The following is a 125,933-nucleotide window of genomic DNA, read 5'->3' on the forward strand; positions in this document are numbered from 1 at the left end:
CTCAGGGTCATGCATTCGAGCCCCATGTCGGGCTCCACGCTGGATATGGAGCTACTTAAAAAAGGGGGGGAGGGAAGAATGCCTGAAAAATGAGTGCCCTGCTTTGTGGCAAAGGATTAGGAAATATGGGCTTGTCTAGGTGGTGCCATTTCCAAGGTCACCTACCACACAAAACATAGGGGTCTTGTTTCCTTATGCTATGGGTGCTTGGAGTGAGCCTTCAACTCTGTCAGAGCATGGGAGTGGGTTAAAGAGAACCAAACAGGTGGTCTCTGATTCCTCTGGCCTACTTAGGAGCCATCCAGAATAGTCTCTGTTTCATTATGTATCCAGTGAGTCATTTGGACTCTGAGGCCTTTCATTTTCACTAGCCTGGGTACCCCATGCTTAGCAACACACTTGGAACCCACATTTTGAAAAACATTTTAAATGTCTGAGCCTTTCGATATTTTGAAATGGAGAAATTTTACTTTTTTATGACCATTTTTAAATGTCAGAATGAGTCGGTCTATTCTACAAATGCCTGTTCTACTAAGAAACTGCCTTGGGAAAAAATTGCATTTCAAAAAAATTACCAGAGTTCGCAAATTGACAAAATTTACTTTGGGAAGCAAGTTGAAAGTCTTTTGTTCTTGGCAATATTAATGACAGAACCAGATAAGCTGCATATACAGCCTGATGAATTTTTTTAAGAGGTCCATCATTCATATAGTTAAACAAGAAGGAATTTCGTAGGAAATTGTAGATTCAAAATCATGAACTGTATGGATGCAAACCCGCTCTATTTTAGATTAACTATTGAGCCATAAAACTCCAGTTCTGATTTATAAAATGTCAGCACACATCATGAATACACATGGTATCAGAATCACCAGAAGAAAAAGGATGAAAATATCCAACATTTTTCATCATAGAAGTGTTTACTGCAACACGAACACAGGGAGAAGACTTTTATTTTATTAACAGGAAAAATGTGTTTTTCTTTAATCGCAGTAATTCCTGTTAGCATTATCTGGTAGGTCTGACGGTATTTAAATTCTTTTTAAAGATTTTTTTATTCTTTTATTGACAGAGAGAGACACACAGTGAGAGAGGGAACACAAGCAGGTAGAGTGGGAGAGGGAGAAGCAGGTTCCCGCTGAACAGAGACCTGGATGTGGGGCTCGATCCCAGGACCCTGGGATCATGACCCGAGCCAAAGGCACACGCTTAATGACTGAGCCACCCAGGCACCCCAGTCTGACAGTATTTAAATACTATTTTTCAATACATAAACTATATAAGGTAGGTCATTTATTTAATATAGTAATTCATGATCTTTTTAAAATCACAGATCCCTTGAGGGAAATGATGAAAGCTCTGGATCCAATTTTCAGGAAAATGCATATTCACACAAAATTGTGCCCAAAATTGCTGGTGATTCACAGACTTCAGATTAACAACTCTATATCTATGAATGTCTAGGAGCTATTTATATCTTTAAATACATGTATATTTCTTAAATATTATATATCATATAATATCATATATAGCCTCTGCGACAGCTTGGGTTTGAGACTAGTTTATAGAGGAAATCACACTCTAATGTTATCATTTATTATAAATTAAGCTTACAGGAAATAAAAGCTAATTAAACTTTATTGTCTAACTGGTAAGATTTCACTGATCTCTGATGGATAATGTAATCATATAATAAAAAAACACTAAACAAAGAAAATAACACCTTCGTAATGAGCAAATTTGGAATATATTAGAATTTGAGAAAACTGACTTTCATTTAGCATAATACACCAAAAATGTATGAAGCCAAGAGAATATGAAAACAAAAGAAAGGGGCACCTTGACAGCACTCAGTGGAGTACTCAACTCTATTTCAGCTCAGGTCATGATCTCAGGGTCATGAGATTGAGCCCCCACATTGGGCTCTGCACTCCACTCAGGGTGTGCTTAAATTCTCTCTTCCTCTTCCTCTGCCCCTCCTACTCATGCTTTCTCCCCTCCTTCCTCCCTGTCCTTTTCTTTTATAAATAAATAAATTCTTGAAAAAGAGGAAAGAAAAGTCTAGTTTGCTCAGTTTTAGCACCAGTGATTTTAGGATGCTAACTAGTCCTTAACGCTCTGCTTGGCTGTGACGTTTGAACCTGTCTCATCACAGGGGCAAGGGATTATTTTTTCATTCCACCCTTTCACTCTGTCGAAGACATCCCCTTACCTTCCATGAAAACATGGATTGTCTCCGCTCAAAAGCTCTCCTCAAAAGTCTCCCTTGACATAGTGCCACGCACCACTGCAGGGTAGCCAGAGTGCCTTCCAGAACAGAAAAGCTTGGAGAAAGGAGGACCACCATAACTGGCATGTCTGTGGGTGGAAATACTGGTTCTTAAAGGAGCTGGTTCATCTGATTCATCTTTCCATCTTTCCCCCATGACAACTCCATGGTGAGTCATACAGCAAGGAGGCTGATTGTAGAAACACACACACACACACACACACCTCAAATTATAAGGTTCCAGAACTTCAGCCTTACACATAATGCACACTGTGTATAATGGTCTACGGAAGCCAATACTCTTCCTGCAAAGAGCAGCTGCTCCATGTTTTCGCAGGGAAATTAAATTCTTTTCTTGTTGCTTTTTTTTCCCCTGTAAGTTAGAAGCAAGCACTTGCCACCTGGACTCTTTCTGGTCTTCAGCTTCTGTTTGAATGCTAAAACAAGCCTCGGAGGCCAGTGGATTAAAAGTATGCTCCAAAGCCCAGATTAGAAATAAAAGTGAGGTTTGTTCTTGTTTTACTCATATTACTGAAATAAAGCCTTCACCGGGTGTAGCTTTATGATTCCAGGACCACACTGTGGATTCAGTCAACACCTGAGAAGACAGCCAACTGGATTACCTAATCCTGTATGCTTATTTCCTTCCTTTGCATCCCTCCCAAAATTACACATGCGGCATATGAATGTGCTTTGTATTTGTGTGTTGTTACTTGTGACCAACCAGATTATATAACACCTTTGTGGTCATAAATTATACAGATCCTTCTTTCATAAATCATTTTACTAGGTCCTCAGGAACACATTGTTGCTTTCATTGAAATGGAAGGCCAATAGGCGATTTGCTTTTAAATGAGTTTACAAAGAGCATGTAGACCATGGGCTGTTTTCGTTTCTCAAGTAGACCATGCAGAATTAAAACTATGCAAGTCTTTTATGAAAAGTGAACAAAAGTTCAGAGAAACAGTGTGGCTCATGCAGGTCCCTAGCAAGCTCTCACGCTCAGCTCTTTCTAAGTCTTAGGAATTCAACAAATATTTGACAAGAAAGATGGGGAAATGGCTGAAGAGAGAGTTATCTCAGCCTTGCAAATGGATTTTTTCAAAATAATTGCCTGCCGTAAGTTAATTAATGGCAGTAAAGTTTACTTGAGCATTTTCTATACACATTAATATCACATCAGGAAAAGAGTTTCTGAATTCTGCACACCACCCGAGCTAGACTGAGAGGGTCACATTATTCCCAAGAGCTACATCCTAAAATGCAAAGACCTACTCTTTATCACTCTCGATTGAGACTGATAGAAGCCTCAATGGGAAATGTAATCAGTGAACACTTCACATATTTCGGGGGTTCTCAAGACACTCATCCACTAATGGTACAGTGAGTTCTAGATCCTAGCTCACCATCCCCTCCGACTGACCAGAACCTGACTCCTAACACAAAAATATATCCTATGCCTGTGTCTATATTCATTTTAGCATAGGAATAAGGAAATGTACAACATATTAAGTATATATTTAAGAAAATGTAGGAATAAGGAAATGCGTGCAGCCTGGGTTGCTGTAGGCCATGACCAGTTAATTGGGAGGACATTAAAAAGCTAATTGCCATTACAAATAAATATTGTTAGTTTTATACTTCACTTGAGAAGGGCAAACCTTTTGTCAACTAAGGTGTTAAAACAATGTTTTGTGGGCCTTGCTGTCTAGAGTAAAGTATATTAGTATTTCCCTGCCATGCAAAATTGTAGCTTATTTTCCTTTATTTTGTGTTGTATTTATTCAACCAATATTTACTGAGCACCTCGTAGCTGTTGTGAGGGAAGATCATAACCAGCCCCTGTGTGTGAGGATCTTGTCCGTGTGCTGGGATTAATGAATCAGCAAGATCTTGTTCTGTGGTGGGAACTGTAATGTGGGGAGAGGGAGGACCGGCATATAAAAGGCAGAATTTCACAAGAAACAGGAAGTCATTCAGTTTGTCACTAACGTGAGAAAGGGGTCTTTCTGAGCTTAGAAATCAGAACTGAAGAGGAGGTTTTAGTTGGACAGAATTCTATAGACAATACTGTGCCCAGAGCCCTGGAAGGTCCATGGACTGAATACGCTATGTATAGTTACAAAGGGAGAATCTTTGGTGGTCCTGGTTCTACAGAAGAATGATTCTAAGTAGGACACCTGTGTAGCTCAGTCAGTTAAGCATCTGGAATCAAGTCCTGCTTCCAGGCTTCCCGCTCAGTGGGGAGCCTGCTTGTCTCTCTCCCACTGCCTCCCCACCCTGCTCTTGTGCGCACTCTCTCTTTCTCTCTCTCTCAAATAAATAAATAAATAAATATTTTTTAAAAGGAATGATTCCAAGTAAACAAGTCAGTGTCCAGTATCGTTTCTACATCTGTCTCCTCCAAGACCCCCAACTTCTCATTAGCAATCATAATCAATCAGTAGGCTGTGAGAGGAGACAGTGTGTATCATACAATTCTGTCAGTTATATTTAGAATGCTACAGGAACTCAAAGGAAAGAGTGAGATCAGGAAGTCTTTCCCAAGCTGGGATTTGTAGACTGAGTAGGAGAAAGGAAGGATATTCTAGAGAACAGAGACAGCAGAAGCAAAGATACGGAGGGATTGAAAATATGTTTTATTTGGGGATTGGATGTGAGCCATCTGAGGTGGCTAGAAAAAAGGAGGAAGGGTGATAGATTAGTAAAACAATTGTCAATGCCTTGGATGACAAAAAGAAAAGTCTTACTTAGAACAGAAATGTGTAACTCAGTGTTGATATAAATGCCCCGGGTTCTGCCCCGCGTGTAGTCTATGAAGTGACAAAGAAAGCTTACAGGAGGTAAAATGTTTGCAGTCTAGTTCTGTCTCCGTCATTAATTAGATGTAGGACCTTGAACGAGCAACCAACCTTTTGTACCTCAGCGTCCTCAACTATAACAAAAACAAGGGAAGGCAACTAATCTTTTCGGTGTTAAAGACGCAGTGATTTTCAGGGACATGAGTGTGAAAAATGCACCTTCATACACGGCAACTATTTTTTCTGCAAATGTGTGTTACATCACACTCCACACAGCACGGTGGGGACTTAGGAGTGAAACCAGCACAGAGGATTTTTTAGGCAGTGAAAATGCTCTGTATGATACTGTAGTGATGGCTGCGTGGCATTACACATTTGTCCAAATCCAGAGAAAGTCCAACACCAACGCTGAACTCTAACGTACACCATGGCCTTGAGGGGATAATGATGTGTCATTGCAGGTTCATCAGTGTTCTTGGGGGAGGCGGAAGGTGGTAAGAAACTCGGTCATCTTGCTGACGTTCCGTGCAGAGCCCTGCGGGGGGCCCTCCTCGGAGTCCCTCTGTAGCAGTTAGAATTTGCGCACACTCACCTCTGGAGTGGAGCCCCAGAAACTGCATTTTAAGCAAATATCCCAGCTTAGTCTGAGACAAAAAGTCCCTGAGCCATACTGTAAAAAGCCTTTCAACTACAAAGCCTTCGGTTCAGACCTATCCCTCCACGTTCATGTTTCTGCTTTTTTGATAGTACAGTGTTTCCTGAATTAAAGACAACACTGAATAACAAAACTATTATTTATCTAAGATACATTAGGGAGGCACCTGGGTGGCTCAGACAGTTGAGCACCTGACTCTTGATTTCTGCTCAAGGTCCTGGATTGAGCCCAGGGCTCAGTCTCCCAGTTCAGCGAGGAATCTGCTTCTCTCCTTCTCCCTCTGCCCTTCTGCACTTGCTCCCTCCCTCTCTCTTTCTCAGGTAAATAAATAAATCTTTTTTAAAAAGGGGGGGGGTGCCTGGGTGGCTCATTGAGCATCTGCCTTCAGCTCAGGTCATGGTCCCAGGGTCCTGGGATCGAGACCCGCATGGGGCTCCCTGCTTAGCAGGAAGCCTGCCTCTCCCTCTCCCTCCGCTGGTGTTCCCTCTTTTGCTGTCTCCCTCTGTCAAATAAATAAATAAAAGCTTATAAATAAATGAATAAATAAAATACAATACATTAGGACATCCTGTCTTTGCTTAAGCCAAGTGTGCATCTTCTGCCATTAAATATGATTGCTAAAGTGCCTTCCATTAACCAACTACGAGCCACGATCAACACTAAATTGCTAAAATTGTTAACATCATTGAAAATTGGAAAGAGAAATAAACGGACCTTTTCAGGCAAGGGCTTAATAAGAGAGACAGCGTCACTTGCCAAGAAAATAAAAGCCATGCCTTATGTCAGAAGAAGTTTGGCCAAAAAAAAAAAAAAAAAAAAAAAAAAAGCACTGAAGCCAAACTTCCCGGGACTCTTACCTGTTAGCTCTAACTACTGTCTCCTGTCGTCCAGTGAGTGCTGGGGTATGGAGCAATTCTTTAAAATGTGGTCCCAAGGGGCGCCCGGGTGGCTCAATGGGTTAAGCCTCTCCCTTCAGCTCAGGTCCTGATCGAAGGGTCCTGGGATGGAGCCCTGCATCCGGCTCTTTGCTCAGCAGGGAGCCTGCTTCCCTCTCTCTCTTTCTCTGTCTCTCCGCCTCCTTGTGATCTCTCTCTGTGTGTCAAATAATTAAATAAAATCTTTTTTTTAAAATGTGGCCCTAAGACCAACAGCAGCCTCACCTGGGACACTGATGAAATGTAATTTCTTAGCTCCACCCACCCGCCAACCTCGACCCCCTGAGCTTTGGGGATTGAACCCATCAAACCGTGTTTGGATGAGATTTGACAAGACTCTCGTGGCAGAGACGGTGTCTGTTGGTGGGGGTAGAGAGAAGCCGAACCCTTGGGCCCTGGTGGTGGGAACATAGAACAGTGCAGCCGCTACGGAACACAGCGCAGAGGTCACTCAACTGAAAGGCACGCTTGCTACACGATCCGGCAACCCCACAACTGGGTCTTTGTCTTAAAAATACTGAAATCAGGATCTCAAAAGGATGTCTGCAAAGTCCCCTGTTCACTGCGGTATTCGTAACAGCCGCGATGCTGAAACACCCTGAAAGCCCATGGTCGGATGAATGGGTACAGCCAGCCGGGTTCACACACACAGCGGAACCGCGCATCTTTGGGAAGAAGGAAATGTGGTCATATATGGCCGCACAGATGGACGTGGAGGACAAATGCTGAGCGAAACAAGCCAGTCCCAGGAGGATGAATACAGCTGATTCCACTCACATGAGGTTTCCAAAGAGGTCAAGACCACAGAGGCAGAGCACCGAATGCAGATTGCCAGGGCCTGGGAAATCGAGATTATTAATCAATGAGCTTAACGTTGCAGTTAAGCAACATGAAAAGGCTCTAAAAAGATCTGGGTACGTTGTACCGATAACAGACAATGTATTGCTAGAAACACGTGAAAATCTATGAAGAGGGTTAAGTGTTCTCTGGAATAGAATAGAACGGAATAGAATAGAACCGAATAGAATAGAAATCTGGTGGCTGATGCGGGCTAAAGTCTGAGAACCTCTAATGCACACAGATTTCTACATCTGTTATTTCTATATCTATTTCTATGCTATTTCTATATCTTGCAGCGACTGGAAGTAAGAGCAGCTAAATTGAAGCAGTTACAGGAAAGCATGTAAGAAGCGCTGAGGAGAGAGTCTGCGGCACATCTCAGACGTACGTGGCGTTGGGTTGTTTTCAGGCAGCTGGACCAGATGCTCGCACCTGCACACCTTCCTCCCCCCACCTCCTGGCTAGGCCTCCCCCCCCCGCCCCCGGAAAAATCCCTGAGTTCAATTGGACGAGCATTACAGTTTAGGAGGTGTGTTCATACACATTATCTCGTTTGATCCCCGTAGTAATCCATTCAATAGGCAGGGATTATTCCCATTTTCTAAATGAGACAACTGAATTGGAGAGATTAAGAGATTTACATGAAATCACACAACTATTAATTAACAGAGCCAGAGCCTAAATTCTACACCTTTGCTCCTTCGCTAATCCATCCTGCCTTTCTGTTGACTAAATTTAACTACTTCCTTTATGGGTTTCTTTGAGGATTTAGTCCAGAGTTTCTCAGGCTCGACACTACTGACATTTTGAGCGGCTGGGCTCTTCCTTGGGCGCCGCCCCCCCATCTCTCTCCCCCGCCCCCACTGTTAAGATGTTTAGCAGCACCTCTGCCCTCTACCCACTAGATGGCAGTAGCACCCTTCCCGCGGTCGTTAGGACCAACACTGTCTCCAGACACTGTCAAAGGCCTCCAGGAGGGGTGGGGGCCAAATCCATCCCAGTTGGGAACAGCTGATGTAGTATAACTAAACGTCCATCAGAATCATCCGGAGACCTTCGTAAACTTCAGATGGCTGGGCCCCACCCTGGGTTTCTGATTCAATAGATCTGGCGCCATCTGAGAATTTGCATCCATAGTGAGTTCCTAAGGGATGCTAATGCTGCTGGTTTGGGGACCCCACTTTGAGAACCACCTGTGTAAGCCATTTGTGAAGTCGGAAAGTATATCCCCAAAATGCATATTTACTATTGAAAATATTTTATCACACACAAAAACATGATTAATTAAAACAAGCAAATCCATGGCATAGGAGTTCCGTATGAGAACTGAGACCCTCTGGTGTACACACACCCAAGTTGTGTTTCCATTATAATTTTTTTTTTACTTTGTTTATTTGACAGAGTGAGATCACAAGTAGGCAGAGAGGCAGGCAGAGAGAGAAGGGGAAGCAGGCTCCCCGCTGAGCAGAGAGCCGATGCAGGGCTTGATGTGGGGACCCTGAGATCAAGACCTGAGCCAAGGGCAGATGCTTAACCCACTGAGCCACCCAGGTGCCCCAAGGTTTCCATTATTAACACATGGCCCTTGAATGTTATTTAAACTAAAATCATTCTTATGCTGCTGAGTGGAAAATCCCTCATACTTCTTACTTCCCACATCTCTTTATGAAATTTTAAAATTTATGAGACCTTAAAATCTCTCGTGATACAGGAGAGATGGCATTTCTCATTCTTTTTTGCTTACCACGGTTATGAGAGTTAACAGGTCAGATCAAGAGTTAAAATGAATAATACTCTCCCTCTTACAACTGTGGAAAAGATCTTACTCTATAATGACTTTGAAACACTCTCTCTGTGAGAGAGACAGAAATCCTGTCATCCTGGGTATAGAACTTCTTGATAGATGTTGATCCTGAGAAGGTAAAACAAAAGTGTTTCTGTGGAGAAAAGATTCTACTTTGTTACATCCTGGATTTTAAGGAACCATTAACGTGTTTCGTTCAAGATGTCCAGAAATGACCTTCTTAGTTTCTTTTATTTTTTAAAAGATTTTATTTAGGGGCACCTGGGTGGCTCAGTGGGTTAAGCCTCTGCCTTCGGCTCAGGTCATGATCTCAGGGTCCTGGGATCGAGCCCCGCATCTGGCTCTCTGCTCAGCAGGGAGCCTGCTTCCCCCTCTCTCTCTGCCTGCCTCTCTACCTACTTGTGATCTCTCTCTGTCAAATGAATAAATAAAATCTTAAAAAAAAAAGATTTTATTTGTTATGTGACAGAGAGAGACACAGTAAGACAGGGAACGCAGCAGGGGGAGTGGGAGAGGGGGAAGCAGGCTTCCCACCCAGCAGGGAGCCCGATGTGGGGCTCCATCCCAGAACCCTGGGACCCTGACCTGAGCTGAAGGCAGACACTTAATGACTGAGCCACCCAGGTGCCCCCTTAGTTTCTTTTAAAATAGATTTTTAAAATTATATTAAAGTATTTTAAAGTATTTGTTTTAAAACTCTGAGATTCATTTTTAGAATTTTGTATTTTAAAATAAGATTTTTTTTTTTGTAAGGAAGATTATTTTTCATGAAAAGAATGACTTGGCTTGGGGCGCCTGGGTGGCTCAGTGGTTTAGGTCTCTGCCTTCGGCTCAGGTCATGATCTCAGGGTCCTGGGATCGAGCCCCGCATCGGGCTCTCTGCTCAGTGGGGAGCCTGTTTCTCTCTCTCTCTCTGCCTGCCTCTCTGCCTACTTGTGACCTCTCTCTCTGTCAAATAAATAAATAAAATATTAAAAAACAAAAAGAATGACTTGGCTTTTACTCAAAGATTTTAAAGTTTATAATGCTAAGAGAAGTGTCCATAGGGGGTGCCTGGGTGAGAGAGTCGGTTGAGCCACTGACTCCTGGTTTCCTCAGGTGGTGGTCTTGGTGTCCTCAGATGGAGCCCCATGTCGGGGTCACACTCAGTAGAGTCTGCTTGAGAGTCTCACTCCCTCTCCCTCTTCCCCTTCCACTTATGCTCTCTCTCAAATAATTTTTTTAAGTGTCTAGAGCAAGCACTTTTAAAGCAGTAGGAAGATCAGCCAAGGGGAATTATCCCCTTTAATGTGCACATCACAGCCAGTCCCTATAGACGGCCTCCATTCTGCCTTGCGAGCAGGTTTTCAAGGAGCACTGAGACAACGGAGGGTTGGAAAATAGAACATTTCTCTAAGTCCCTGCAGCTGAAAGTGTGGTCCTACCTCAACAGCAACACCTGGGAGCCTATTAGAAATGGCAGAGTCCCGGGCCCAAACCAGAACTATTGAATCAGAATCCACCATTTATCAAGATTCCCAGGAGAGTCACATTCATCAGAATAGAATAAAATAGAAGAATTCATCGCCTGGATGAAGCTGGCAATTTTTCAAAACACAGTTATTATATAGAAACAAATTTAGAGAGCAAAAGAGGCCAGAATCAGTTTCTTTCATAAACTGAAGGAAACCAGCCCTATTCAAGAAACTCACAGATGTTCAGCTTCAATTTAAACCATGTCATTGAAGATACATAATGTATATAAAACTTGTCTGAATTTTTAGAAACAAAATGATTAATATCGAGGGGTGGCCTGTAAAGCAATTCTACTTCTTCTTTTCCCAAGTACTCCTTTTAATAAAAAATATATAAAGGCTATATCTGAGCTTAAAAGTAGAGAATATCATAGTTAAGAGAATTCTTTTTTTTTTTTTTAAAGATTTTTTATTTATTTATTTGACAGAGAGAGATCACAAGTAGGCAGAGAGGCAGGCAGAGAGAGTGAGAGGGAAACAGGCTCCCTGCTGAGCAGAGAGCCCGATGCGGGACTCGATCCCAGGACCCTGAGATCATGACCTGAGCTGAAGGCAGCGGCTTAAACCACTGAGCCACCCAGGCGCCCCAGTTAAGAGAATTCTTAAGATCTGATCTTATTTAGGACAAAATTTGCTTTAGAATTTGAGTCTAGATGATTTTTGGATTCAGTTTTGTCTAAACTGAACAGCTAATTAACTAGATTCATTCACATAGGCAAGCCGCAATTCAATTTTTATTTTCTTGTTAAAATATTATTTCACTGGGGTTTCTTTCCCTTCCTCTATATTTTGAAAGTGATAGTCAGTAGGTCAGTCACATGGATTTTGAAACATTTTGAAGTTGTTTGGAGAATAATTGTTGAAAGAGTTGCTTTATTTCTTCCACTCTCAAAGAGGAAAAAAAAGTATAGTTTGTGTGATATGATAAGAAATTATTTTACTTAAAAAGTAAGACAAGAAATTATTTTATTGTGATGGTGCTAATTGAAATACAACACATATATTTCTGTTGTGTATCTAACTTTTTCGATCAAATTTAACATTTTAAAAACTAAGCATTCACATTTTAACATCCAGTAATTACATAATTACACCTCGTGTATTGTACACACCTGATTGAAAGGGTAATGGCGCAGGAGAAATATCTTACAATTAACTGAATGTTTTATGTGAAAAAAAAATAGCAAAATGACTCAAAGCTCAAACAAGGAAAACTTGCAAAATCTTTTTCTTTTTCTTTCTTCTTAAAGATTTTATTTAATTGAAAGAGAGAGAACAGGTGCAAGAGAGTACACGGGGTTGGAGGAGAGGGAGAGAGAGACAGAGATGCTCCCTGAGCAGGGAGCCCGAGGCAGTGAGGGGGCATCCCAGGACCCTGAGATCATGACCTGAGCCCAAGGCAAACGCTTAACTGACTGAGCCACACAGGCCCTCCAAGTAGAAATGGCAAAATTCTTTTTTCTTTTCAATAAATTCACTGCGTATTCCATTGAACTCTATAAATGGAGGAAGGATAGAAATGTGAAATGGGTAATTCAAGCAAATACTGTATGGCTTATTCATCCAAGAGAAGAGCTACCTTTGCCACGGTGCATAGAACCAGGCTGACCTGAAGATATAAAACCAGGGTTTTTTCCACGCAGATTTTATTTTCAGCACGTGTTTCAGTTTCTCTCCTCCTTTGGGCGTTCATTCCCAGATGGCTCGGGAGGCTACGTGACGGCACCAGCCCTCCTGTCCGCTCGCTGATCCACCGGAGCTATCTGCGGTCCGACTGGTCGCTGAAGCTCGCTCTCCAGAATAAGGACATGTTCCAGGTTAGTCTTCAACCGTCTGTACTAAAGGAGGTACCTCCAGCCCCGGTTCTCCTTGGCTTTTTCCTTGGCCCATTATCTACACAGAACTGAGCCTCACTCAGCCTCACACCACTTGGGACAGCCAAAGAGACCCGTCGACGCCTGTGACCACGAGGCTCTCCAATAACAGCATGGAGTCCAATCTCACGGCCAGTATTTCTGCACAAATCGTTCAACTGCTTCTTTTTCCCCAGAAATGTCTGTTGTAGAATTCTCTCCTTATCCCCTTACCAAATGACCGGTTGGCTTATTACCCATTAGTCATGGAAAGCGAATTTAATCAGGAAAGAGAACCTGATGACAGTTACCTGTTGGACTCAGACAAATGCTTCTGTTGTATCACCTAATAGAAAAGAGACTGGACTTGGTGATTTTGTGCAAAAAAAAAAAAAAAAAAAAAAAAGTAAGTAATTCGGGCATTACAATACCCCAAGTGGATTTTATCTTGAATTAGCCATTTTCCCTGTCTATTTAATCTAAATTAAACCAATAATGCTTAATCTACATCTCCCCACGGCATCTTGCATGCACTCAGACTCCATTGTCTGAATAGTCGAAGGAGATCGTTTCTGTCTTAAACCTTCTACACAATTCCCCTTCCTTGTCTACTTCCGGCTGGGACCGTGGATCCCCTGGGAGAGGCATCCCATTCCACCTGTCTCCTTGCAACACAGGAATTCAACAAGAAAGAGCCAGGCACGTTGTCAGCACTGACTAAAGTGACATGGAAATTCTGGCACTATTTAACATGCAAATATCTCAAAGATAACCACGGAAGCTGTTAAAGGAAAACACGATGCCTCCCTTTATTTTGTGGTGTTAATACATGTATAGAACACGACATGTCACAAACTGTGCCCATGATGATGGACACAAAAGTGAGGTATAGCCTTTGCCTTCCAATAGCTCGTGCCCTGGTAGGAAAGGTGGACATGGAAAACATCAATCACTGGAGATGTTGACTACAACTACACACAAAAATGCCCAGAGAGCTTTAGGAGTAGAGTTGGAGGTCCCTAAAATTCTCTGCATAGGGGGGACGTTGAGGAAAATGAGGTTTGAGTAGAGAAGGGGGGAAACGGCTTAAGGATGTCAGGATATAGGTACTATACAATTAGCTTAGAGGCTTTCAGGGTAGTGATTGTAAAGGGCTATCATATACGTATTGACATGGTTAATTCCTTTTAAGAAGAGAAAGTACACTTAAAGTGATTTAAAGACATCCTTGAACCTGAGGGGTGTTTAAACATGTTAATTTTACCCTCTTAATATTTAAAGCCCGAGTGAGCCTTATTAGATGTCGAGTTTCTGTGTTTATGAATCTCCCAAGGCTGTTTATATTAAACACTTTATTTTTGGAATGGTTGATATTCTCCCCTGTTTTAGTCTCTCTGCCTCTGAAGAGCTCTCTCCCTTCACACGTTGTTTCTCTTTATGTCTCTGCTCCCTGAGGTTAATAATCATAAGTCAATGTGAAACCTTCACAAAAGACTTTCAATTGCCCTGGAAATGAAAATCTCAATTATGGTGATTAAATAATCCCTCTACAAAGGGATACAGATTCTACAGAAAAATGAAGAATAATTTGGCGCTGCTAGCAAATTTAAGCAAAAAAATCCCCAAACATGGTTTTTGTTTTGTTTTGTTTTACATCTCTTCAATTCCCATTACTGTTTCCTGATATTTCAACATTATTTTTCTGAGTGAAATATAGCCACTTTGTCTCTTATAAAATAAATGGAGCAACAAGGATCATAACAGACTTGGGATGTAGTCCAAAGGGAGCAAGCACTGGGATGGGCCAGATAGGACCAGAAGCAATAAGAGGAGCAATTCCAGAAAAAAATCATCAAGTAGAAAATTAAAACTTGCCAGTTTTATGGGAGCTTTGTGAGAGGATAATATGATTTTGTCCACATGAGGACATAGAGTACTATTAGTATTCTAATGGAACTATAGTGATACAAACATACATATAGAAATACATACTTACCTTCTACATAGATATACATACATGGATAGATAACTATATATACATTACTCATGTGTACATAGACACACATTTATTTACACTTATTACAACCTGTGCATAATACACAGACATATACATTATTTACATTATAAACATACATTGTATATACTGTGTGTGTATATCTATATACACATACCTCACTATCAGTCACTTACCAGTTGCACAGAGAAAATTTTACAGATCTTTTAATTAAACAGTGGGATTCTTTTAATACAATGGCTATCAAAGATTTGTGACTCCAGTAATAAGAGGTTGCTCAACAAGCTCTCCAATATTTTTAAATCACATGCTCGCATGAAATTTTCTACAGCATATCTCAACCCAAAGTATTTTAAATTTTGGAAAACATGGTTGTCTTTTTCCACGAAAAGAAAGCCTAAAGATTAAAACTTTGACATCAGGGGTGCCTGGGTGGCTCAGTGGGTTAAGCAACTGCCTTCAGCTTGGGTCATGATCCCAAGGTCCTGGGATTGAGCCCCACATCGGGCTCCCTGCTCAGTGGAGAGCCTGCTTCTCCTTCTCCCTCTGCTTCTCTGCTTGTTTGTGCTCTCTCACTCTCTCTGTCAAATAAATAAATAAAAATCTTTAAAACTTTGACTTCAGAAGCTGTATGTTTTGCTGTTTGTAAATATCCAAGTAGAAATATTTCATTTTTGACATATAGATGGTATTCTAAGAAAATCTTGAAGCAGTTTCTGGAGACATTTAATTTGAGGGGGAAAAATCAACTCTATAATGATCATTGTTGCTTAGCCAGCAGCCACTGCCTATTCGCCCTCCCTAATAGATCTCCACAGTATTCCCTATGCATGCCATTCCCCCCCACTGCCTACCCCCGGCCGGAGCCACCAGGGGGGCTGACCACAACCCTCTTTCAGTACCATCTCATTCTCTTTACCAGCAATTGGCCCAGGATTCTGACCTTTGGGGGACTAAGGTGAGGTTTGGACCAGCCACCATGCTACCTGGCTGGTGATGCAGCCAACACCAAGCATTGCAGAATCCCTGAACCAAATCTTGAAAGCCACCTTGCCTCGGGACATTCTGCTGGGATCAGATCATAGATTTCCATACATACTGTTTGAATTAAATTTCCGTTACTTGTTGTTGAAAGAGTCCAAAAAGATAGAGATATTATTATGGTTTCATTTAAATTATGTTCAAGCTAGTCTGTTCCATTAAATGTTTTTGTTTCTATGTAAAGGATCTTGTAAATGAAACAACTTAAGCTATTAATGAAGACATACCAAAGCTATAGACTTAGTGTTTGTGTCCCCCCAGATTTCAGATGTTGAGACGTAAGCCCAAGGTAATGGTACTAATAGCAGGGAGTTGGGGAGATGATTAGGTCATGACTGTGGAGCCTTTAGAGAAGAGACTTTGTCCTTTCTGCCACATGAGGACACAGTGAGAGGACATCCATCTCTGAACCAGGAAGCAGGTCCTCACCAGGCCCTGAACTTGCCAGCACCTTGATCCTGGATTATCCAGACTCCAGAACTGTGAGATATCAATGGTTGCTGTTTACAAGCCCCTCATCTTGGACAGAGACAGAGTATAGCTCCCCAAAATAATCTGCAACTTGAGATGTTCCATTTTCATAATTAGCAGAAGGAGAGAAGAAATGATGAGGGGCCCAGGTGACAACGTATCACAGCTGCAAGTTACTTGGGTTCCCGCGAACATAGAACCAAATGGACTTTTAATACATGGAACCTTATTCTGAATGCATGGGAGGAGGATACAAGCTGCTGAAGGTACTTGGTGGTTAGGTCTCCAGTGCTTATATTCAAACCTTTATGAAAAAGCTACTCTACATGAGGCCCTGTGTTACGTGTTTTTACACGTGTCCTGGCAAAACCGTCACACGGTATCTGAAGGGCAGGAATAAATATGCCCATTTCGTAGGTGAGGAAAATGAAGCTTGGTGGAATTTAACCACTCGGATAGTGTATGCAGAGAGTAAATAATAGAGCCAGAAGCCCGATCCTCAATCCCAGGCTCTTGATCACCAGACTGTAGCTCCTGAGATTGATAATAATGAAAGATGTCTTAATAGTTACTAGTCTCTCATTGCTAGTCTAACAAATTACCACAAAGGTGGCTTAAAACAACACATGACATTCTAGAGGCCAGGAATCTGAAGTCAGTTTCACTCGACTAGTGGCACTGGGCTAAAGCAGGACTGATTTATTCTGGAGACTTTGATGTGGGATGGATCCCTTTCCTTACCTTTTCCAGCTTCTGGAGGCTGCCTGTGTTCCTTGGCTCATGGCCCCTTCCTCACCAGAAGGTATCACTCCCATCTCTGGGGCTGTGGTCACATCATCTTCTCTCTGACTCTGACTCATCCTTCATCCAACTCCTAAGGACCCTGGGATTATACGGGGTGCATGAAAATAACCCAGGACAATCCAATCTCAATAACCTTAATTACATCTGCAAAGTCTCTTTGCCATGTACAGTCACATTCACAAGTTCCGGGCATTAGGTGGACATCTTTGGTAGGCCATTATTCAGCCTACCACAAAAGGACAAGGAAGATAAAAGAGATCATAAACCATCAAGAATGAAAGAAGATACATATGAAAGGAACCTGGGCAAGAAGCTTACTACAAATAAACATATGTATATTGGCGACTTAGAAGCAATCAAGGGCTGAAGATAATGTATTATGTTAGCTACAATAACATGCCAAGAAACTCAACAATTACAGAAGCAGAATTAATTTGCTTGCTTCTGGTTGCTACATTCATCAATGCCACCTACATTAAAGGCTAGGGAGGAACTATAGACACACATCAAATTCCCACGCACCATCCCTCTTGACAAGTCATGTGGGCCTCTGCCTTGACTGGCCCAGAAACCAGCCCCACCCCCCAGCCCCTGGTACTTGCTGAGCCTGTGGAATGAAAGACAGAGGGGAGAGGAGAGAAGCTGCAGGGGGTGGGGGTGGCGGGGGCTCAGGGATTGGGGAGGAGATGAGAAGTTGAGCCTGTGTGCCTCCCTAATTCCCGAAAAGCCTCAGTTTCCCCCAGAGTCACAGCCTAGCAGATTACATAGGGCCTTGGGGGGCCATTCTAAGCAATTAGATGTTTGCTCAGAATGCACTGGGGGCCACCGGAGGGTATAAGCAGAGGTGAGGTTATCTGACTTATGGTTAACCTCAGATGAAGCAGGATCAAGGACAGAGTGTGGAGAGCTAGGGGAACCTCCCCAGTGTGGTCTCTGCCCTAGTCTGTTCCCTGTACCACTCCATTCCCCACCATCTCTCTCTGAATGACGGCCATGGTAGATTTTTGAGGTCCAGGCACAAATCCCTTCCAGCTCTGGTGAGTCGCCCGTGTGCCCCCAGCTTTGTCTTAACACAGACCGAGCTCTGTTCCATCCCCACTCTCCTGCTAACCAGCAGCAGTGAGGTCCATGTTTCGGTTGATAAAATCCTATCTCCTTCTTTGTCATAGTAGACCATTCCCAGTCTATGCTCTCTCAGTGAGCCCCACACCTCTGCCACACTGAAGCTCTGAGTACACCAGGTTTGTCATGATTCTCCATGTTTCTTTCTGTTGTAGACTATTACATAGAAAGATTGTCACCATGTCATACATTGTCATTGGGTCTCCAAAATGGCATGGCCCTAGGGGGAGAAATTTTGCAATCTTTCCAAATTTACAAGGGTACTTCTACTTTACCCAGCAATCTCATGGCTAGTAATTTATATCCTAAACACATACAAAATAACATATGTATAAGATTACTCATTCTTGCATGGTTTGTGAAATAAAAAATTGGAGGGAACCCAAGTGTTCCTCATTAGAAGATTGTTTAAACCAGCAGTTCTCAACTAGGATGATTTATCCCTGCTGTCACACCAGGGGAAGTGTGGTCCTGGCTTCTAGTAGGCAAAGGACAACCTCCATAACAAAAGTATCCCAGCCCAAATTTCAGTAGTGTCAAGGCTGAAAATCCTGGGTTAAATGATCATACACATAATGAATATTATGCAGCCATTTTTAAAAATTTAATTCCAGTGTAGTTAACATAGAGTGTTATGTTAGTTTTTACGTGTCCAGTGTTGTGATTCAACTCTTCCATACATCACCCAATGCTCATCACAACGAGTGTACTCAATCCCCTCCACATATTTCACCCATCCCCCGCCCCCCATTTTCCTCTGGAAACCATCAGTTTGTTCTCTAGTTAAGCCTGGTTTCTTTGTCTTTTTTTTTTAAATGGTTTTATTTCTTAAATCCACATGTGTGTGAAATCATATAGTATTTGTCCTTCTCTGACCGACTTATTTCACTTAGCACTCTAACTCCATCCATGTTGCTGCAAATGGCAAGATTTCATTCTTTTTTATGGTTAAATAATATTCCATTGTGTATGTGTATATACATCTCCTTTATCAGTGGATGTTTGAGTTGCTTCCATATCTTGGCTATTGTAAGAAATGCTGGCATAAACATAAGGGTGCACACATTTTTTTCAAATTTGTGTTTTCATATTCTTTGGGTAAATAGTAGTGGGATTATTGGATCATACTGTAATTCTATTTTCAATTTTTTAAAGAACTTCCATACTGTTTTCCACAGTGGCTGCACCAGTTTGCCTTCTCAGCAACAGTGCATGAGAGTTCCTTTATCTCCATATCCTCTCCAACATTTGCTTCTTGTGTTTTTTATTTTAGCCATTCTGACAGGTGTGAGGTGATATCTCATTGTGGTTTTAATTGACATTTCCCTGATGATCAGTGAGGTCAAGGATCTTTTCATATGTCTGTTGGCCACCTGGATGTCTTCTTCAGGAAAATGACTGTTCATGTCTTCTGTCCATTTTTAATTAGATTATTTGGGGTTTTTTGGTGTTGAGTTGTGTAAATTTTTTAATATATTTTGGAGAGTAACATTTTATGGGATATAAGCAGTCATTTTTTTTTTAAGATTTTATTTACTACAGCGAGAGAGGGAACACAAGCAGGGGGAGTGGGAGAGGGAGAGGGAGCAGGCAGGGAACCCGATGCAGGGCTCGATCCTAGGACCCTGGGATCATGACCTGAGCCAAAGGCCGATGCTTAAGATTGAGGCACCCAGGTGTCCCTAGTAGTCATTTAAAAAAAAAATTAGGGTAAGAACACCGTATACAGAAATAAAAAGGTCTTCAGAAAACATTAAGTGTAAAAGCAAGGTAAGAATGGCTTATGTGCTAACTTGTTATAAGAAAAATATATGTATTTGTGTATTTGTTTGTACCTATGTAAAGAAACATCAAAAGGACACATGGAAGATGGGATTGGGAGGGAGACAAACTATAAGTGACTCTTAATCTCACAAAACAAACTGAGGGTTGCTGGGGGAGGGGGGTTGGGAGAGGGGGAGGGGGGTTATGGACATTGGGAAGGGTATGTGCTATGGAGAGTGCTGTGAAGTGTGTAAACCTGGCGATTCACAGACCTGTACCCCTGGGGATAAAAATACATTATATGTTTATAAAAAAAAAAGAAATAAATAAAAAATTTAAAAAAAAAGGACACATGGAATTAATGAAAATGATTACCAGCTGAGGATTGATTGGACTTGGAGGGAGGAAGGGCAGAGACATAATTAGGAACTACACTTCTCAACGTCAATTGCTTTAACTTGGAATAACATGTCTCTACTATCTATTCAAAATGATACATAAAGACTTGAACATAAAGATTTAAAAAAAGATATGTGAGGTCCTCGAGAATAAAAGGATTATGTCTTATTTACCTTTGTGTCTTCATTATCTGGAATGTTGCCTTCTCTAAAACAGACCCTTAAATATTCATTAAAATAATTTAATTCAGGGTACCTGGGTGGCTCAGTCAGTGAAGTGTCCACCTTCTGCTGGGGTGGTCCTGGGATGGAGCCCCACATCAGGCTCCCTGCCTGCTTCTCTCTTTTACTCTGCCTCTCCCCTGCTTGTGCTCTCTCACTCACTCACTCTCTCTCTCTCAAATAAATAAATAAATATTACAAAAAAATGTAAAATAATTTAATTCAATTCAAGCCAATAGCTTTCACATTATTAAATACCTACAAAAAATACATTCATAAGTACTGGGATAATTAAAAACAAATGAGGAATGTAACTTGTAGCCTTTGACCTACAAATGGAGGTTACAATCATGTATGAAAACAAAACACATAAAAGAATTAAAGGGCAATCCAATTTTTATTTACCCAAAGAATACAAAAATACTAATTCAAAGGGATACATGCACCCTAATGTTTATAGCAGCATTACCTACAATGGCCAAATTATGGAAACAACCCAAGAGTCCACTGAGAGATGAATGGACAGAGAAGATGTGGTGTATGCATGCTATGGCATATTACTCGGCCATAAAAAAGACTGAAATCTTGCCATTTGCAATGACGTCGATGGAGCTAGAGTATATTATGCTAAATGAAATCATTCAGTCAGGAGAAGACAAATACCCTATGATTTCATTCACATGCGTCATTTAAGAAACAAAACGAATGGGGGTGGGGGAGAAATAGTTACTTAATTACAGAGAACACACTGATGGTTACCAGAGGGGAGGAGGGAGGGATGGGTTAAACAGGTCATGGAAGGGGGGGTGCCTGGGTGGCTCAGTGGGTTAAGCCTCTGCCTTCGGCTCCAGTCATGATCAGGGTCCTGGGATCGAGCCCCACTTTGGGCTCGCTGCTCAGCAGGGAGCCTGCTTCCTCCCCTCTCTCTGCCTGCCTCTCTGCCTGCTTGTGATCTCTCTCTCTCTCTCTCTCTCTCTCTCTGTCAAATAAAGAAATTAAATACTTATTAAATAAATAAATAAATAGGTAATGGGGATTAAGGAGTACACTTGTCATGGTGAGCACTGGGTGATGTATGAAAGGGTTAAATCTCCATATTGTGTACCCGAAACTAATATCACTCTGTATGTTAACTAACTGGAATTTAAATAAAAACTTTAAAAAAAGAACAATCCAATTTTGGGTGAGTTAGTAGGAAAAAATGAATTTTTCACTATGATTTTCAGAAAAATGAAAGTGAGCTAAATTAAGCTGTGAGCCAATTTATCAACTGCTTCTTTCATTGAACATGCAAATTTGTCCCCTTTTAATTTGCAAAGACATATGACTTTGATTCATATGTTTACTATTTTAGTTAATGGAAGGAAGCATAGAATTGAAACAGTGACATCATAACACACTTCAGCAGAGAAGACAGAACAAATAAGCCATCACGATTCACTGGAAATTTACATCATCCCATCTGGCAAAATGACATTAAGTACTAAGCAGTTGCTGCCCCCAAGAGGTTAATCAGAAAACTCCAAAATTTAAAAAAAAAAAAAAAAAAGATGATTTTTCATTTCAAGAGCCAAGTAACTGAGAGGGAAAGACGTAGGATGGAGCCTTGTTTTTTTTTTTAAGAAGTGGGACCCAAGCCCATTAATTCTGGAAGAAAAAAAAAAAGAAGAAGAAGAAAGAGAAGTTTGTCTGGTGCTCCTAAAAGTAGAGAAAGGTTTATAGCAAAGGAAAAACAAGAAAAAGTTCACGCTCATTGCATCCAATGAACACCAGGGGCAACTTTTTTTTTGGGGGGGGGGGTAGATTTATTAACTTGAAAGTTTTTACTTTTTTATTGCTTCTGCTTCATAATTCTCCACGGATGCTAATGGTCAGCAACCATAAAACATACCTAAGGGCTCTGTGGTTATCAACCACTTAGTAAAAGCCGTGGGATTCTGTTCTAGTCAGCAGGAGGCCCAAGGAGGGAAACCCCTGACAAAATCCACTGTTGAATGCAGTGGAAATAAAAGCCTGCAGACAAAACCTCTCCACCACAAAACTTTTCTTTTTTTTTTTTAAAGCAATTTCCATGCACTTTTTATAGAGTTCTGTTAGCTACTCTATGGGTAACTGTAGACATTGAACCATTTTATAGATGAAGATTCTGAATTAAAGAGAAGTTGACTAAAAAAAAAAAAGAGAGAGAGAGAGAAGTTGACTACACTAATCCATATCACACCATTTACATAGCAGGGATAAGGTTTAAATCCAAGGTATCGGCCTCAGAATTCAAAAATCTCTTATCAGAAAATCTTGGAGGCAGATAAGTTTTAGAATTCAGATTTTTTTTTTTTGGACTTCAGAAGTATCAGACAATGTATATAATTTTATTTCATAATATCCCCAATTAGTCTGAGGAAGTGCTCATGATAATTTTGTTGTTGTTGTTAATCCACTCTTTTATTGATGAACACTTGGGTTGTACCCACATTTTGGGTAATATATATAATGGCAGTATAAACATGGCATGCAAATACTTGTTAACTTCACTGATTTATTTTCTGTATATAGTTTGAAATGGAATGCTGAATAATGTTGTAACTTTATTTTTTAAAAAACAGCATATAATTATGCATAGCAGCTACACTATTTTATATATAATTTTTCATAATTTAATTTTTTTTATTTTATTTTTTCAGTGTTCCAAGAGTCATTGTTTATACACCACATGCATTGCTCCATGCAGTACGTGCTCTCCTTAATACCCATCACCAGGCTCACCCATACCCCCACCCCCTTCCCTCCAAAACTCTGTTTGTTTCTCAGAGTCCACAGTCTCTCATTCTTCATCTGAAACTCTTCTTAAAGTGAGAAGCAGAAGGAAAAACATCTGGGCCCCTAGAGGTCCAATTTAGCAAAAGAACATAAAGTGCCCCACAACACATTTTGCTCCCCAAACCTTGGATCTCTTTCATCTCATTTTAAGCCCCTACCTCATCGGAAATCCTACTAAGCCAGTCCTACCAAGTTCTCAGATGCGCTCCAGTAATCCAGGGTCCAAGTTCCCAAATTCTGCTGTTCCAGCTGGAAAGGATGTAGTCAAACTATATCCAATTGGAATTCATCTGTGAACATCCACTTAAGGCTGCACAGATTGTTGTACAGATACACTGTAAGTTAATAAATATATGGGAGATATTGTTTCTCTGAAAAAATTTTTAATTTCAACTTGCTGACTTATAGAAATTTCTGAAAAAGCAGAATAACCCAGTAGAAAGGCTTTAGACCCTGGAGTCGAAGAGACAGCAAATTCCAGCTGTGATTCTGCCCTGAACTCTCCAAACTTCAGCTTCCTCCTTTACAAAATATGGTTAATATTTTAACCATATTAAATGGTTATTATTTTTATTTATTTTATTTATTTATTTTATTTATTATTATTTTTATTTTAACCATATTAAATGGTTCAGCAGCATGCTGAAGGGTTTAGAAATGATACATACTATGCACACACAACTATATGCTCAAAAATGCTGCCTATTGTTACACAATCAGGATTAACCTGTACCAGCTTATATAACGTAGAGTCAAATTTAATTGATATGCCAAAATATTTAATATTTAACAACCCCAGACACTGCAGGGGTACAGGCCATTGGGAAGAAGAGATCCATGGTGGCTGGAAATTTGAGCAGACTTTATGAACACATGAGATGAAACCTGATCAAAGCTATATAGTTCATGTGGGAAAAAATGTCATTACCACCTTAAAATCTTTGCAAAGATCAAAGATTTAAAATATCTAATGTGTATCTAAATTTGGTTAAATATTAGACCATTATTGAAAACTTGAGAAAATGACTTTAGTCATGAGATTATACCTTCTGAATATGGCCAGGATGATGACAAATCCATATAGTTCTGAAAATACTACTCTATTTTAGAGAGACATGATTATGGATAAGACTCTAGCCCTACTCAATTAAAAGCTATATATTACTCTCCTGTTGCTGCTATAACAATTTATCATAGACTTGGTGGCTGAAAATAACAGAAATGTATTCTCTCCCAGTTCTGAAGAACAGAAGTAAAATCAAGATGTCCATAGGCCACATTCCTTCTGAAGACTGAAGGAAAGTCACTCCTTGCACCTGCCTGGTTCTAGTGGTCATGGCATTTCTTGGCGTTCCTTGGCTTGTAGCTATGTAACTCCTGTCTCTTTCTTTGCTTTCACATGGTGTTCCCCCTATATCTCTGTGTCAGAGCTCCTTCTCTTCTCTCTTATAAAAAAAACCTGTCATTGTTATTACCCCCCCGCCCCCATATCTAGGATGGCCTCATCTCCAGATCCTTAACTAAGCTACACCTTCAAAAACCGTTTTCTAAATAAGGTCAAATTCACAAGTTCCCAAGGGTTACTACTTAGACATATCTTTTAGAAGAACAGCACTGAACCCACTACAAGTCATTTCTAGTGAATTTTGGCATATTGCTTTTATTCATATTATGCCTTCTTTAAAACATTTGAGTGTTTATTTTCCTGAAGTTTCAGATAATAGCAAACTGTTACCTGTGTAGGACTCAGAAACTCCTACTATTAACTAGAACTTCTATTCTGTTACAAAAGCAGTGTAAACACAGGTGGGTGGAAGGGGACACAACATAAGCAATGGGTTCTGAAGATAACTTATCAACATAATCAAATGTATTTGGGATTTATGCTTAATGATCCATATCCCTGCCAACTTGAGTATTTTGTTAAAAATGATCTTACTGTAATTATACTTACTTATGGCTCTTTTTGCCTACCCTGAAACTCCACTCCACAATCCCACATTGTAGGCTCTGGTCATATTAAATCCTTTGCCTTTCCCCAGGTATACCAATGGTCTTTCAGCTCCTGCTCCTCCAGCCAAACTATGTGCCATCCAAGCTCAGGGCTGTATCTTATTTGCACAAAAGCGACAACCACTAGTCAAGCCCAGTGCCAAGGGAACTGCATCTTCCCCTGAAAGGTGCCTTCTTTCCCCCCAAACTTGAAGGAGGGGTAGTCAAACTGACATCAAACAGTCAAAACGATGTAAGACCTGAAAATCCAGAACTGCAAAAACAGAGCAAGACTCCACCAAAAAATTGCTAGACCTGATATAGCAATTCAGCAAAGTTGCAGGATATAAAATGAACGCACAGAAGTCAGTTGCATTTCTATGCACTGACAATGAAGCAGAAAAAAGAGAAATCGAGGAATCAATCCCATTTATAATTACACCAAAAATCAGAAGATACCTTGGAATAAACCTACCCAAAGTGGTAAAGGATCTGTACTCTGAAAACTATAGAACACTCATGAAAGAAACTGAGGAAAACACAAAGAAATGGAAAAACACCCCATGCTCATGGATTGGAAGAATCAATATTGTTAAAATGTCTATGCTACCCAAAGCAATCTACACATTCAGTGCAATCTTTATCAAAATACCACAAATACTTTTCACAGAGCTGAAATGAACATTCCTAAAATTGGTATGGAACCAGAAAAGACCCTAAATAGCCAAAGGAATGTTGAAAAAGGAAACCAAAGTTGGAGGTATACAATTCCGGACTTCAAGCTCTATTACAAAGCTATAATCATCAAGTGGTACTGACACCAAAACAGACACATGGATCAATGGAACAGAACAGAGAACCCAGAAATGGATCCTCAACTCTATGGTCCACTAATCTTTGACAAAGTAGGAAAGAATACCCAATGAAAAAAAGACAGTCTCTTCAACAAATGGTGTTGGGAGAATTGGACAGCCACATGCAGAAGAATGAAATTGGACCATTTTCTTACACAATATACAAAGATAAACTCAAAATGGATGAAAGACCTAAATGTGACACAAGAATCCATCAAAATCCTAGAGGAGAACACAGGCAGCAACCTCTTCGACCTTGGCCACAGCAACTTTTTGCTAGACATGTCTCCAAAGGCAACAGAAACAAAGGCAAAAATGAACTATTGAGATGCCATCAAGATAAAAAGCTTTCACACAGCAAAGGAAACAGTCAACAAAACCAAAAGGCAACATATAGAATGAGAGAAGATATTTGCAAATCACATTTCAGATAAAGGGCTAGTATCCAAAACCTATAAAGAACTTATCAAACTCAATACCCAAAAAACAAAAAACCCAGTCAAGAAATGGGCAGAAGACATGAACAGACATTTCTGCAAAGAAGACATCCAAATGGCCAACAGACACATGAAAAAGTGCTCCACGTCACTTGGCATCAGGGAAATACAAATCAAAACCACAATGAGATACTACCTCACACCAGTCAGAATGGCTAAAATTAACAAGTCGGGAGACAACAGATATTTGTGAGAATGAAGAGAAAGAGGAACCCTCTTACACTGTTGCTGGGAATGCAAACTGGAACAGCTACACTGGAGGTTCCTCAAAAAGTTAAAAATAGAACTACCTTATGACCCAGCAACTGTACTACTAGGTATTTATCCAAAGGATACATAATGATTCAAAGGGGCACCTGCACCCCAATGTTTATAGTAATAATGTTCACAATAGCAAACTATGGAAAGAGCCCAGATGTCCATCAACAGATGAATGCATAAATATGTGGTATATATATATAAATTTATACCACATATGTATATATATATATAATATTAGAATGTTATATATATTATATATGTATATATATTAGAATATTACTCAGCCATCCAAAAAAGTGAAATCTTGCCATTTGCAACAACATGGATGGAACGAGAGGGTATTATGCTAAGTAAAATAAGTCAATCCGAGAAAGACAATAATCATATGATTTCACTCATATGTGGAATTTAAGAAACAAAAAGGATGAATGTAGGGGAAGGGAAGAAAAAATAAAATAATATAAAAACAGAGAGGGAGGCAAACCATAAGAGACTTTTAACTCGAGGAACAAACTGAGGGCTGCTGGAGGAGGGTGGAAGGAATGGGGTTAACTGGGTGATGAGCATTAAGGAGGGCACTTGATGGAATGAGCACCGGGTATTGTATGCAACTGATGAATCACTAAACTCTACCCCTGAAACTAATGATTCAGTATATGTTAACTAAATTGAATTTAAATATTTTTTTAAAGCAGAGCAGAGCCAAGGAAGGGAGTGGGGTTGGAATCAACTGCAAACAGATGGGGGCTTATGATGAAAAAAGAAGGAAAGGATCCAGAAGCCATGATGAATTGATTTTAAGACAGATGAGTAGATGGTCAGAACAGAGCCAAGATAGGCAGAAGCAACAGCTTGAAGACTCTCTAGGGACAAAACTCAGAACGAGTTTAAGAAAAAAATTAGCATGTTTAAACGGGTAGCTTACAACTGACTGATTCTAACACGGTTGTTTGGTCCTAACTTCATCTTCATTTTAGGTACAGAAGTGACAAAGAATAGAGTGGGATATGTTCTTGCTTCTACTTGAATTAGGAAATGAGTTTGCCTTGTTTCATGAAGGATTTAGGAAGTGTGGCGTAGTGGTTATGATGTAGATATCCATGCCAAACAGACATGATGTCTTGAGCTTGGTCTTTCTGAGCGTCAAAATGAGATGCATAATACATCTTACATGGCTACTGTGAAAAATATAAAAGACAACGATTTATGAAAATGTCTGATATAGTGTTGGATTCATAGCTGGACTTCAATAAATGTTGTTTGTTCCAGTTTACAGTAGAAGTTCAGTTTATTAAATAAGAATAAAGAGTTAAAATCAGAACCAATGAAATTTCAATTTGGAAAAGACTTGGAAGACCAGGGACGGTGGAGTTGAATATAGATGAGGAAGCAATAAGGTTGCGATGGACAGGGTATGTGTCACCAAGGTCTTATTTCAGTGAAGAAACTTTGGTCCAGCTGAGGGCAGGGCTGCTGTCACATTTTAGGAGTAGTTATCACCACTGTCAAGGGGCAAGGTCAGGGAGCAGGTACTGGAAACCAGACAGGAGCTATAATAGAAGAGTGACAACCAAAAAGAGATGTAGCCTTACTGAAGAGGGACAAGCCCAACTCACAGAAAGACTGAAGTTTTGGGAAGTAGACACCCTGGCCTTCCCCACCTTCCCCATTCCATCCCACCAAGGCCTCCCACTGGCTGAAAGAGAGAGGAAAGGGGCATGTAGATGATAAGGTCATTGCCTGGAGCACAGAGAAGGGCAAAGAAGAATGGAAAGTGGTCTTGTAGGAGTAAATGGAAAATATCCAGTGCATATTGGCCCCCTAGTTTAAAAACAATATTTCTTCCCTGTACCCCTATACTCCTTACCCCAAAAAATGGCTCCAGGGTAATGGGCCAGCTTCCACAAGTAGCAAGAGTGCCCCCCTTCTTCCAGCAGGAAGAGCTGTTTCTAAGCATATCTTCCTATAGTTCTGGTGGCTCTATCCCTCCATGTCTTCCAAAGTTATCAGGTTCTGAGTAACTGGTATCCTTGGGAAACTCTTTTAATCCGCTGGCACCCAAATCCAGACTGTTGGGTTTCCACACAGATGCTGTGTTCCTCATTGACCTGGTTGCTTTTAATCTGGCCCCATAAAACCCATAGTGGGATGGTCTCTCCACTGAACTTCAAACCCACAGTGTGTGTCTAATGGACTCTGGTACATCTTTCTTGGGATAACTAGAGAAATAAGAATGGGAGACTCATGCCTTCTCTTTGCAATGATTCTGCCTTGTTTTATGTAATAAAGCCTTTTCTGTAGGAAGTGCATCATGTAATTCATTATGAGCCCTGTAGTATGACAGTGACGCCCAATATGTGGCACCACCTTAGTCCTTCTGCACTTTTGTACAGCCACTTTACTGTGAATTTAAAAAAGAAAGTAGGTAGATATTCCCCTTAATCTCTGGACTCCACTGGTGTATGGGAAGCAAGAACCAAGGGTTGTGACTATAGCTCCTTACAAAACGGAACATTTGTGACAGGTGTGGAAAGGAAATATGGAATACTCATTTCTGGAACTTTCAACTCCATATTTGAAAATTGTAAAATGTATTTGCATGCCATCATTGACATGAAAACAAACCCCATTCAATTTAGCAAAAATCTTTTTGAGCATCTTTTAGGCATCATGATGCTTGATAAAACAAGAGAAAGAAGAAATTAAGCTTGGAATTCAGTGAAATAAAACTGGGGACATTCACAGAGCAATAATGAAAGAAATTGACTTCTTGACTCACAACTAGATGGAACAATCCTATTCCTGTGCTCAAAATCCATGATGTGTCCTTCAAGCGCATGTCCCTCTCTTGGAGAGCTGGCCTGCTCCGTGCGCCTGGTTGGAATGATGGTTCCATATTCTCAGTGACCCCACCCATCCAACCCCAGCAGATGCAGACCCCCAGAGGATGGGTCTGTGAGTGGAGCTATTCCAGTGGGACTTCCTTGGATTTTTGACTGACTCAGAAAAATGAAATAACTGTGACCTTCCCATCTCCCCAGCATTATTATAAAGATATTTGACCTGATGCTGAAGAGAGCTAATGGGTAATCTTCCCTTAGTGGAACCATAAGACATTAAACTCAGGGGCCGTACGTCCATCAAATGCAGGAAGTGCATGGAATAAGAGAATGAGGCCAACATCCTGAGTAAAACAGAGTCAAGAGCTGGAAGAAAGGGCCCTTGTGGCATTTGTGTCCCTGGTTCCAGTCAGGCCTCAGGCTGCACTGCCTCTCTTCTTTTTCCCAGTTTAATATGGTCAACACTTCCTTCGACTCCTCTAGGACCTGCAGCCCTCAACTAACCATAGAAATCCATTGTATCTTTAATCTAATGATGTCCTATGTAACTCAGAGTCCCCTTGTGTGCACCTCAGGAAACAGAGGCATGTCCAGAGGTGTCTGACCATGGTTGTGACACCCAGGGTGGCTGGGGAAATCAAGAATGGTTGAAGGCACCACGGATTACAGAAGTCATTTGTGCCCCATACAGCAATGACAGACAAGTTGGCCTCCCCCCGAAGATGTCTTCCCACAGACTCTAGTCACTTCTTGCCCTCATTTCAACACACTCCTCCACCGTGACCATAACATTCTGCTTCCAGCCCTGGACCTTTCTTTTATTGCTGCCAATGGTCCCTAAACCTCAACTCTAGTAAATAGAACACTCACCCTGGTATTGAAGGAACAAATCTGGTAGAGACACCAGAAGGGTGTGAAATCACCCGCCCAATTATGAAATGTAAGTCACAGTTTTATGTCAATGAATATTTTCTCATGAAGCAAACAAAAAGAGAAGACCAGGGTTAACTTGGAGAGCGACCTTCTGGTATGAAGATACCTGTTACTCCAACACTATTATTTTAGCCATCATTGACACTTATGATGTTACCAGTTATGAGCTCACGAATATCTATCTCCCTGTCACAGCGTCACTCTCATGGGGCACTAAGCCCCAGCGTTACTATTGCAGACACCCATTTGGAGTAAATTCTCACATGTCACTAAAGCATTGGAAAGTGACCTGTTAGTGTTCCCCTGTCAAAGAGTATTACATATTCTAAGTAAGTGAATTTGTTACTTTTTGAAGACACAAAGAGCTTGAATCGTTCTCTATTGTCTAGAACATAAAATTTTAGTTTATTACCAAACAAACTATGAAAATTCCTCCTTTTGGAGTAAATTTTGTTAGATGTCATATTTTTGGCTTAGGGTGGGCGTTGATTTGTCTGCTAAACTAAATACATCCATGTGTCTTCAAGATCTCAGGAATACATTTTTAAAAAATATTTAGTTACACTCTCATCTCTGGTAATTAACACAATTACTACTTTTCACGACCAAGACTATGTCCTCACCTTCACATTTAAAAAATGCAATGTGTGAAGTCCCTAGATCCTCTGGGGATAGATCATAAATATGAAATATCTTACTAAAAAAGAAAAGTATACTTTGGAGTATACCCTGTTCCAATAAGCTGATTTCATGCCAAAGTGAAGACATTTTTAGCAAGCTCTCCCAACTGAGACCAAACAGATGCCTTCCCATTTGAGGAGGCGTCATGGGGGATCGTCGTCTGAGCAGTCGTCACATATGTATGCTCAACAGAATTCAGCATAAACAATTGGGAAATAGCAGTCTGGTAGGGAATTTATGATATTAGATTGTGTCCTTAGGTTTTTTCATACTTAGAAATACAGGGTTGGCTTGTTTCCTCAGAATATCCATTGATCCAACCAGAATGGTGGGCTTGTATGGATAATGTAAGTCCTAAAAACCATTACTCATAAATATTTATGAAATATCTATTGTGCTCAAATCACTTTGCTCAGAAAATCTAAATCTCTCTCTCTCTCTTTCCCTCTGACAAATAAATAAAATCTTCAAAAAAAAAAAAAGGGTGGAGGAGTCAAGATGGCAGAGAAATAGCAGGCTGAGACTACATCAGGTAGCAGGAGATCAGCTCGATAGCTTATCTAAACATTGCAAACACCTACAAATCCAACGGGAGATCGAAGAGAAGAAGAACAGCAATTCTAGAAACAGAAAATCAACCACTTTCTGAAAGGTAAGACTGGCGGAGCAGTGAATCCAAAATGATGGGAGATAGAACACGGGGGGAGGGGCCGGCTCCCGGCAAGCGGCGGAGCAATGGAGCACAAAATCAGGACTTTTAAAAGCCTGTTCCACTGAGGGACATTGCTCCGGAGGCTAAACCAGGGTGAAGCCCATGCAGGGTCAGCGTGGCCCCAGGTCCCGCAGGGTCACAGAAGGATCGGGGGTTGGAGTGTCACAGAGCTCACAGGTATTAGAACGGGGGAAGCCGGCGACAGAGACAGAACCGAGGACTGAGCGCTCAGCTCGGGGTTATCTTGAACCGGTTACGGGCTTCGTGAGCTCGGAGCGCGGCTGGAGGCCGGGGATACGGGAGTGATTGGGCGCTGTTCTCTGGCGGCGCACTGAGGAGTGGGGCCCCGGGCTCTCGGCTCCTCCAGGCCGGAGACTGGGAGGCCGCCATTTTCATTCCTGTCCTCCGGAACTCTACGGAAAGCATTCAGGGAACAAAAGTTCCCGAAAGTGAACCCAAGCAGATTACTTAGTCCGGCCCTGGTAAGGGCGGTGCAATTCCACCTCGGGCAAACACACTTGAGAGTCACTACAACAGGCCCCTCCCCCAGAAGATCAACAAAAAATCCAGCCAGGACGAAGTTCATCTACCAAGGAAAGCAGGTTCAATACCTAGGAGAGCAGCAGAATTCCAGAGGAGGAGAAAGCAAAGCACAGAACTCATGACTTTCTCCCCATGATTCTTTAGTCTTGCGGTTAATTTAATTTTTTTTTAATTTTTTTTCTTTCTTTTTTCTTCTTCTGCTAATTTTTTAAAACATAAATAAAATCATGAATGACCACTTCCTTACACCACACATGAAAATAGACTCAAAATGGATGAAGGACCTCAATGTGAGAAAGGAATCCATCAAATCCTTGAGGAGAACACAGGCAGCAACCTCTTCAACCTCAGCTGCAGGAACTTCTTCCTAGGAACATCGCCAAAGGCAAGGGAAGCAAGGGCAAAAATGAACTATTGGGATTTCATCAAGATCAAAAGATTTTGCACGGCAAAGGAAACAGTTAACAAAACCAAAAGACAACTGACAGAATGGGAGAAGATATTTGCAAATGACATATCAGATAAAGGGCTAGTGTCCAAAATCTATAAGGAACTTAGCAAACTCAACACCCAAAGAACAAACAATCCAATCAAGAAATGGGCAGAGGACATGAAAGATATTTCTGCAAAGAAGACATCCAGATGATCAACAGACACATGAAAAAGTGCTCCACGTCACTCGGCATCAGGGAAATACAAATCAAAACCACAATGAGATATCACCTCACACCAGTCAGAATGGCTAAAATTAAGTCAGGAAATGACAGATGCTGGCGAGGATGCGGAGAAAGGGGAACCCTCTTACACTGTTGGTGGAAATGCAAGCTGGTGCAACCACTCTGGAAAACAGCATGGAGGTTCCTCAAAATGTTGAAAACAGAACTACCCTATGACCCAGCAATTGCACTACTGGGTTTTTACCCTAAAGATACAAACGCAGTGATCTGAAGGGGCACGTGTACCCGAATGTTTATAGAAGTAATGTCTACAATAGCCAAACTATGGAAAGAACCTAGATGTCCATCAACAGATGAATGGATAAAGAAGAGGTAGTATATATACACAATGGAATACTATGCAGCCATCAAAAGAAATGAAATCTTGCCATTTGTGAGGACATGGATGGAACTAGAGGGTATTGTGCTTAGTGAAATAAGTCAATCGGAGAAAGACAACTATCATATGATCTCCCTGATGTGAGGACGTGGAGATGCAACATGGGGGGTTAGGGGGATAGGAGAAGAATAAATAAACAAGATGGGATTGGAAGGGAGACAACCCATAAGTGACTCTTAATCTCACAGAACAAACTGAAGGTTCCTGGGGGGAGGGGGGTTGGAAGAGGGGGAGGGGGGTTATGGACATTGGGGAGGGTATGTGCTATGGAGAGTGCTGTAAGTGTGTAAACCTGGCGATTCACAGACCTGTACCCCTGGGGATAAAAATACATTATATGTTCATAAAAAAAATAAGAAATTTTAAAAAAGGGACACTTGGGTGGTTCAGTCAGTTAAGCATCTGCTTTTGGCTCAGGTCATGATACCAGGGTTCTGAGATTGAGCCCCATATTGGGCTCCCTGCTCAGCTGAGAGCCTGCTTCTCCCTCTGCTGCTTTCCCTGCTTGTGCTCTCTCTCTCTCTCTGTCTCTGACAAATAAATAAATAAAATCTAGAAAGAAAGGAAATCTAAGTATCTATTATATCAAAGACTTCTTCCAATACCCAGTCACTCTTACTACAGTGTGTGGTTTTTGCCTAACAGCAAAGAAGACTCTTTCCTGTGCATGCCATCTGCCTTGGAAGGCATGTCCCCCAGTATGGGCACATTCCTCTGTTCTCAACTAAGGAGCCTGTACGTCCCGGAAATTCAGTGAAATGGTCAAACCTGGGGGAGAGGGAGGGCAATCCCTCAGCAGGGAAGGGCTGTAAGTGACAGAAAAGACATTGGAACTATGGCTGACGGTCTACAGAGGAGCACATGCAGAAGCTACATGCACAAATCTCACACAGGGCCGTCCCTCTCCGGTTCCAAGGACTGTTGGTCCCAGCTGCTCTTGACACTGAGCACCTCCCACTGATGCTGGCCTCACCCAGTGCGGTCACCCTGAGGCACCCCTGCTTGTTAAATACTAAAATGAAAATAGAGTGCCTCGGCCTCCTGCTTTCATTACTTCCCCCCAGCTCTCAGCCCTTAATTCATACCTACCCATGGACCTGCTTTATGAGTGTCTGAGTACCTTATTTTTAAAAGGAAAGAAAAGTCCCCCCAAATCATGCTTTTCCAGCTGATTTGCTGCATTGGAAGAAAATATCTCCTCTCATTTTCATTCATTGAGGGTTAGAGCTAATTTCTCCAGAAATATTAGCCGTTCCTTTTTCCTTGAGAATCGTGGAAAAGAATCATTCTACACATACAGTATTTTTTTCAGTCTGAGGTTGTCGAAGAGCCTTGCTAGTAGGGAGCTGTTACTACGGACTGCACGGATGTCTGCTCCATTAGAGCAGACTACTGATCTCTCGAGACGGTGTGTTGAAGGCTCTTCCTAAACTGAACCCTTATTCAAGTTGCATTTGCAGGAGGTTTTAAATCAGATCTGCAGGATCCTTGTTGATTGACAGAATGAATGCAAATGCAAGTAGTAACTTTTGGAAAATCTTTAATCAGGTTAATGTAGAGATTAAATTAAGGCAAACACCAGGGGCACGTGGGTGGCTCAGTGGGTTAAAGCCTCTGCGGTCAGCTCGGGTCGTGATCCCACGGTCAGGGATCGAGCCCTGAATCGAGCTCTCAACTCAGCAGGGAGCCTGCTCCCCCCCCCCGCCCCCACCTTCCTCTCTGCCTACTTGTGATCTCTGTCAAATAAATAAATAAAATCTTTTAAAAATTAATTAATTAATTAAGGCAAACACCAGGGATGGCTGCAAAACGATATTAGGTTCAGGCATAGATATAAAAATTGAGATTCCTGGGGCGCCTGGGTGGCTCAGTGGGTTAAGCCGCTGCCTTCAGCTCAGGTCATGATCTCGGGGTCCTGGGATCGAGTCCCACATCGGGCTCTCTGCTCAGCGGAGAGCCTGCTTCCCTTCCTCTCTCTCTGCCTGCCTCTCTTGTGATTTCTCTCTGTCAAATAAATAAATCTTAAAAAAAAAAATTGAGATTCCTCTGCTGCTGTCTGGCTGATAACTGAGAAAGGGTCCTGAAAGGGACCTGCTGGAGACAAGATGGAGGACAATGGAAGGGAAGCGGGGAAGGGAGGGGCCGGGGGTAGACACCATAGCATTGCTACCGCCAGAGCCAGAGACCAGAACCCAACAGCCAAAGGTGGAGAAGGAAACCAACCAACAGAAGCAACCAACAGAAGCCACGATGCCCTGGGAGTCCCTGGAGGACGAGGCGAAGAACCACAGGTGGGATGGTTCCCTGCCAGAGAAACTGAATCAGATACAGTTGCAGCGTTAGTGGGCAGGGAATGTTGAAGAACGTGTTGACAGAGGTACTGCTTGAGGATAACAATGCAAGGTGGGGAAACCAGATGTGCAGTTACAGAAAAGCAATGCAGTCCGGTGGTGTGGAGCATTTGGGGGACAACAAGCCAGAGTTGCATGGAAGCCAGCGACAGGTTTAATGATTCATTTTTAGGATAACAATTATAGAGAGGTTTTGTTATAAGCAGAAACACAATTATATTAAATCTAGCTCTTTGTTTTACAGTCAATTAGGTCTTAAGCACCAAATCTCTCCTCCTCTATGAATGATTTATTTAGCTGAACAAATTAAATTGTAGTTCCCCTCAGTTTAAACATGGAGGGTTCATGGGTTTTCAAAAGGTTCAGGGCAGCCATCTTGGGTTCAAAAGCCTACACCTATCAACACTTGTTTGTTTGTTTTTTTCTTGGTTTTTTTTAAAGATTTTATTTATTTGAAACAGAGAGAGAGATCATTAAAATGTCTATACTGGGGGCGCCTGGGTGGCTCAGTGGTTAAAGCCTCTGCCTTCGGCTCAGGTCATGATCCCGGGGTCCTGGGATCAAGCCCCACATCGGGCTCTCTGCTCAATGGGGAGCCTGCCTCCTCCTCTCTCTCTCTGCCTGCCTCTCTGCCTACCTGTGATCTGTCAAATAAACAAATAAAAAAATCTTTAAAAAAAAAAAGAATGCTTTCTAAAAAAAAAAAAATGTCTATACTGCCTAGAGCAATCTATACTTTTAATGTCATTCCGATCAAAATTCCACTGGTATTTTTCAAACAGCTGGAGCAAATAATCCTAAAATTTGTATGGAATCAGAAGAGACCTTGAATTGCCAAGGAAATGTTGAAAAACAAAAACAAAACTGGCGGCATCATGTTACCTGATTTCAAGCTTTACTACAAAGCTGTGATCACCAAGACATCATGGTACTGGCATAAAAACAGACACATAGACCAGTGGAACAGACTATAGAACCCAGCTATGGACCCTCAACTCTATGGTCAAATAATCTTCGACAAAACAGGAAAAAATATACAGTGGAAAAAAGATAGTCTCTTCAATAAATGGTGCTGGGAAAACTGGACAGCTATATGTAGAAGAATGAAACTCAACCATTCTCTTACACTGTACACAAAGATAAACTCGAAATGGATAAAAGACTTCAACGTGAGACAGGAATCCATCAGAATCCTAGAGGAGAACATAGGCAGTAACCTCTTCGATATCAGCCACAGCAACTTCTTTCAAGATATGCCTCCAAAGGCAAAGGAAACAAAAGCGAAAATGAACTTTTGGGACTTCATCAAGATCAAAAGCTTCTGCACAGCAAAGGAAACAGCCAACAAAACAAAGAGGCAACCCACGGAATGGGAGAAGATATTTGCAAATGACAGTACAGACAAAAGGTTGATATCCAGGATCTATAAAGAACTTCTCAAACTCAACACACACAAAACAGATAATCATATCAAAAAATGGGCAGAAGATATGAACAGACAACTTCCCCAATGAGGACATACAAATGGCTATCAGACACATGAAAAAATGCTCATCGTCACTAGCCATCAGGGAGATTCAAACTAAAACCACATTGAGTTACCACCTTACACCAGTTAGCATGGCCAAAATTAGCAAGACAGGAAACAACGTGTGTTGGAGAGGATATGGAGAAAGGGGAACCCTCTTACACTGTTGGTGGGAATGCAAGTTGGTGCAGCCACTTTGGAAAACAGTGTGGAGATTCCTCAAGAAATTAAAAATAGAGCTTCCCTATGACCCTGCAATTGCATTACTGGGTATTTACCTCAAAGATACAGATGTAGTGAAAAGAAGGGCCATCTGTACCCCAATGTTTATTGCAGCAATGGCCATGGTCACCAAACTGTGGAAAGAACCCAGATGCCCTTCAACGGACGAATGGATAAGGAAGATGTGGTCCATATACACGATGGAGTATCATGCCTCCATCAGAAAGGAGGAATACCCAACTTTTGTAGCAACATGGACGGGACTGATTTGCTGAGTGAAATAAGTCAAGCAGAGAGAGTCAAGTATCATATGGTTTCACTTATTTGTGGAGCATAACAAATAACATGGAGGACATGGGGAGATGGAGAGGAAAAGGGAGTTGAGGGAAATTGGAAGGGGAAATGAACCATGAGAGACTATGGACTCTGAAAGGGGGAAGAAGGCTCCCCGCCAAGCAGAGAGCCCGATGCAGGGCTCAATCCCAGGACCCTGAGACCATGACCCAAGCTGAAGGCAGAGGCCTTAACCCACTGAGCCACCCCGGCGCCCCATTTTTTTCCTTTTTTTTTTTTAAATTGAAGTGTCATTAACAAACAATGGTACATTGGTTTCAGGTGTACAACATAGTGATTCAACAAGTCTATACATGATTACACTCACCACGGGGGTAGCTGCCATCCATCACCATACAACCCTATTACAGTACCATTGACTATACTCCCTGTGCTGTAGCTTTTAGCCTCCTGACATACTCTTTCCAAACCTGGAAGCCTGTACCTCCCACTCCCCTTCCCCATATTGCCCATCCCCAACCCCCTCTCCTCAGCCATCTCTTATTTGATCATGCTATACTGTACATGTTCTCAGAGACAAAGAACATCTCTTTAAGTCTCTTTGTTATTAATTCTGATAGCCACATGAAGTCATTGAAAACAGCTAACGAGGGCAGATAAAGAACTTGTTTTCCTTTTCTTTTTTTAATTGGCATATGACACTGTGTAACTTTAAGGTGTTGATTTGATACACTTACATATTGCACAATGATCACCACTCTAGATTAGCAACACCTGCATCACATCACATAATTACTATTTCCTTTTTGTGGTGGGAACATTGAAGATCTACTCTCAGCAACTTTCAAGTATAGAATACAGTGTTATTAACTAATCAAGGAACTTGATTTCTAAAATTAAAAAAAGAAGTCTTTGCCAACTTGAGTATCTGGGAAGCTATAAATTGAAAGTAATAAAGATTGATCAACCCTGACTGAAGAACACTCCTACAGACCTTGAAATACTTTTGTGTAGGAGATAAGTAAGCCTCTGACTAATGGTCTCACAAATCCTAATATAGCAGGTGAACCGGAGATGTTTATAGGTTCATCCTTATTTGGAACAGCACTCAGGTCTTGGTTCTTTGAGGGAAACCTATATTTTCAAGCCACCAGATCTAGTCTGTCAAATCTACTTTTAGCTGGGATAGCAGGAAATTTGGATTACAGCAGCAATTTTCACAAGAGTGTATGGGCTGGGGGGCGGTGCGCGGGGAGACAGATTTAAGAGACTTAGAGAAGGAATGAAGAGAAATAATCATTATCAATTTCATAATTTTCATGTATCAATTCAGGACTAAAGTTTGGTTTGTGTGCCTCAAATGAGAATAGGCCCTTTGAGTCAGCTTCAGTTTCTGGTGAGAAGTCTGTTTAACAAGTTTAGAATCAAACAAACAACAAAAAACAAGTCAGTTACTCTTTTAGGTGTCATTTTTCTCTCTCAGGAAAGACCTCTGACTTATTTTATATAACTGAGAATTAGTATGTGTTTTTTGCTTAAAAGTATCATAATACAACAAAGGACTTCATACACCCAGATGTTAGTTCAGTAAGCTGTTTGTGGCCTTGCCATGGGAAAATTTTGCTCGATCCATCCATCATGAAAGGTTGGATAAACAAAAATAGAGAGTGTACCTGCGTGTAGCCATTGAATTTGGGACATTGAGATGGGAGATTCTCAGCCTGAGAGGCTCAGTCTGAGCTGTCTTGATCATTGTGACATTTGCCACAAGTAAATTGTTGCTACTAACAAATTGTCAATTTTATGTTAACCAGGAGCTGCTTGATAGGAGGGGATTTTCTTATCTTTACCCTGAGACTGGATCCAAGAACAAACGTAGTGAAAAAGTCCTTGAGCTTTGCACCTTAGAGGGAATTCAGGGGTTTTCCTATAACAAAAAGACTCCCCTTCCTTCCACAAGCTTCTCTGAGTGAGAAAGTGAACGAGTGAGAAAGGTGACGAACTGTACACATCTTGGACCCGAACTGAGCCATAAATGGTCTTTACTATTGGATCTGAATACAAATTGTGTTCTGTTGAATACAAATTGCCGTAAGGCATTATTTTTACCAAAATAAAAGTGGGAGGAGCTTTTGTGAAGACCCGAGTGTGCGGACAGCAGTTGTTTCAAATTTTAACTTCCTACTTTACAGGGGACAGGGTGAGGCGTAGGTTCGACAACCATCGCTGTAGATGGACTTCTATGGTTACATCCAAATGCTTAGATGAAAGCGAAGTAGACACTCTAGTGTCCAAAGACCCATCTTAGGTGGTTCCTGACCTATGCACACAGCAGGTTTGGAGACAGAGAGAGAGAGACTTTTGGACACAATCATTTCATCTGGCCTTCTCAGCAACGTATTCAGTTTCCACTGTAACTTTCTATTTTTTTTAATTTAATTTTATTTTTTCAGTATTCCAAGATTCATTGTTTATGCACCACACCCAGTGCTCCATGCAATCGGTGCCCTCCTTAATACCCACCACCAGGCTCACCCATCCACCCCTCCTCTCCAAAACCCTCAGTTTGTTTCTCAGAATCCACAGTCCAGAAAAGACCCCGAATCACTAAGGAAATGTCAAAAAAGAAAAACAAAGCTGGGGGCATCACATCACCTGATTTCAAGCTTTACTACAAAGCTGCGATCTCTAAGACAGCACGGTACTGGCACAAAAACAGACACACAGACCAGTGGAACCGAGTAGAGAGCCTGGATATGGACCCTCAACTCGATGGCCAAATATCTCCAACAAAGTAGGAAAAAACATCCAGTGGAAAAAAGACAGCCTCTTCAATAAATGGTGCTGGGAAAATTAGACAGCTATATGTAGAAGAATGAAACTTGACCATTCTCTTAAACCATACACAAAGATAAACTCGAAATGGATGAAAGACCTCAACGTGGGGCAGGAATCTATCAGAATCCTAGAGGAGAACATGGGCAGTAATTTCCACTTTAACTTTCTAAAGGAGAATCATTCCATCAGATGCCAGGAAGCATTCCAAGTTGAGACACAGTAGTGGTTTACTTATATGCTTAGCATCGCTTCTTAGTTTCCTGTATTCTGAATGCTTTTCCATCCTATAGCACCCAACAGGACAGCCTCTTGAGTAGGTCATCTGCTGAGAGTGATTTACCACCGCTCGTTCAAATGATCCCCTCGCACAAAATCACAATGCACCAGACAGGTTGGGAAGGAAGTCTGCACACGATGTCTGCTTGTAAAAGCAAACTCTAACCAGAAGGTGGCACTATTGCAAAACGAATCCCAAGTAGAAAAACCCTGAACAGATTACTTTTGATACCCCGTATTTTTCTAGCAGCTACTCACACACTAACACAAACAGATCCTGAACCAAAGTTTATATGGATAAGAAAGCTGAGAAATGTTTACTACTGATAAGGATAATACGATGGATTATAATTGTGAAACTGAACATAAAGTGTAAGTTTATGACTGTAACAGTGCACTTTCCTACAATATGTAGATTTGCCGTTTACGTTCCACTGTAGCCAGTTTTCAGTTGTAAATATGACAATCACTTAAGCAAAGCAGCAAATCCTTCTCTATCTCTCCCCATGTGCCAGGAATAGTTCTAATCCTCTTTTACAAAATCAATGCATCTTCAGGATGGACCACGGCTGAGGACCTTCTTTCGTGAGGACATTCTCTCGTTCTTCTACCAAGGTCTCCATTCTACCTGCTGAGCTGTATTCCAGTATTGGAGAATGACTTTGGTTCATTTGGCTTGAAATTCTTGCCACCAAGGTTATTTGGCTAGAGTCACCTAATTAGAATCTGTTTGAGTACATATTCATGTCTACTTGATTCATGAACACATTTTCCCCCACATGATCAGGTTTTCAGAATTCAAATCTGAAAACATTTCATGCATTTTGACTAAGAATTGAAGATGTTTATGCTCTCTGAGAAATTCCAAAATTCTGGGACTTTTTAAGAGAAAATAATCAGGGAAGCGATCAAATTCTGGTTGTAAGGATGTTTGTTATAACATTACTTATAAAAGCAAAATCTTAGGTGCAATTTATGTATTCAAAAATTGGGAAATGGTTAAGTTTTTTGGTGTATTCATTGAACTATGTACAAATCTTGTGTATAAGTAAGTTTTTAAACTCTGAAATGTGAATAATATAATGTTAAGTGAAAAGTTTGTATATGAGATTCTGGAAACAGAAGAAGTCTAACTTTGGCCATTGGGTTCTATTTCAGAGAAATGGAATTAGGATCCTTTTCATTATAGTCAAAATCACAATGAAGTATCATCTCATCCCTGTTGGGATATTAAAAAAAAAAAAAACAAAGATAAGTGCTGGCAAGATGGTGAGAAGTTGGAACCAGTGTATACTCTTTCATTTGCTAGAATTTTATTTTATTCTTCTAAATTCAGCATAATTAATGTATAGTGTTATATTAGTTTCAGGTGTACAATATAGTGATTGAACAAATCTATGTTACTCAGCGTTCATCATGGCAAGTGCACACTTAATTCCCTGCACCGGTTTCACCAATTCCACAACCCCCCCCAACCTCCTACACTGCCCCCCCCACCCCCGCTCCGGAAACCATCAGTTTGTTCTCTCTAGTTAAGTCTGGTCTTTTTGTTTGTTTTTTTGTCTCTTCTTTGTTTGTTTTGTTTCTTAAATTCCACATACGAGTGAAATCATATGGTGTTTGTCTTTCTCTAACCGACTTATTTTGCTTAGCACTATACCTTCTAGACGCATCCATGTTGTTGCAAATGACATTATTTCATCCTTTTTATGGCCGAGTAATATTCCATTGCATATGCATACTACTTCTTCTTTATCCAATCATCTATTGCTGGACACTTGGATTGCTTCCATATTTTGCTATTGTAAATAATGCTGCAAATTATAGGTGTGCTTATCTCTTTTCAAATTAGTGTTTTTGTATTCTTGGAAAGTACCCAGTAGTAGAATTACTGGGTGTATGGAAATTCCATTTTTAATTTTTTGAGGGACCTCCATGCTGTTTTCCACAGTGGCTGCACCAGTTTGCATTCCCACCAGTGGTGCATGAGGATGGGACCCGTGTACACTCTTGATGGAGATGTCGAATGCTGCAGCCACTATGGAAAACAGTGCAGAGGTTCCTCAAAATAATTAAAAATAGAGCCACCATCTGAACCAGGAATCCCACTTCTGGGATTCCAAAAGAACTAAGATCAGTTTCTTAAAGACATGTCTCCACTCCCATGTTCACTGCAGCATTATTAACAACAGCTGAGATATGGAAATGACCAAAATGTCCACTGCCAGATGAGTGGGCAAAGAAAATATAATATGTACATACAATGGAATATAGTTCAACCTTTAGAAAGAAGGAAATTCTGTCATTTGCATTTTGTCATTTCCAGGATGGACCTGGAAGATACCATGCCAAAGGAACTAAGTCAACCACAGGAAGACAAATATTGCAGGAGTGCGTGTGTCCTTTCATATGAGGCAGCTAAAAGAGTCAAAGGGTAGAGAAGCAAGCAGTAGAAGGGCAGTTACCAGATGGTGTAGGAGGATGTGAGGAGCTATTGTTCAGTAGATACAAAGTTACAGCTGTTCAAGAGGCCTATGTTCCAGGGATGCGCTGTACGATATGGTTCTTGAATTTGGTAAGACAGTTGAGCCACTCTCTGGAGCTCGTCTAGAGCACCTTCAGTTTGGTCCCAGAGCCGTCTCACAGAGAACCTTCTGATGGCTGAGATAGAAGGAAGGAGAAGTACTCTGTCTTGCTGAACAGTGTATTTGGTTCACAGCCCCAGATCCCTCACATTGTACGGCAGGAAACATGAAACTGAAGTTTCTTGAGGACAGGAACTGTTGTGTTCCCTGCTGTGTCTAATGGAACATTTGCATATGGTCGATGCGCTGTAATATTTGTCGAAAGGCCTGATCCTCTCAGCAGCTCTAAATGAGATGTTTAGGATGGCTCACATGGAGTGATGGTAGAAAGCAGGGTGTAGGTTCCAGTTCTAACTTCCTCATTAGTAATAACTACCATCGGCTGAGCACCTATTACCTATCAGGTAATGTGGTCTTGCATCTAAGTCAGAGTAAAGCATTTTCTGTGGATGGTTAGACTGCCAGGCTAGAGGAGAGTCACATTGCCAATAGTGACACTTTCTCCTCTTGATGAGCTCTAAGCATCCACTAAGTGTGACGCCGCTACCCCAGCATTGCAACCATTGCCAGAACCAGAGACAGCCCTTCGCCATCCAGTCAGTGGTATTCTGTTACTTTGTCATAGCGTCCTGAACAGATGAGGACAGGATGACAATAGCGTAATCTAGCTTATCACGATAGAGGAACCTATTGTACAACCTGGACAAAACATCCCTTTGGCTTGGATGAAGGAGTTAGCAATGGAAGTGATGGGAGTGCTCAGATTCTGGGTGTATTTGGAAGAGAGAGCCAACAGGGTTTGCCACTGCACTGGGTGTGTGATGAAGAGTGAGGAGACAAGGAAGATCCCAAGATTTCTGATCTGGGCAACTAGAAGCATGATGCTTCCAGAAATGAGAAGAGGATCATGGGGAGAAGAATCGGTCTGGTAAGATCAGCAATTAAGTTCAGGGGCATGTAAAGTTTTGATGTTTGTATTCCATAACCAAGTAGGTAACAGATGTTAGGTATCAAACAGCCAGATGGAATTTAGGAGAAAGAGCCAAGCTGGCAACTCAAATTTGGGACTCTTCAATGAAAAGATGATATTGAAAACCATGCCACAAGATCTCATCATCAAGGGAGTTCAGTGTAGCTAGAAAAGAGGAAGTCCATGGGCTGAGTTGTCGGGCCTCTCTAAGCCAGAGGTCGGGAGCAAAGAAGGATCCAGCAAAGGAGACACAAGGTGAAGCCAGAAAACAAGAAGGGCAAAACCAAAGTCTGTCCAGGGGAAAGCAGTAGTCAGCTGCATTGAATATTGCTGATAATGGTCAAGTGAAAAGATAAGAATCTACCTTCGGTTAGCATCATGGAGGTCCTTGAATGTAGTTTCAAAGGTGGGGGGAGGGATTCCTAATCCTAGTGGGTTCTTAAGAATATGGGAGGACTTAACTTGGAGATGACAAACTAGAAATCTGGCAAGGCTTAAAACTATGGCAACCGGCAAGGGACACATACTTCTGGGCTCCAGCTCCTGTATCACAAAGCAAGGCAGAGGGGGGTGGCCGTGAACCTGAGAGCCAATACACTGATAGCTAGCACCTTACCCAGTGGAACAGACATCTTAAAGAAACTTTCCAGTTTCAATTCTCTGCACTACAGAGCTATCTTAGAACAGAGTAGGCAAGTCTGCACTGAAGAGTAGTTTCCCAAACATCCTGATGAGAACAATCACCTGGGTCTTCACTAAAAACACAAATTCTCATGGGTACCCACAGCTAAACATGATGTTTAGTGATGTTGAACATTTTTTTATGTGTCTGCTATCCATTTGTAAGTCTTCTTCGGGGAAGTGTCTGTTCATATCTTTTGCCCATTTATTGACTGGATTATTTGTTTTCGGGGTATTGAGTTTGAGAAGTTCTTCATCGATCTTGGATACCAATCTTTCATTTGTTATGTCCTTTGCAAATATCTTCTCCCATTCCATGGGTTGAAAGACTTTAATTTTTTTAAAAAAGTCTCTTCTTCCTTCTCACTTCTCAATGCCTTTTATATTCCCTAAAGCCAGCCCAGAAGAGCAAACATGCTTTATGATTTATTGAAAAGCTTTTTCTTCCCCCAGAAGATTTTAGTCAGTTCCAGAAGACTTCAGAGAATTATCAGTTTGGCACCTCAAAACACTACCACCCCAGTATATGTGGGTGCATGTGCGTGCACCCCCCCACACACATACACATACACATAGAGATTATTATAAACCGTTCTCCATTTGTATTCTACTATTAAAGGAAAAGGAATAGTTCAACAAGATCGGAGATATGTTTTGTTTAAAATATGAAGTCCTAGAAATAGTAAAAGCTTATCTGTCCATAAAATGTTTCACAAATTCACAAACTGTTTGATCTCTTTATCTCAGGGAAACAGCCTTTACTATATGCTAAACTGATTTTTTGCAAGCTAAATAATCCTTCGAAAAATATCATTTTGTCTACTTTATCTAAGTCTGAACTTTAGGGAGTAGGACACCAAATGAGATGACGAGTCCTTATGCACTGAATCTCTACTGCGTACCAGCTACACGATACTAACAGCAATCCTTGATTGCCGCTGTGAGAGATACTTTTTCCCATCTAGTTCTGATAAAACCCCCAGATTTGTAGTTGAGTACCCTGAGGTTTTGTTAAAGGTCATGAAGCTAATTAGTGGCAGAACTAGTCCTAGAGGACAAACAGCCTTAACTTCTAAGTGCTTTTACTAGCATACTCTCTGCCTCTCTTGCTCAAGTCGGGATACTCAGGATCATTATTAGGTTTAGCCTTTTATTGGAACCCTAAGTCTAACATGTTTTTCTGGCATTCCAAGTTTGGGTCCCTGGGAGGAGCAGATTTCAAAATTCCTACCTAGTTTTGGAAACCCAATTAAAAAATATTCTCTAAATGATGTGGTGCCACAATAGTTGCAAAGAAGGTGACTCGTGGGAAGCTATTGCCTCTCCTGGCCCCTTTGCACCGGCTTGCATCCTCAAATGGGCAGGTGATGGAATGGGAGGTGGACATCAAGGACACCTGGCTCAGCACTTCGAGCTTTCAACAATGCTATGTGGGAAGGTTTCATGTCTCCAGACTATTATTTTGCCGCAGATACGATAGGTGACGCCTTTGTGTGACCTGTTGTATCCTTCCCTCCCCTTCCCCCTCACCTCCTCCTCCCATTCCTAAGCCCTTGTTTTATTTATCTGTATCTTCATTGTTCCCTCCAAGTATCCTCTACTTGTTTCCTTCCCGTATCCAAAGAACTGTCAAGCTGTTTATCAAGTTTTGCAAACTGACTCAGCATTGAAAGATTCCTCTTAGCGGAGAATGTCATTAAATCGAAGGAGGAAGAATGTAAACACAGAGTGTGAATACTATGGTTTGAAGACAAAGAATAAAGGACTTCATTATGAGTTAAAAGTGATTTCAGGGGTTATAAGAAATAGCGGTTAAAACTGTGGTACAAAGTCACAGATAATGAATATCCAGACATTCAATGTCCTATCTACTCTTTTCCAAATTAATCCTCTTAAAGACATGTGTGTGGTGGAAGGATATACCTACTCTCATTTGCACCTGTCACATCTGGGTTTCCCCCTTTTTGGCAAAAAGGGCATCTTACTATTGTTTACTGTAAAGGGCATCTTACTATTGCTTACTGTCTGCAGGTGAAATAGCTCCTGGGGCATCAAATAAAGGGACAATTTGGAATATTGTCAGTAAAACTATCTTTAATAAAAGCCCTATGTGAATCTCATGCATCTTTTTAAAAGCCACATTTTAAGTAAGTTTTTTCTTTCTGTTCTGTAATTTGTAATTAAAGTTTAAGATTTACCCACAGTGTTTTGATCAGCTTTCTAATAATTAAGAGGTAAGTTAATCCAAAAGAAAAATGTTAACACTTTGATCCCAGGAAAATTTTTAAAGTTAAATATTAACACACATTTTTGTTATAGATCATAAATTAAAAGAATGCCAATATTTTAACATGCCAGATATTATATTGTTCAGAATTTCTTAAACTTATGACAAATTTTCAACATCTTAAAATTGTACAAGAGGATATATAGTCTGTCTAAAACATTTTTATGGGATTCATAAGAAAAAAAATTTAAAGAACAGTTACAGGAGCCTAATCCATTTGATGGGTGCTACAGTAGAGCCCAGTGTGATAGGGTAGAAAATACTGGGGACTGTGAGAACAGAAAGCCAGCTTTTTTACACACTTGGTTTTGTTTTTTTTTTTTAGACTTTTAAATTTATTTCAGACAGAGTATGTGTGAGTGAGCAGGGGGAGGAGGGACAGAGGGAGAGAGAGAATCTCAAGCAGACTCGACACTGAGCATGGAGGCCCATGTGGGGCTCAATCCCAGGACCCCGAGATCCCCTAAGCCAAGATCAAGAGCGGGATGCTCGACGGACTAAGCCTCCCTGGCATCCCATCATGAACTCTTTTTGTAACGCACTGCAGTCAGTTAACTTGTCCGGCTTTGTTTGCTCATTTGTAAAAGGACATGACTAGACAACGGTTCATTTTAAATGGGGCTATTTCATTCTGTCACTATATGCTCTACACGGGTTATCTTCTTAGGGCTTGTCTCTTTTCTTTCCTATTAATTTGAAGTTCTTCTCTAGAGGCAACATAAACACAGTTGGGAATAGGAAAGAAAGCACTGACTATTCTCCTTTTCCTCTCCACTAAAGACAACACGGTTCTCTGAGATTTATGAAATGAGTGAATGGTCAAGTAATCATTAAAACAATCCCACAGCCATTACAGTCATTTCTGGGAGTGCCTTGAGGATTTCCTAAATCCTGCGGATTGGAAACTGGCCAAAACAGGGCTTCCCTTTCCATCAGGCTATTTTAAACCTGGGGTCCATGGTAGAATCCAAGGGGTTCAAAAACTTGGGTTGGAAAAAGGAAAAAAAAAATTATCTTTATTTTACTAACCTCTTAAATTTGTTTTCTTCAATTATAGATGTAGGCAATAAACAGTAGTATTAGCAGTTACTGTTTGTTACTTTCTCACCAATACAAGTCAGTTTCTTATCATAGTAGTTATTTGAGATATCTCAAAATACCATTTATGCTCTTCACCATTTTGAACTTATGGGAGCTTATTCGCTTACTGTGCTAGTTCCTGTTATTTCATGGAAGGAAACACGTATGTTATTACTATATACACACATATATAAAAGGACTGCTATTGGTTTTAATATTTCTGATAACTACATGTCAACATAATGTTCTTTGTACTCCTATGTATTTCATTTTATCTGTTTAAAAACACTGCTGGGAAGGGGTCCCGAAGCTTCACCAGATTGCCAAAAGAGTCTTTGTTTGGCACAGGCGAAAAGGCTAAAGATACTCAGGCGTGAATATAGACATACAGATCATTAAGGAACCCCACTAGTGCGGCCTGGAGCAATTGACAGTCACTGTCCACCTGAAAAACTGCAAATTATGGCTCGATAATTGAGTGAACCTTAAAGGAACAACGAGGAACTCCCATTTAAAGGGTAAAATTGTTTTTAGAAATCTCACAAGTCAAAGGTAAGTAATCGGTGAGGATAGGAGGGGCCCACTTCAGCCTCCCACTTCGTCAACTGCCTACGAGGCCAACTGAACGCCCAAGAACCCACTTCCTGTTGCCCGAAGCTCGGGTCTATCCCCACCCCACAGGCTGCGATCAAAGGGGTAAACAGGAAGACATGCAGGGAAACCCAAACCCTACACCACTGACTCAAAGAAACTTTCAAAAAATCTACGTCTGGGCAAATCGCCGATATCCCAGGGCTCCAGGGACTCCAGGGTTGGAGAGCCCGCTTCCTCTCCTCGAGTCAGCTGGGGCTCCTGCAGCAGGTGACCCAAAACTTTCGTCCACGACTTCAAGTTCGGAAACCATCACTTGCCCCAAGCGAGTTCCAGGTACTCCAAGCTGGCGGCTCATGTCCTTCCCCGTCCCTCGGAGACTGCCTCGCTCGGGACACACGGAACCCTCACTCGCAGCCCGTTCCGCTCCTAAACACCCCTGGGTTCCAGAACCCAAATCTCCAGCAGGATACTTTGACTCCGCCTCCTTCACTGCGGCCAGGGCAACACTCGGGCCCAGCCCCTAAGAGCGGCGCCTTTGGCTTACGTAGCGGTAACGTGATTGGTCGCCTCCCCCTGGCGGGCCGGGATTGGTCGGCGTCTGGCCCCGCCCCTCGCCCCCGCCCAGGCCCGCGGCTGCCCGGGTGTCCTCGCGCTGCTCGTCCGCGCGCAGCTTGGCAGTTTGCCTCTTCCTCGTCCTCCAGCCTGCGTCCATGGCCACCGCCGCGGCCGAGGAGCCCTTCCCCTTCCACGGCCTCCTGCCCAAGAAAGAGACCGGGGCCGCCTCCTTCCTCTGTCGCTACCCGGAGTATGACGGGCGGGGGGTGCTCATCGCGGTCCTGGACACTGGGGTCGACCCGGGGGCTCCGGGCATGCAGGTGCGGCAGCCGCCGAGGGCCCGGGCGCGGGGGCGCGGGCGGCGGGTTGGCCGGGGACGCGGAGGGGACGCAGCCTCGGAGCCCCGCAGGCCAGGCCAAATCCCGCTCTGCGGCTGAGCGGGAGCCGGCACCGGGAGGAGGCGGAGGGCAGGGCGGGCGGGGGGCTCGCGTTGGGCCGTCATCCCGGCGCAGACAAAAGCGGCGTGCCTGGCGCGGCTGGCCGGGGCGCCTGGGTCCGCCTTTTGCCCAGGAATCCCCTTACTGCCCAGGTGCTGCCAGGCCGGGGCCCTCGGGCCCCTTCCACCACGCCGCCTTCCCCCGCAGGTCCCTCGTGTCTCGGGCACCGGTCCCTGCCTGCTATTTTCAAGCGGGGATTTTTACAGTTTTTAGGATTGGTGGGGGTGGGGAGGAAACAGAGAAGGGGCAGGTGACCTCTCAGAACCTCATTTTTTATTGGTGTCGTTCGGGAGATCTGGTTTTGGGGAGAACTGTTTGTGTTCCACATGGAAGCCGGGTTTCAAGAAGATAACTCGGTCAACTTCCGGAATTGTTTCCTCTGGTAGTTTTCTGTGTTCTATTTTTAAACTGTCTTCTGCAATGTACTTGTTTAGGGTCATTGAAACGCATGGCTTCGTCTTTGTTTTACATAAGAACCTAATTTAGTTAGTTTTTGGCGAACTCTCCAGGCATTATTAAATTAGGCTTTTGTATTTTTTTTAGCCTCAAAGTGTAAGACAGCACACTTTACAGTTTTAAAAAATTACTTGGTTTTGCCTTAGGCACCTTTTGGAATCTTTGTAAAGTACCATATCAGAAGGTAACTTGAAAAAAAAAAATGTGTCTCTTGATTAAAAGTATTCTAAGTCTTCAGAGTTTGACTTTTGTAAATTTAGCCTTCGCCTCTTAGTGAGATACAGTCATAAAATGTCACCGTCGTTGAAGATCCCTCTCTTAAAAAACCTAACCTGGCTAATCCTATGGTACGCTGCTCTCCTTTTTGTCAGTCCTTCGTCTGTGTATCTTATTCTCCTTTCTACACTAAATGCTTCAGTTTAATGACTCTCTTCCTCCCCCAATACCCTCTGGCCTCTGGATCCTTTAGTGTGCTTTCTAGTAATTGAGGTAGCATTTTTGGGGGTTAGGATGTCGTGCTGGGAGGGAAAAAGGGAACCACTCCGGCTGATGGTATAGAATCCGTCTAGGAATCTTGCTTCCTCCTGTTAATTCTTTAGGGGCACTCTGGAGTGCCACACACCTCAGGCTGGCAGGGCCAGGAAGCTTTGGTGAATCAGAATAGCAAGTGATGTGTTCCTTGCCGGTAGCTCTAGTGGTACAGTTGTTGTATTAATAACACTGAAGACTTAAACACAGTGACAGCTATCACCTCATTGAGCAGTTATTACAGAGTAGTAATGGTTTCCATTCTGTCGAAGTGTGTGTTTACTTTTTATAGGGATAAGTGGGAGGAGAACAGCTGGGGTGAGTGTTTACAGGTTCTTTTGTCAGGATAAGAAGAGGATCAGGAGAGTTTGAAGGAGTAGTGCCTCCATAAAAGTGCTTTTGTAGAAGTTCCCAATCTGCTTATCATATTGTTCCATTATTCTCTGTAAAGTGGTAGCGGGTCTCATCCACAGTATTGCTCTGAAAATTGATTGAAAAGATTATTTACATGTGATTTTTTGAAGTGCTCAAGAGGGGCGCCTGGGTGGCTCAGTGGATGCACGTCTGCCTTCCGCTTGCCTTCAGCTCCGGTCACAGTCCTGGGGTCCTGGGATCAAGCCCCATGTCGGGCTCTTTGCTCAGTGGGGATCCCGCTTCTCCCTCTCTTTCTGCCTGGGCTCCCCATGCTTGTGCTCTCTCTCTCAAATGAATGGATAAAATCTTAAAAAAGAAAATTGTTTAAGGAAAGTGTTAGGTAAACACTAATTTTTTTTAAGCGGGTTAATTTAGGAACAGTTGATGCTGGAATTTAAAATCAGCTGTCTAAAGGATAAATATACATTAGGTATTTGCATGTAATAACAAATGTTCAAGCAATAAAATATTGAAGTAAAATGAAAATATATAACTCTTCTAACAACTGTAATGGAGACATTGGCATAAATATGACCAGTTAAAAGAAATTTAGTAAGGTGGCTTGCACAGGTGAGGGAATTTTTAGGTTTTTTTCCTGCTTTAACAAATATATTTTGTAGCTCTCTGTATACATTATTAAGATAAGAAGGTGGATAGAAATCAAAGGGAAGGAAAGAGTGAAAAAAGAAGAGGAGGCCAAAGCGGACTTTTGGAAAGCCAGATGGGTCTGCGGAGAGGACTCAAGGCACAATTAAACTCTTGAGAGAAGGCAGTGGGGTGTCATTCTTCGGTCACTGCTTTGGGCCCAGTGCTCTTTTGTGACAGCCGCCTGGGCTTGTTAAAAGTAGAGGGGGGACAGCATGAAAGGAGTAATAAGTAGATAAATGATTACATCTTTCCTCAGCAAATATCCAGGCACCTGCCAGGTGTCTAAGGTTGAGTTAAAGGATGTCGTCAGCAAGTGTCACCAAGACTGGGGGAGGGGGAGGGAGTAGTGAGAGCTGGCATCGAGGCCAGGGTGGGACTTACATCGCCCCTGGAAAGAGTATGCAGTAGCCAGTTGGTTCCCTGCCACCAGTTTCCTCTTTGCTCCGTCCTTCACATTACCAAATTATTTTCTTAAAAAAAAAAAAAAAGAAACATCTTCTGTAACACCCTTGTTTAATACAAAACTTTTTAAATTTTGCCTTTGCTTAAGCATTCCGAAATCTGAATTTTGTGTAGCCCTTAACCCTCCAGCTTGACCTCCTCATGGTGCCTTGGTTCTCCCTCTCCCCTCCCCACTTCTGTCTACCCACTGTTAACCATTTGCTTCCACCCTGAACAGGCCACCCTTTCTGCAACCTATAAGTTAATCTGCCTGCAAGACTTCCACCCTCACCAGCAAACTCCTGCTTAATCCCTTAAGACCCACCTGGGTTTAGTTTTTGGGATATCTGCTGATTTTTTTTTTTTAAGATTTTATTTATTTATTTGGCAGACAGAGATCACAAGTAGGCAGAGAGGCAGACAGAGAGGGGGAAGCAGACTCCCCGCCGAGCAGAGAGCCCAACGTGGGGCTTGAACCCAGGACCCTGGGATCATGACCTGAGCTGAAGGCAGAGGCTTTAACCCACTAAGCCACCCAGGCGCCCCGGGATATCTGCTGATTTAATTCAGACCCCCCAGCATATATTTACATGTGTGTGTCCACCACTGTGTTAGGCCCTGAGGTTTCAAGATGAATAGGGTCAATTCGTGCCCACCGTTATTTGCGTGTTTTTCTTTTTTTGCTCTCGTAGCAACGTGTTCAGATTCCCCCACACATCACCCAAAATATTCCATTTTAGTATTTCTCTTTACATAACCTCTTTTCATGCATGAGTTAAAATTCTTTGACAGCATATATCCAGATTCATTTCGTATGAAATGTACTTACAACATTAAATATTTTTGCTGAATGGAAAAAAGTCTATATGTGTGCACAGTATATGTAATTTCCTCATGGAGAAGAAATGTTTTGGGGAAGAAGGTTACAAGTGGTTCTATAAAAATTTTTCTGTTTTTACATTTAGTAAAATACTTGAGTACAGTAAGTTGTCACATATATATAATTGGTTGCTAATATTAGGTGCTATGCAGTTGATTTTGATTTTTATTACCTTTCTCTTGGTTAGTCTTCCTGAATTCCCCCACGCTGCATTTTGTGTCCTACATGTTTTCATAGATACGATCCTTACCTTTTTTATTTATTGTCCTATGTTGTAGTTATCGCTTTACTAATTTGTTTTCCAACTGGATTGTAAGCTTTCTGAAAGTAGAGCCTGTCCGTTCATTCATCAGACGTGCTCTGATGATAGACTGTTATTGAGAATAATAGTCATACAGTAGTATTTGCTTAAGAAATATCCTCCCTTGCTTAAAATAATATTTTCAGGTAAATACTTACACATTCACTTTGTTTTGTTTGGGATAATTTGCAGTTCCCCTCCCCGCTTTCTTTTGACCCTCTAATGTTTAATGACTGTTTCTCACCCACTTCACCAGCACCTGGACCGTAATCAATTCAGTGGAGACACAAAGTAATTCAGATTTTTGACATTTGGGGAAAACCTTTGGGCAGTTTCTGTTTTGTCCAGCCAGCATAGCCCTGTAAGCACTTCTCAGCCCCCCACCCCGGTACATGGACTGTATTACTACCTTAGCTCTACTCACAACTCTGGCAGTGGTTCAGTCCCTCTTTGCCTTGTCATACAACCCCCCTCCCCCTGCTACCCCCCTCCCCCGAAAGACGAGGGATTTCGTTCTGGATGGTAGTAGTTGAGTTTCCTTCTCCCAAAGTTCCATTGCAAAATCCTCAGCTGGTTTGGCTTTTTAAAAACTTCTTCTTCCTAACCCCAAACTCCCTCTTCTGTCTTACTGTCTCCAGTGGAGTGGTTGCCTTTACCTAAAGGTGAAGAAAGAGGCATAGAGATAGAAAATTGCATATATAAGGATTTTTAATGAAAGAGATGCTAACAAGTAAAGCTTGTGGCAATAAAGGATAGTAAATAAGTCACTAAATCCCGTTAGGCTTTCTTCCTTTGCTCACACACTGATAATGAGGTTTCTAATGAGAGAGATCTATGTCTGGCTTGTTAGTGATCTCTTATGATTCTTGATCTCAAGTCGCTGAAGTTGTTTGCCCATTGAATGGGGAGATAGAGATAGGTGATTGTGTTCATAGTGCTATGGCCTAGCTTTCAAATTACATAGTACCTTGGAGTACTTTTTAAACTCAGTTGTTTTCTTAACTTCTTAGTACATGATTTAGCCAGTTTTGATTTTATGGGGGAATATTAGCTTCCTCTTGTTTCCATTTTTTATTTTGGTAGATTTTCTTACATTTCTTACATTTCCTTCATTATTTTATTTCTAAATAAATATTTCTAAATAAAATTTAAATAATCTAAATAAAATTTATTTCTAAAGATATTTAGCCAATCCCTTCAAAATCAGTAACTGATTTAAGTTTTATCATAATCTTACCAGAGTTTGGTATGACTTCCACAATAATTTTTTTGGTGATGATTTTGAGCCTCCTGAATATAGTACTTATTTTGTTACTAGTGTAGACATTAGCACAAAAATTACTATATATTAGAAACAAAAAACAGCTGTGCCTCTATGACCCCTGGTGGTTCTATGACAGTGTTATTGGAATAAGATTTGGGACCCATCAAGAACCCCTTTGCTTTTGCCTCATAAAGAAAAACATGTTTGCCTTTGTTTCCTCCACATGGTGACTTTCCCTCTTCCCGTCTTGGGTAACCCTTAAACTGCAGAGCTTTAAGGACACTGCATTTGAGGGGTGTGGGTAGGAGGAAGCGATGGCTGGGAAGACACAGAAAGGGACACTAAGCTTGATCTTGGGAGTGTGAGTTCTCCAGGTGGAAAAGGAGTTAGAAGACCCTGTGCTTTTATGATACTCTCGGCATTTTCTCCATTGCCTAAGGGTCTTCTTGGTCTTCTTTTCTCAGTCTTTGTGTCTCCATGCCTGATTTCCTGCTAATAATTCAGTATATATATCTTGAATGTTAGATACTCCCTTTGCAAGGCTAGCCCAGAAGTGATTTTTCCAACAAAAGCAGTGTGAAAATACAGTACTGCTGTTACCTACAGCAGTCAGCGTGGCCCAAATGAAAATTCGAGGACTGACCAAGAAACCGTGCCATAAGAAAATCACTCTTAATACTATAAATTAGTGTCCGATCACTCAGTCATTGAATATGTATTGAGTACCAACTAGGCAGTGCTAGGTTTGGGGGAATTTGGTGGGTAATACAGACATAGTCCTTCCCCTTAAAAGAGCTTATCTTCTAATAGTGGGACTACATCGCAAGTCAGCTAGCTGTATAATTACAAATTCTGTGAAGGAAACATAGGATTCGGGTTTAGGACGGCAGCTACGGAAGAGGTCATCAGGGAGGCCTTTCGGAAGAGTGGCAGTTTTAGTAGAAAACTGGAAGATGAGATTGGGATGTCTGTGGAACAGCTGAAGGGCCATAGGATTCCAAGCGAAAGGACCGTGTGTACAAAGTTGGGAGGCAGGGAAAAGTTCCGCACGTGGCAGGAGTTGAAAGGAGGTGTGGTTCGAGTGGTTTCAGACCGGACGTGGCAGGCTGGGTCTCTCAGAGGCTTTTACAGTGAATGTGTTGGGATCCGTTGCAGGGTACCATGTGGAACACGGGCATCGTACCGCTTGTTTGACTCGCTTTGGTTGGGGGCCAGGAATGGACCCTGGGAGGCCTGCAAGGAGCATCACCATTATGAAGGCAGGGGGCGGTGGTGGGGAGAGAGTCAGGATACTGGTGGTGAAAATCAAGGGGAGAAGATGGACTTGAACTGTGTTTTAGAGGTAGAACGAAGATGACTTCCTGACAGATTTGATGTAAGGAGTAAACTAGAATAAAGAATCAGAGAAGAAGGGCTTGTAACTCTCTGGTTTGAGCAAGTGGGAATGTATCAGTTCCTGAGATGACAAAGCCATGAGAGAAGTAAGTTTGAAGGTTCAGTTTGACCTTTGGACTCAGTTTGAATGCTGGTGTAACATCCTCTAATTGCATGTTGTTAAATATTTTCTCCCTACAGTTTTGTGCTTGTCTGGCCCAAAGCTCACCTTCTTCAGGTCTTTTCTCAAATGTTACTTTCAGTGAGCTCTTTCTTGACCAACCTAGTGAGAGCTGAAATCCCCACACTACCTCCTTTTTCTGCCCGATTTTTCTCCATAGTAATGATCACCATCTGGCATGTTGTGTATTTGACATGTTTATTGACTGAGTAGAATAGAAAATCTGTGAGATCAGGAACTTCTGTGTATTGGTCACTTCTATGTGTGTCCCTACAGCGGCCTTAGTAAATGGTTAGTAAATATTTATTAACTGAATATATAAAATCACTTGAAGGATTCTGTGATGCTTTCCATGACGAAATTTTTTGTAAGTATCTATCCCACTTTTGACTTAAAACAAATCAGTTTTCTTTTTTAATTGATGCAGATTTCATAGGATATTTTATGTACGTGTATGCACATTGTACATATATGGGGGTTAGCATTGCTTTTTTAAGGATTAAAAAATTAAATCTATAATGTCTGTTTTAATTATCTTAATTTTCAGGTTACAACTGATGGAAAACCAAAAATCATTGATATCATTGATACAACAGGAAGTGGTGATGTGAATACTGCTACAGTAGTAGAACCCAAAGATGGTGAGATTGTTGGTCTTTCAGGAAGAGTGCTCAAGGTTAGAACTTTAATCTTTTTATCGAATTTTTTTTACCTTCTTTTATACTATTGCCTCAAAGTGTCTTATGGTTTTAGCTTATGTTTGGTGTCTTATGTTTAGCTTATGTTAGCTTGTTCTTTAATAAATTACCCCTAAAACTGCATGGTTTAAAATAACAAATATTTATTATCTCACGGTTTCTGTGAGTCCGTAATTTGGGTGTGACTTAGCTGGGCGCCTCTTGTTTAAGATCTCTCCTGAGGTTACTGTAGGCCAGGGCTGTGGTTTCATCGGAAGGCTCAGCCCAAGTTGGGAAGGGAAGTCTATTCCAAGCTTGCTCAGGTGTTGCTAGGCTTCCATTCCTTTCCATGGGGCTGTGTCATACCATGCAGCTGTCTTCCCCCTGGGTGAGTAATCCAAGAAAAAGAGTGCCCAAGATGGAGGCCATGGTCTTTTCACAAATTAAGCTTGGAATTGACATCCCATCACATCTGCCATTTTGTTTTCAGTAGAAATGAGCCATGAGATCCAGCACATGCTTAAGAGGAAGGGGGTTTAACTGAGAGCATGAATACCAGGAAGTGGAGGTCATTGGGGCCATCTTAGAAAAATTTGTTTTGTTTGTTTGTTTGCTTGATAGTGAGCTTAAAATTGGGATATATTTTTCAGTGCAATTGCCAAATTCTAAAAACTTCAAGTTTCGGATAGAAGGGTAAGGAAAAGTGACCAGTTGTAGTTTTGCCTTCATCTTTTCCTGGTCCTTCTGAGAAGTAGAACATGAAATATTTAGGCTTTAATAATCGTGGACTTAAGTGGACTTAAGTGACTGGCTTTGTGTTGCTCTTTGTACATGGTAGAAAGACCTGGGTAGAAAGTTAAGCTAACTGTGAGAAATGATAAGGATACTAAAAGCAGTTGATGAGATGTTAGCTAATGAGCTTGTTAGATGTCAAAAATTTGATTGTGATTCAGACTCTTTATCTCTTAAACCAATAAGCAGAATTAGTTTGGAAGATGAATTTGTGTTTTTCTATGTCTAAAGAGCTGTATGAAACTCTACCCATCTTTTACCATCTATCTGAATCATGTTTAGGCATTGTCTTCTGACTAAGATTGTTGTGGCAGCATATTAGTTTTCTGTACTACGTCATGAGTTAACACAAATTTAGTGCCTTAAAGCCACATACAGTCCTGCATTTATTATCTTGCTGTTTCCTTGGGTCAGGCATCTGGCTTTTCATGGCTCTCTGCTGTGTCTCAGAAGACTGTAATGAGGTGTTGTTTGGAACTGTGGTCTCTCTCTACTGAGGCTCAGGATCCTCTTCCAAGTTCATTTGATTGTTGGAAGAAATCATTTTTCTTGCACCCGTAGAACTCAAAACAGCTTGCTTTAAGGCCAGCTAGAGAATCTCTTTGACCTTTGGAATGGCCCCAGTCTCTCTTTTAAGGACCTCACCTGACTAGGTCAGGTCCACCAGGGTAATGTCCTCTTTGGTTAAATTGTTCACCTGATTAGAGACCTTAATTGTATCGTCAAAATCCCTTCACCTTTCCTATATTACTTATCATAACACAGTCACAGTTCCAGTAGTCATAGACCCTGCCTTCACTGAGGGGAGAGGACTATACAAGGGCATGGGTTGTCTTTAGAATCTGCCTACCACGGGCAGGAAGCAGGCATTAATATCCAGGTTTTGCTTCCTTTTCCATGCGTTATGGACTGAATTGTTTGTATGACCCCAAAAATCATATGTTGAAACTCTGACACCCGATTTGATGGTATTTGGAGATGGTGTTAGGGTTGGATGAGGTCATGAGGGTGACGCTCTCATGAGGCAGTTAGTTTCTGCTTTCTTTTCTCTGCCGTGTGAGGACACAGTGAGAAAACTGCGCCTACAAGTCAGGAAGAATCTTGCCTCTTCCTGAGTCTGGTGTTTTCTCGGGTTAGTTTCTACCACTGCTTTTGCCATTCTTTTATCTAGAACTCCTGTTAATTGGGCAGTGGACCTCTTGAGTTGGTCTTCCAATTTTCTTATGTTTTCCACCTTTTCTTCATTGCGTTCATTTGCTTTTTTCCTTCCTGAAAGATTTCTGAGATTTCTCAGTATTCTTTTCTAGCCCTCATATTGAATTTTGTTAAATTTTGCCTATTATTTTTAACTGCAATTCCGCTCATATTCACTTAGCGTATTTTTGTGTCATGTATGAGACATTTTATCTGTGAGAATATTGTCTAAACTTTTTTTCTAGTTTCCTTTTTTACGCATCTTTCTCTTCCTCCCATTCTCTTTTTCCCTTTGCTTTTCTCCTTTTTTCTTTACCTCTTCCCTCTTCCCTTTCTCCTCCTCCTTTTTGCCTCCTCCTTCCTCTGCCTCTCCTCCTTCCTTGCACTCTGCTTTCTACCTGAGAGCTTTTCCCACGGCATGTAGCTATCCTGTCTGGCCCTTGGTCAGCAGGGCACAAAACGGTGGTGGAAGTGCTCTCTGTTTGTGCAGGGGCTTGGGGTGAGGGCAGTCGTGCTGTCATGGCAGACCCTTAGTGGCAGTTTACAGCTTACCTATTCCCGGTGGGATGTGCAGTTATCTCCCAAGAGGACCTTAGCGTGTCTGGCCTGGGCTGTGAGGAGAGAGTGAGAAAGAAGCCTGGCTATATTCAGGGGCTCACACTTAGTGCCCAGGAGATCTCTTGCAAAATCTTCTGTATGTCTCCCCTCGCCCCTCTGCTATGTGAACCTCTCTAGAAAGCTGACATTGTCTCTCTGGTTCCATGTCCAGTTGCTTGGCTGGTCAGCTTAGGGCAGGATGTGGGACTGGCAGCAGGAGTCTGATTGTTCCTCATATGGACTTTCTTTCCCCCAGTCTTTTTGGTGTTAGCTCCCATCTCCTTCTATACACAGCGCACCCACGTATGTGTTCAGCTCGTTTTTTTCAAGGATGTGCGGATGTTCAGGTATTTTACAGCGGTCATTAAAAAGAAGACTGTTCTTAGTTTTGCAGACTATTAGTCTCGAAGACTGAAAAGAAGGCTGTTATGCAGCCATGACACTGCATGTACTAGTGATTTGTTTCATTTCATTGCTGTGCAGGATGCGTGGTTTGTATGTACTGCCTTCCGTCCACTCTGCTGCTGATGAACAGTTAGCTGTTTCCAGTTCGGGAGGCACTAACAGCTCTTTAGAGGATACTCCTGTGTACATGTTTTGTGCATGTGTGTATAGGTGATTCCAGGATGTGTACCTAGGAGTGGAATTGCTGATTCATAGAGATACAACTTGACCAGGTGATGCCGAACAGATTTTCCAAGTATTTGCACTTAAAATGCATTTCCACTAGCAGTGAAAAAGAACTTTAATAGTTGCACAGCTAACACTTTGTATTCTTAGGCTCTTTAATCTTTGCGAATATGCTGGGAATCTGGGTATGTGATGTTGTGGTTTTAATATTTATTTTTTTAATTACTAATAAGATTGTGCTGCTTTCCCTATGTTGGTTAGACATTTCGATTTCCTCTTTTGTAAAGTGCCTGTTCAAGTCCATTTGCCCTCTTTGTCCCCCTCCTGAGTTGTTTTCTTTCTCACTAAATTGTAGGATTCCATTACACATTCTAGGTACCAGTCCTCTGATGGGATGTCTCTGGTATCTTTTCCCATTCTGTACATCTATTTTCACTTCCCTTGTGGTGTCCTTGGATAAGTAGATGTTCTTAAATTTAATATATTTGGATATTAGTCTTTGCCTTTTGGTGAGGACTTTTCATGTCTTAAGGCATCCTTCTGGCCCCAAGAGCATGAAGATATGCTGCTCTATCATTTTCTGAATACTTTTACCATATTTCATTTCATGTTCCAGAATTCACTGGAATTGGTTTTAGGCTTAGTTCAAAACAGGAATCCTGGATCCTCCTTTCCATTTGAAGACCAGTTGCCCCAACACCCACCACCAGAATTTCCCATAAATTTTCAGTGGTGCCTTTTACTTTGCAACCTTTAAAATGGGGGTGATACAGATTCTGAGTATCATTTCCAGTTCTCTGTGCCCTTTGGGTGTCTTTTTTTTCTCCTTTTCCTTACTCTGATTTTAGTAGACATTTGGAAGGGAGCATGGTGCTTTTTAAAATTCTACCACATTCAACTTAAAGTTGGTTTTTAAATCATCAATATTTAGTCTTACATATGAAAATCAAGTCCAGGCATAGAGAATGACATGGCTGAATTTGATCCCATATTTAGATGCAGGGGTAGCTAAAGGAGTGTGCTGGCTTTACCATGAAACTGAGGCTGAAACATAGTTTGAAGTCAAGAAAAACAAAACAAATTACTGCCTGGGACATTAACACTCATGATGGCATTTGGCTTGTTAAGAAAATGCTCAATTCATTAGGCATCCCCTCTTTAAAATTAGAGTCCGGGAAAAGAGATATAATTAGTAATAAAAAAAATTCTATTTCTCATATGAAAACCCGCTGATTCCATTGTAGTATTAACCTTAAAGCTGCCAGTTAGTTTACCAGCAAACATGAGTTTGTTGAGGAGTAGCAGAGAATTGCAGTCTGAAACAAGTAGCCTGTGGCAAAGTCTTAGGCAAGTCCCCACCCGGAACAAAAGAGAGGACCACTGCTTTATACAGAGGACTGAGGAAAGCGGGGGAGATGGAAGGGCTCTTACAAACAGAAAGTCCATTAGAGTTAACTGCCTCCTGTTCAGCTGGTAATGCGGTATCCACTCGCAAGGTCCCTCTCTTTCTCTTGGGTCTGCAACTGATGAGGCGGCTAGGGCATGAGAGCGCCCCCTGCTGGCCTCTGCTGACTGTATTCGAACCAAGATTTCATCAATTTTCACAGTAGTTACCATGTAATAAAATCATTTTAAAGATATCCACTTAAGATGGTCAAAATATAAAGCTTTGATACTTAAAAGAGACTGAAAATAAGTTCGTGTGTATGAAATACTCAAATAGGCAAAATGACATATTCCATAATTGCCTCTTAGAGTAAAATTACCTTTACTCAAATTGGTTAATGCTAGATAGCAGAACCATGATTATAACATTTATTTTTTGATTTTCCTTAGTTTAATTTTTTGTAGCCAACCAGTCTGCCTTTACTGTGAGGAAAATACATAGTAGTGATTTCAGAAGTATCTGGGTATGTGGACCCTAGAGATTTTGATCTCATTTATAATTAAATATACATTAAGTCTCATAGATTATTTTCACTGTATTATATATATTGTAAGTAATTGTGGTTAAATATGTATTAGCACCTGCTTATCTTACACTTATTTTAATGAGTTATTCCATTTACTCCTTCAGCATTTCACAGCCTTTTATAATCTCCTTGTGCAAGGAAGTTGCCACTAGCCTAGGGTTACCTGACCTGTGGAGTGGGACAGCCGTGGTGAAGTAGTCTTTGAATGTGCTGGCTAGTGACTACTTACCTTTTTGTTGTTGCAACACTGTATCGTTGTTATGTTACAGGCTGTAGCAGGGACATTAGAGTTAGAGAACAGGGATTGTTCTCTAAAAGAGGTTGGTAAATTTTGAGTGAAAAGCGGTAGTTTATATGCCAACATAGGTAAAATTTCACATACTCCAGACATCCATTTGATTCCAGAAATGATGATTGATACAGGCAGGCTTTTTAAAAATCAGTAGATCTTTGAAGTTCTGTGAATGGCATTTTTATCTCTACTTAGTTGTGAGAAAATTTCATCCGTAAGTTTCTTACCTGGGGAATAATTTGATGAGGGACATGGAGGTGAGCCAGTTAAAAATATTGCACAAGTGAGAATTGATGAGTCATCAAAGTCTGAGTGGTTGATAGTTCAACCTCATGTTTTATGCACAGTTGAAAGCTGTTTTTAATCGTGGGTCCGGTGATTACAAAAAGTGTGAATATTCCACATTTTCTTGGTGGACATTTGAAGTTGATTGATCCTCAGTGTATATGTGCAAATCATAAGGTAGGGATTATTTTCTTCCTTTTACATGAAGTAGGAACCTGTGGGCCCCTTTGGTTAATGGGAGAGTTTGGATTCACAGCCAGGTTTACCTACGGTACATGACCTTTACACTGAATTTTTTGGTATCTGGGATAGAGGTAGAGTCTAGCTTTCTTTTCACCCTTCCTGCAGTTTGGACAAGCAGTTTGATTTCTTTTTGGTTTTTTGCTTTTTCCATTTGTACACTGGCATGCTCTTTACATCATTCTGTTAATTAGAAGCTTTAGAATACTTCTCAATATTTGGAAAGACTATTATAAGATGTTATATATAATTAACGTGATTTTATAGAACTTTTTTCTTAAAGAGCTATTTTAAGTACCTAGGCATTATCCCTGTTGATTGTAGGGAATGCATTTCTTAACAGGAAATCTAAGTGTCATCCAGAGGGTCTGTAAACCTCTTCCCCTCACCCCTAGTTTGGCAGTAGGTCTGAGAAGGGAGAGGTGATGTGTCCTTGGATGCTTGAGAACTAAAGATTGTAGTAGTTTAGTGAGGTCGCGAATGTTGAAAGCACTTTATAAACTATGAAGCCTTGTGTAAATGAAGGGTATCCTAGGTGAACCACCTTATTTATGGATGAAAAGAAAAGCCAGACAGATACTAAGTGGCACCTTAGAATATTAGAAATATTGCTCTGATACAGAACCTTGCTCATCCAAGTTGAGCCATCAGAATAGAATTGAAATAGCCTTTTTCCCTAGTAGTAAATCATTGGAATTGGAAAGTATTTAGTGAATTGACAATTTACTTTTTTTGTATAGGTTCCTGTGAGCTGGACAAATCCCTCAGGCAAATATCATATTGGCATTAAAAATGGCTATGACTTCTATCCAAAGGCACTCAAGGAAAGGATACAGGTAATGTACAATCTAGAATCAATGACTTCTTCCACAAATGTGTTCCTGACCAAAGAGAAAAATTTTTCATAAGATCCCATGAACTCTTAATTATTGTGGAGGCTGGGAGACTTTCAGACAATGACTGCTTCAGGGCTCTGTTCAGTGGAATGTTAGCCATTTAAAGTGACAGTTCTTAATCTTGTGTACATGGATAAGTTTAGAGAATCTGTGGATCCATTGAAATGATCAAGTTTTTGTATAAGTGTGTTTTTCTGGGAGTTGGAATATAGCTTTCATTGGATTTTTAAGGGACCTTTTTTTTTTTTAACTTCCAAAAGGCTAAAGACTATTTAAAGCTGATGTAAAGTCCTGGCTAACTTAATTGTTCCCAGTTTTATAGCTTCTGTGATGATTTGTCCCATTTTTCATACTGTTTAACTAGATTTCTTGATCCTGGCTAGTCGTCATTTAGTACTAAGGAAGGGATTACTCAGACCTGAAGCAGCTGAAGTATAGCAGACACACGGCTGTTATTAGAGAAATAAGTCGCAAATCGAGGAAGAAGGAGCCTGCTTTAAAGCAGCGTTGCTGAATGGACCTCTCGGGGATGATGGACATGTTCTCTGTCTGCCCGTTATGGTAGTCACCGGTGACCAGTACTGTTGAGAACTTGCAAGGTGACTCGTGTGGAATTTTAATTTTATGTAATATTTTAAAATTGAAATCTAGACAGCAACACGTGGTGGCTCCCACATTTGCCGGTACCAATTTGGAGGATTGCTCTCCCGCTAGTAGCTGACACAGGTTCAGAGTTTCAACTGTAAAAGATAATGTGATCCTTGAAAATGAGCCCAAAGGGTAAGACCTGTGGGTGCTTCCCTCTAATCATAACACTGTTACTTGCTTCTCCAGGGGTCTGCACCGTAAGAGGTCCTCAGCACCCCACATATAGAACCTTTATTTTTTCATCAGATTCTAATCATTCTGCAAAAAAAATGAAGTGACAGAAAATACATTTAACTTATTGGATGCTATTTTACTTTTAAAATTTCAGGCTGATGTACACATAGCATAGTATTTTTATGCACCATCTTAAATTTCATCCACTGTATGATAAAGTGCAAATGAACATGCAAATAGAGTATGTTAATGTCTGCCCCCTCCTTAGTTCGGTGGAGTTGTTTTATTGGAAAGGATTTTTTTTTTGTATCTAGCAGATCTCCACTTGGTGGCACTATGGGTTAAAGATAGAGATGAAGGTAAAACCAATTTCAGTAACAGAACTCTGTCAAATGAAAGAGGACAGGGAAGAAATAAGCCCAAAAGGGAGGAAGTTAAGGAAGACTGCATGTCCCTCCTCACAGCTAGTCTTAACCCCGCCGTCTGCTTGCATGTGGCTTAAGGCTGTTCTCAGTTGCATAAGGGCCCACAGCACAGTATTTGCTTTTATTGTAAGTGACTGGGAATTCAATTTGTTATGCAACACACTATTATTTTTATTCTTGGATAGGCTAAAATTGGGGCATATATATCAAAATACATTTGGATGTGCCTTGATACATGTGTTCTCTTAAAACTCAGGTGCACCGAGTTAACTAGTTGTTAATTATTGATCCATTGCTTTATCTACTTGATTATAAGTGATTCTTTAGCTCCTGTGTGAAAATTATGTGGCGTCACAACTGGTAACAGCTAGGTCTGTATATACAAGACTGTCCGGGTTTACCAGGATGTTTGTCGTCCTCATTGTAAGGTAATTTTTCTGTCTTTGCAGAAAGAACGGAAGGAAAAAATCTGGGATCCTGTTCACAGGGTGGCCCTTGCAGAAGCCTGTAGAAAACAAGAAGAATTTGATGTTGCCAACAATTGCCCTTCTCAAGTTGGTGCTAGTCGCTTTTATTGAAACATTGCCACAGAACTGTATTATCATAGAGTTCTTAGAGAGTTAACAGACTATGTTTTTTTTCCCAAGTTTTAAATTGTTTAATTTTACTAATTTTTCTTTTATTCTGAAATCAACTTACATAGTTTTCAGAACTTCTCAGTGAACATACATGTATGTGAAAGTGCATAAATGCTGAGTGTGTGTAGTCATGAGTTAGCACAAAGTGAACACTCCCTCCCATACCCCTTCCCAATCATTGCTCTCTGCCTCCCAAAGCGACCAGCATCATGACTTAACACTGTTGAAAGATTTTGCCTATTTGGAATTTGTAGAATGGAATCTCAGTCCTGTGTTGGCGAGATTCATCCGTGTGTGCGTGTTGTAGTTTGTCCACTCTTGTTGCTGTATGATTGCACCACGGTCGATATGTCCATTCTGCAGATCAGCATTTGCCTTGTTTTCAGTTCTTGGCCCTTATGGAAGATGCCATTTTGAACATTCTCATGCATGTTTTTGGTGGGGCACAAAGTGGTAGTACCCATTCCTATTTCTGCGAGAAGTACTATGTGAGCTCCCATTGTTCTACATCCTTAAGTAGCTGCTGCATTTGTTTTTTTACGATTTATATATTTGAGCGACAGAGAGAATGAAGGAATACAAGCAGGGGGAGGGGCAGAGGAAGAGGGACAAGATCTCAGGCAGACTCCCCACTGAGTGCTGAGCCTGACATGGGGCGCGATCCCACAATCCTGAGTCATGACCTGAGCCAAAATCAAGAGTCGGACACTTAACTGAATGAGCCACCCGAGTGCCCTAGCTGTTACATTTTTTTAAATCAGTAAATAAAATGAAGATAATGTCTATTATGAAAATAATTCATGCTTGTTGCAGAAATTTTTGGATCACATGGGCTTACAAAGTAGCAATTGAGAGCCTCCAAAATGCTACCCCCCTCACTGCAGGGATGGTACCAACAACTTGATGTTTATCCTTCTAAATCTTTCTTTTAATGCATGCATATACCTTTTTAAAATCAAAAGTGAAATGGTATTGGTGGTTTTCAACCCTGGCTGCATATTAGAATCACATGAAGAACTTTAAACCGCCATTGCTTATGCCCTAGAGAGAAATTAAATCAAAGCCTTGCAGGAAGGCTGGCATTTTTAAAAGCTCCCAGGAGCTTTAATTAAATGCACAGTTAGGGTTGAGAACTCCTGGCCTGAATAGATCTACATACACATTTAACTTGCATTTATTTATTTATTTTTATTTTTATTTTTTTTAAGATTTTATTTATTAATTTTGACAGAGAGAGAGCACAATTAGGCAGAGAGGCAGGCAGAGAGAGTGAGAGGGAAGCAGGCTCCCTTGAGTGCAGAGAGCCCGACGCGGGACTCGATCCCAGGACCCCGAGATCATGACCTGAGCCGAAGGCAGCGACTTAACCCACTGAGCCACCCAGGCGCCCCTTAACTTGCATTTATTTAATCTGTGTACAGCATCTCTTTAACTGTAATTCATCCTCTTGAGCTGTATTATTTTCTGTTAGATCACTGTTTTCTCCTTCAGCCTCTTACTAGACACGTTGTGTCGTATTTCAGGTGCTATATATACAGCCAGTTTTATAGCAGGAGGGGTCTGGACTTAATTATCCCTTTTATTTCATTTTGTTTACCAAAAATCTCTATTGTCTTTTTTCCTTTAAGGAGGAATGAATGTTGAATAACAAAAATGAAGTGTAATAAGACTTTTGGAACGTGGAAATTAAGTTTTAATTCAATAGGACTGTTCAGGTGAATGTAGAGCAGTCTGATGTAGCATGTAGTTGGGGAAAAACAGGTTGGAGTGTATACAGTCCTCATTGTTTTGAGTCAGAATAGTCAAATAGCAGCTTATCTGTACAAGGTCATGAAGATAGTATGTATTTAACTTATTAGCATATTCTAAAGGGCAGAAGATAATTCACGGTTTCTCTTACTTAGATTCTTAAACAGATTTAAATGGAAACAGTTCTCATAAAAAATCTTAAAGTCAATAAGTAATCTACTTTGTAGTAATTTTAGAGTTATTTTTGGAAATTAGTTATAGATTATAGATACGTGAGTAACACGTCTTGGCCAAATATAAAATCAACGCATAGTACAGTGTCTTTCCCAAAGTGGGTAGAATAAATAAATCAAAGAGAGATTGACTAAAAGTAGTAGTATTCTTAAAATGTTTGATATATTAATTGATATCTGCATCATTAAATTGAACTACAAGTTGCATAGATATAAAAAGAAAACTTTTTACATTTGTCTAGGGTAAAATGGCTTTACTTTTGGTGACACTGTATCTTTCTTTGGTTATATGTTAATAGAACTTTTCAAGAGCACAAAATGTACTAATATTAATATATTTTCTAATTGACTAGGCAAATAAACTAATCAAGGAGGAACTTCAAAGTCAAGTGGAATTGCTAAATTCTTTTGAGAAAAAATATAGTGATCCTGGCCCTGTGTATGACTGCTTGGTGTGGCATGATGGTGAAACCTGGAGGTAAGCTTCATGTATTATATTGATCTTCACTTAAAAAAAATGCTTTTATCTACACTGAAGAACATTAAGCTCTCAGAACTGTTCAGAGAGTAGCTTAAGTGACATTAATATCACCAATCAGAAATATTTGAGAGCCAAATTGGCTTCTGGGTAGTTTTGGATAAACCCTTTGAACTTCTTGGTATCTTAGATAGTAAATCTGACCCTTAAGTGTTTTAAAGAAGCTTGTTGCATTAACAGACAGTAACTTTAACCAAACATTAGCAGGTTGATTATTTGTAGACATAGGAATGTTCCTGATTGGGGCGGGGCAGTTTGGAAAGCAACTGAGAGAAAGTTCTGCAGAGCATCTGCTATTAATGTTTTAAGGACAAAGGAGTACAGTTGAGTGAAGATTCCTCAAATAGAGACCAGGTAGCTAAGCTGAAGTGGGGCAGTAGAACACATTTGTGAAGAGCTTAGTCTCTGGGATGGAATCCTAGCTGTGTGACCCTGAACACTGCCTACCCCTCCAAGCCTGTTCCTCGTTTATTAATTAGAGTAATAGTAGTGCCTCCTTGAGGGTCTTGGGAAAATTAAATCTGATGTGTCTAGACACATAATGCACCTGATAAATGTCAGCTCTTCCCCCCGCTGCTGCCACTGTTACTACTAATAGCGATGGTGTGGACCAGCTTACCTGTCATGTACACCTGTCATGCTCGTTCTCAGTGCATTGTACACAGCAGGCATGTTTCTTGTATTTGGCTAGTAAATGTCTTCTTGCGTTACTGTCTGCGTGAAAGTGGGAGTATGGCCTTAATACAGGTCTTTAGGCATACATATTTTAAAAGGGTTTCCACGATAAATCAGAGACTCCTCCCTGAAACTCGAAATCAACAAGCAGTTTTTTTTGTAGTTGGAGCCTCTGCTCATACACAGAGGATCATTTCCCAAGATGTGGCAAACACAGAACAAGATGTAATGACTTGATTACTTTTCTCAGATCATTTACATTGAAGTGCACCATCCTTTTTTTTTTTTTTTTTTTTTTATTTATTTGATAGAGATCACAAGTAGACAGAGAGGCAGGCAGAGAGAGAGAGAGGGAAGCAGGCTCCCTGCCGAGCAGAGAGCCCGATGCGGGACTCAATCCCAGGACCCCAAGATCATGACCTGAGCCGAAGGCAGCGGCTTAACCCACTGAGCCACCCAGGCACCCTGCAGTGCACCATTCTTAAAGGAGAGCTTTCCTCCCGTGGGTGTGGGTGCTGACCCATCTCTGATAATGGGTATATAACATTTTCAGCTGAATGAGAAATCCCTGTTCCATTCAGAACTGAAAATGTTAATAAGATAATTTGCATATAGCAACATTCTGATCTGTATGATACTAAATATGAATGCATTTTTTTTGCATGTATTCGGGTATTTTTTTTGTATAGATGCAGGTCTGCACATGTCCGTGAACTATTTTTTCTTTAAAAAACTTCGCAGAAAGCTTGGATTATACTCTTATAATATTAAAAAGTGTTCAATCGCTTCTCGGCCTTTTGGCTAAGATCAAGTGTGAAAAGTGTTCAGATGCATGGTTTAGCAAATTTGGTACATCCACCACATGGTGTAAGATGATAGAGTCATTCCCAGTGATAAGCCTTAGGTGAGTTTTAGCGTCGGAGAGGGCGCAGGGTTAAGGTTAAATGTGAGGAGAACACTAGATACTAGATACAAAAATGAGTATAACTGGGCAAATACACCACAAGGGCTTAAAGAGGGACTCTATTATTAGCAGGGATAGGGAAGTGAGGCAATAGGTGGTTTCACTTAGAACGTTTCCTACCTGAGTTGAAAACACTGCCAACTTTGCCCTCAGGGAAAGGAATTTGGGTCAGGATGTCCAGGGTGGCAGTATGTGTTTTCAAGATCTTTAAGACTGTTGACCAAGCAAGGGATACCCTGCAGCAGATTGTCAGCAGTCTTCTAAGACAACTTTTGTAATTTTTGCATTGGAAATGAAACTCGAAATAAAAGCTGAAGTTACTGGGGTAACGATTTAGAAAATGTTATAATCCCTGAAAAATGCAGCAGAATTACACTGTCAGGTGTTACTAGAAATAATTTAACTTTTGTTTGCATGATACTGTATATTGTGTGGGGCTTTGATTCCCCCACCCCATCTCAGAGCCAGAATATTTTTTTTCTTCTTCTTTTTTTTTTAATTTTTATTTTTTTTAATTTCTTTTCAGTGTTCCAGAATTCATTGTTTATGCATCACACCCAGTGCTCTATGCAATATGTGCCCTTCTTAATACCCACCACCAGACTCACCTCCCCTCCAAAACCCTCAACTTGTTTCTCAGAGTCCACAGTCTCTCATGGTTCGTCTCCCCCTCCCATTTCCCCCAACTCCCTTCTCCTCTCCCCATGTCCTCTGTGTTATTCCTTATGCTCCACAAGTAAGTGAAACCATATGATACTTGACTCTCTCTGCTTGACTTATTTCACTCAGCATAATCTCCTCCAGTCCTGTCCATGTTGATACAAAAGTTGGGTATTCATCCTTTCTGATGGAGACATAATACTCCATTGTATATATGGACCACATCTTCCTTATCCATTCGGCCGTCAAAGGGCATCTTGGTTCTTTCCACAGTTTGGCGACTGTGGCCAGTGCTGCTATGAACATTGGGGTACAGATGGCCCTTCTTTTTACTACAACTCGACCATTCTCTTACACCATACACAAAGATAAACTCAGAGCCAGAATATTTTGAGGAGAATCTTGGAGATCCCAAATTACTTAGGGCAAATCTAGGCACTGTCATTGCAGAAATGCCAGCCATTTCTGAGGGGAGGTAAAGTGACGTTAAGTGCCTTGACTTTTGTTTTTACAAAGACTATCTGTCCACCATTAAACCCATATCAGTGCACTTAGCCCGTAACCTGGCATAACCTACTCTTAAGTATTTGTCAGGACATGTAAGGGTCAAACTCACTGTCACTCAATATGGAGCAAACGCTGGTTGCGAAGATAATATTTATAGAGGATTACATGAAGAAGAGGCCATTAACTGGTTTCTTTTCATTGGTTTCGGCTTTGTTATCTCAGATTGCCTTTGAGTTTGATGAAAGCTGTGGATTTTTTCCAATTTTCTGTAATTGGACGAAAAAAATGTATTACAGAGTCTGGGAATTTATAACCCAACCTCCCTGTTTTGTCCCCCCTCACATAGGTACTCAAATCCTACCCGTGAACCTCATTTCCATGTTCCCTTTCTGGTATTGACACTTGTCCTTAAAGTAAGCCAGCCACCTTCCGAAGGTCACGCTCTTGTACCATACGCATACTTGCCCTCTGTGGAGTTACTGAGGGCGTCACTCAATTCTGTGTTGGTGTTTTGATACAGCGCTTGAATGTTGAGTCATTTTACATTGATGGTGGTTACAGGAAACTGATCTTGGAATATGTCCGTGTATTTGCTGTGAGAATGATGTTGATTCCTTCATTGTTTCATCCTTTGGCAAATATTTGTACCTTCTTTGTACCAGGTAGACTGTAGAGAAGCTATTCCATGGACTCTAGACTGTGGAAGCAAGTGTGAGAACATCTGAGCCCATCTCAGAAGCATCAGGAAAGATTTCGTTGAAGGATCAGCTCAAGCAGCAGAGAGGGTGGGGACAGGGTTTAGGGTCGAGGAGAACGTCAAGAGGATGTTGGAGAGACTGCCAGGAATTTCAAGTATCTGATGGGCTGGATGAGAGAAATCAAGGACCTCAGAGATGACTGCCAGGATGGATACTGGCCCATTTATTGCTTTCAGGAACAGAAGCGCTGCTCTGTCTAGCAGATGTGGAGATCTGGTGGAATACATCTTAACCTTTAATCTCAGTCCTAGTTCCATCTGATACGCTACGCGTTTTCTGTTTGTCTCATTTTCCCCATTAGTGGTCGGTCTCCTATATTTTCCTATATTGTATGTCTTTTTTTGAAATGCCGTGAATCATTTTAGCCCCAAATTGATTAGGGTATAATCAAATGAACAGTCTCAGAGATCCTTCTGTCCCAACTGTCATAGTTTGTCAATGAGATGGCATTTATAAGACCTGTTCTCTCCATTCTAGTGGGCTTCCGTTAACTCACTGGAGCGATTGGGATGGACTTCTACTGGTTCAAGAAGTTTTTCTTATCTAGCAAATCTGCACAAAGACCCAACAGCTAAAAACATAATGTCGACCTTTAAGTGATGTGCATTCCATTTATGATTTTTATTTTAGATTTATTTAGCTTTAATCAGATACTTCGTAGTATTTGGAATATATATTTTAAAAATTATAGCAGTAATAACAAGGCGAAAGAATAAACAGGAGGATAACCATAAAACTATGTAGAAAGTACTTTTGTAAACAATGTTTGCCTGAGGCTTTTACAACAGTGGGAGTGAGACACTGTCTAGTTCATCTAGTTTCAAGGAGGCTGCACACACTGTTGGGTTCATGAAACCAGTTTTAAAAGAAGCAGAAAGGAGTAGGGCCTAGGCTGTGTGTCATAATCATCCTGAATTAGTCTAAAGCTGGAAGCTAAGCTTTGGTCTAATTTCTTAAGCGGCTAGATGGTCTTCTGCCTGGAGTTTTGTGGTGGACCGTGTTCCTAAAGTCCTTTATACATGCCTTCATTTAAAGGTTGGTCCTTTAAGCTTCTTTCCTAATCTTTACTGGTGACTCTGAAACAGAGGACTCTAAACCCGGCAGTTACTGTGTTTGTGGTGACAAGATAAACAAGGCGGTAAGAAAGTACCTGATAAACCATACAATGTTATTTTTAGAAAGCCAAAGAAAATAGATAAATTTCACTATCTGTTCTCAATTTACAGAGCCTGCATTGATTCAAATGAAGATGGGGATTTGAGTAAATCTACGGTATTAAGGAACTACAAAGAGGCCCAAGAATATGGTTCCTTTGGCACAGCTGAGATGTTAAATTACTCTGTTAATATATATGATGATGGAAACCTGCTCTCCATTGTGACCAGTGGAGGTATTCTGTTTCAGATTTACTAGTTACTGACATGGTAAGGTGTTGCTACTATAGCCATAAAGTACCCTTGTAAAGAATTTAACTCAGCAATTCTATCTAAAGAACTAGGTGTGAGATAATAAATGGGATTTGATCCCCTTCGTAAGGTATTGTTTTCTTTAAAGTCAAAACCATGTAGGATCCATTCCAAGAGTACAAGCATGGTCCAGCCACCAAAAAGAAAAATCAATATAGGTGGCTTAGTGGGTTAAGCCTCTGCCTTCGGCTCAGGTCATGATCTCGGAGTCCTGGGATTGAGCCCCTAATTGGGCTCTCTGCTCAACGGGGAGCCTGCTTCCCCCCACCCCCAGCTCTCTCTATTTGTGATCTCTGTCAAGGAAATAAAAAAATTTTTTTTAAAATCAGTATAATTCATTTTATGAAAATTCCTTTGGAAGGAATTTTACTTCCACATACTACCTCTTAAGCAGTTCACCTCCAAATACAAAGTCAGGTAAAAAGCTCCTCATGTGGCATTCAGTGTCATTTCAAAGAAGTTGGGAACCATCCAAATATCCATTAACCAAAAAACAGGCTAAATTAAAACTGTGTAGTATTCATTGTGGAATATTATATAGCAAACAAAATGAATAAATCTACATATACCTATATTTATAAATCTCAAATACAAAATTTTAGTGAAACGTACATTGATAAAACATTTGTGTAAAATTGTAAAACATGCTAAATTATACTGTACGGTACTCATGGATGCGTGTGTTTGCGTGCTAAAGAATATAGATGGAAGGAATACACACACCAGCTTCCCGAGAGTGGTTACTTCTGGGGGGGGAAGCAAGGATGGCTTTAACTCTTATCACTCCCTGTCCCAGTATTACTGAGTTATGATTGCGTACAATAAACTGCATGTATATACACACGATTTGATAAGTTCTGATAGATGTGTACGCCCAGGAAACCATTATCGCAGTCAAGATAACGAACATACCCTTCACCCCTAGAAGTCTGCTTGTCTTCCTTTCTCATCCAGCCCTGTCCGCACCTGCAGCCACAGGTAGCTCCTGAACTGCTTTCTGTCAGTCTAGGTTCTGCATTTTCTGGAATTTTGTATAAGTAGAATAGTTATGGTATGAAATTCATCCCTATTACGGTTATATATTTCTTGTCCCTTATTGCTGGGTCGTATTTCACTGTGTGGCTGCACCAGGGTTTATTTACCCACTCGCCTGTCAGTGGACATTTGCACTGTTCCAACATTTGGGTCCAAGTCTCTGAGCGCAAGTATGTTTTTGTTTAATTTGGACTGGTATCTAGGAGAACTGGCTGGACGTGGTAGGTACGTATTTAACCTTTTAAGAAGCAGAGTGGCTGCACCCTTTTACACGCCACCAGCCGACTGTGAGCACTCCAGAGCCCCGCATTTCGCCCCTCGGACTGGTAGCTGGTGGTGGCAAGTAGTTTGGGGGATGGCGATGACATTAAAATCCAGCTTCCCTATTTTTCGTTGGAAAAAATAAGAAAGGAAGAATCGGCAGCACTGGGTCCATATTCTTACGTGACAGCAGTTGTCTAGAGCATGGGACTCTGAGCGTGGCAGCAGACAGGGTCCTGCGCTCCCCTTTCTTCTGGAGCTACGACGACTCTCCTGTCACCCAGACATTAGGGCCCCGTGCCGGTAGGTGTTGACCGTTTATCTGACAGTAGTGGGAGATTTCTGTCCACCCTGACTTTTAAAAAACTTCTTCACTTAAAAAAAGAAACCCTGGCTGTTTTGTTTTGCTTTTGCTTTATTGACGATATGACATACTATAGAAAAGTATGCAAATCACAAATTGTATACGCATTGAATTCTCACAACATGGATACTTTTGTATAACCAAGAGATAAAACATTGTCAAAGCCCCATCTTGCCTCTCCCTGAACACATCTACCCTCAGTCCTCCCAGAGTTAATTATGGCCCTGATTTCTGTGACTGCATTAGTTTGAACCACCCAATAATAATGCTGTTTTTATAGGTCAGAAATGATTAAATAGGGGCACTTCCACATAGTTCAACCCAAGGTGACGTGTTTCCATTTATGTACATGGGGTTATAGATAATCCTTCTGTTTGTGAATTCTTTAGATCAACCTTATTTTTATGTGCATCCATAATGTTTAGAAGTAGTTCCTGTTTATTGTTGTATCATATTAATCCACAGATGCACCATATGCCCATTTACTATTGATGGAACTTGGGGTTGTTCCAAGTTTTGAACTCTGCAAGCGATGGCTGCTGTGAATGTTTTTGCACGTATCTTTTAGCGGACATGTGCGCTCTTCTCTGCTGGGTGTAAGGCCAGGAGTGGAATTGCTGGGTCGTAGGGTACACCTGTGTTCAGCTTTCCACAGTGCCGGTCTCTACGGCCCCAGTGTAGGAGTGTGTGCACGCCCTCCTGCGCAGCTGCCGTTGTCGGCCAGAAAGGCGCAGCCGTTCTGAAAGTACGCTGAGCTGTCTCACCGTGGCTTTGATTTGCCGTCCCCAGATGACTAATGAAGTTGAACATCTTTTCATAAGTTTATTTGCTATTTGGTTATCCCCTTCTGTGAAATGCTTTTTAGTGTTTTACCCACTTTTCTTCTGGGTTCTCGCTCTTGGAGTGGGAAGCGCATATTCTGGAGATAAGCTCTTTGTCAGTTGTGTGTGTTGCAGATACTCTTGCCTCTGTAACTTGCATTGTGCTTTCAATGAACACAGCAGAGTCCGAGGTAGCAGGATAGTGTATGTAGCTCAGAAAGTTTCATTTTTTGTGTGAATCATTGATGAGACTTACTAATACACAGGGTTAAAGTAAGGGAGTATTTTTATTAGATTATTTTTGTCATGCTTAATAATATCTAAATTAAATGATTAAAACTTTGTCTGAAAATATGTTGTCGTGTTTCCCTCTTTTTGCCTCTAGGAGCTCATGGAACCCATGTAGCTAGTATAGCTGCTGGGCATTTTCCAGAAGAACCTGAACGGAATGGTGTGGCTCCTGGTGCTCAAATTCTTTCCATCAAGATTGGTGATACCCGACTGAGCACAATGGAAACAGGCACGGGCCTTATACGCGCTGTGAGTGTTCGGGACGTGTTGATTTAGAAGATAAATGATGGGTAACTGTGGATAGTTCTAGGTTTACAAAGTGTTCTTGACTTTACTAAGAAAATATTGGACGGTATTTCGTATCCTGAGCTTTGTTTTAGGAAGCAAAACTCTTACTGCAGTTTTAAATTATTTTTATTAAAAATTATTAAGATGTAATTTTTAAGAAAATATGGAAATATTATGTTATACTTCTCATTTCTGTTAAGCCCCCTGGCACACTATTTTGAGATACTTTTAAAAACCCCAAACCGACCTTTTAGCCAGCTTATTTCATCAGTCTAAGAAGAATTTAACTTATAGTCTGCATTTCATTTTAATGTAGGAATTAGATTTTACTTTAATTTCAGTGATTTTAGAATTTAGTAAGAACCATTCCATTCTGCACGTGCTATTTGTGTTTTTTAATTGACTACTTATTATACTCTGTGTCTCTTTTTTTTAAGTTTTCCAATTTAAAAGTTGAAAGTAACATTACATTTGGATTTGAAATAGAAGATGATTGGTTAAGAAACTGGGTTTCCATGCCTTTATTTTACTGGCCAGTCTTTCTGTAAACTGCTGCCTAAACTAGACTCTTCATCTTTTTGATAGATGATAGAAGTCATAAATCATAAGTGTGATCTTGTCAACTACAGCTATGGAGAAGCAACTCACTGGCCAAATTCTGGGTGAGTGTTCCCGGGTACTTAGCTGATGGCGAGCACTGAGTGTGTTTATAACTGGATTGTACACCACAACTGAAAACGAGCGGTGCCACGCTTAGATGACAGTGTGTATCTCGTGGACTTCCAGCCCCCGTTCCCACCACCTGTCTGTGATGTCGTGATTCCCTCATAGCCAGGAAGACTCGCTGGCCCTTCCCTCATTACAGGTCCTTGTTTACAAGCGGCCTGAACTCCGGCCGGTGCACCGACCTTACAGAGCGCTAGACTTGCGGCAGCTGACCTCTGCGGTGATCCCACCCGGCCTCCTGAACTTACTGTTAGCTGCAGACGCACACTCAAGCTGCACTCTAAGTTCGTGAGCGGGAATCTCAGATACGCACTCAGCATTGCTTTCCGTTATCTACATTTGCTCTTCCACTCCTGTATGGCCATTTACGCCACCGTTTCTCCTCGAAGACCTTCCGCGACTTCTCCTTTTCTTCCCTCAGCTGGTGTTCTCACCTCTTCCTTTCCAGAGAAGATAAAAGCCCTCATAGGGGGCTCCTGACCTTCCTACAATCTACTCTGACCCCTTCTCTGCCTTCCCTTCTTGTGTAATAAAGGAAGTATTGGAGGGTGGGGTGTCTGGGTGGCCCTGCTAGTTAAGTGTCCGACACTTGGTTTCATCTCAGGTCACGATCTCAGGGTCATGGGATGGAGCCCCGCGTTGGGCTCTGCACTCAGCACAGAGTCTGCTTGAGATTCTCTGCCTCTTTCTCTCCCTCCCCTTCTACCAACCTGCCCATCCCTAACCCCCCATCCCGCACTCAAACACGCACATGCACACACACTCTCTCTCTCTCTCTCAAATAAATGGATAAAATCTTCAAAAATTAAAAAAAAAAAATAAGTGAAGTGCTCAAGGTTAAAATCCTTCATGCACTGGTTATCTAGTTTGCCATTTCCTGTCCTTAAAAACTGCTCCCAGACAGACAGAGCGCTTCCTTTCACAGCGCTTTCCCTTGTTTTCCCAGCGAGCGTGGTTGGTTGGCGTCGTCACCGTTTCCGGGGCTCCTTGGTGCATTTTGATGTGTGTCACACGACTCCCTGCCTGTCTGTGTCATGGTGTCCTCCTGCTGCTAAATTCCGGGGCTCAGCCTTGAAATCATGTTACTTCACCTTTTTTTTCTTCATAATAATAACTGAAATTACTTCATTTAGTGTGTTTACTTAGTAGTGACTCCCACCTCTCCCGCATTCGCACCCGGCCACCCATATCTACTTGGCACCCAGTTTCTGAAGCTCTTTAATAAAGCCCTGCCGAAACGGAAATTTTACCAAGCCAGGCCCTATAGTTTGCTGTTTTCAAATAACTAAGTTTTCTCAGATGACTGGTACTAGGTTTCTTGTGACACATCGCTCCCTTGCCCTTTTGGCTATAACCCTGTCGTCGTCACTCATTTCTTTCGTGAATGTAATCTTGCCCTCTTCTCTTGCTTCAGTACCTTTTTTACCTAGGTGTGTTTCTTTCTCTCTTCCTTTGACGTTCATCCTTTTAAGGTCATCTTTCCCTAATATTTTTCCCTTCACACTCAGGATTGGGGTGTTCCTGACCATGTGCCTTTTTTCTATTGACTGCATTTTCTCGATGGTCTAACTTCATCTCCTTTATTTAATACCAGTACCTTTCTTGTTTGCTGTCAACTTCTAACCAGAGTCTGTATTTTAAATCCTACTCTGGAGTTCTTCCTGTTGCCTTAGTTCCCCTTCCCCTTTGCCACTGATCATAAATATATGTAGGAATTCCTCTGCAGAGTCATTTCTAAATACATGGTATTAAGGGGAGGGTGCAAGTCAAACTGTCTGTTCCCCTTTAATCTCATCAGCCCCTGCTGTTATTTCAGTATTCGCTTTGGGTCCTTTGTGGTTTCTTTTGCCTTCATACATTCCATATGGAATCTAGCATTCTTCCCACATTGACCTCGGTCTCATGACTCCTTCCTGACACGAAAACCCAGCTGAGGTGTGTCTCTTGGCTTGGCTGTGTCGTGTTCCACCAATGGTGGACGTGCCGAAGTGTACTCAGCCGCACGTTCGAACAGTAATTTATTATACACACTGGGCTGGGAATAAGGTGGAGCATTTACAGCCTGTGAATGTCCCCTGCTTCTGATGCACACCTCTTACTGGTAGCCACTGTTTCCGTTCTTCTGCGTAGAACCCACAGTTTCATTTGGTCTTTATGAAAGCCATATTTGAAAATCTCTTCACAGTGTAATCGTATTTTGAAAACATGGCACTGTGTTCTGTGTTCAAAGAACTTCTCTCTGCCTTTCAGGAGAATTTGTGAAGTAATCAGTGAAGCCGTGTGGAAGCATAACATCGTTTACGTCTCAAGTGCGGGGAACAACGGTCCCTGCCTTTCCACAGTCGGCTGCCCGGGTGGGACGACGCCCAGTGTCATAGGTTCGTGTCCTGCTCTAGAAGTGACTGAAAACAAGCCGACAAGAGCTCCATGCATCTGATGTTAATTGTATCTCTACTGTATGCAAGCCCCTGTGAACCCGAGTGTGTGTGCCCTCAGGCGAAGCCTGGTGGAGAGCTGCCGGCCTGAAGTGGACTGGGGGAAGGGGTGTAAGGCAGGGCCAGGGCCAGTCTGCGTTTGCAGAAGCGCAGTTACTTCTGATTCAAGGATCCAGGCAAGGCTTTCTGAAAGAAGCGTGCCAGTGAGGATTGAGGTAGCTAGAAATGAACAAGGAAGAAGGAGTTTTCCAGACCAAGTGAACAACGTAAACACAGATCCTTGCCTCACTTTTTATTTATAGTATATGACTATTTATTTATAATATAGTTTCCTCCTTTAATTTCTCTTGGGACATACAGAGAGAGTCAGATGTCAAGGAAGGGAGCTTTACTAATGAGAAGAAAAGCAGTTGAAACACATTTACTCTGTGAACGTGGCTTCTCTTCCACTGTTTGGTCTGGAGGTTGAGATACTGTATTGTCTGTTTCACGGTACTCAGTGGGGAAGGAGCCCGGCAACAAGAGTGAAGGGAAATCAGAACGAGCTGCGTACGTAATATGAAAATGGTAAAATTAGCTGTAGCTGCCAGCTTGTGCTAAAACACCCACAAACATAACACCCAGCCCTGTTTTTTTAATATGAGGCATGAATGAGGAGGGTAATGAACTGAGAGAACAAATAGTAATGGATGATGCATAGCGTTTTTGCCTTTATTTTTAAGTTTGAGAGCAAGGTAAGGCTAAAACCTCTTACCATTTGTAACTGGATGCATGACAGGAAATGCTGTTTGGTCCCAAATAATTTTTCTGGTGTGTTCATCAATAACTGCTTGAATGTGTACATATTATCGTAATTATTAAAGGCATATAGATATTGTAGCTGTTACAGATACGTAGTAACATTTGGGTATCCAAGTTTAGAAAACTGGTCCTTTAAGAAATTTAAGTAACAGTGAGCTTAGCTTATAGGGCATACTTTTATTTATAGCTTCTGAATCTCAAGCAAGGTGTAGCTTGCTTTGTGTGATTTAAAACCTCCTGCTGAAGTGATCCTGTTAAATCGTGTGTTGAGACAACAGTGCCTACCAGTAATCTGTCCTTTGTATTTCAGTTCTCTAGATACTTTAAATACACAAATTAAAATGAAACAAAGTAGGACAGAAAGGTACCTGAAGATCAAAATCTACCCCTCTGCCACAGTCCTCAGTATTTTGGCATTTTCTTATCTCCAGACTCACTGAAAAAATGGAAACTACCTTGTACAAAATGATTACAGTTTAATATGGCAGCACTGTTCACCCGAATTCTCGGAGTTCATGTATTTTCTCCGGTCTTCTATTGTGCGTGTGTGTGTGTTGTCAAGAATTAGGAGCCGGCGGACCTGGATTCTAAGTCTTCTCTCTGCCAGTCACTGTGTACTTAGTACCTTTTTTCAGCCCTTTCTGGGCCCTGTTTCCAGATTTCTAGAATGAAGAAACTGAGTTTGATCCCTGTAAGTCTGTGAATTTAGAGCCTTTTTGGCTGGTCTGCCTTTACATATTTATTGGAAAGACTGCGGTATGTTAAACGTCTTTGCTCTTTGCTTGTTTTTACAGCTATTTCAGGCAAGAGGGATACTGCCTACTGTATGGGTAGAATTTTGGATACAGTGGTATTTAAGAATGAAGGCAAACCAATTCCCTTATTTTCCTAAAGTTATACTTTATAGTTTAAAACACATTTCCTTTTCTTTTACACACACAGTTTTAGGTATGTTTTTATATTTAATCTATATGATAATCCTGGTAGATATTTTTATATTCAAAACCAAAGTACCTAGTTTAATGTCTGGTACATGGTAAACTTTCCTTGCTTATTAAATTTTCTTTCTTTCCATTTATGAACAAGGACTGTAGTACCGGGTGATTGAGTGATTTGGCTACGGTCACATAGCTGAGTGAACAGTGAATTTAGAAATAGAATCTAATTTTATTTCTTTTGTTCATGATGAAATTCATCCCACAGGTGTTGGTGCGTATGTTTCTCCCGATATGATGGTTGCTGAGTATTCTCTGAGAGAGAAATTACCGGCAAATCAGTACACATGGTCTTCAAGGGGCCCCAGGTAGGTTGAGAGTAGTACGTGGGTCTTTTGCAGCTCGTGGTGGGGAGGGACAAAGTTTTGGTAACTTTACCAGGTACTTTTTGTTTTTGTTTTTAAAGATTTTATTTATTTATTTGACAGACAGATCATAAGTAGGCAGAGAGGCAGGCAGAGAGAGAGGAGGAAGCAGGCTCCCTGCAGAGCAGAAGACCCTGGGATCATGACCTGAGCTGAAGGCAGAGGCTTTAACCCACTGAGCAACCCAGGCGCCCCTACTTTTTGGTTTTTACTTTTCAACATTTTCATTTTGAACAATCTAGTTTCAGGGAAATGTAATTAAAGAAATAAATTAGATATTTTATTGTTAGGGGTATGACATAACTGTTCTGAGTATAAGGTTAGAAAAATCGGGACACCTGGGTGGTCCAGTTGGTTGAGTGTGTGTCTTTGGTTTAGGTCACAATCTCCAGACCCTGGGATCCATCCCCATATCGGGCTCCCTGCTCAGCAGGGAGTCTGCTTCTCCCTCTCTCCCTCTGCCTGCCACTATCCCTGCCTGTGTTTGCTCTCTCTCTCTGTCACATAAACAAATAAAATCTTTAAAAAGGGTGGGGGGGGTAGAGAAATTGGTTGGAAGCAGGTCAAATATGATAATGCCAAACTTAATCCTCTGAGTTATAGTAGTCCCTACTCTTTCCTAGATAATTTCCTAAAAAATAAATTTACTTCAGTAGTTTACTGTACCTGTTACTGAAAGCATTCAGGCTATAGATCTCCTTGTGGATCATCAAGCCTTGCCTATATCAGCGCCATATACTGCCCACATCAGCCCAACTAATTTCCTAAAACTCCACTTCTGAATAAGAGTGGCCAGGATTCAGAGTCAAAGCTGGCAATGTTTTATAAGTTTTAGATTCAGTTAATAAAAGTATTAATTATTAAATTTGTTGATTCTCTTCTAAAATTGATTTTGAAATATTTTATCTACAGTCAATATGAGCACAAAGTGTCAGAGAATGTTTAAACCAGCATTTGTTATTCTTACTTGCCCATAGAACATTTAAAGAATTTATTTCAAGAAAAATGAGTTCATGAATTACGGGGGAAGCTTGGATTAAGGAGATACTGGTTCACAAACCAGTTATTCTAGGAATTGAGATAATTTGTTCATGTTTACTATGCCATAAACATGCAGTATTATTGCAAATACATGGTGTAATTATTAGGTTTAATTATTAGGGTATAAAACATTGACTAGTGATCACTGAACAGAGTATTTTCTGTGTACTATTTGAAAAATCCTCTTTGTCAGGAAAGACTGTCAGACATACAGAATTTACTTGACTTCCTGGTGTTTACAAGTATGGTATAGTTCTTAAAGACAGATTGCCAAATACTGTCTACATAAGCATGTTTTGAATTGTTATTACATGCTGTTAGAAGAAGAACATCATTAGCCTTTTTAAGGAAACTTACATAATTATGTAAAGTTTTTTAATAAGGAATATGAAAGGTATATGTAAAGATATTTTTAAATTATATATTATGACTTTTTTAAAGTAGGCTTCATGCCCAGCATGGGACTTGAACTTACAGACTGAGATTGAGTCACAGCTCTATCAACTGAGCCCGCCAAGCGCCCCCAAATTTTATTTTTAAGTAAAAATTATATATCATGGAACCCTTTTTAGAACACTTTACTAAATGCTTGTGATTAATCACTAATAGAGTAGTGTAAAATGAATAAAGAGCAGTGGGATGTAGTCATGTAGAATTTACGACTCTTCCAGTTATAAGATACCACGTGCTTATGGTGAATGTTGGTAGACAATATAGATGGTGCAAAAGAAGAAAGTAAAAATTACCCTAGGGGCACCTGGGTGGCTCAGTGGGTTAAGCCTCTGCCTTCAGTTCAGGTCATGATCTTAGGGTCCTGGGATCGAGCCCCTCATCAGGATCTCTGCTCAGCGGGGAGCCTGCTTCCTTCTCTTTGTCTCTCTGCCTCTCTGCCTACTTGTGATCTTTCTGTCTCTCTCAAAGAAATAAAATCTTTTTAAAAAATTACCCTAAATCTCATTGTCCATGATGTGTTTGAGTGACATTTTGGTGCACATTCTTTTAGGCATTCTCCTGTGCATAAATAGGAGATCACACTGTTCAGGCACCTTTGTAACCTTTTTTTTTTCTTTTTTTTTAAAGATTTTTATTTATTTATTTGACAGACAGAAATCACAAGTAGCCAGAGACAGGCAGAGAGAGAGGAGGAAGCAGGCTCCCTGCTGAGCAGAGAGCCTGATGCGGGGCTCTATCCCAGGACCCTGAGATCATGACCTGAGCCAAAGGCAGAGGCTTTAACCCACTGAGCCACCCAGGCGCCCCGCCTTTGTAACCTTTTGTCACTCAGTAATACTGTATGAAAATCTTTACAGGTCAACATATTTTTAACAGCGTTTATTTTAAGATAGCACTAAACAGTGTGCCACCAACCCATTGCAGGAGTATTTGATTTACATTGCTTTCAGCTCTCTGTGAAAATCGGAAACCAAATTGCTCTAGTATTCTTAGCCAGTAATAAGAAGAGTCCAGTCAGTTGGAGAAGAGTGGTAGAAGGGAGAGGCCAACAGCTTTTGTGGGGAACTTTTGGCCACTCTCAGGGAGGACGAAGTTAGTGTGTCGTCATCTTATTCCTTTACTTGGGGCGGAGGGCAGAGCTTGTGTTCGGTGACTAAAATGGTGATGTGCTTTGTGGACGTTATCTCATTAGCCCTATGGAGTCAAGAGCCCTCAACGAGGGGCCTTGTGGACTTGAGCCATCCAGTATGACAGTCGTGAGTCACGTGAGGTTAGTCTGAATTGAGATGTGCTCTAAGTATGAAATGTACATCACGTATTTAAGACTAGTACAAAAAAGAATATAAATTAACTCATTTTTTTCTACTAATTACATATTGAAATTATAGTTTGGCTATTTTGTGTTAAATAAAATACATTATTAAAGTAAGTTTTACCAGTTACTCATTCGCTTTTTTTAAATGTGGCTATTGGAAACTTTTAAATGCCCTCTTGGGGCGTCTTTGATTAAGCCTTGGGCTCAGGTCATGATCTCACGGTCCTGGGATGGAACCCCGAGTTGGGCTCCGCATTCAGCAGGGTGTCTGCTTGTTCCCCTGCCACTCCCCCTGTTGAACAACGCACACACGCAAGCGCATGCTTTTTCTCCCAAATAAATTAAATCTTTAAAAAATTAAATGCCCTCTGTGTCCCACATATTTCTATTAGACGATGCTGTGTTAAACTTTAGACAAAGGCAAGGCTTCTACTTATTGCAGACAAGACAAAGTGGATTCATCAAGGAATCTAAGCAATGACATTTATTTTCCCTCCAAAAATACACCTGATACCTTTTGCATGTGTATAAACACACTTAAGAGAATCTGTTCTCTTTTAAGGAAGGTAATTGCTACATAATGGGGAAATAGCTCTGCTGGGTATTTTTCTAACTGATTGCAATACTGCAAATTATCCACGGTATTGGACTCTAATCTATGTGACCAGTGGCCTTTTTTTGAATGCCCGTGTTTATCCGGTTCTCACCTTCGTAAGCAAACTTTAATGGCATTTCATTCAGTGCTGATGGGGCCCTTGGAGTAAGTATCAGTGCACCAGGCGGAGCCATCGCTTCTGTTCCCAACTGGACATTGAGAGGAACTCAGCTGATGAACGGGACATCCATGTCTTCTCCCAATGCATGTGGAGGCATCGCCCTGATACTTTCAGGTAAGGACACTGCTTAGCGCTCTGTTTGGTCTGACTTACTACTGTTTCTAAATTCCAGGAAACAGATGGTGAATTTTCAGTTTATAGCATAATGTGAAGTCAGGCAGTAGCCATAAAAAAATAATTGAATAAATTTCTCTTACCTTATTGCAGACAGATATTTGTGTTTTCTGAAATTCTCGTGGTAAGAAAATATGTGGAATTGGTCATGTCCTGGCTCAAAGTAAAGTTTAAGATGGAGAATAATTGTGTGATGATAAGGATTTGAATGTGCATTCATTCATTTAACAAATACATTTATCTGCTGTTAATGACTCTCAAGCATTATTTTGGCTCGAAAGTACCTGCCTATATGGAATTTCTCATAGCTGTGGGAGACAGACTATGGATAGAATTTAAGATTAGTTTATATTACATGTTAAAAGGCAGTGAATATGCTGTGGGGATGACTGAGGTGGGAAGGGAGGATCTGGGGTGATGTACCGAGGCTCACGGTATTGATCAGGTGGCATCGGCACTGACCAGAACTCACTCACGGTCACCAGGTTGTTGTGGAGATTCCACCTTAGGAACATTGCTCTCGTGAGGTCCCAGGACTCTGCCTTCATTTCTGCTTCTCCCAAACCGCACCAGATCTCAGGGGTTGCTCCTTGCTCCCATCCTTGTACAGCTTAGTCTCACTGCCTAGAATTCTTTTGTGCCGTGCTTTGGCCTTGCAAACTCCTGTGCATTCTGGTAAGATTAGACTCCAGTTCCTTCCCTGATAGAGCATCACCTTCTTTCGGATTCTCACCGACAAAATTGGCCACTCTCTTGATTCACCGTAAAGCACCATAGTTTCATGTTTGTTTTGTTCATTTCTTAAAATACCGTTAAGTGCGTATGCATTTGATGTACTCTGGAATGGGCAGGAATGTGGTATTCCTCATCTTTTATCTCTAACAATGGTGTTCAACACAGTTGACAAATTGGTGGCTTCCACATCTTTCCCACAGAATAGTCATTCCCATTCTGGCTACTCTCGGCATCACCCAGGAAGCTTTTAATCAGTATCAGTCCTGGGATTCAGTCTCAGAGATGCTGAATTAATTAAGTTGTGGTCGGCCCTTGGCATCTTTTTTGCTGGTTCAGGTTCCCTTGGTGTCTGTAGCAGAGCCAGGTTGATTAGTAGGCGGTGACCATATCATTTGACCAGCCGTGGTTTTTTTTGTTTGTTTTTTTTTTGTTTTTTTTTTTTAAAGATTTTTTATTCATTTATTTGAAAGACAGAAATTACAAGTAAGCAGAGAGAGAGAGGAGGATGCACGCTCCCTGCTGAGCAGAGATCCCGATGATTCCCAGGATTCTGGGATCATGACCTGAGCTGAAGGCAGAGGCTTTAACCCACTGAGCCACCCAGGCGCCCCTGACCAGCCGTGTTTTTAAGATTTTAAGTGATCTCCACATCCAATGTGGGGCTCAGACTTACAACCCCAAGATCAAGAGTCATGTGTTCTACCATCCAAGCCAGCCAGGTGCTTGACTAGCAGTGTTTTGAAAGAAAATGTCATTTGAATGCCTTCAGGTATCTGCTTCACACGTCTCCATCACCTTTGCAGAGCGCTCACTGCTGCCCTTACGTAAGGCGCACACAGCGATTTTTGTTTACTGAAATCCTTGTGCAATGCCAGCAGTTTGAGTCAGGCTGTTGTAGTTCAATTTTTCCAAAAAGATTAAGAAATGAGGGTTAAAACACAGGATGTTAAAGCCAGAGAATGTACATGTTATCTCTGCTGGTGCGGGGAAGAAGGTTTCAAGGAGCAAACTCTCTAATACTCCTTTCTTGCTTTTGCTTTTTAATTTCAGGTCTGAAAGCTAATAACGTTAACTACACGGTTCATTCAGTCAGAAGAGCTCTGGAAAACACTGCAGTAAAGGCTGACAATATAGAAGTGTTTGCCCAAGGACATGGTATTATTCAGGTAGTGTTTTTATGAAAAATGGATTAATCATCAAGATTCGGTCTTAGCTATTACTGGATAATATTTCCTGTTATAATGGTGATTGAGTTTATCTAATTTTACATTATATGACTGTAATAGTTTCTGAACTATATGAAGAGGATATGAAATCCGATTTTGTAGTTAAGACAAATTTGTTTCAGTAAGAGAGAACTACAGTAGACCTAAGACGTGTGGAGGGCAGAAATTCAAAGCGAAGATGTTGAGGGCGAAACCTGTGAGTCTCATGGTGTGGAGCAGTTCCTGACTTTGGTCACTTGGGGCTAGCGTGTGAATCTAGAGGGTAGAGCTAGGGGTAAGTGGTTGGGCTGGTGTTCTGTTTGGAAAGGTAGAATTGCTCTCTTACTTGGGGTTACCGTGTAGTTTAGAGGCAAACGTAGAAGTTAGCTTTTCACCTGCACTTTTTCACAACTGAAATCAAACTAGTAATTTATAGCAATGTTTTCTTGACCCAACCATTGATATTTTATTGTGTTCTTTTAATTAGGTTGATAAAGCCTATGACTACCTCGTTCAGAATACATCATTTGCTAATAAATTAGGTTTCACTGTTACTGTTGGAAATAACCGAGGCATCTACCTCCGAGACCCTGTTCAGGTGGCCGCACCTTCAGATCATGGCGTTGGCATTGAACCTGTATTTCCAGAAAATACTGGTGAGTCATAAATGGACATTAAGCTGAAGTGCTCACATTTGTGGTTCGAGTGAATACTGTGGTATGAGAGAAATGCCATTTGCGTTAATGTTCTCGAGAGAAACATGAGTCGACAATACTATTTTAAAACCATACAGAGTTTAAGGGGGATGGATGTGGCAGCAAAGCAGGGATCCCAGTGTCGTCGCAGCTCAGCCTGGTAACCACTGAGGAAAACAGTAGCCTGGGCTGTCAGCGACCTAGGGTTTTACCGAATTTGGGGTAGTAAAACGTCCAGTTCCTTTTCTTTGCCACTCTTACTACTTGGGTGTAAGAGAGAGTTTTGGTTGGAGATTGGGAGGTAGAAGCAGCCAGGGAGAACCGCAGCTCAAGGAGGCGTAAGCAAAGCCGTCACCACTGCGTACTTGCCATCTTCCTTTCAGTCGGATGCTGTTACCTGCATGCGGTAGTGACAGACACGAAAACGCCTTATTTTAAGTCCACAGCCATGTTGGATAAACGTGTGAACGGGTCACTAGGTGCCCTAAGATGTAGGGAAGGTTCTGTGACTGCTTTACTTAAGCTGTGCTTTGGAAGCCCAGGCCCTAGTACATTTTACAGCTGATTGAACTCATCTGCCAGATTTTAGGAGAGGATCGAACTTCTTAAATGGAAAAAGTACTGATCTTTAATTTTTGGTCTTTTTCATGCTAGAAAATGCCGAAAAAATATCCCTTCAGCTTCATTTAGCTTTAACTTCAAATTCGTCTTGGGTCCAGTGTCCCAGCCATCTGGAACTCATGAATCAGTGCAGACACATCAACATACGTGTGGATCCCAGGGGCTTAAGAGAAGGATTGCATTACACAGAGGTATCGGTGCATCTTCACTGCTACTTTCTAAACACTCTTTGAAGTGTGTAAAAGTACCTTGTGTGGCAGGCGGCCTGTTTCCCCGTCGGTCTGAATTGGTCAGGGGTGGTTATGCATGCATCTGTTTATGTGCTGTTAGACGCGTGACCCAACGCCAGAAAAAATGGTATCAACTTGTGTTGAAGACCTTTACATTTTAATGTCAGATTAACTTACTCTGTGAATAGGTTTCACTTTTCTTTTCTCTCGTAAAAGTGTATGGCTACTGAAACTTACTCTTTTTTCAAGGTTTGCGGCTACGATATAGCGTCCCCCAATGCAGGTCCTCTGTTCAGAGTTCCAATCACTGCCGTTATAGCAACCAAGTAAGTAACGAGTTGCCAACAGCCGACTGTCACGTGCAATTTTTTAATGGCTATTTATGGAAATAGTGTGAACTTTTAAAGATGGATAGAGCAGAATCAGGTAACTGGGCTTTAGTTCTGCTTCTTGCTTACAAAGTTCAAGGTGCCATGTGGTCTTTCTATTGCTTTTTGACTGTGAGAATCCCCGGAGGCATCTCGCTTACCCTGTGCCTGCGCCGAAACTCCACGGAGCCGACGGTGCCCCCAACTGCCTGGCTGTCTGCAGTATTGGACAGTATTACTTCGTCCCTCTTCCATCCCCCACCACCTCCCCCCCAACCCACCGCCGTAACCCCTGTCTGTGGGATCACTGTTTTCTCTGGTTCTTCGCTTCTCCGGTCTATTTCCAGACTCTCCCTTCCCATCTGGTCTTCCGCCCCAGGACCGAGGAACTCTGCTCTGTCATTCTGCTTCCTGTTTAAAGTATATCCTGCCCAGGATCCTGCTCTCTCAGATAGCGAACAGCGGCCTCTGAGAGCCTGCATTTCCTGTCACCTGCCCGCCAGACTGCACCTTTGCACTCAGTCACTGGTGCTGGCACTCAGGCTTCCTCAGGCTGGCTCGTTCCTAGTCCTCCCCGGTGAAGGGAGTCCCTTCTTGCTCCTCATGGCGCTTTGTACATGCCAGTGGCGCCGACTTGAGCCAGGACGTTGTCAGGTTTGGTTTACCCCATGTGTGGGGCCGCTCAAGACTCAGGGCCTGTGTCCTACCGGTTCCTCTGTAGAGCTGTTATACAGTGTCTTCGGAACAAACCAGACTGCTCAGTAGGTGAAGGACGAGCGTGAGATGAGAATCCCGAGGACAATGGGGAGTTCTCCGTTAACGGTCGGTCCTGAGTGAGTGAGCTGGAAAATAGTCATCGTGCAGCAGGTGTCAGCCCCTAAGAAAGGTGGGGTGACATTCAGGAGATAAAGAGTGACATGCACACGTGGAGAAATTGTAGAATGCTTAAATTCTCAGACAGATTTTCCCTGAAGTCCAGTAGGATATCAGACAAGATAATTTTTAAGATTCAGGAATCCGCTGAGATATCATCTCCTTCAGGAAGCTTTTCCACGAACCAAGTACCTTTTATGTCTTTTCCACGAACACTTCCTGTCCACCCAGAGCATATTACTTTAAATGTTTCTGGTGGTTTTCTGTCCTCATGAAACTGGCCAGGGCAGAGGAGAATGTCGTATTCAGTGTTGTATTTGTAGCTCTTAACAGTACCTCATGTAAACACCAGGTGGTCCTTAAATGTTTGTCATACTGATTAGAATTTGTCCTTTGCATATTCTCGAGGTTTCCGTAGTAGAACACGTTTGACCTTTACGTGTCATTGGTTTCTTACAAAAGTGCTATGAACATAGTTTTCTTCTTTCCTGTGTCATTTATGGCACGGGGTGTTCTAGAGCTGTACAGGGGGTTTAATGCCAGTCTCAGAGCTGGAAGACAGTATCAGTGACACGAAACATTACCTTTGATTTTAATATTTAGGACTCATGATAGTTCAGATTCTAATAGGGAAATCCTGTGAACGAGGGAGCTGTCCATTGTGTCCTTTAGACCAATTGTAACATAGACAAGTAAAAAGAAAAATCATCTACACTGGGCTGGCCAGAACTTTTATCTCTGCTGACATGTTGCAAAAATGAGACAATGCTGCGCACGCTGTTTTGTAACCAACTTTTAAATCCCTGTGTTTGTTTCTGATCGACTGGTAAGATCTAGAGTACCAGTGGGCTTGTGATAATAAAGCCTTTTTGGGTGACAGCTTGTCATTTAGCCATTTTTTTTTTTTTTTTCAGAGTAAATGAATCATCGCATTATGATCTAGCTTTGACAGATGTACATTTTAAACCTGGTCAAATTCGAAGGCATTTTATTGAGGTTCCCGAGGGTGCAACATGGGCTGGTAAGTAACATTTGAGTCTGTCCTGATCGGTCTCTTTATCTGCCTTCTAACTCTGCTAGGATTATGACCATAGGAAGTTTATATGTCTCTAAACTCTGCTAGGATTATGACCACAGGAAGTTTATATGTCTCTAATCTGACCTAACAGTACTATATCTGACACCCTATATTTGCTGTTAAATTTGAATTCTTACAAGATCTCATACTCTTTTGCACTGGTTCGTACATCAAATCATTCAAGCTATCTTAAGATGTTTTAATAGTCAAGGTTTTAACTTAGTTTAGAATAACACCTTATCTGTTAATGATCAGAGTCAGAGTTGTATTGTTGAACAACTCTGGGCTACCTAATGCATTTAGGGCCCCATGGAATTGTCGCACGGTGAGCTCTGATAAAATGTACGTGAAGAATACTAAAGGAAAATCTATGATTAATTAATATTGAATCTGATATCTTTTCAGCAGTAAATGCCGGTAATTATAATGCTCTAATTATGACTTGGTTGGTATTGAGAATAATTAGTTTTTTTAAAAAATAGGAATTTATTGAATAATTTAGAATGGAAGTAGCTCAGAGCTTTCAGCAGTCTTAGATTAGAAATGTACCGGGGAGGGGGAGGAAATGGGAAGATTGTGTTCAGAGAGTAAAGACTTTGACTTATAAAGTGAGTAAGTTCGAGGACTCTAATGTCCAGCATGGTGACTGTAGTTAACTATTCTGTATTATGTGTTTGAAATTTGCTAAAAGTCAGATCTGAAGTAGTCTCACCACCAAAAAACAAATTGGTGTAAGTATGCGAAGTGATGGATGTGTTAACTAGCCTTATCACAGTAGTCATTTTACAGTATCTATGTATGTAGCAAATCTTCACATGTACACCTTATTTGTCAGTTGTGTGTCAGTAAAATGGGGGATAGAAAGCAAAAAAAAAAAAAAATGTACTACAGATGTATCCTATTTCAAATAATTAGAAATGCTGTCCTAACACTAGATTTTTTATTCTTAGCAATTGATTAGGTTCACAGAGCTCTGCGCCCACTTGACCTTGTGAACCAGAGACGTAAGCCTTGCTTTAAGTTCCCTGTATTAGAGTGGGTGTGCATTAGATAAGATGCTGATTCTGCTTCACAGTGATTTTGGTTTTTGCCTCCAGCTCGGTCTCAGAATAAAGCTGAGAATGTGTAGTTGATGGTCATACTTTCTAGAAGTAGACAGGAGGGAGAGACTAGGAAGTTATCAATGAAATTGAATAAATAGACACGGAATTTAGGCATCCTCTTTTATCAGGAATTGATTGGTTTGGTTTCTAGCTAAAAGCAAGTTTCCCCATAGCACAGAGGGGCAAAGGGTTTTAAAAATGACCTGATTAGGGTCATTATGTCCGTCCATGGACACCTGCTGTTCCGTGGTATTTGCAGCATAGCGGTTGTTAATTTTAATACTGATTTGTTTATCTTCCTACCCTTTCATCGTGATTAATGTTTTGTTGATTCTTTGTTTTTAAGGAAATATGCAGATTTCTTTTGAATATATCATTTTATTCTTGAAATGTTGCTTTCTAAAGAGTTGGTATGCAAACGGTCATGTGTCCGTTTACAACGTGGCTTCCTCCCCTCATTTTAGAAGTCACCGTGTGTTCGTGTTCCTCTGAGGTGTCGGCCAAGTTTGTTCTTCACGCGGTACAGCTCGTGAAGCAAAGAGCATATCGAAGTCATGAATTCTATAAGTTCTGTTCCCTTCCAGAAAAAGGAACATTGACTGAAGCTTTTCCTGTCCTAGTAAGTTTTTAATTACCAATTTGAATTTTAATTACCAATTTGAAATCCCCAAAATGATTTCTTTCTTTTATTTTTGGTATGGGCTAAGACTGAGTATTGGAATTTGATGTTACAGTTTGTATTCAGACTGTACTGGGGCTGAATATTTTTATTAATGCTGAGTCAGCGAAGTAGGAAGGCGTGTAGTCTCAGTGGGATGCTTGAGACCAAGTCGGAGGTAAATATTAATCATTTGAACTCTTCAGTAAATGCAGTGAAGGGAAAGTGCTGGTCTGCTAGATTGTGATGGCTTACACTACGAAGCTTGGTTGGAACCGTTTCCTCATCACAAAGGAGATTATTTCCTTGTTTAAGATTGTTCTACCCATTATTCTATTAATGCCCAGCTCTCAAGACCACTGGAGGCTGTTCTGCTGTCTAGGTAAAGCCGCCACTGCTTCCCACCAGAATGGCCTCTGTGTGGCGGGTCCCCACCCTTTCCTGGGCTGTATTCTTCCTTCATGGGAGTGGAATGCACTGATGTTCTTTCTTTCTTTCTTTCTTTTTTAAGATTTTATTTATTTATTTGACACAGAGACAGAGATCACAAGTAGGCAGAGAGGCAGGCAGAGAGAGAGAGGGAAGCAGGCTCCCTGCAGAGCAGAGAGCCCGATGTGAGGCTCGATCCCAGGACCCTGAGATCATGACCGGAGCCGAAGGCAGAGGCTTAACCCACTGAGCCACCTCCCCTGATGTTCTTTCTTAAGCCTGCTGCTTCGTGTGGTCACGTAATGCTCGCATCTTTCCCGTGTCTTTTAGGTCTCTGATGACTGCTGCTCGTGCTCTTGTCTGTTAGTGTCCTCTGACCCGTCTTCAAACTTTATAATGTACTGATTACTACAAAACCTAATTTAAAACTCAGTGCTAAAATCGGTTTTTGTTTTTAATTTTTGTAATAGCGAGAAAGATGTAAATGAGCATAATTTCATTTTGCTTTGATTGCCGGGCAGCTCTGAGCCCCAGACTCAGCTGTGGGTGTTGACTGTGCCTTACAGAGCTGTAGTACACCTTTTCTTATCGTTGTTCTTACCATTTTTCCTTTGGTCTGAAGTTTTTATTCCAGTTTGTTTTCACTGTTGTTTTGTTGTGTGCTCCCAAAAGCTGCCTCCGATCTTCTATGACAAGCCCCGTAGGAGTAGAGAGCTGTGTATTTAAGTGCCTGTACTCTGTCTTTGCAACTGTAATTGTATAACTCCACACACAGCTGTACAAATAGGAAAAGTCTGAAAGCTGGAATTGCTTTAAAACAGTTACTATTTATATTCTGTAATTTGAAGGAAAATGAGAAAACGGATTTACACATTTGAAATTTTTATTGTTCTTTACAGGGTGGGAAAGCAATCGAGTTTTGCATTGCTCGTTGGTGGGCAAGTCTTAGTGATGTCAATATTGATTATACCATTTCCTTCCATGGAATAGTGTGTACTGCTCCTCGGTTAAACATGGTAAGTTCCACATTTCCACCACTGTTAATGTCAGTCATTGGTGTTACTGAAAAATCATCTCACTGGTTTTATTTAAACGTTAATGGGCAGTGGTTCTGAAATAACAGTAGTCTTTGCTCGTGGACGCTTGTAAACTTGGCATTAGAGAAGTTTATTTAGGTCCAAATGTTTTTTTAAAAATCTGGTTTATTATCAATAAAGTTTGAGAACCTAATTTGATAAATATCCTTTGTAGCATGCATCGGAAGGCATCAATCGTTTTGATGTTCAGTCCTCCTTGAAGTATGAAGATCTGGCTCCCTGCATAACCCTGAAGAGCTGGGTCCAGACGCTGCGGTATCGTTGGTTTTAGGGCTGCAAGTGTTGAGCATCGGCGTGGTGGGAGCGGGGACATCTCTTACACTCTTTAAATCGTCTCAGTGCTGGAGATGAAAAGGCAGTTTCTGACTCGCACCCTAGGCATCCTGGCAGCTCTCTAAGACGCAGCGCCAGCAGTAGCTTCGAGCCTTAGGTAGCACATACGTGAAGCTCTCAGTGTGGCATCTGCACGACCCCTCCTGTGACATGTCGTCGCCATCTGCAGTTTGTGGACGGAGGCTGCGAGTCAAAACCTGCCTGCCCTTAACACTGTCGGCGGTTGTTCCCCTAATGCTGGGATCCAGTTATGTTAAGAGCTGTTTGTTGACACTTGAAAATGTCCCCATGATTTTGCAGAATTTAAAGATTACGTATTGCCATGGTTCAGTCAGTAAAGAATTCTGGAAGCTGATGATTAAAATATTATAAAATCTACCAAAAAGGACAGAGCTTAACGATGCACATTGTCACTTACTGGGCTGTGTCACAGATTTTGTTAACTACGTTTATTTCTCTCAGTAAATGAACTCCTGAATCAAATTACTTCCGCATTTGTCTAATTACAGCCCACTGAGTGCAAAAACAAAACCTTTAGGATCGAGAGATGTTTTGCCAAATAATCGTCAGCTTTATGAGATGGTCCTGACGTACAACTTTCATCAGGTGGGTGTTCATGTAAGAAAGAATAACCTCAAAATGAACGTCTGTATTTTGTTCATGAATCATAAAGTCAAAAACAGAAGGACAAGGAATTTAGTGTAGGTGTGTGTGTGTGTGTATATGTATAAAATAGAGTCAAGTAATTAACACTGGTTAATTTGGAATTAGTCTTTGGGAAATTATCATTTCTGATGGTCCAGGAACTATTCGGGTCTGATCATTGACTCTAATTTAGTGGTGACCTGGCCTTTGGGCCTTTGAGCCTTAGTTTTTGTACTCGCCTATTCAGCAGTATCTGTCCAGTATTAACTGTCCAGTGGTCGATGTCTCGTCAGTGCCAGATGCTGTCTGATTACCTTAGTGGGTCTGGTGGTTTTTCTCTGAAGCAGGCGTTAAAAGGATGAGAAGTCAGAATAACCCTTGAGTTAAATGAGCAGTAAAGGTAGTTGAGGCGACTTGTAAATGTAGAATCCAAGGGTGTTATGTAGGATCACTAAGATTTCGGTGAAACTCATTGAAGCACAATACGAATTTGGTTTTAATGTTGAGATGATTGATTTCAGTGAATTGTCAAATTTCAATTTTATGAAGTAATTAGAGGTTCTGAAGAATATTTATTAATGCTTAAAATGAGCTAGGTTTGTATTTTTAAAATCTTGTGAAAGAAAAATGCCTTTAATTAATGCCAAAGTATTGGATGTTCTACATTTTTAAAATTGGTTACCAGAAGAGAATGTTTTTAATACTTGTAAAAATCTCATCAATAACAGTATTACAAATCTACATTAAAAATCATATATATCATATCAAGTATTTATTATTTTTTTATAGCCCAAGAGTGGGGAAGTAACTCCAAGCTGCCCGCTACTTTGTGAACTATTATATGAATCAGAATTTGACAGCCAACTGTGGATTATATTTGACCAGAACAAAAGACAGATGGGTTCAGGAGATGCCTATCCACATCAGGTATAAAATTGGCAGTGAGTTTTGGAAGTAACTGAGGCTTTCCCTGAACTGATGAATCTCTGATTTCTTATTTATGATGATTTTTGGTTTTGTGGGTTTAGGTGTTTTTTTTTTTAACGCTATAGTTGTGTATTTGGTTCTTTGACAACTACTAGAAGCTCAGTTAGTTGTCTTGACAGCCTCTCATTTATGTAAGTCAGCTAAATCAAGTTTTGGGATAGAGGAGTGCATGGATGAAGCTTGTGAGCACTAGCCAGTATAGCTGCTTTTTTGTTTTTTAAAGATTTATTTGAGGGGGTGAGCAGAGGCAGAGAGAAACTCAAGCAAACTCTGCACTGAGCGCAGAGCCCAGCACAGGGCTCAGTCTCCTGACCCTGAGATCAGGTCCAAGCTGAAACCCAGAGTCAGACGCTCACAGACAGCGCCACCCAGACACCCCTGGTGTAGCTTTTCATTTGAATTATTTCTTCTTCCTTCCCTAAGACGATATTAGCATCTTGAGATGATCCAAGGTCTGAACGGGATGAAAAGCACTGAATGGCCATGCCAAGTGTTTATTAGCGTTTATTAGAACTTTCAAATTTATTTCTTCCTGAGACGGCTGTGTACCCAACACAGCGCTTGGCACTACCGTATGAAAGGGAGAAAAACCTTAAATCACGTAGGGTTGTTTTGTTTGTTTGTTTTTAAGATTTTATTTATTTGAGAGAGAAAGTGAGTGAGTGAGAGAGAAATCGTGAGCAGAGGGGGCAGAGGAAGAGGGAGAAGCAGGTTTGCCCCTGAGCAGGGAGCCCGGTGCGGGGCTTGATCCCAGGACCTTGGGATCCTGCCGTGAGCCGAAGGCAGACACTCAACTGACTGAGCCACACAGGTGCCCCTTAATCATGCAGTTTATAGATTCATCCCTGATTAATAAATTGTTACAAAGGAATGAAGTATTTCCTGTAACATGTATAATTTTATGCCAAATAGTGAAAATCTGTGCAGGTTTTTTCCAGTTAAGTAGTCAGGGACTGATTTCCTTCCAGCCCAGTCACATCGCAGTACAGACTGGGTCGTTGCAATGCCATTACCTTGTTGCTTTGAAATCTCAGAGGGAACAGCGCCGTGCTCCTGAGCAGGTCAGCTGGGGGAGCCGAGTGGGTTTGCACTCCTTCATCTCTGCTGCTTCCGTTTTTCCCGTCCGTGATAAAGAGGTGTGGCACTTTGGTTGTGACATAAAGATGACCAGCTGTGTATACGCACGTGTATATATTTGTCTTAGGTGTTATATGGCACTTCAATTTTGCTAGTTTGGGTGGTGGTTTTTTGTTTTTTTTTTTTTCAAAGATATTATTTATTTATTTGACAGAGACACAGACAGAGGGAACACAAGCAGGGGGAGTGGGAGCGGGAGGAGCAGGGACCCCAATGTGGGCCTCGATCCTAGGACCCTGGGATCATGACCTGAGCCGAAGGCAGACGCTTAATGACTGAACCACCTGGGCACCCCTTTGGTGGTGGTTTATACATGTTTCTGAAGACTCACGAGCTGGAAGATCATTGCTTTTATCAGTCTTGAGCAGACACTGATTTAGCTGAGAGTATGGGCGTAGCCCGATGTGGGAAATTGAGGGCTCGGGAGCCATACCTGCCTTCAGCTCCTTTATCCTTTACTCTGCACGGGGCCCTGGACGGTTCACGTGATGTTCCTGGGCCTGCTTCCTCACCTGCACATTCAGGCCCCTGTGTGTGTAGGTGTGTGTGCGTGTGCGTGCGCACACTGTTCCTCACATAGTGTAAGTTCTCTGTAGTGGTGACTGTTCCTGTTTATCCTCTTACTATAATTTCCGTTGACTTTTCTTTCTCCAAATGTTCTTTGTCTTTTTTAGTATTCTTTGAAACTGGAGAAAGGAGATTATACAATTCGACTACAGATTCGTCATGAGCAGATCAGTGATTTGGAACGTCTTAAAGATCTTCCATTCATTGTTTCTCATAGGTTGTCTAATACCTTGAGCTTAGATATTCATGAAAATCATAGTCTTGCACTTCTAGGAAAGAAGAAATCAAGTAATTTGACATTACCACCCAAATACAACCAACCATTCTTTGTTACTTCCTTACCAGATGACAAGTAAGTGATGGTGTTGCTTACACTTAATGTGTATCTACTGTGATCTTGTCATGCGAGCTCATTACACTGGGCTAAGTTTATTTACGTTGTCACTTAACCATTTTAGAGTAAGATGATTTCTCCCTTTAATTTTTGAAAACCGAGCTCTGGGAATTATTTCAGAATGCAGTTGTTTTGATCTTTTGTCCCTTGATTATCTTTCTGAGACTTTCTCTTTAGTTCCTTTTATTTCTCTTTTGAACTTTCTTGTTAGAATACCTAAAGGGGCGGGACCTGGATGCTACCTTGCAGGATCCTTAACATTATCGAAGACCGAGCTTGGGAAGAAAGCTGTAAGTATCCTTTTTTTTTTAACACTGAAATTACCTATTCCAAAATTTCCATTCCTTTAAAAGACGGGAATTAATCCCACACTTAAAGAATGCATAAGAGAGAAATGTCCTGGGGAAAAAAATTGAGTAGTTTTTTTCCCAAAGGTCAATTAATATTTGATTATATCTTAAAATATTTAGTATTTTTTTCCCCAGGCCTAAGTACTTGAGCCCTGAACTGATCCTACCTTGCATGGCTAATAATATACTTGAACTCCCTTTGAAACATGTAGGTCCAGATTAAACCTGGCTTAAGCGAATGGGATGTTTGAAATTACAACATTTTATGGAATTTTAACCAACATAATATTCTGGATATAAAAATAAGTCGGGTCTTGGGTTACTTCAAGTAAAACATTTCTAACGAGCAGTATTTTTCTTACTTGCATAGACCTTTCTCTTAGTTGGAATTTTGTGTAATTGTGTAGATAATTAGGAGATACTTCTTTTGGCCTTGCCTTTTATTTTATAGCTTTAAAATTATGCCATTAAAAACTTGTTTCTGGTTGTTACATATTAGAGATAAACATTACACCTGGATGGGCACTGATTTTAACTTTTCCATCTGTTTTCATTGCAAGTTTATTATGAGAATAGTGTTAATGAGGATCTCTCACGTTCTGTCGTCACGCTAGCTCAGTGCGGATAGAAGTTGTCATTCTTACAGTTTTACGTTTCTCCTTAGCATCAGATCTTACATAGTGGTCTCCTGCCTGATGCTGGAATCAGAAATACCCTCACCAAGATGAGCAGATCTCTTGCATCTTAACAAGTACCCTTGTTGCCACTATTGAACCAGAGGTCACTTACCGCTGTCTTAGAGGCGTAACTTAGGAATTCTGTGCTTTGAAAAATTGGTTGGCCCTGACCTTTCTTGAGCCTCATTTCAGTCGACACTGCAGTTGACGCATGAGTGACACGGTTTGAACTGCGCGGTCACCTTACATGTGGGGTCTTTTTTCCAGTAGATACAGCAGCGTACTGTAAATATATTTTCTCTTCCTTGTGATTTTCTCAAAAACATTTTCTCTAGCTTACCGTTAATCTAAGAATATATATGAAATAATATGTTATTTGACTGTGTATGTATTGGTATGGCTTCCAGGCAACAGTAGACTGTTTGTAGTTAAGTTTTGGGGGAGTCTGTACAAGGATTTTCAACTGGGTGGGGCAGTAGTGTCCCCAGCCCCCACGTTGTCTAGGGGTCAACTGTACTTATTTATAGATACGCTTTAGCGTCATTTGAAGTTAATCAGTAGTCAACGACACTGGAATTCATAGACGCACGGATTTAAGAAGTCCTGGTCTTTTTTTGTAGGCTTCACTTCCTGGGCAGCAGGGCTGCTTCCAACTGTGGGCTCCCCGGCTGGGGAGATGCGAGGTGGGGTTCTCACCCAGATCACTCTTCTCAGGTGTCTGCTTCTTGTGACGGTTATGGCAGAAAAGCATGGTCACTCAAAGTGCACTTTTAGCAAGTCAGAGGTGGTTACTCCTTCCTAGTGTTCTTACAGAGGCGTGAACTCTACAAGAATGGGATTAACGGCAGTTGCTGTTTACCAGATGACTCCTCACCGGGTAGATTTGCTTGAGAGAGAGCAAAACCTAAAGGCATAGAGCTTATTACACTTGTCAGCACCTTGTTCGTTTAATCTCGCCTCGTGTTGTGTGTTTCTTACCGGTTTGGTAGTTGGGAAGGTGAGTGTTGTTTTCCTTCTTCTGCCTTTCATGGTCACCTTGGATATGATGATGCCTGGGCATGTGTGGTTGCTGCGACGTCCTTGAAATCAGACTCTGGACTAAATGTAATGTTTTTAAAAGCTTTTTGATAACTAACAGATTTTGCTGTGCTCGATTTTTGAAATACAGAGTTGAAAACATTTGCCCTTAGGAATAACCTATTTGATGACAGTTTTATTAAAATGAAAGTGGCAATGTCGCTTTCTTTAAAAGCCTGCCATTTTGATCGTAGACCCGACCCGTCTCACGGAGACAAGTGCAGGTGGGACATACACTGGAAGACAATTAGCCAGAGACGGTGTCTCCACCCCGTGTAGATTGTGCATGTTTTCTCACAGAATGTCCTTCTAACTCCCAGGGGCAGTCTGCAGCAAAACGACAAGGAAAATTTAAAAAGGTACTGATTGTCAGTTCTTGAAAAAGATGTCTTAAAGCCTTATTTGCATATTAGTTAAACTTTTTTTTCTCTCACCTATTATAAATCTTTTTAAAAACATCTCTCCCTTAGTTTCCTTTCTTTAAGTTCTGCAGTATAGTGCTTTTAGCTTGTCAGTGTTGACGTACTGCTTTCCTGAAGTTTTTTTCCTGTCATAAACTGCTGGAAAGACCCTGTTTTATATGTGTCTAGAAAAAAAATGTAATGCTATTCATTTCTTAGCTACAAATATGCCAAATAGTAATATTTGAAATTTTACATACTTAAAATCCTACAGAGAAATGAATGTAATTTTTTTTTCTTAGCTATATAAGCCAAAACAATTCTTTTTAAAGTCCAAAAACATTTTTTTTTTGAAGATTTTTATTTATTTATTTTGCAGAGAGAGGGGTGGGGAAGCAGGCTCCCTGCTGAGAAGAGAGCCCAATGCGGGGCTCGATCCCAGGACCCTGAGATCATGACCTGAGCCGAAGGCAGAGGCTTTAACCCACTGAGCCACGCAGGCACCCCCAAAACATTCTTAAATTGGATGATTTGATTATTAAAATACTATGAAGGAATTTGAAAAAAAGTTTCTTCCCTGCTCTTGCGTCATCATGCTGGATGAGCAGAGACAGAGCAGCGGGCGGTGGAAGCAGAAATAAGGACTTTCCACCCCAGGTTAAAATTGACACTAAGAATACGAACAGGTTTAAGACCATAACTTCCCTGCAACTTATTAGACAATCTCTGATTGACTGCAAGAGCCAAATTTCACTCAAAACAAAAGCAGAATTCTATTTCTTAGGTACTTAGTGGAAGGGATATACATACTCAGCTGTCCGGCATCATTCAGCATGCTGCTGATTTCTCCTGGTCAGACGAGAAGCATTGTAAGATTTTGTGTTTTAAGGTATAAATAAAAGATAGCTCTTTCTTAATCTACGGTGATGTGAAACTAGGGATCACCATTTTAGAACAGATGGAGTTCTTTATTAAAGAGAACTTCTGTAATGTCTGTATTGATATGTAATGGTAAACACTTTATTCAAACAAAATGCCCCACCAGGAATCATCTTTCCAGTTAAAGGAGTATCTGCTTCACTGTGGGCTGAACATTGTGGTCTGTTTCTGGGCCATGTACATTCATTTAATGAAATATAACCAGCTTTAACATGAAAACAAAATAAAGTAGTAAATGTCATTCATAAAACAAATTTCTTTTTATTTATAGATTGTTTATCTTTGGGTCATCCTGAAAATAGCTTGAAAGCCACTGCTTTAGAAAATGAAAAAAAGGTTTTCTAGGAGCCCATTAAAAATAGAAGGTGCTTATCACAAAAGCATAGCTGGGGTTTTTTCTTCCTATTGTATATTTTGGAGTTGATCTTTTGGGGAGTTTTGGTGGATTTTGTTTGGATCAGGTTGTATAAGATAGGAAACTATTAAGTGAATAAGAAAGTTATTATTTGATGGTTAGGAAAGCTTTATATATAACAAACTTGGGCAACTAGACTTACCTCTTCCCAGTTCTCCTGGTCTTATAGTCTCATTACCAAAAAGATCTATATATTAATTTATTGCCAAAACAAAATACCAACCAGCTTTTGGTGCATAATCCTCAATGGGTTTGTCCTTTGTGTCTCAGTGACTTCTCATTTGGAAAATGCAGGTTACCTTTTTCAAGTTCATTTTCATATGAAAGAATATAGTTACTTTTAACAGATAATAAATAGCATTCCAGTATGATTTTGATCTTTAAAATAGCTGTTTTAGTTTGTATAAAGGTATTAAAGTTTTGAATTTAGTTAATAATTTAAGAACTAAGGAAATTATAATTTTTGAACCAAAATTTAAATGGCAGTATGTTATACAAAGAATAATTTTGAGTTTTGCAGGTAGGTTTGACTTTCAAGCATATTGTTCAGACACTGTCAAAATGCTTGGTGAATAGCAGAAATAATGTGTTTTTTAGAACACCTTACTGTTAAGTATCTACTATAGAGAAATTCAGCTTTCCGATCCGAAGATTACTAATGACTCACTTTTTAAATCGTAATCAATTGCTCAAGACTTAATGGTACAAAATGATTTCCATTAAATTGACCCTATACTAAGTCCTTGAGAAGCGAGTTGAAAAAATACCAAAAAAACAGGCGAACATGATAAAACAAAAAAACCTCCATTTTTCTTTTGATTAGGAGTTAAAATTACCATGTTTGTAATTTTGAAAAATAATAAAGTTACTGTCCTCAAATATTTTTAGGATTATAGTAACACTTAAAATTGCTAATTTGAGATATTTAATACATAAAATGCTGATCACAAAACCTTGATTTCCACCCCTAAGATCACTCATCACAAACTCTCCCTGTCTCTTAGGCTTTTAATTTTTAGTGATAGTTTATGATTATCATGGTACAGGTTTTCTTTCTGTTTATAGATCTTTCTTAGAGTTTATTGTTAATCATAAATTAAGTTTAATGGATTGCTTATTTTAAATCAGCTCTGTTTTCTCTCTTCTGTCCTCAAACATAATAGCAAATGCCTTACCTTTGAGCTTCAGAAGAGGCATTGCCTCACCACAGAGACTTCCTACCCATCCTGCAAGTTGCTCTCTCCCTAATCAGTCAAGGAGGAGGGGGAATTAAGGGAGGCCCACGTTATGTTAGAATCAGCATGGACTGCGGGATTCCTCCTCCAGGCAGGCGGCATCCCCACTCAACTACAGTGGAAGTACCGTGTGAACAGTGTGAACATACAGGAAGGACTGTATGAACAGAGGGTAAATGTTGGGGGCTGTCTCTGCCCCTCGAATTCTTCAGTATGTTATCTGTGCTGCACAGATGATACTGAAACGATCTGTTCCCGTAAGAGCTTCGTGTTCTTTAGCAACTCTGATTTTGCAGACGCTTTTCACCCCAGCAGTGCCCCCCTAGAAAAGTGAACTCAAGAGGAAGGACGACGGATGGGTAGCAGGGTCTTGAGGAACTTGTCCAAGCAGGACCCTACTGCCTTTGCCCCATCCCACGCTGCACATGCGACCTTGGCTTGCAGGCGCTCTGGCTCCTGGCCTCAGAGCATGGTGCTGAGGTGGCAGAAAGTGGATTTATGTGGTTCCGTCACATGAGAGGTTTTATGGGCGCTTTACCGGAGTCATACTGAAGGAAAAGTTACTGTTTGATGGGGGGAATGAATGCTATTAGAACTACTGCATCAGTGGTTCCTTATATTTGCTATTATAATTATACCCCAAAATAAAATTCAGGTGTGAAAATTGTTAACATGGGCATATGCACATTGTATTCACCAAAAAATCCTGTTTAGGGCAAGGTAGGGCTTACAATATTATTTTTTTGTCTCAACCTGTGAAGTTTTTTTCTGAAATTACTATGATGAGGAAAAGAAAAGTTTTGGTAACATATTTTTCCCTGATTTTAGAAATGTTAATTTAAACAAAAAAGGTTTTAATTAAGCATTTAAAATATGAACTTGAAGCTAGAATTGGTGAAATTGACTTTGTCTTTTAAGGGCAGCTGGTTATTGTGCCAGAGCCAGAGCTAGCCAGTCTGATACAGGATTTCGTTTCCCAGACACTGCCTTAGTTTTCGCAAGTGAAGACTTAGTGCTGTAATAGAGTAGATCAAAGTAGATGTAACTAGATATAAATACACATTTCTCTGCTCTTTTCAAAGCAGAACTTCTCAAAGGTGCTATCTATGCTGCTTTACTTTCTATTCTCTGCTTCTTTCTCGGCCGGCCCTCACCCCACTGTCCACGGAGACTGCACGTCTCTCGTCGTGGGGGCCAGCCACTGCTGCACAGTTTGGCGACCGTGTCCTCCTGCCCCTGGCACGACCTCCGCTGTTGTCACTGGTTGATCACTCCTCTTTCTTCCCGCTGGCTTGTCCAAGGAGCCCCTCTCGTGTCCGTCTCCTCACTCCCCAGCATTCTCTGAGACCGCGGAATGCTTTGGCTCGAAGCCTGGGCGTCCTCCCCCCCTCCCCATCCTGCCCGGTTTTATGTGTCCCCTCGTTTTAAACACCATCAGCAGGCAGTGCCAACCCTGCCTTCATGCGTTTCTAGATCCGTCCATTTCCTCCTCTTGTACAGCCTGTTCTTAAGTCAGAGCAGTGTTGGGAGTCCGGGCTCACTTCTTCACTCGTCTTCCTGCTCCTCGCCTTGTGCCCACTATCGTCCTTTCTCCAAATAGTAGGAAGAATTATTAAAAACAAACCAGCATTGTTCATCCATATAGGATGCAGAGTCATGAAACAAAAAGCAGAAATCTTGAATCACGTTCCCTGCCCTGCCTACAAGCCCCCTGCATTTAGAATAACGTCTGTGTTTTGGTCCGATGTTCTCAGCCCCGCCCGCTGTGCTTGCTGCCCACGTGCCCAGTGAGTCCGGCCGCGCTTGCCGCGTACTCGAGCTCCGGGCCGTGCATGTGCCCGTCCGCCGTCTTCACACGCTTCCTCCCCTCAGTTGGGTTAGTTAGGTCCGCGGAGGCTCACTCACTCAGGTGGTGGAGGTTCACTGAGGTCGCCTAGTCCCTGTTCAGCGGGAATTGCCAGCACCACTTTGTCGGCGTCGTTGCCCACCTCACCGAGTAGCCGCTGTGCGTCCCTGCACTCCGTTCCGCTTCCTGCACGTCCGCGGTGTCTTCTGAGACCCTGCGCTACCTGGACGCTGTCTGTCTTCCCCACTAGGACATGTTCCCGGGGCGAGAGAGGGCCTTGTCTGCTTGGCTCTCTTCACCTCTTAGAGCATTACCTGCCCTGTCTCAGGCCCTCAGTAAGTCCTCTTGATTGAATGAAGAAATTTCCCTTTAAATTTATGTAGAAAGAGGTTCTTTTTTAAAATTCTAAGTTATTTCCTTCCTTTCTCAACTAGAGCAAGTGAAAGCTCGGTAGTAGGCTTTGGTAGGTCGTACTTTCTGTAGTCCAGTCTGGCAAGTAAAGCTAAGAATACCATACACACTCATGGAGGAAAGTTTGTTCTTCCCTCCGCTGTTTTATTTTCTTAAGATTTTATTTTTAAGTAATCTCTACACCCAGTGTGGGGCTCGAACTCACAATTCCCAGATCAAGAGGCTCACACTCCACCGACTGAGCCAGCCAGGTGCCCCTTACATAAGTCTTTATTTTAAAGAAGATTTAAAAGCATCAGTACTTTAAAGTTTGGGAGAAAATTCCTTTGATCACAGATTGGGATTTTTCATGTGTCGTAGCCCTTAGGATCTGGAATATGATGTAGCACAACTCAGGGCAGCCTGTGTTCTGAGATACTCAGTAATGAAGATGATTTTGAAATATGTAAAATTAAGCCTGTTAATCTGAGACTCTCTCCACATTCATAGGATGTGATCCCTGTTCATTACTACCTAATACCTCCACCAACGAAGACTAAGAATGGCAGCAAAGACAAAGAAAAAGATTCAGAAAAGGAGAAAGATTTAAAAGAAGAGTTCACTGAAGCGTTACGAGATCTTAAAATTCAGTGGATGACAAAGTAAGTTTTAGTGGATTTTAGCCCTCTGTTTACTTGTAGTTTCCCAGTTAAAGCAGTGTGGTGTGTATGTGCATGGACTGTATTCAGGATGTTAACAGTGGGTGGTAGGTTACAGGGGGTTTTATTTTAACCACTTAATTCTGATTTGCTCTTGGAAGAGAATTTTACTGGAAAGCATAAAGAAAAAAATAAAAATCACCTTTTTGCCTACTCTCCATAGGTAATCATTATCCTATGACTGTTTCTCTGTAGTTGTGCATGTAGCAGTGTGAATGATGGTGTGTCCTAGTTTTCCAATTACTATGTGATTTTTGGCATTTCTTAGGTCATTTAATAGTCCTTTAAAATACCATTTTTAATGACTATGTGGTTTGCAGTCCTGTTGATGTAATGTAACCCGCTTAAATACTCTATTTGACATTCACGTTTATAGCTTTTCTCTGTGGTGCTGTGATGGACATTTTTTACACATGTAGTTTCTTTAAATATCCATCAGATCACATCTTAAAAATATAATTATTCAGAATCAGTATTATTAACACTTAAAAATTGCCTTGCTATGTTTTGTCATATCGCCTTCTAGAGGGAATATCACAATTTCTTCTCCCTCCAGTGGTGTACGGCAGAGCCCGTGATGCCGTGGAATTGGAAACGAGGCCTTGCTGATAGATGGCGAAAAAAGACAAGGCCATTATCGTGGTCTTAAGTTGCATTTCTTAAGTTGCGAATTTTGAGGCTTTTAAAAACTGTCACTGCATTCTCGTCAGTTGAACGTGTCCTGTACTAGTTTTCCATTGGGACATCAGATTTTTCTTTTAACTTTTTAACATAAAAGATATTAATGCTTGGCTGTACTTGTACACATTTTCCCCCAGCTTGCTTTTTGACTTTTAGCTTACTTTTTACATGGTAGAAATTTATTCTCTGGACTCATAGGGGTTGCTTTTTCCATTTGTGTTATGCGGTATTTCTGTCACCACCGCTTTCCTGTGGGAGTCCTCGTCAGCTGATCGGGTGCATCCTTGCAGTCCCGAGCTCTGCTAGAGAACAGACGTCATCGTGTCATGAAAATAATTCCCAGGGATTGAGCAGTTCCAGGGTCCGTCTGCATTCAGGCTGACCTTTGCACTTAAAACTAGGCTGTATCTCCACCAGAAACCCAAGTCTGTAAGTCAGTCTCTGATCGATTGTAGGATGTCGTCAACAGCAGAAAATACAGTGTAAATCCTGCAAAAGCGAAGTGGCAGAGTTGACTTCTGGCATGGCTGCGGGAGGAGTCCCAGGAGCCCACTTCCCTGGAAACTAGTGACAATCTTTTTTTTTTTTAAATCAGCCTTTTAAAACCTCTGGAGCTGATGTATGGGCATACAGCAAAGGATGAAGAAACATCTGTTCAGGAACATCTGTAGTTCAGGGAGAAAAGTGAGAGTCTGTGGTACTTGAGCCCAGGCCGCTCCCTGCTTCCCCGCTGCAGCTCAGGGACCAGGCCGCTTGCAGCTGGAACACGGGCTCCCTCGCCCCTCGGCTCCTGGACAGAGGACTCTCTTCCGGGGAGGAGCTGCCGCACATGTGGGAGCCTCACGCCGAGACCTCCAGAGTGATGAGCGGATGTTTGGGGTTGTGGGGAGCAGACGGCCTCTTTGGGTGTGGCACTGCTGAGACCACTAGGGCCCCCGTCACCCCAGCCCAGGAAGTGGCGGTTTCAGGGCAGGCAGGGTAAGCCTGGGAGAGCCTGGGCTGCTGCTCCCCTCACCCGTGTCGTCAGCTTAATCAGCTTCCCCGTTCAGGAGCATGGAACGTCTCTTCGTTCATCTGAAACTTTGGATTTTTCAGAAAAGTATACATTTTTCTTACACATTATAGACATTCCTAGAGCTTTTCATCTCTCTTGCTATTTGATTGTTTTTTCCTCCTCTTTATACGTTTATACCTGGCATATATGAAAACTTGATGTCTCCAGTTTGATTTTTTTTTTCTAGGTTAAGCATATTTATATTACCTGCAAATAATGGTAATCCTTGTCAATAAAGAAACTTGTATTTCAGACTCATGCTTTATGTTATGGACTGGAACTTCAAAGCAATGTTAAATAACAGGGAGGACGGAAAGTGATTTCTTTCTAACAGAAACGAAATATAACGTTTCTCTCTTTCTTATTTACATAGGCTGGATTCTAGTGACATTTATAATGAATTGAAAGAAACATACCCTAATTATCTTCCTCTCTATGTTGCAAGACTTCATCAGTTGGACGCTGAAAAGGTGGGACATGTTCATTCCTAATATTTGAGTGTTTCATTTTGTTTGTAACATCAGATAAAGTTTATACGTTGAATAAAAGTGCAGCCTTGTATTTGTCTTGTGTTCTTGCCAAACGCAAACATTCTGTCAAACTGAATGTTCTATTAACTATTCTCATTAAGGTAAATATAGAACTTAGCTATTACTATGAGTTCAGCTTAGAATTCCCGCTCGTATTTTTGGTCAGTGGGAGGAGTAGCAGGGAAGATACACCCAGGGTTGCTTTTCCAGGGCAGGGGTCCTGGCCTGCGGCAGATGTAAACACCTACAGCAGAGGAACAACTCCGACTTTGCATTAAGTTTGTTGCTGATGCTAATTTTCAAGAATTGGCCATCGTTCCAAACTGTCTTAACAGCTGTCATTAATAATGTTGGCCAGTAGGGAAGTGCAAGCCATAAACAATTAGAAATGATCAGGGGTTCAGAGTGAACTTGAAGGTTGAAAGGAAACCTCCAAGACTCACGAGAGGAGCCCCACAAGCGCCGCGGTGATCGTAGTTAGACTCTGCTGGGTCTGTTCTTGTCTGCTCTCATCTTTGTGGTTTTAATAATAAACTGGGGAGAATGTTCATCTGCAGGTGCTTTTTTCCCTTCTGTCTTCATATGGTGTGTAACTGGAGTAAGCTAGCCAATCGGGTTTCTGAGATGCCCAGAAAAGGAGTTGCCTTGGTAGAAAACACTGCATTTCTGGGAATCTTGATCTTGCTTACCCTCGCCATCTAGTATCAATGGGGAATGTGTCTTGGGTATTTTCCCATGGGAGCTCAGGTTTTCTGGTGACGCTGATGTTGTGGCAGTCACAGTAGGGGCAGCACAGAGTGCCCTGGGCTGCCAGCAGACTGCCCCGCCCCCTCTGCTGGGTTGGGACTGTCATGGTTGGGATGACAGAAATGAAGGTACTTTGGTGTACTCATTGATACAGCCATTTCTTTTTTTTTTTTTTTAAGATTTTATTTATTTATATGACACAGAGAGACACAGCGAGAGAGGGTACACAAGCAGAGGGAGTGGGAGAGGGAGAAGCAGGCTTCCCGCTGAGCAGGGAGCCCGATGCAGGGCTCGATCCTAGGACCCCGGATCATGACCTGAGCCAAAGGCAGACGCTTAACGACAGTCACCCAGGTGCCCCGAAACATCCATTTCTTATTTCTTCTTTTTTTCCTCCCTAGGAACGGATGAAAAGACTGAATGAAATTGTTGAAGCTGCAGACGCTGTTATTTCTCATATAGACCAAACGGCCCTAGCGGTTTATATGGCCATGAAGACTGACCCCAGGCCCGATGCAGCTACTATAAAAAAGTACCTAACCAGTAAATAATCTTTCTTGCATCTCATTCTTAGTTACTTTTTTAAAATTAATGAGAATATTCTTCTATTCCGGCTTGTTCTGTCCCTGGAGTTATCAGTATTTGGGTGTTCCGCCCTTCGCTATTTCATGATCATTTTCTTAGTTGTTTGAGATGAAGCAGAAGAGAAGAAGCTTGCTTTCTCGGCCGCCAGGTCCGTTGCGTGGAGGGACTTGAGTAGCTGTGATCAAACAGTCCCGCCCCTGGACATACAGAGAAGGCAAAAAAAATTAATTTCTAAACTGTTCATTGGCCAACAGCATGAAAAGCCCAGATTTCGTCTGTAATGTCCGGCAACACAAATAGAAATAAAGTCAGGTTGAAACGGTCACCCCGCAACTTGAGTTAGGAGCCGGCGTCGCAGTATTGCAGGGGGTGAGGGAAGGGGGTTACGGTTGAGCTTTAAGAAGCCCAGCGCAGACGTGGAGCGGGGCGGCGGCGCTGGGCGCGCATGGGCGAGCCTGTGGCTCCGCACGGAGTGTGACAGTCCCTCAGCCACCGGCGCCTCCGCCTTCCTTGAATTCTCAGGACCGTATTCTCAGAGCTGCTGCAGCCGTTCCCTCGGCCTCAGCCGGTGGCTTCTCTGTGGAGTCCCTGATTCTGAACCGCTGAAGCTCTGCATGTCATGTCGCTCATACCAGCACCGCAGCTCTTGGGAACCTGCAAGTGGTAGTTTTGAAGCAGAATGAAATGATTCAGATCGGCTTGTCGGCGTGACCTGCACCCTCCCTCACCCTCTGAGGGAATCATTCAAACGTGGCTGTTTTGTCGTTGTCCCCTTTGTGACACGCCAGTTACACGCGAGGAATTATTTGGGATGTTTTGAATATATGATCTCGTTTAAACTGAACCTTCTAAATAACGTGCCAAGTAGGGGCATTTTTACCCCCGTCTGCTGAGGAGCACATAGGAGAGCCGCATTCAGCCGGGTCTGTCCGGGCTGGGGCTTTTCGTTCTTGTAGGCAGCCCCTTGCCTTCCCGCCCATCTTGAGACGATTCCCCTGCCTCACTTCCTTCTCCTAGACAGACAGGGCATCCGCTCCACCTTGCCCGTCGCCATGCGGTCCTTCGTGTCAGAGGGGCCAGAGACCCTCTCCGAGGCCAACCTTTGTCTCCGCCTGAGTCCTCCTCTCCGTAGCTGCCCTCCGCTGACAAGCCCCTTTCTCCCGGTCTTCGAGGTCTGCGCCTCAGCCCACAGTCATTTTCCTCCGTCTCCTGTCCCCCGGGGGGGCCCGGGTTCTCACTGGAGCAGTCTACACTGCGCTTCCTTCCTGAATTCCGTTCCGTGTTAATCCGTTGCAGGAGGGGGAGCCGGGCTTCATCGCCCATGAGAAACTCGTGCCGGAAACCGGGGCCCTTCTGAGGCTGCCTTGACCTCACCGCGGCCTCTGCTAGTCGCTGCCGCATCCCTGCCAGCTCTGTTATTTCCTCGTTTGTGAGAGTCGTCTCCTGTCTTCAGGCTCCCCTCGTGGGAAGTAACATTAGCAATGTCGGTAAATGGGAAGGTCCGGCTAGCCCGCTGGTATTCTGGCTTGTCTTTCCCAAGTCTTCGAGCCACAGAGGAGGTTCTAGCTTCCGGGCTGAAGGGCACCGCGGACCACGACGAGCTGTTGTCAATCTCATTAGTCCCTTTTCCTCACAGTTCTTCTCCCAAACCCTGACTCCGGTGGCTGTCGAAGAAGAACAGTAACATAGGGTCCTGGCCTTAAAGACTATGGCTGCAGAGACGGTCAGAGACGCTGGGATAAAGTTAGAAAGGGGCTGTCGGACGCGCGAAAATGCCAAGAGAAGCTAGTTCAGTTTTGGCCACGCTGGAGCGGTTTGTCTGCACTTACAGTGACAGTGTTTGCCGCGGGCCTGCCTCTGCCCCCCCAGCAACGGGCTCGGCCGTCTGTGCTGGCCTGAAGGCCCCGTGCAGGCCTGGAGCTGCTGTTCAGGGGCGAGGTGGTCTCGGGGGTTGCCGTCCGCTGACCAGCAGCAGCCGTGGAGCATCTGTTTCTCTTTTCCATGCAAAGCTGCTTTTCCTCGAGTCGCTCGTGCATCAGAAGTTCTGACGGCCGCTTTGTAATCTTAAATGTGATAGTAGCTTTTGTACGTGATCTAGTACCGAGTTTTCGTTAAATTGAACTGCAGTTTATTTAGGCCATTAAAGTATCTGATTGAGGCTCTTCCTAAAATATAGCTATTACCACTTTGATCAGTACCTCTAACTAGGTTTGATTCGGATGTTTATTGAGCAAACACAGTAGGTGAAGTATCACTGAGAGGATGGAAGAAATGGAAGAGGACACTCTACTCTTAGGAAGCGCGTGCTCTGATGCGGAAGGTGAAGGTGCTGGCTAGGATGCGATGAAGAGTTACGATAAATATTTTACATTGTGAAAGCGTAGGAAGAGCTGATTTCATTTGAGTGGAGAAAGCCTTGTGGATTGGTAAAATATTTGATCTGAGCTGATCCGTTCTGAGTTAGATGAGGGTAGGGAAGGAATATTCCAGATGTGCGGAATTTAGGCTATTGGATCCGAGAACTGGGTTATGGGGTCTGGCAGGTAGTTTGATCGAGGACTGGCACGGACAGCACACTTATGCCCCCCTCTAAGTTCTGCATCCTCCCAGCCCTTCTCTGGGCAGCTAGGACCAGTTAGCTGCCGTGAATGATCGGACCTGCCTTGCCAATCCAGCTCTGTTCCAAGGCCCCCGTTCTTCCTCACAGAATGGGGACAGTAATTGTGTCCAGCTCCTAGGGTTTCTGCTGAAATGTGTAAGTGAAGTACTGGTAAGACATTTCAGAGGTGGCTGGCATCTAAAAGGTGGGGTGGGGTGGGGGGGGCGCTCAGGAAATGAGAAGCTGTGCACATGTCCTTCAACTCAGACATTCTTTTGTTCCTGAGTCCAAAGTAACCAAGCAGCTCCCTGACACGTTTCCCCCAAAAGAGAATGAAATTGGTTCTTTCAAGCTTTGAAACTCTTTGCTGAAAATCTCATGCCTCTTTTTTGGCCTAAATTTATCTACGTTGCAAATGTATTAAGGTGGGTAATTTTGTTGGGTTGTAACAAGTTGTTGTTTTCTCGTTTTCATTATCTTTCGTACAAATTGTTGATTTTGTAGCGTCAGCAGATTTCATATGTGCATTTTCCAGTCCTGAGCCCTTCAGAATCATTCGTACTGTTAGTCTGTTCATGCGTGTCTAAGGGCACCGTGGGCACCTTCTCCGCACTTCTAATCCTCATTGTCTCCACACGTGTGGGACATGAGTTGGACAAAATGCCTCAGACAAGCGAGTGTCCTAACGAGTAACGCTGTCCCCTGGAGTGCAGGTTGTGACTGCATTTCATTCAGCAGTGATGTACCGACTTTCTGTCCCGTGCCAGGCACTGTCTGGGCACTTGGGATACATCAGAACCCAGATTCCTGCCCTGCTGCAAGGCAGTTTTTCCGTAGCGATTAAGAGCAGGGATTCTAGAAGCAGACTCTACCGAGCTCTGCTGCTTCCTGACCGTCGGACCTCAGACGAATCTCTGTGTGCCTCAACTTCCTCCTTCACAGATGGGCATGATTAATAGTATCTCACTCAGAACTGTCTTGACTGTAAATGAGTTCACATGTAAAAGTGCCAGAGCGGTTTCTGGCACGGAGGAAGCATCTTACAGGGTTTGCTCTGTTTGTAAGTGAAAGTTACGTTCACTGCCGAAAGAACTTGTCTACATCGGCGCATAAGTATGTGATGATTGCTCTTTATGAGAAATCTAAATACTTTCTAAAAGATGCTGATCTGAGGAAGAGGTACTTAGCTGACGGAATTGAGAGCTGAACAGACTTTCCCTTCTGCTTTATGGCATTCTGTTTCAACCACATGCAGCTGTCCTAACGCATGTAGATCTCTACGAGTGAGGTACTGGCTCATTTGGTGTTTGTTACAAATAAGGCATCTTATTTGATGTGCGATGATATTTCTGAGGCAAAGAATGCATGAGTTTATTAGTTTCAGACAAGTCTACTTCTTAAGGAATTTTACTGATCTGGGCAATGCTTTTTGATTTGGCGCACAGTGACATGGACAAACAGAAGTCTACCCTCGTGGACGCTCTTTGTAGAAAAGGATGCGCCCTCGCCGACCACCTTCTTCACGCCCAGGATCAAGATGGGGCTGTTTCAAGCGATACCGAAGGAAGAGAGGAGGAAAGAGAAAATACTCTGGATTCTGTGATGGAAACTTTTTGGGAAACTACAAAATGGACTGATCTTTTTGACAATAAGGTAATCTTTGTGCTTCTTGCTCTGGCGCAGTTCTTGGGGGTTATTTCACAAACCTCCTTTGTGCCCCATTGCCTGCTCTTTACTGTTTCCCAGCTCCCTGGCCAGAAGAGGAAGAAAATATATGGAGTGTGGCTAAGCTGGGCTCTGAAGAAGACATTGTGTTTAGTGAGATCTCCTTTGTCTTACCTGTTTTAGAACCATTTTACTCTCATGTTCTCTGTCTGCACAGTGGCTCTTTAGCCACACTAATTTGGAAAACAGTTTGAGAATGTGTGTAGTGGCCTTTTGGTTCAGCCGGTTATGTATGAAGCTAGAATTAAGAACATCTAGAAATTGCGTTTATGCCTTCCCGTATCTGTTATGTACTGCTTTGTTGGGGGAGAGGGGGGCATGCTGGTTACTTTAGGTGTTATTTTTCTCAGAGCTCTTTGACTTTTAAATAATTATCATTTGGATTTATAGCTCATCAGTTTTCAGACCCAGTTTAGAAAAGGGAACATTGACGAACTTTTTGGATTTGGGTTATATAAAAATGTCAAATCTCTTTTAGCTCTCTACTATAATTCTTACAGTAGGGATTATGTAAGTACAAGTTTTTATCAATCTTCCTTTCTTCTGAAGATAAAGAAAATAGAATTCTCCTAACCCAGCATAAGTGGTTAGTTTTGTCTTACAGACAGATGCTTGTTTTCTAGATGAACTACGATCATTTGTAGTAAAGACCTCTGAGAAGGGAGAAAAGGTTTCCTGTATGCTTGAGGTTTTCCCACCGCAGTGTAGTCATGCTTATGCTAAAGAAAGGGAGTGAGGGTCAGAGTACACTTAATACGATATAATTTTTTAATTTTAACTTTTTTTTTTTTTTTTTACTTTATCCCCTTTTGCAGTTTTGGTAATTTATAGTGACTCTTCATAGTTTTGTACTTCTATCCTTATTTGCATTTTTATGATCACTTATGTTAGCTCTCCTTTGCATAAAGAGGTGTTTTGGTATAGAGTCCAAGAGCTAGTGATTTATCACACTTTAATTTTTCCCCCCAGATAGGCTAATTGGTGCGATATTCAGCTTTTGTTCTTTCAAGACATCTTTAAAATTTGCTTGATGTAAAATGTTCATTTTAAAAGCTGCACTTCTATTAAAGCCTTAATTTTTTTCATTATTAAAGCTATAAGCCATAAAATGTAAATATTTTTCATAGATAAGCCTTATCTCGTTTTACATTATAGGTTTTAACATTTGCATACAAGCATGCATTAGTACATAAATTGTATGGGAGAAGCCTTAAATTTGCAACTAAACTTGTGGAAGAAAAACCAACAAAAGAAAACTGGAAAAATTGTATTCAAGTAAGTGGTATTAGATTTTCACTGTTACATGTCACCTCGATATCACATAGTGACCAGATAGCTAAAAGCCTTCTTGTAGTGATTTAGCGATACTGACTTTACGATGACTGATTCCTCCTCTCATTCATGTAATGTGAATTATAAAATAAAAGCATGAGAGACAGCCAGTAAGCTCCTTACACTTTTTAGACTTTTCTTATTATTAAATTTTTAAAATTCCTGTCCAGAGAACCTACACTTAGCTTCACATGTTTTCGACACAGGCAAAAAGTACGTTAGGAAGTTTAGGATTACAGTCAGAAGACTGAGTTTTCTTTATGAAGGAGACAGAAATCATTCCTTTCAAATACATGTTGACTCAATTCTAAAATGTTTGAATTTTTAGAGTTTATATTTTATTTTATTCTTCATTTGAAATGATGGGCCATTTTGTGATTTTTACACCATCCCTTATTACATGCAGAGAAATTCTGTGGTTGATTAGAAACACTAGATAAGAAATTCTAGTCTCTCTGAACAAGTTAATTGTCAAGTATAAAAACTTAATGAATGCCACAGAAATCATCGTAGCCTCATCTTGTCTCTGGACACGCACAGTTTGTGCCTAAAGGGCATATGAGATTGCGTGGGCAGCTCGGTCATGCCAGATGTGGCCAAGGCCCGGTCTCTATATTCAAGGTTATTCTTTGGATGTAAGAGTAATGAGTAAGCTCCTGGGGAAATAGTTTCCAGTTAGAGTAAACTGTAGGTTAGCTTCCCTCTTAGACCTTTCCTGTGTGCCTGCACCGGTCCGTTCAGATTGTAAGACATTTTAAATTAGCATCTTAAGACCTTTGAATAGGTTACGAGAACTCTTTCTGGAGCTAATTGTTACTGTGTATAGTGTGATTCTCATCACGTCGACTGTGATCTGTGAGCTCTCACGTTGGTAAAACCAGTGACTGCCCCGGATGTTCCTATCAGGGGCTTTGTAATTGGTGTCCCCTCCACTCTGTTCCTGTACTGTCCGTTCTTCACACCACCGCCGGAAAAGAGGGCTTTAAGACACCTCCTGGTGACGCCCCATCACGTTCAGTCTGGATTAAAATCCAGACTCCTTCCTCGGCCCATCAGGCCGCACAGGATCTGGCTCCTGCGTTTCTTCCAGCTGCATCCCTCGTCACTCTTCCCAGACTGACTCTGCTTCCCTCACACGTGCCTCCTCTGCCCGGCCGAGACAGCCACCGTGCCCCTTCCTGCCCTTTTCTGCCAGGAGCCTAACTAGTCCAGCTGTATGGAGAGCTCGTCCCCGATTTTCATAGAAGGTGTCTTCTTTTCCAAATTACCCCGTAAATACCACTTCTCCGGAGAGCCCTTCTTGACCATCTCAATTCCTAAAGGCTCTGGTGTCTCATCAGGTTTTGTTCTTATTGTATACTTGGTATTTACAGCTCAATTACATACTCATTTGTTCATCTGTTCATTGATTTGCTTATTTATTCTTTGGTTCCCCTGAATAGAACACAGCTGGCCTGCAAGTGGGAAGTGAGTTTGTTCAGTGCGGTTTTCCCGGTGTCTAGAACAGTGTTTGGCTTACAGTCAGACTAAGAAAGAAAGGAAGAAAGGCAACTGGTTGATAGGAAGAAAGGGAGCAAGTTAGGCAGAAGGAAGAAAGAAAGAAAAAACAGAAAGGTTAGCAGAAAGACAGGAGAGAAGGAAGGTTGGCCGGAATGGTCATAATCGCATGTAGAGGTTGGTTGGGTAGGAAAGTGGGTAGGTTAGTTGACAGGAAGATCAGGTGGTAGGAAGTGTGGTTGGTGGGTGGGTTGGATGGCAGGAAAGTTTTGCATGCTACCACGTTATTAGTATTAAATGCAGAATTTACCCTGAATATTGAGCTTAAAAATCTGTTCTTTAATAATATGTTTTTGTGTTTCGTTATAGCTGATGAAGTTACTTGGATGGACCCATTGTGCATCTTTTACTGAAAACTGGCTCCCCATCATGTATCCTCCTGATTATTGTGTATTCTAAAATAGGAACCAAGACTTTAAATTTTAAAAAAGAAAGTTTTATAGTGAATGGATATAAAAAACAAATTTGTGGCATTTTTAGTCTAATGCATGTTTTGATCCGCTATCAAATACTGATTATTAAAATGATGTGTATTTATCAGAGAATTTGCTGGCGTGTGGCTTAATACATGTAAGTCTAGACCTCTGACATCATGGTGTTTTTTTAATGCCTCACATCGCTGGCAGCAGGCTGTGCCCTGACTGCCGGCACCAAGGACTTTCAGTTGGGTTGCAGCTAATACATGCATGATCGGTTTTGAACAGTGACTTTTAACTGCAAACCTGTAAAATTCTATTTTTTATTTTATAAATGAACAGGGTTTTAACATGCTCTACTTTAATTTTTTCAATTGTATGAAGGCCTTAAAAAGCTACATTAAGCGTAGCTAAAATTATTTATTGGACTAAAAAGTAACACAACTTCCATTTCCAGATTTTACTTTTTTTTTCTTTTATCTTTTTTTCTTTCTTTCTTTTTTTTTTTTTTTTTTTTTTGGCAAAAGTTTACACTCAATTAAGGGTAAAAAATAAAACCGGCACAAATAAAATAAATGTGTGGCAATTGCTGGAGCGTAACTGCTTCACTAAATCTAAATCTTCATCTTGGCGTTATTTCAGGTCAATCATTTTAACATCCTCTTGACAGGCAGAGCATCAGAATGAACTAATAATACATGTATAAGTGCCAGACAGCTAAATCTGTATCAGGTATTGTAAAGATACACATATGGTATGTTTATTAAAGTTGAAATAATGTAAAACACGTGAATAAATGTGCAAAACCAAGATCACAGTATATACCATATGCATTCTGATACCTTAATTTTTTTTACAAATAATAAAAGTGAATATTGAAGCTTCTTAAAGTTGGTCTTAATTTTTCATAAATAAGATACGGGGTTAGAACAGAAATAATATATTAAATCAATAGACAAAAAATTCAGTGTGAGGTAATTTATTTTCCTATAGGCGTGCAATTATTTGAATATATCGCCAGTTCTTATGTGATTAACTTTTGTGTATGTTTTTGGCTTTTTGTTATTTTTTTTCTGGCTACTATACTTGCTTCTCTCATCCTTCCTCCATAAAATAAAAAGACACACGTAGATAATGTTGAAAAGCCTCTACTCACTGACAGCAAACCTAGACAGGTATGTGTGTATGGTTTTCAAATCTTGTTCCCTTGGAATTTGCTGTTAGAAAAGACCTCCCAGGTAATCTTATCTAGTCTCATAACTGTTTTTTGTGTTAGTTGACTCCTTTATATGATAAAAACATTAGCGCCTTTAAGAGAAAATAGATAATGTATGCCAGCGTTTTGCATACAGTTTCTGAGCATTCTAGAATTTAAAGCCCGTCCGTGAACAGCCACACGTATGTTCTCTCACAAACACACGTACTTTCATCCTCGGTCATGCAGGTTCCCATGTGTACATGTTCATCCAGTCAGGAGATTGAGAGGCTTAGAAAGGATAGGACGACTGGCTGCCTGGTTGGTTATTAATTATAGACTCTGTTTCATAACGCAGGTTTTGTCATTTCTAGTGAGTGCCGCCTGCTCACGCAGAGCTCCTCGGGCAGCCACAGGTGAAAGCTTGGGTCCTTCTTAGGTTCTTCATGAGGGAGTGTGTCACCCTAGGATGTGCGTGGCCTTCTGGATGTCAGCTTTCGAAGCCCCTGTGAACGTCTCATTTCTCAGCTTTTCCTTTTAAGCCTTTGGATTAGCCCCAACTGGTCACCATCTCGGGTAGCCACAAAATTACACAATTGCCTGTAATCATCTAGACAAACGCCCCTTCGGGAAAAGGCCCCGCGCCTGAGAGAGAGCTGAGTCTAGTAAGATGAAGACGGCCCTGCCCATGAGGTTTTCTAGGAACAACCATTACAAGCTTGGGAGGAGCTCCCACTCCTGCTGGGCTCCCTCCAGTGACCACCAGGCTGGGGGGTTTCCAGGCAATTCGTGGAGCTGGAGAGGGGATGGAACAGGACCGTTGGGAACGTCCAAGTCTGCTGTTCTGACTGAGGTCCGGCCATCTTACTTGAGTCAACTCATCTCGGCTTGCTCCAGGCCTTTGGTTAGTTCCCACACTTCTTCTTTTCTAAGATTTTATTTATTTATTTCACAGAGAGAGAGAGAGTGCAAGCAGGGGGAGCAGCAGGCAAAGGGGAGAGCGGAGTCGGGTTCCCCACCAAGCAGGGAGCCCCATGTGAGGTTTGATCCCAGGACCCTGGGATCAGGACCCGAGCCGAAGGCAGCCGTGTAACCAACTGAGCCACCCAGGCGCCCCAGTTCCCGCACTTCTGAAAAGAGTTGCCTTTGAGAATTTTTGCCAGTTTCCTCATTACTCTTTAGGAAGTAGAAAATCTTCACAAAGTGCTTTTTCACTGACACACTGCATCCCCCATTTTCTAGGACATCACACTTTCTCTTAAGCGCATGAATGTAGCATCCAAATTTAACATAAATTTAAGGTTAGAAACTTTCTGGTAGTACATTTATTTTGAAAGGTTATCTTTGAGTTAGGTGAAGATACAATTAATTCTAGGATCCTTCAAATATGACGTATAAAAACACCATTGTTCCAGAGCTCCCTGATTTCTTACTTTCTACGTCAGGTGTTTGTCTCTGTGCTAAATTTTTTGTTTTTTTAGTTTTTTTTTTTTTCTTAAGATTTTATTTATTTATTTGACAGACAGAGATCACAAGTAGGCAGAGAGGCAGGCAGAGAGGAGGAGGCAGGCTTCCTGCTGAGCAGAGAGCCTGATGTGGGGCTTGATCCCAGGACCCTGAGACTATGACCTGAGCCGAAGGCAGAGGCTTAACCCACTGAGCCACCCAGGCGCCCCTGTGCTAAGTGTTTTAATGTGGAAGAGGAATTCAGCCGCTGGTGGATTTTGGAGACACTCTGCAAGAACAGTGTGGAGCTCCAGGTGCAGGGAACAGCTGGGCCCTGCGTGTATGTGATGCTGTAAGTCGGTGGCCTCCCGGTCCTCCCCTCTCTGGTACTGAAAAGCAAACAAGTGAGCTGTGTTTTCAGGAGGAGGTAGTAAACAATGGAGCTTTTTAATGGTACAGTGGGTAAAGCATAAATATTTTCAGGCAAGTTTTTTGTTTTGTCTTGTTTGGCTCAAGAAGCCACTTCCTGGTTCTCGGTTGTAAGAAAAACTTCTCTAATTACTACTTGTCTCTTCTGGGACTAAAGTCTTCCACAGATGGTAAAACTTTAGAATGAAGATTGGTTAGTTTGCTGTGGAAGTTGCACACACATCTACAGACTGGCAAAATCTGCTTTGATCTAGAAAGGTCAGCTCCATCGGTGGAACCCGTGGTGAGAGGCCCTGACTTGGTGGCTGTCTTGTCAGCCTCTGCTTTTTTTTTTTTTCTTATTAACATATAATGTATTATTTGCCCCAGGGGTACAGGTCTGTGAATCGTCAGGCTTACACACTTCACAGCACTCAGCACAGCACATACCCTCCCCAATGTCCATAACCCCACTACCCTATCCCTACCCCCCAACCCCCCAGCAACCCTCAGTTTGTTTCCTGAGATTAAGAGTCTCTTATGGTTTGTCTCCCTTCCCAGTCCCATCTTGTTTCATTTTTCCCTCCCTAACCCCTGACCCCCAGCCCTGCCTCTCAAATTCCTCATATCAGAGAGATATGATCATTATCTTTCTCTGATTTATTTCACTCAGCATAATGCCCTCTAGTTCCATCCACGTCGTTGCAAATGGCAAGATTTCATTTCCTTTGATGGCTGCATAGTATTCCAGTGTGTGTGTGTGTGTGTGTGTGTGTGTGTGTGTGTGTGTGTGTTTCCCACGTCTTTATCCATTCATCGGTTGATGGGCATCTAGTTCTTTTCCTAGCATGGCTATCGTCAGCCTCTGCTTCTGTCCTTACCATGCTGCCTCCGTGATGACAGCGGTCCCTGAAGACGCTCTAGAAGAAAGTGTCCTCAATAAAATCATTACTGTTAATACTGGTTGTAGAATAGGACTCAAAAAAGCCAGGGACAGGGGTGCCTAGCTGGCTCAGTGGGTTAAGCTTCTGCCTTCAGCTCCGGTCACAATCCCAGAGTCTTGGGATGGGACCCCACATCCAGGCTCCCTGCTCAGTGGGGAGCCTGCTTCCCTCTCAGCCCCTCCCTTCTACTCTGCTCTCTCTCTCATGTGCATGGTCTCTCTCTCAAATAAATAAAATCTTAAAAGAAGAAAAAAAGGAAAGAAAACCAGGGACAGTTTTCCTGTTTCCAGTAATAGCGGCCAATTTTTGTACCACATCTACTAAAGATAACTGGACGAAATAGAGACTTCTTAGAGAAACATTCGAGATGGTACAGAGCGTGTACTCAGCACAGGTCTCTGGTGCCTTTCCCGTGACAGCTCCCCAGTTGTCATGAGCAGGGGCTTTGCCATCATGGGATTTCTCACCCTCCCTCGGATAACTTGTCTTCGCCCTGGAAAAGCACAGCCCGGTCCTCTCCTCCCCACTCAGTCCCTCTCCTCCCTCCCCACTCTGACGGTCGGATGTCCGGGTTGCCAATCTGTGTCTGCTCCCTCGTCCTGGCTCAGGCCCTGATGTGCCCCATCACTAGACCTTCATGGGTCTCATCCAGGACATTTCAGGCAGTATATTCAGTGTGTCTGTTCCAACCCAAAACTGACTGAATCTGATTCACTTGAGCCTTCCTCTGCCGTGTTCCGTTCTCTGCTCTCAGTGGCCCAACGTTAAAAGGTATGTTTCTGTCTTTCTCTGTAGGAGCTAAGAGAAGCCTGCAGAGATGGAAAGGAGGGATCCTTTTCATTCCCCCAATCTTCAAAAACACTCTTGAACAGAGGCTTCCTTAAGGAATAAGAAAGTAAGAATAAGACCTGAACTTTATCAGTCTGAACACGGTTAACGAGGGAAAAAACTGCATTCGTCCTAACTGAAGCAGGAGGCTAGGCTAGGAGGGAAGGGGGAGTTGGTAGGACTGCTCTCCGACGAAGCACCGGGGGTGTCCCAGCCACAGCAGCAGCCTTCCCGGAGCCCAAGGGCAGCCGGCAGGCAGGGTGAGGGGCAGAGACAGTCTACTGCGCTGCGCACTGCATGGCAGCAGGCCAGCTGCACCCTCCCCCGAAGGCCTCTTGTCAGTGTCGCTTAGAACCCCCGCTTTTGGGAGAGGATTCCAAAAACTCAATGAGCAAGTGTATAATTTATTGAAGCCATGTCTTCTCAAGGGTCAAACATGAATAATTACAGTTCCAGGATCAAGGACAGATGTCCAGGACTGCCTGCATTTCCAGTCATCACATGAAAGTTCTAGAATCTGATTAGGCCAAGTCCTATCCAAAATGTGAGTAGACTGTAAAGCAGCTGGAAATACCGTCTATCATTTTCATCTTATTTGTGATTCTGAAAGGTACTGACCTATATGCCTCCGTGATCTACCAAGCTACCTCAAAACTCGGTGGCTTCTCACGACATTTCTTTTCACTCATGAGTCCAACTTGGCTGGAGTTTGGTCCAAGCTGAGCTTGGTCTGGGTGGTCCCAAAGCTGAGTCATTAAAATGTACAATTTACAGGAAGGACAGGGTGGAGGCACATCTTGAAAGATACTCCGGGGACACCATCGGCAGAGCGTGCTACAGGACGGGCAGCTCGGATTCACCGGCAGATGAATGGCCAGAGGGAAAAGGAAGAGGGAGGTTGAAAGAGACTCCAAACACATGCCGGCCAACCAGTGAGTCCCACATGGACCTCATCTGGGGCCCGATTCAGACAAACTCTAAAACTAATGTCACGGCATTTAAGAGACAAATGGGAATTGGAACCCTGGCTTTTAAAAAACACTAATATATAATACCAAATTACTTAGTGTAAAATTTCATATTACATAAAACATTTTAGGGTGATTATTATGGTTATGTGTCATATATATATATATATATATATATGAGCCAAATCTACAGAAGAAAGTATATCTATTATTTCCTTCAAATTAACACAGATTTGGAGAAGTAGGTGGAGGTGTAGATGAGATCGGCCGGGAGTTTAAAATCCGGGGCGGGGCTGGGGGGTTGTTCATGACTGTTTCATCTACTTACTTAAGCAGCATTATTGAACTGTAGTTGCTGCCCAACCAACTGCACATGTTTTCAGTGTGCGATCCATCTGCCTTCAATATATTTAAACTTTCCTATGAAAGTTTGAAGACAAAGAGTCTCTATGATTGTAATCGATCTGGCTTTTCTAAAAGGGCAGACCTGGATCCATTTAGAACATAATGAAATGAGCATCTGATCATCATATCCTTTTGTCCTGGAAATGTGGAAGAAATCCACTTAAAAGTCTAAGAAGATATTTAAGGGTCATGTCCCGTGCTCTAATGATTCATGAGCTTTATATATTGACATCGGACAACCTTGCTAAACTCATGAGTTCCAGTAATGCCACTGTAGCTTATCCACAGTCCCGGGGGTCAGCAAACCGGAGCCTCCACCATGTAATCCCATCCATAGCCAGTTTTTTGCGGGGTCCACAAGCTAAGAGTAGGTCTTGAATTTTCGTAATTGGCTGTAAATATGTATATAATACACATATTGTGTAGAAACAGTATGCGGCCTGAAGATATTTATTAGCTGACTCTTTACAGAAAAGGTTTGCTGACCCTGGCTTACCTTCAACAGTCTTATCATCCACAAATAGTGTCTCTTTTCTTGCATTCTACATGTGCACGATTTATTCCTTTGCTTTCCCACATTGGCTAAAGCTTCAAGTATAATGCTGAGAAATGGTGGTGGCTGAGTTATTTATTGTTTTCCCCTATCAGAGAAGAAGTTTTAACATTTTATAATCATGATGCTTTAGATTTTTTGTAGCCTTCCTTTATCAGAACAAACAAAAATTCCATTCTTTCCTACTTCTCTAGAAATTTTAATCATAAATCTGTGTGGGGGGGGGGAGAGACAATCCAGAAATCTAACTTGAAATGATCCCAATAATTCATTGGCATGGAAGCAGGGTATTTGTAGAGTGGGTTCTCCTAGGAGGTTCCGAAGACAACATCCTTGACAATGTCCATATTCCAGTACCGTTCCCTTATTTTTCACTTTTAGTCCATGTTACCATTTTCTTTCACTCAATAGCCTCTCCTTTTGCTACAGCTAAAATCTGTGTAGGTAGATTCTTCAAATTTAAGACAGAAGAACCCTTTCAAGCTCAGTCTCAAGAAGCACTTGGCAAAGCATAGTACTGACAGATTTGCAGTAGAAAGAACAAGGGCGAAATCCACTTGTTTATTAATTTATTCACGTAAAGTCTGCTAAACAATTGAGACTTTT

The 125,933-nt window shown here is 41.6% G+C and overlaps 1 protein-coding gene across 3 annotated transcripts; it reads left to right on the forward strand.

The window, feature by feature from the left end:
* The first annotated feature begins 50,100 nt into the window (after positions 1 to 50,100).
* Positions 50,101 to 119,464, forward strand: TPP2 (tripeptidyl peptidase 2). 3 transcript variants are annotated; one of them, XM_045978005.1, is made up of 30 exons: positions 50,101 to 50,334; positions 57,546 to 57,674; positions 64,419 to 64,514; positions 66,271 to 66,375; positions 68,795 to 68,919; positions 73,770 to 73,933; positions 76,876 to 77,030; positions 77,655 to 77,731; positions 80,046 to 80,173; positions 82,235 to 82,334; positions 85,942 to 86,090; positions 87,936 to 88,051; positions 88,578 to 88,746; positions 89,440 to 89,597; positions 89,886 to 89,962; positions 91,792 to 91,898; positions 93,523 to 93,677; positions 95,045 to 95,161; positions 95,397 to 95,497; positions 96,085 to 96,181; positions 97,010 to 97,147; positions 99,019 to 99,263; positions 99,517 to 99,595; positions 101,730 to 101,768; positions 107,146 to 107,297; positions 109,463 to 109,559; positions 110,768 to 110,898; positions 114,996 to 115,203; positions 116,431 to 116,550; positions 118,474 to 119,464. In XM_045978005.1, exons 1-30 carry the CDS (start codon positions 50,170 to 50,172, stop codon positions 118,561 to 118,563), a joined length of 3,789 nt encoding a protein of 1,262 aa, XP_045833961.1. In that variant the 5' UTR covers positions 50,101 to 50,169; the 3' UTR covers positions 118,564 to 119,464. The 3 variants fall into 3 exon arrangements, 2 of the variants coding, with proteins under 2 accessions (XP_045833961.1, XP_045833962.1); XR_006814878.1 differs by lacking the exon at positions 118,474 to 119,464 and having other exon boundaries at positions 110,768 to 110,909; positions 116,431 to 116,534; XM_045978006.1 differs by lacking the exon at positions 101,730 to 101,768.
* The last annotated feature ends 6,469 nt before the right edge of the window (positions 119,465 to 125,933 follow it).

The sequence above is a fragment of the Meles meles genome, chromosome 14 (genome assembly GCF_922984935.1).
Source record: "Meles meles chromosome 14, mMelMel3.1 paternal haplotype, whole genome shotgun sequence".
Classification (NCBI taxonomy): domain Eukaryota; kingdom Metazoa; phylum Chordata; class Mammalia; order Carnivora; family Mustelidae; genus Meles; species Meles meles.

What these genes read in the sequence shown, in the direction of transcription:
- TPP2 (XM_045978005.1), top strand. Translation starts at nt 50,170, where the DNA reads ATGGCCACCGCCGCGGCCGAGGAGCCCTTCCCCTTCCACGGCCTCCTG. An exon ending in AGCTGGGTCCAGACGCTGCG is followed by an intron (nt 95,498 to 96,084) that starts GTATCGTTGGTT and finishes GTCTAATTACAG; the next exon opens with CCCACTGAGTGCAAAAACAA. An exon ending in CCGAGCTTGGGAAGAAAGCT is followed by an intron (nt 99,596 to 101,729) that starts GTAAGTATCCTT and finishes TCTAACTCCCAG; the next exon opens with GGGCAGTCTGCAGCAAAACG.